The sequence below is a fragment of the Hyla sarda genome, chromosome 1 (genome assembly GCF_029499605.1).
Source record: "Hyla sarda isolate aHylSar1 chromosome 1, aHylSar1.hap1, whole genome shotgun sequence".
Classification (NCBI taxonomy): domain Eukaryota; kingdom Metazoa; phylum Chordata; class Amphibia; order Anura; family Hylidae; genus Hyla; species Hyla sarda.
In genome coordinates, this window is record NC_079189.1 from 309,335,654 (window position 1) to 309,479,832 (window position 144,179).

The window sequence follows — 144,179 nt, forward strand, 5'->3', positions numbered from 1 at the left end:
GCGGAGTCAGCATGCGTCTTTCCTGGCGAGGAGGACGGATAGGACAATCCTTCAAGAAATGTTCGGTACCGGCACAGTACAGGCAAAGGTTCTCCATGCGGCATCGTGTCCTCTCTTGAGGTGTCAAGCGAGACCGGTCAACTTGCATAGCCTCCACGGCGGGAGGCACAGGAACGGATTGCAGAGGACCAGAGGAGAGAGGAGCCGGGGAGAGAAACCGCCTCGTGCGAACAAAATCCATATCCTGGCGCCTTTCAGAAAAACGCATGTCAATGCGGGTGGCAAGATGAATAAGTTCATGCAGGTTAGCAGGAATTTCTCGTGCGGCCAGCACATCTTTAATGTTACTGGATAGGCCTTTTTTAAAGGTCGCACAGAGGGCCTCGTTATTCCAGGCTAATTCGGAGGCAAGAGTACGGAATTGGATGGCGTACTCGCCAACAGAAGAATTACCCTGGACCAGGTTCAGCAGGGCAGTCTCGGCAGAAGAGGCTCGGGCAGGTTCCTCAAAGACACTTCAAATCTCCGTGAAGAAGGAGTGTACAGAGGCAGTGACAGGGTCAATGCGGTCCCAGATCGGTGTGGCCCATGACAGGGCTTTCCCAGACAGAAGGCTGACTACGAAAGCCACCTTAGACCTTTCAGTTGGAAACTGGTCCGACATCATCTCCAAATGCAGGGAACATTGCGAAAGAAAACCACGGCAAAACTTAGAGTCCCCATCAAATTTATCCGGCAAGGATAATAGGAGGCTGGAAGCGGCCACTCGCTGCGGAGGAGGTGCAGGAGCTGGCGGAGGAGATGATTGCTGAAGCTGTGGTAGTAGCTGCTGTAGCATCACGGGTCAAACGGGAGCCGGGATGCGCATCGCGAGCGGACGCATCCCGAGTCGCGAATCGCATCCCGGCTGGGAGTAATATCGCAGCGCACCCGGTCAGCAGGTCTGACCGGGGCGCTGCGAATGAGAGGACGGTCCCACTACAGAGATCACTTTTTTAGGCCTTCGGTTAGATACCATAGAGATGCAAGCCAGCCTACCTGGTGACAAATTGATTAGGATCCAGGAAGCCATTCATAAGGTTGTCATTTCACACTTATCCACCAAGGCAGAACTGCAGTCGCTTCTCGGTATGCTTATTTTTGCAACTAGGATCATTCCTCAAGGAAGAGCATTCATATCTAGACTCCTACGGTTGCTACTATTCACTACGGACCAGGACAGTGTCATCTGTTTGGACCGAGATGCGCTGGCAGATCTAGCCATATGGGATAATTTTTTATCCCATTGGAATGGTATATCAATGTTCATTCCTAGACCATTACATTCTTCCCCCTGCATACATACGGATGCATCATCATCATGCGGGTTTGCAGCTATTGATGGCAGCATTGGCTGGCTGGTGATTGGCAAGTTGAAGTTTTGGTTTGCGTATTGATGGTTTTAGGGATAACTATCCACTTTTCGAAACTTACCCAGTAGTGCCAGCTGCTCAAGTTTTGGGAGGCTGAATGGTCCAATCAGATGGTAGTTTTTCTATCAGATAACTCTGCAGTAGTACACATCATTAATAAAGGCCGCTCTAGTTAGGGTAATCATGTATTTCGTAAGAAGATTTATATGGTTGTCTTTAATGCATAAATTTCATTTAGTATTTTCTGATATTAGTGGTGAAAAGAACATTGCGGCAGATGCTCTGTCACGCTTTAATTTTGAGCATTTTTTCCAGGTTTGTCCCGATGCGGATGTCACAGCCACTCGATCTCCTTATCCCAGTTTGCTAGTGATGGACTGAATCAACTTTTGAGTAATGCCGAGATTCTCATTACAAAATCACTATCCACTAACACGCTTAGGAATAAAACAGCAAGGAAATTGTTCAATGATTTCAGACATACATTTCCTCCTGAGGGCTCTGATCTTATTACATACCTAATTGCTTTTGTTGCTTACTGCCACTCAAATTCAAGCCTCTCAAATTTTACTATTAAGTTATATCTTTCCGGTATACAATTCCATTCTCTAGAACATCCAGGCCAGGCTTCACTGATCTCTGCCCACCCTATCAGGGCTATATTAAAAGGTATATTGAAAAGTAGTAAGACGGTTAGTACTACTCGACAACCAGTGTCTGGTCAGCTGTTCAGATCTGTCAGGACCAACTGGGGGAGACAGGGAGAGTGAGCCTAAAAACACTCTCCCTGCCTACTTGCCTCTCCATCCTAACCGATGATCAGAAACTTGGCGCCGGTCCCTCCCTGCGCTAAAGTGCAGTGGCGTAAAAACACAATAATACACAGTCGGTCACGAGCCAGAAACATTACAGGAACATACACTATAAATACTGGACTAAGATAACTAACATAAACAGATATAGAACACTGTTCACACTGGACACAGATAACTAACACAAACAGATTAAGTTCAGAACACAAGAATAGAAAAAAGATGAGTCAGCATAGACTCCATGAACAAACAGGAATTATAACATACAGAGCACAGGTAACACTAGACCAGAATGGGATGAGTCAGAATAGAATCCAGGAACAAACAAGATTAAAATCAATCCCTCAGATAACCTCCAGTAGACACAGGAATGTTTTAATACTAAAACTCAATCTTCCAGAGTCCAGCATGGAGCACGGAGATATCTTGTACTAAATCTCAATTCCCCAGAGTCCCCATGAAGGGTAACAGGGATGTCTTGTTACAAAAAAACTCGTTAAAGAAAACCGAAACAAGAATACTCACAGTGTGACGAGCGACATAGCAGAACGGAAATACAATCCTAAAAACCAAACTAATGTAACACAGATTAAATCTAAGAGGCATGCTATATATCCATGGGTAAAAACCCAGAACATCTCAAAGATAAATACAAAGTGCATGCTAAGGCAGAAAAAGTAGCATTAAAGCACAAACAGACAAAGAGTGTTGCACTAACAACTTCATAGTAGCATGTCAATCACCAGCTCAGAACCTAGACTGAGCTGGAGATATCTAGACACACCTGCTCAGCCATTGGGTGAAAGGATAAAAGCTTTAACTATTCTCTAACCGGGGAAACATCAAACTGTTCAGACACAACCTAATCCAATGGCCTGGTCTGAACATAAACCAAGACAGATCTATGTCAGATGCATGGTCTAGATTGCCTTTTGTTTTTCATGATAGTTTGCTTATTAAAACAGCTATATATTTAGCGTTTTACGGGTTCTTGAGACCCAGTGAATTCTGTTGTAACAAGGTCAAGAATGGTTATCTCCGGAAAAGTCAGATGGTCTGGTGTGGGTCTTATTTTGTGTTTAATTTGCAATCATCTAAAACTTTAGAGCATGGGAAAGTTGATGTTATCAAATACTTTCCTACTGGTAATAATTGGTGCCCAGTCATTGTTGGTTGAAGGTTGAAGGAAGTTGAATCTGTGGATGCCACTGTCAAATCTGTCATTGGTGGTGTGGATTGCTAGCCGGGCCGTTGCTAGGTCTCTGTAGCTGTTGAGACTATGGCAGACAGGGCCGTTTGAAGAAATTTGGGGGCCCCAAGCAAAATAGACATGGAGGCCCACCCTCCACCCCCTCCCCACCTTACGCACGCAAAGCCTATAGGAACCGCACCATAGCCATACAGTTTAAGTTCACCCACACTTTATATAAATAAAAAAGGAGATTTACAGTGCAAATACTGCTGTTGCATTTAATGTGAATGAAATTTGAACATTTTCAACAATTGAACATTTGCAAAAAAAACCACTGTACCGTACAATCCAATATATCTTAAAAAGTGCACAATAACTAAATCCAAAATACTTAAAACACACACACTCACATTAACATTTTTCAGTTCTTACAAACGTGCAAATTATCTAAAACTGCTGTTTGCGAACCTTATTTTCTGCAAAGGCAATCACAATGTCCTCCATGTCCAAAGACTGGCGAACATCACTCTCAATTGATGTAAGTGCCAGTCCTGTGAGCCTTTCTTGGCCCATGGTGGACCTCATGTAATTTTTTTTTATCAGCTTCAAAGCTCCTCTCACCAGAGGCCACTGACACAGGGAGAGTCAGGAGTAGATGCAAAGCAATGCTTAAATTACTGTACAAATCCAAAATGTACGACCAAAGTGTTTTTTCAATTAGAAAAAGTATATGCATTTGGTGCATACCACATTAAAAATGAATCCTACAAATAACTAGCACCAAACAAAGAAGATAAAAAGATAAGGTATAAAGATAAGCTTTATTATACAAACATGATAAAAAAAACATAAAATGAGGATCAGTGACAGCCAGAAGAAATGTACAGTGATCACATGTATTCTCTTGTGTGTGGGGCTGTGTGTGATCATATCTGGTGAGTATAATGTGGTGACCCTGTAGGTGCTGTGGTGGCTTCTCCCCTCCCCTTTTTTTTTTCCTGGGGTTGGGTTTCATTTTTAAGAGAACATTATTTTGGGGTACCTGGGCCATTGTTTTCATTATTATTTCTGGTCCTGCATTTACACCCTCTATTCTCTGATCATTGTAGCCCCACAATACAGAGCACACTGGTTCACCACGCTGTCTCCTCTCTTGTGTTGTACTCTAAGGGCTGGCCTGATTTATTCATGTAAGCATGTTGCCGCAATAAATATACATACCTTTTCTGTGATCTCTGTGGTTCATACACAACTGGTTTTGGCACTACCTTTCAAGACAATACATGTGATTTGATCACTGCACGTTTTTTCTGGCTGTCACTGATCTTCATTTATATGTTTTTTTTTTTAATCATGTTTGTATAATAAAGCTTATGATTTTATTTTTATCTTTTGTTTTTTGTTATTTACTGTACAAATCCAGTAGCTTCTCACTGTATATGTAATTAAGCATGTCGAATGGGGAAGTGGTTGTATGGTCTGGAAAAGTGTAGAGAGAGAAATTGATCTCAAGGGCCAAGTCATCAGCATCAATGTCATGGAGGGTTTGTTCCAATTTTTTGCATCGTTCATGAAGCTTTCCATTGTTTATTGTCTCCTTCATGTTGTCCTTTGAGAACAGAAAGTCATAAAGGTCATAAACACCCTTCAATCTTGAAAACCTGTCACTTAGGCTTCTGAGGGCTGTGTCAACCATGGGCAGAAAGAAATCTCTTCTGAAAGTCTCATCTGGAGTAGACTGAGTGTCCTCTGTACCTTCATATAGAGACTGTCTTTTCTTTTTATGCTGCCTTTTCTCAGAAAGGGTCATTTCCATATCCAGATTCGAGTCAATTCCAGCTTCACATCTTGATGTTGACAAAAGTTTTAAAGTGAGCTGCTTTACATGTTCCTTTAGAACTGCCCAGTGTTGCACAGAGGAACTGAATAAGTTATAGAGTCTTTTTAACACACCAAAGAAGGCGATGGACAGCACTGAGGACTTGGTAGCATCTGCCACAACCAGGTTAAGTGTATGACTGCTGCATGGAATGCAAAATGCTTTGCTGTTCAATTGCAAAATTCTTGCCTGAACACCCTGTTTATGGCCCATCATATTGCTGCCATTGTCATAAGACTGACCACGGCAGTCAGAAAGACTAAGGCTGTGTTTCTGCAGGACTTCAGTTAGGCCCTTACCAGTTTTTTCTTCAACATCTAAAAATCCAAAGAAATGTTCTGCAATTAACAATTCTCAGAACAATGGAAAGCTGTTCCTTATGACTGACATCAGGAAATATGACATTATGACTGACATGAGTTCTTACTCCTCCCCCACCCTTCCTGTGTCCTTCTTCTTACTACTCCCACCCTCCCTATGTTCTTCTTACTATTCCCCCTCCCTATGTTCTTCTTACTGCTCCCCACCCTCCCTGTGTCCTTCTTCTTACTACTTTCCCCCTCCCTATGTTCTTCTTCTTATTACTCCCCCCTCCCTATGTTCTTCTTACTACACCCCCTCCCCCATGTTCTTCTTACTACCCCCCTCCCTGTGACCTTCTCATTCCCCTCCACATGTCCTTCTTACTCCCCCCTCCCCTGTCCTTCTTACTCCCCCATTCTCCTGTCCTTCTTACTCCCCCCTCCTCCTGTCCTTCTTACACCCCCTCCCTGTGTCCTTCTTATTCCCCTCACCCGTGTCCTCCTTACTCCCCCCTCCCCCTCCCTGTGTCCTTCTTACTACGCCCCTCTCTCCCCCTCCCTATGTGGCCGAGCTCCTCTACCTCCCCGCTGTCACTCAGTCCTGAAAGTCACTCAGTGTACATTTCCTGTCAGTCCGGCCGGGAACAGGAAACTGAATCTCCTGTTCCTGTACTGTGCGGTACCCGGCCAGACTACAGCCAGGAAGAAGAGGAGCTCGGCCACGCTACAGAGAAGGGGAGGAACTCGGGAGGTGACCAGGAGTGCTGCAGCCGCCTGAGGCTCTCTATAGAGCGCTCAGGTGGCAGCAGCCTTATAGGAAGCACAACAAGCAATGGCTCTGCTTGGGGCCCTGGACCAGCAATTGCTTGGTTTGCCTGTCCTTTAGCGATGGGCCTGATGGCAGCCTGTACCAACAGAACACAGATCTAGTGGATCCATGCAGTATATATGTACTGTAGTAATACGTATGTGAAATTGAATGATTGCTTATAAAAATTCCCTAGGAAGACAAAAAGTGTTAAAAAGTAAAATAAAGAAAAATGTTTTGAAAACAAACAAACAAAAAAAAAAACAGATCCCCCCAGTAATAGAAATTCAAGCAATTTTCCAAATAAAAAATAACATATATGGTATCACCACTGCAGAATTTTCTAAACTATTAATATAATGTTGTTGATCACAAACAGTGAATGTCATAAAAGGAAAAGTATTCCAAACACAAGAACTGTGTTTTATTGGTCACAACCCGTGCCAGAAAAAATGGAATAAAAAGCAATCAAAAAGACTTATCTACCCCAAAATGGTAAAGATAAAAACTACAGACCATGGTCCAGAAATTAGGTTTCACACAGTTTTATTTAAAAGGTAGCTCCCACCATCCTATATATTTTTTTTCTGTCCCTGCCTATTGCCCATCTATCCCTAACCCCCTCCCTGCTTTTAATTTTTGTTTTTACTGTATTAAAAAGGTCTTTTTGTCACTGATGCCTGCTGGGGCCGGCACTTCCGCCCTTAGTTCTTCTATACAGGGTGCCTCCAGCTGTTTCATAACTACAACTCCCAGCTTGCCCTGACATCTACTGGTGCGGCGCTACCCCGTTCCCTCCGGCGCAAAACACCACCCCCATGTTGAAACCCCGCTCCCCGCAACCCCCGTGTTGAAACACCAAGCCCTGCTCTCCCCGCAACCCCTGTGTTCAAACCCCGATCCTCGCAACCCCCGTGTTCAAACCACGATCCCCGCAACCCCCGTGTTCACACCGCGATCCCCGATCCCCATACCTACAAAATGCAGAGTCCAGCAACATCAGCAGCATGCAGGGGCAGTATTAGCGGCGTGGTGCGGGAGGAGTGGCCGGTGTCTGAGGCCAGGGAGCCAATGCGCTCGCTCCCTGCCTGTCTGATTGACAGGCAGGGAGCGAGCGCAGGCTGAATGATTTAGGACTGATGCCCGGCCAGCAACAGTCTGAATTCATGCATGACGTCACGCCAGCCTGCAGCCGGCCACTAGGAGGGAGACCCCTAGTGGCCGGTTTTCAAACGTTAATTTAACCATTTAATAAAATTAAAAAATAATGAAAATAAATTAGAGATATGTTGTAGTACATATGTACTACAACATATAAAAAACTAAAATTTGATGACAGTGCCCATTTAAGAAATACAAAACAAAACAAAAAGTTATAGGGGACAGAATATGACAGTTTAAAGCAATTAAAGCATACCTGTCAGATCCCACAAAAACAAAACTGTTATATGTTACTCATGTACATGTAATATTTATGTCTCTATCACCAATATTTCACAAAAAAATTGCATATTATAGCTGCTCACTCACTTTTTCATCTTTGCAGAGGGAGGGGGCATGTCCTTCTCTTGCCTGCACTGTGCATGACTAAGCTTTCTACCTCACTTTCCTCTGACTCACTGGTCTTGGAATTACCATTTTCTCTCTGGTTTTATGCTGTACACAAACACACACAATGATTATTGGAGATTGCCTGTACTCTACCACCAAAGACAATATGGTGAGTGTAGAAATTACATCTTCCTAAATTAGTGCAAAGGTTTAGTGCTAAAAGTACAGTGGGTTGTCTTATGCATACATTTTCTATATGTTGCTGTGTCATTCATGTGTATCATCCTTTGGCAGTCCTGTAAGTTGGAGGTACAGTGTTTGGATGACTCTTTTTTACAGCAGTGTTTCTTTTAGCTGTGTACCTACAGCTTTTGCAAAACTACAACTCTAAGAATGCTTTTTACTGAAAGAATTTTACTGACCTATCAAGTAAAGATAACATGTCAGTATTACCAAACAGTAAATTACATAAGACCAAGCAAGGCTCTAAGGCTGTTTCCTTTTTTTCACAGAAATGCCTAAAAAAAAAGCCACAAATGTCAGAATGCTTTTTTTTTTAATTACATTTTTTATGGAAAACGCTTTGCCCAATTGTTAGCTGAAAATCAAATAGTGATTAATGAAATGTCAAACCCACTTGCAGTCCTCCAAAATGTCAGCATGTTAAGACCATGGTGTTTCTTTGGACAAATCTTGTCGTTCTTCCCCTGAAAACGCTAAATGGGTTTAGCCAGGGGTCAAGTCCTGGGAAAAAAGTGAGGGAGCTGGTCCTGCAGGACCTCAAGAGCTGGTCCTGCAGGATTCCTGCTAAAGGGAACAGTATTCCTGCTGTGGAAAATGTGCAGGAACTCAGATCCCATGCGTTCCTGCAGGACTTGAGCCCTGGGTTTAGCACTGGCATTTTTATTTCCTACTTCTTCAATGGAAACAGGCACATGATGAAAGAATCACAGGGGAAATACAGGGGAAAAAATGCCAGAGAAAAAAAGACCAAGACTAAAACCCACAAATATGAAGAAGAAAAAAATGCCACCTGGGAGTACAAGATGACAGGGCAGTTTTTTGTGGCGTTCTTCTTTTTTTTTTTTTTTTTTTTTCCAGGTCCAAAAAGCACAAGAAAAATGCGAAAACCTAGCCTAAGGAGAGGATAAAAAAAAATAGCTGGACTGTTAAGGGGTTAAAACCATGATGAAAATTATTTGTGGCTGATAAAAATCAGCAGATGAATAAAATCTGTTATCCTAGAGATAGTGATGGATTCATTATGTAACCATCCTGCCCTGATTAGGTCATTAATTAATCTGTTTTCTTTCTCTTTGTACACAAGACATAATAAGCTATGTTTTTATCACGACTGTTTATTTTATAACATATGCACTAGCGGCTGTCATACCAGAAGGTCCTTGAAAACGAGAGCATTTTTTTCACATGTAATGAATATGTTGAAATTTACATTAAGGGTAATTTAATTGCAGAAATTTGATACCTGGCAGAAAGTTTGTTTGTGAATACTTTTTTTTAATAGCAGTAGCAGACTAGAAAAAAAATGTTTAAGAAAAGGGTAAAAAAAAAAAAGTCCTTTTTCTAAGTTTGCAGCTCATTTTTAATGTTTCTGCATACTCATTTTTGAGTACACTTGTGTTACGCCGAGCGCTCCGGGTCCCCGCTCCTCCCCGGAGCGCTCGCTTCACTCTCCCCGCGGCAGCGCTCCGGTCACGTCCTCTGACCCGGGGCGCTGCGATTCCGCTGCCAGCCGGGATGCGATTCGCGATGCGGGTAGCGCCCGCTCGCGATGCGCACCCCGGCTCCCCTACCTGACTCGCTCTCCGTCTGTTCTGTCCCGGCGCGCGCGGCCCCGCTCCCTAGGGCGCGCGCGCGCCGGGTCTCTGCGATTTAAAGGGCCACTGCGCCGCTGATTGGCGCAGTGGTTCCAATTAGTGTGTTCACCTGTGCACTTCCCTATATCACCTCACTTCCCCTGCACTCCCTTGCCGGATCTTGTTGCCTTAGTGCCAGTGAAAGCGTTCCTTGTGTGTTCCTTGCCTGTGTTTCCAGACCTTCTGCCGTTGCCCCTGACTACGATCCTTGCTGCCTGCCCCGACCTTCTGCTACGTCCGACCTTGCTTTTGCCTACTCCCTTGTACCGCGCCTATCTTCAGCAGCCAGAGAGGTGAGCCGTTGCTAGTGGATACGACCTGGTCACTACCGCCGCAGCAAGACCATCCCGCTTTGCGGCGGGCTCTGGTGAAAACCAGTAGTGGCTTAGAACCGGTCCACTAGCACGGTCCACGCCAATCCCTCTCTGGCACAGAGGATCCACTACCTGCCAGCCGGCATCGTGACAGTAGATCCGGCCATGGATCCCGCTGAAGTTCCTCTGCCAGTTGTCGCTGACCTCACCACGGTGGTCGCCCAGCAGTCACAACAGATAGCGCAACAAGGCCAACAGCTGTCTCAACTGACCGTTATGCTACAACAGTTACTACCACAGCTTCAGCAGTCATCTCCTCCGCCAGCTCCTGCACCTCCTCCGCAGCGAGTGGCCGCTCCTGGGATACGCTTATCCTTGCCGGATAAATTTGATGGGGACTCTAAGTTTTGCCGTGGCTTTCTTTCCCAATGTTCCCTGCATCTGGAGATGATGTCGGACCTGTTTCCCACTGAAAGGTCTAAGGTGGCTTTCGTAGTCAGCCTTCTGTCCGGAAAAGCCCTGTCATGGGCCACACCACTCTGGGACCGCAATGACCCCGTCACTGCCTCTGTACACTCCTTCTTCTCGGAAATCCGAAGTGTCTTTGAGGAACCTGCCCGAGCCTCTTCTGCTGAGACTGCCCTGTTGAACCTGGTCCAGGGTAATTCTTCCGTTGGCGAGTATGCCGTACAATTCCGTACTCTTGCTTCAGAATTGTCCTGGAATAATGAGGCCCTCTGCGCGACCTTCAAAAAAGGCCTATCCAGCAACATTAAAGATGTTCTGGCCGCACGAGAAATTCCTGCTAATCTACATGAACTTATTCACCTAGCCACTCGCATTGACATGCGTTTTTCCGAAAGGCGTCAGGAACTCCGCCAAGATATGGACTCTGTTCGCACGAGGCGTTTCTTCTCCTCGGCTCCTCTCTCCTCTGGTCCCCTGCAATCTGTTCCTGTGCCTCCCGCCGTGGAGGCTATGCAGGTCGACCGGTCTCGCCTGACACCTCAAGAGAGGACACGACGCCGTATGGAGAACCTCTGCCTGTACTGTGCTAGTACCGAACACTTCCTGAGAGATTGTCCTATCCGTCCTCCCCGCCTGGAAAGACGTACGCTGACTCCGCACAAAGGTGAGACAGTCCTTGATGTCTACTCTGCTTCTCCACGTCTTACTGTGCCTGTGCGGATGTCTGCCTCTGCCTTCTCCTTCTCTACAGTGGCCTTCTTGGACTCTGGATCTGCAGGAAATTTTATTTTGGCCTCTCTCGTCAACAGGTTCAACATCCCGGTGACCAGTCTCGCCAGACCCCTCTACATCAATTGTGTAAATAATGAAAGATTGGACTGTACCATACGTTTCCGCACGGAGCCCCTTCTTATGAGCATCGGATCTCATCATGAGAGGATTGAACTTTTGGTCCTCCCCAATTGCACCTCGGAAATTCTCCTTGGACTTCCCTGGCTTCAACTTCATTCCCCTACCCTGGATTGGTCCACTGGGGAGATCAAGAGTTGGGGGTCCTCTTGTTCCAAGAACTGTCTAAAACCGGTTCCCAGTAACCCTTGCCGTAACTCTGTGGTTCCTCCAGTAACCGGTCTCCCTAAGGCCTATATGGACTTCGCGGATGTTTTCTGCAAAAAACAAGCTGAGACTCTACCTCCTCACAGGCCTTATGATTGCCCTATCGACCTCCTCCCGGGCACTACTCCACCCCGGGGCAGAATTTATCCTCTCTCTGCCCCAGAGACTCTTGCCATGTCCGAATACGTCCAGGAGAATCTAAAAAAGGGCTTTATCCGTAAATCCTCCTCTCCTGCCGGAGCCGGATTTTTCTTTGTGTCCAAAAAAGATGGCTCCCTACGTCCTTGCATTGACTACCGCGGTCTTAATAAAATCACGGTTAAGAACCGCTACCCCTTACCCCTCATCTCTGAACTCTTTGATCGCCTCCAAGGTGCCCACATCTTCACTAAATTGGACTTAAGAGGCGCCTATAACCTCATCCGCATCAGAGAGGGGGACGAGTGGAAAACGGCATTTAACACCAGAGATGGACACTTTGAGTATCTGGTCATGCCCTTTGGACTGTGCAACGCCCCTGCCGTCTTCCAAGACTTTGTCAATGAAATTTTTCGTGATCTGTTATACTCCTGTGTTGTTGTATATCTGGACGATATCCTAATTTTTTCTGCCAATCTAGAAGAACACCGCCAGCATGTCCGTATGGTTCTTCAGAGACTTCGTGACAACCAACTCTATGCCAAAATTGAGAAATGTCTGTTTGAATGCCAATCTCTTCCTTTTCTAGGATATTTGGTCTCTGGCCAGGGACTACAGATGGATCCAGACAAACTCTCTGCCGTCTTAGATTGGCCACGCCCCTCCGGACTCCGTGCTATCCAACGCTTTTTGGGGTTCGCCAATTATTACAGGCAATTTATTCCACATTTTTCTACCATTGTGGCTCCTATCGTGGCTTTAACCAAAAAAAATGCTGATCCCAAGTCCTGGCCTCCTCAAGCAGAAGACGCCTTTAAACGACTCAAGTCTGCCTTTTCTTCGGCTCCCGTCCTCTCCAGACCTGACCCTTCCAAACCCTTCCTATTGGAGGTTGATGCCTCCTCAGTGGGAGCTGGAGCTGTTCTTCTACAAAAAAATTCTTCCGGGCATGCTGTCACTTGTGGTTTTTTCTCTAGGACCTTCTCTCCAGCGGAGAGGAACTACTCCATCGGGGATCGAGAGCTTCTAGCCATTAAATTAGCACTTGAGGAATGGAGGCATCTGCTGGAGGGATCAAGTTCTCCTGTTATTATCTACACCGACCACAAGAACCTCTCCTACCTCCAGTCTGCCCAACGGCTGAATCCTCGCCAGGCCCGGTGGTCTCTGTTCTTTGCCCGATTTAATTTTGAGATTCACTTTCGTCCTGCCGATAAGAACATTAGGGCCGATGCTCTCTCTCGTTCCTCGGATGCCTCAGAAGTTGAACTCTCTCCGCAACACATCATTCCACCTGACTGCCTGATCTCCACTTCTCCTGCCTCCATCAGGCAGACTCCTCCAGGAAAGACCTTTGTTTCTCCTCGCCAACGCCTCGGAATCCTCAAATGGGGTCACTCCTCCCATCTCGCAGGTCATGCGGGTATCAAGAAATCTGTGCAACTCATCTCCCGCTTCTATTGGTGGCCGACTCTGGAGACGGATGTTGTGGACTTTGTGCGAGCCTGCACTATCTGTGCCCGGGATAAGACTCCTCGCCAGAAGCCCGCTGGTTTTCTTCATCCTCTGCCTGTCCCCGAACAGCCTTGGTCTCTGATTGGTATGGATTTTATTACTGATTTACCCCCTTCCCGTGGCAACACTGTTATTTGGGTGGTCGTTGATCGATTCTCCAAAATGGCACATTTCATCCCTCTTCCTGGTCTTCCTTCTGCGCCTCAGTTGGCTAAACAATTTTTTGTACACATTTTTCGTCTTCACGGGTTGCCTACGCAGATTGTCTCGGATAGAGGCGTCCAATTCGTGTCTAAATTCTGGAGGGCTCTCTGTAAACAACTCAAGATTAAATTAAATTTTTCTTCTGCATATCATCCCCAGTCCAATGGACAAGTAGAAAGGATTAACCAGATCTTGGGTGATTATTTGCGACATTTTGTTTCCTCCCGCCAGGATGACTGGGCAGATCTCCTCCCATGGGCCGAATTCTCGTATAACTTCAGGGTCTCTGAGTCTTCCTCCAAATCCCCATTTTTCGTGGTGTACGGCCGTCACCCTCTTCCCCCCCTCCCTACTCCCTTGCCCTCTGGTCTGCCCGCTGTGGATGAAATTTCTCGTGACCTTTCCATCATATGGAGAGAGACCCAAAATTCTCTCTTACAGGCTTCATCACGCATGAAGAAGTTCGCGGATAAGAAAAGAAGAGCTCCCCCCGTTTTTTCCCCTGGAGACAAGGTATGGCTCTCCGCTAAATATGTCCGCTTCCGTGTCCCTAGCTACAAGTTGGGACCACGCTATCTTGGTCCTTTCAAAATTTTGTGTCAAATTAATCCTGTCTCTTATAAACTTCTTCTTCCTCCCTCTCTTCGTATCCCTAATGCCTTTCACGTCTCTCTTCTCAAACCACTCATCCTCAACCGTTTTTCTCCCAAATCTGTTCCTCCCACTCCTGTTTCCGGCTCCTCGGACATCTTCTCGGTCAAAGAAATTTTAGCTGCCAAAAAGGTCAGAGGGAAAAATTTTTTTTTAGTGGACTGGGAGGGTTGTGGTCCTGAAGAGAGATCCTGGGAACCTGAGGACAACATCCTAGACAAAAGTCTGCTCCTCAGGTTCTCAGGCTCTAAGAAGAGGGGGAGACCCAAGGGGGGGGGTACTGTTACGCCGAGCGCTCCGGGTCCCCGCTCCTCCCCGGAGCGCTCGCTTCACTCTCCCCGCGGCAGCGCTCCGGTCACGTCCTCTGACCCGGGGCGCTGCGATTCCGCTGCCAGCCGGGATGCGATTCGCGATGCGGGTAGCGCCCGCTCGCGATGCGCACCCCGGCTCCCCTACCTGACTCGCTCTCCGTCTGTTCTGTCCCGGCGCGCGCGGCCCCGCTCCCTAGGGCGCGCGCGCGCCGGGTCTCTGCGATTTAAAGGGCCACTGCGCCGCTGATTGGCGCAGTGGTTCCAATTAGTGTGTTCACCTGTGCACTTCCCTATATCACCTCACTTCCCCTGCACTCCCTTGCCGGATCTTGTTGCCTTAGTGCCAGTGAAAGCGTTCCTTGTGTGTTCCTTGCCTGTGTTTCCAGACCTTCTGCCGTTGCCCCTGACTACGATCCTTGCTGCCTGCCCCGACCTTCTGCTACGTCCGACCTTGCTTTTGCCTACTCCCTTGTACCGCGCCTATCTTCAGCAGCCAGAGAGGTGAGCCGTTGCTAGTGGATACGACCTGGTCACTACCGCCGCAGCAAGACCATCCCGCTTTGCGGCGGGCTCTGGTGAAAACCAGTAGTGGCTTAGAACCGGTCCACTAGCACGGTCCACGCCAATCCCTCTCTGGCACAGAGGATCCACTACCTGCCAGCCGGCATCGTGACAACTTGTCACAATTTAGAAAATTGTGTGTAATGCATCCATGTACTGCAGCACTATAATTGTAGATTTAAAAGCCTAAAAAATAGGATTAGAAGAAAAGGTTCTGCTATTCCAGAAACCCCTCTTGTTTATGTTATGCTTTGCTACCAGACACATCAGGGGACAGGGGTAGGCGTTTACCCTTTTTTTCTTACCGAAGGCAGCTGCTATAGTAAGTACTTTGCATTGGACAAAACTTTTGACATGTCCTTGTAACGCGTTTTGATCACATGACACAAAGATCGGTCGTTTTCCTGATTGGCGGAGGTCTAAACACTTAGACCCCCGCCAATCCAAACTTTAGACATGTGGCTAGTTTTTTTCAAATGACAGTTGCCATTTAAATGACTACTCATTGATCTGGATAATAATCTTGGGAAAAGAGAGGTAGAAGCTAGAAAGAAAGACTATGGGAGGAGAACAGCAAAGGGCTACTTAAGCAGCTTGGGCTGTGACCTTTATTATTTATAATACACTCCTAGATCTGAATGAATGAACTAATCATATGAAATACTTTCGTCTTTACATAGTTGAATGTGCTGACAACAAAATCACACAAAAATTATCAATGGAAATCAAATTTATTAACCTGGCTACAGGCTGATCCAACTTTGATGTAATGTCCTTAAAACAAGTAAAAATGAGTCTCAGTAGTGTGTATGGCCTCCACGTGCCCGTATGACCTCCCTACAACACCTGGGCATGCTCCTGATGAGGTGGCTTCCTGGGGAATGTCCTCCCAGACCTGGACTAAAGCATCCGCCAACTCCTGGACAGTCTGTGGTGCAACGTTCTCTGCTGGGTCCCGCATGCTAGCAAACAGCAGCGGTGATGTCACAAAGTTCCACCCATGCTCCAAGTCATCCCTGGAACAGAAGATACGGGAGAAGAACGTGTGGTGGCCCAGTATTGGAGTTGTTACCCTGTACCCTTGCTGCCCTGTCAGGCAGCCTCCATGCAGTGTCCCCAGGCCCCCTCCCTGCATCTGTTCTACTGTAAGTGTATATTATTCCCTATGTTATGTATACAGTATAAGAATGTTGTATCTTTAAGAAAGGGTTGTCATGTGATTGTTAACCAGGAAGGATCAGTGACAAGGTGACTTAAGGGTGACCAATGGGACCCCACCAGAGTCTCCCACTTCCGTGGGCCTGGTTACACCATATAGACTGTACCATCTGTCACTCAATAAAGCTACTGTTGTCCGTAACTTGGCGTTGGAGTCATTATTGCCCCCTGCCTAGCCCAGGATCAAGCGGTATTGAGGATAAACCACGCTCTGGCGCCACAAATTCAAGGGGTTAATGCCATCTGCCCCTAGGGTAATTCCATCTGCCCTGCATCACACCCCATACCACAACTTTTGGTGTCCTACAAACAGGATACGGGTGTGAGCCTAATGCCTAAAGTACCCCCCCAGTCTGAAGTGTGTCCAGTATTGCAGAGTAAAAAGTGCGACAAAAATTGCGCCAGAAAGTGTACGGGACTGAAGACAGGACTGCTATTTTCCATTGTGAACTGCAGAGAGTCGGTACCTGAAAGGGTTAACGTGGTCCAGTGCTTCCCACGCATGAGCTGTCGCAGCTCTGCCCCGTCAGTCCCCAACAGTGACACCTCTTCAGTACAGCGAGGAGGAACCAAAGAGCCGACCTGTATTGCACAGGGGAAGATTTTGCTGACCGGACCAACACCGGAAGTTCCAGCCATATTGAAAGCTCCGGCTGCTGCACTCGCCTCTGCTGTTATCTGTCAAGCACAGGCTGCAGCGCAGACTCTGCAAACACCAACAATTGTCAGTATTAAGTCTCCGGTGCCAGCAGCTGTCAGTATTAACCCGTTAGTGCGCTCATGTCTGGTCGCAAGACTATTCACAACCGGGTGCCTGCAAAATAGAGGGGGACCATCCATTACAGTACCCCATTAGTCAAGTCAAAGCCGCTGCAACGCTTCAGCAAGCATCTTAAAGGGGAACACACCATACTTCTCTTAAAGCGACAGCGCACTCAAAAATCAACAGGATGTCAGAACCCAGCTCTCCAGATCAACCAGGCGGCAGTGCCCCTTAATCTCCAGCAGCAAAGTCATCACCTGCCCCAAGAGTTGGGACCTTGCCCACTCTGCCTGCAATCAACATCAACTTTCCTGGTGTTCTAGCGTCTGCACCGGTATTCATGAGGAACCCTGTCCTACCTACCTACAATGGAGACCCCTTCACCTTGAGGGATTTCAAAGAGAGGATCCAGAGTTTGTTTGACTTTTACTCTTTCCCTCCTAATCAACAGATGCAATCGCTCACAGGACAACTACAGGGACCAGCATTAGAGGAAGTCCGCACCTGGCCAGCCTCTGAGAAGGTGACTGTAAAGCAGATCTTTGAAGGACTGTACCAGGTATTTGAGTCACATTCTCCATCTGTTTTCCACTCGATACAGTAACGAGTATCGTAATATCTGTGACATCAAAGACAAATATATGCCTATTATCACTAGTGACCCCGCATTTAAGGGAGTATTTACACAGGGGTATAGGTGTGTATCGAGACGGGCTCCAACCATAAGACAGTGTATTTCCCCAAGTCTTTTTTCCGAACAAGCACAGACTCGACAACCCACTTCGTTGGTTCCTATAGATGTGGACACACAAAATGTATATGTTGTACATATATGGTAAATTCTAGTTCCATTGTGTCCACATCTACAGGAAACACCCACAAAATTGGTCAATATATTAACTGCAACACGTCCAATGTGGTTTATGTGTTTACATGTAAAGAATGCGAGGTGCAATATGTGGGGTGTATGATCACATATTCGTAGACATATTTCAGATATAAAACACTTCAACTCGAGACACGTGTCAATGATATCTAGACACTGTGCTGAGGTACACCAAGGCAACACATCGTCACTAGCATTACAGGGAATAGAACGGGTTACACCCCCAATTAGAGGGGGGAACACAAAGGGATTGAACAAGAGAATGGACACCATCTTACATTATTGATTTTATTTGATGTTATGTTGGGATCTGTCCACTCTTTGGTTCATATTAGCACCATTTTTCTTATTATCCATATATTTTTATTTATGTGGTGTAGATTTTTTCGTACTATCTTATCTTTTAAGTATATCATCAATATAGTCTTTCTTCTAATGATAGCCTATGGATACATGTAGTGTTTCAATTCTGTTTTAGTATACATAATAAACTAGTAATATTTTTTTATTTCTTCTATATGTATCCAGGCCAAAGTTCATTGGTTTTTATAGTTGTTTGTGCATATTATATTTTTTGTCATCCCCTTTCTTTGCAGAGGGCAGGTTTGGCCGTACTTATTGGCGTTCCCCTCACCTGTGCAAATGGGGAGGACGACACCTGCCTGGCTCCGCCCCTTATTTTCCATGGGGGTGGTAGCAGGTGTGTTTTGGTCCATATATTAGGCTTGTATCTATGCATGTACCTTGTATGACTAAAGCCCATTAGGTGGGCCGAAACTCGTCACCTGTGCCCGCTATGTCCATGTACTGAGGTTTTATCAATAAATTGCTACGTTGGATCTATGTTGCGCTGCCAACAAGGTGTTAATGTACAGATTTATTGATGGGGCTCATAATAAGTGGGACAAAGCCCAGCTGAGAATTATAGCGGTCCAAAACCCCAACATGTCATTTCCCGCTTTCAAAAGACTGGCTATCCAAGTGATTGAGTCCAGGACAGAGTTAGAGGAAGTTTGTACACCTCTTACACCCATTCAAGAGCCACTAGGGGGGGTAGCCAGACCTATACCACCACCGTCACCAGCCCCCACCCCAGTGTCCTCTACTTTGCCAGCCACCACAGCCACAGATTTACAGAGTGTTAGGCAGGACATTGAAAAACTGACTAAGGCTGTGAAGGAGCTTGCCACCCGGGCTGCTCCACCTGACCGTGAACCGCCCCTTCCTAGAAAACCTACCCCTGCTCCCCGCAATTTCAATTACCACAATGCTCCGCCCAATAGACCCTCGGGGACTCAAAGACCCTTTAGCACTTACTGTAATAAGTCAGGACATTGGAAAATGCAGTGCTGGGATTTAAACAGATTTCCCCTAGGGTCGATGACCTGCCCTCAGGAAAACAGTCATCAGGTCCAATCCCTGAACGACGAAGTCAGGACTCTCACTTTATGTGCCGTTGGAGGCGTTGATAGATACAGGGTCATAGGTGTCTACTAAACCTAAAAGTGTTTTCTATCAGTATTTGTATGCTACCTTATTGTGTGAGCCTGATGATGTTAACTTCCGAGTAGTTGCGGGTAATGGGCAACCAGTCCCCAGACATGGATACTGGGAGCCAACTATTTAGTTGGGAAAGCATGTACCTACTGGTCAGGGAGTGATTACTAATGTGACAGATAAGGGGTCTGTCGAGTTTATATTCGGGATGAACATTATGAAATTTTTTTTTAGATGCCTTGCATGCCTCTCTTCCCCATCTGTCCCCTTCAGGCCGGCGGGCTGTGCAGCACCACTTGAAAGTTCTACAGGTGGAGCAGAAGTTTGCCAACAAGCAAGGTGAAATCTGCAGAGTACGAGTTCAAGACATCAGGTCAATGACCTTACAACCCAACACGGAGACCATCATCTGGTGTCGTGCACATCCCGGAGTCAAGAATAGGGACTATCAAGCTCTGCTGGAACCTATACAATTGGAAGATCATCCTCTTGTTCGATCTGCGAGGAGCCTTGTCACTGTCACCAACGGGAGAGTCCCGGTGCGGTTAATAAACTTGTCTGATTTTGATACTGTCTTGCCCAAATACACTCCTGTAGCCCAGCTGTACCTCACCTCCAAGAGTCGCAGGACATTGTGACAGAATGTCTGGTGTCTCAACAACATGCAGATCAAGTGACCGAAGGATCTGTTGTGAGCCCTCCAGAGCCCTGGTGGGCGCAACTCCAGGTTGGAGACGACACTACCCAAAAGGGACCAAGTCAATGGAATCATTAATGTCGCCAAGAGGTACAATGAGACTTTCAGCAAGCACCCGACAGACTTTAGGTATACTTCAATGATCCAGCACTGATTTCTCACAGGTAATAGCCCACCTATCAAGGAAAGACACCGTCCGGTCGCGCTAGGCATGTATCAGACTGTCAAGAAGATGCTGACTGACATGAAAGAGGCAGACGTGATTCAAGAAAGTCAGAGCCCCTGGGCGGTGCCACTTGTCCTGGTCAAGAAGAAAGATGGAACCATCCACTTCTGTGTTGATTACATGAAACTGAACAACGTTACACATAAAGACGCTTATCCTTTGCCGAGGATCGAGGAGTTGTCATGTACCTGGATACGGATGTCACGGAGCAGGTAGTGAATCCTCTACTTGTGTGGCCTATGACTCGGACCATATCGAGTCTAAGGTGCCGCTGGTCTTCACCAGAGCCCGCCGCAAGGCAGGATGGATTTGCTGTGGCATGCGGCACCCAGGTCGCTAAGGCGGCAAAGGTTCGTAGTCAAAAAACGTAGCAAGGAAGTCTGGTAACACGGGTAGGCAAAACAGGCAATGGAAACGCTTTCTCTTAGCACTGGAGATCCGGCAGGGATGTGAAGGAGGTGCAAGGATTTATAATGTAGTGTTCAGGTGCACTTACTAACTATGGGCGCACTGGCCCTTTAAATTTCAAAGCCCCGGTGCACGCGCACCCTAAGGGACGGGGACGCGCGCGCTGAGGCTGAGATGAAGCAGCAGGAGTGGACTTGGGCAATGCGAATCCCGGCCCCACCCGTGACCGGGGACACAGGCTACTGCACTGACGGCCGGTGCTAACCGCTGGAGCGCAGTATGTAACAGGAGTCACTCACAGCCCCGGGTCGGCTGCTTACTTCTCCACCCTGGACTTAACCAGCTGATATTGGCAAGTGCCCTTGGCCATGGAGGATCGGGAGAAGACCGCATTTGTGAAACCCATGGGGCTGTTCGAGTTTAAAAGTATGCCGTTTGGGCTGTGCAATGCCCCTGCTTCGTTCCAGCTTCTGATGGAAAGGTGCCTGGGCCATCTGGATTTTCCAAGTGTCCTATTGTACCTGGACAATGTCATTGTGTATTCCAAGTCCTACCAGAGCCCCTGGGCGGCGCCACTTGTCCTGGTCAAGAAGACAGAACCATCCGCTTCTGTGTTGATTACAGGAAACTGAACAACGTTACACATAAAGACGCTTACCCTTTACCAAGGTTCGCTGTGCTGTGCTTCTACATAGCTTGGTTATTTTGAGTTATTGCCCATTCTTCTATAACCTTTTTAATTGTGAATTAAAAGAGTACACCAGGATATAAAAACGAAATATGTCTTATAATAAAGTGTCTTATCTTACAAAAACCTGGCACTATTTTTTTTTTTTTATAATCAACCCACCCGTTCGCCCACAAATGCTCATTGAATTACTCTGTACTTCCAGGTCCTTGTACCAAGACGTGCAGTGGACGAAACTGCAGCTCCAATTATGCCCTGCGTGTCTTTCCGGCAATTCCATGCCCACCCTGCTCAGCTTCACCAGTGACCTAATTACCCTAATGCATGCCCACAGTTACCACCACTCAGTAAAACACCACCTATACCTTTGCTGTGTCAACTCCTCATAGCTAGCCTCCTCCAATGTAAAGGCAGGCATTGCATACTTACATAGCTAAAATCACGTGTGCTGAACCATTATAAGATGGCATTATGATAACACAAAAATAAAATTCAGCATTATTGAACTTACTGGTCCTTATTTACTAAGAGTGTTGGGTTTTTACTAGTAGGAGGATCCCACTCTATTTTCTTTGTGGATTTACAGTCGGTGAAGTTTTCTGACCAGCTTTTTCTTGGTGGAAACTTCCAGCAATTTATTCACTGGATTTTCGGTGAATAGTAAATAAGTTGGGTTGTGAAACCTTGCCCATTTTCTGTCCAGCCAAGCCCCTCCTCCCAGGTGTGACGGGTTTGTAGGTTTATTTTTAGGTTCAATGCGGCAAAAAATTTGGCACAGACACAATTTGTGGCACAGGGCACCACATTTTGGTGCACAATCCGAGAAAAGCAGTCTGTTTACAACAGTAAATCAGGGCCAATTAGTTTTAAAGAAACAACATATTTTTTAATACCTTAAACACTCCCATTTTATGACGCACACGCAGGAGCTTGGCTGCTGATGCTGGACATCACTGTTCATGGTAATGTTCAGTGTAAACTGCTTAGATGCCACCATCAAAGTTGATTGTGATGTTGAAGAAAAGACCAGGTGCTTGCTGAAGCTGATCGGGATACCAGCGGTAAAATTGTGAAGTCCCGATCAGCTGAGAGGATGGCGGGAGGGCCCCTACCTGCCTCCTCGTCATTCAATCGGTGATTCTATGCTCCAGGAAGCCTGCCCTAATCTTAGATACAAAAGATGACTACTAAATCTAAATGGTGTAAATGTAATATCTGACAAATAATTACTACAGTTGGGAAATGTATTTGTTGCTGGGAATAGCTGTTCACTGTCATGGCATACTTGTTGCTGTAGTTTTTCATTGGCTGGAGTAACACAAGTTTGAAAAAGATTTATGTATTCTTGCAGATTTAACTAACATCCGAGTATTACAAGGGATTATAAAAGTATGATATTAGGTCATGTTGCCAAATAGTTGTTTTTTTGTGCCCAAGAAAAGTAAAGCTTACCTTTTGTTAAGTCAGTAGGTATTTTTCTATTTTCTTCATTTTTAGTGCACAAAGTTCACTTGAGGATACATCACATCACCACTGATCGCGACTTCATTCATCGTGTCATCTGAAATTGAGAATTCTTTACTGTCCGGAATTTCAATCTCCTGAATTTTATATGGTACTGTAGACAATAAATGTGGATGTTTTTGGTTCACGGGGGATGACCCCAAATTTCACCGATGTTCTTTGGTGTGATGGCACTGATCTGGGATAACAGTTGTGGAGGGGGAGGAGCTTTTTGTGGGACCTCGGAGGGGAGAGGTGATGACATGGACAGTGGGGGAATCTATTGAGCTGGACAAGAGATAGGACATAGGTTCATATATGCACCTGATATGGAGTGTGGAAGCTTGGATATAGCCCTTGAACACCCGATGGTATGCAATTAGATGGTCACATATGTGGACGGGATGTCCCAAATGACCGATTATTAAGTACATGATATACACAGGGTCGGGCTATATACGATTATAGATCGTGTATTGACGATCATACCCGTCCTATAAGTGTGTGACTGTTTCAGCATACACTTGGGACATATAGGGTACTGTGGATATATACACTTGTTGATGAATAATACAACTGATATAATCTATTGATCAAGGTAATTAACTTAGGGTAACCACGGAACTACTTTTGTCCTCTCACTGATTCCTATATGTTCTATGTCATCTCCTTTATTCCCTAATCTGAGTGCCCCGATACTTTTCATACCCCACACGGATTTCCCATTGAGATTATGTGCCACACACCAGTGATTATCGGGTTGACGGGGTACATTTTCAGTGTGTCCAATTCTATCCCTAGTGGTATTGATATGACTTAGTGCCGATGCCAATCTTCTACATATGGTGGAATGAATGTGAGGGCAGTGTGCCCCTTAGTAAAATGGCCACTGAATGAAAATTGGAGATACGGCATTGGCCCTCTGTTTTCTCTATGTAGCCCGACTTCAAGATGTCTGATTCTGTGGTCTCCGGTGTGTGCACATGCGCCGGGGCAACACAGAAAGCCGGATGAGAGAAACACTTAGAAAGTAATAAGGATGCATGTCAAGTTACACATTTCCGGTCCTGCGCATTAAGTATGTGAAGTCAGTGAAGGGGAAACGCGCGTGAGTGACGCAATGCCCTTCCGGTTTTGCGCAGTTGAGTTATTTACAAACAGAGGACCCGATGATGAAGCAGCGAATCAGGAGGTGAACACATGGCTATGAAGGTGAGGGACCACCCTCTCGGCTGACGTGATGTTATGTTTACATAATGCACTTTTGTATTTAAACACTGTTTTGTATAGATCAACATTTGGCTATGATTTGCATAGATGTCAAATATGGTTTTATGATGCACATGATAGCATAAATGTACTTTTCTATTTTGTATATGGATGTTTAATATTTAATTAATGTAAATGAGGTGATGATGTCACTATGATTAATGATATTTAAGGAAGTGATGTAACACTAATACACTGCTTGAGAAAGGCTTCATTGTGAGGCTGAAACGTCGCATTTGACTTGATGGGTGAATAAATACACCTTTTTTCTGCCATTGGAGTGCCGCTTTCCTTTTTTGGAGTTATATATATATATATATATATATATATATATATATATATGGTTCCTATTAATAATTTAGCTAAATTTTCGAAAGGGACTACAGGATAGTTTTTTTTTTGTTAAGCAATATTGCCATTTTGAAATGAATTAAAAATAGGCATCTACTAACCTCCCGCCATTCTGCAGGTGCCTCTATTGTCTGCATCCTCGGTGCGCTCCTCTTCCAGGTTCCCTGTGGTATATACGTTACAATGTGGCTCAACCAATTGCTGGCCAAGCTGGAACATCATTGTGGCCAGTCGTTCGCTGAACCGCAGTGGGATGTATTTACCAGAGGAAACGAGGAGGAGCACAGCGGGTCAATGGAGGCACCTGGGGAGCTGCGGGAGATTATTCAATACAACCTATCCTACAGTACTCCTTTAATAAAAAAAAAAAAAAAAAAAGCATTTTAGCACTTTATCATGTTTCATTGCACACAATATAGTTTACTGTTATGTTTAAATATAATTCTAAAAAATGTTTGCTGAAAAAGTATACTAATTAAATGTTATTTTCCTACTTTGTTGCCCTTTTTAAAATTTGTTCATGGAACATAGAATGTCTTCTTTTTGAAAAGATAATGTAGATCAGCTTCCAGGCTTTTTACAGAGCCTTAGGGAACACTGCTCTGTTCGCCCTTACAATACTCATCCTCTGTCACATTTCAATTACTGTCCATATAAGTGTTCTGTCATCGACCACAGATTGTCAGTGCTGCACTAAGAGTTAAATACCACAGGCAAATGAATGAGGGCCAATAGAGCAATGGCCCCTAAGACAATGTGGTAGTCTCACAGGTGAACATTTATTTTGGGTTAACCATAACAAGGTTTGCAGGACAAAAAAAAAAATATTGGATAATGATTAGCTGTTTGAGCTGTAAATTTTTTTTTGTCATTTTGAATGTTCTGATATTTATTATATTTATAATTTTTACAAAGTTAAAGCACTTTGTTCAGTTATAATATTTAAGTTCACTTTTATATGTAATAAAGTTTTTCAAAAAATGCATCCAGTTGTCATAAAAATGGTTATAAAAATATATGTAGATATCAGTGTAGAATATTATAGGTGTGTGGATTATGTTATCATTCAAGTGTAATGGAATGACCTTCAACAAATTTTTGGCTTTTTTAACCAAAACAAAAAAAAAATGTATTTACCAAAATTATCTATATATATAAAACTCAATGGGGGATATTTATCAAAGTTGTCTACGTCCCGCATCAATATAGACCAAACTACAGAGGGTTAGTCTGGTCTATTGTGCACCTAATTTATCAAATGGCGCACGGCTCTTGATAAATTCTGTGCACAGACTGCATGATCTATGCTTTAGTCTATATTTAAACCTGCTCCAACATGGTCTGACATTTCGGCGTACTTTCAGCCTATGCGACTTGTCGCTGAAAAGTCGCTTTTGATAAATTCAGCACCAATGCATTTTTCAATGCATTTCAGTCTAAAATAGACTAGCATGCATCATGTTCTAAAAATCCTCTAGAGCAAAAGTCGCAGAAAAGTCGCACATATTTAGACTGCGACTTTCTGTGCGACAAATTTAGACAAGAAAAACCAGTCTAAATCCTTTGATAAATCTCCCCCAATGTGTGTGTATGTATGTGTGTGTATGTGTGTATGTTCCAGCATCACGTCCAAACGGCTAAAGATATTAACATGAAACTTGGCACACATGTTACTTATATGTCAACAACAAACATAGGATAGGTGATTTAACCCTTACTCACCCCCATTTGCCAGGGTCGAGGTTTTTGTTTAAAGTCCCATACAAGTCTATGGGAAATATATGTTACTGCATAACTTCCAAACGGTTGGGGATATTTCGATAATACTTGGTCACATGTTACTTATATGTCCACTTAAAATATAGGATAGTTAATTTAACCCTTAACTACCCCCATTTGTGAGGGTCAGGGTTTTTGTTTAACCCCTTAAGGACCCAACCAATTTTCACTGTAGGATCTGGCCATTTTTTGCACATCTGACCACTGTCACTTTAAGCATTAATAACTCTGGGATGCTTTTACCTTTCATTCGGATTCCGAGAATGTTTTTTCGTGACATATTCTACTTTATGTTAGTGGTAAAATTTTGTCGATACTTGCATCATTTCTGGGTGAAAAATTCCCAAATTTTATGAAAAAATTTAAAATGTAGCATTTTTTTTTACTTTGAAGCTCTCTGCTAATAAGGAAAATTAATATTCCAAATAAATTCTATATTTATTCACATATACAATATGTCTACTTTATGTTTGCATCATAAAGTTGACATGTTTTTACTTTTGGAAGACATCAGAGGGCTTCAAAGTATAGTAGCAATTTTCCAATTTTTCACAACATTTTCAAAATAGAATTTTTTCAGGGACCAGTTCAGTTTTGAAATGGATTTGAGGGGTCTTCATATTAGAAATACCCCACAAATGACCCCATTATAAAAACTGCACCCCTCAAAGTATTCAAAATGACTTTCAAAAGGTTTTTTAACCCTTTAGGTGTTTCACAGGAATAGCAGCAAATTGAAGGAGAAAATTCAAAATCTTAATTTTTTACACTGGCATGTTATTGTAGACCCAGTTATTGAATTTTTACAAGGGGTAAAAGGAGATAAATCTTCCTAAAATGTGTAACCCAATTTCTCTCGAGTAAGGAAATACCTCATATGTGTATGTCAAGTGTTCGGCGGGCGCAGTAGAGGGCTCAGAAGGGAAGGAGCGACAGTGGGATTTTTGAGTGAGTTTTTCTGAAATGGTTTTTGGGGGGCATGTCACATTTAGGAAGCCCCTATGGTGAAAAAACAGCAAAAAAACAAACAAAAACACATGGCATACTATTTTGGAAACTACACCCCTCAAGGAACGTAAAAAGGGGTCCAGTGAGCCTTAACACCCCACAGGTGTTTGACGACTTTTCATTAAAGTTTGATGTGTAAATTATAATTTTTTTTTCACTAAAATGCTGGTTTTCCATCAAATAATTTTTTTTTTACAAGGAATAATAGGACAAATGCCCCCCAAAATTTGTAACACCATCTATTCTGAGTATGGAAATACCCCATGTGTGGACGTCAAGTGCTCTGCTGGCGCACTACAATGCTCAGAAGAGAAGGAGTCACATTTGGCTTTTGAAAAGCAAATTTTGCTGAAATGGTTTTTGGAGGGCATGTCGCATTTAGGAAGCCACTATGCTGCCAGAACAGCATAAAAAAAAACAACACATGGCATACTATTTTGGAAACTACACCCCTCAAGGCACGTAACGAGAAACAGTGAACCTTAACACCCCACAGGTGTTTGACTACTTTTTGTTAAAGTCGGATGTGTAAATGGATGTGTAAATGAAAAAAAAAAATTTTTTCACTGAAATGCTGTTTTTTCCCCAAGTTTTACATATTTACAAAGGGTAATACGAGAAAATGACCCCCAAAATTTGTAACCCCATTTCTTCTGAGTATGGAAATACCCCTTGTGTGGACGTCAAGTGCTCTGCTGGTGCACTACAATGCTCAGAAGAGGAGGAGCACCATTGAGCTTTTAGAGACAGAATTTGGTTGGAATAGTGACCCCATTTTGGAAACTACACCCCTTACAGAATTTAATAAGGGGTACAGTGAGTATTTACACCCCACTGGCATTTGACAGATCTTTGGAACAGTGGGCTGTGCAAATGAAAAATACAATTTTTCATTTTCACGGACCACTGTTCCAAAAATCTGTCAGACACCTGTGGGGCATAAATGCTCACTGTACCCCTTATTAAATTACATGAGGGGTGTAGTTTCCAAAATGGGGTCACATGTGGGGGGTCCATTGTTCTGGCACTATGGGGGCTTTGTAAACACACGTGGCCTTCAATTCCGGACAAATTTTCTCTTCAAAATCCCAATGGCTCTCCTTCTCTTCTGAGCATTGTAGTGCACCAGCAGAGCACTTTACATCCACACATGGGGTATTTATATACTCAGAAGAAATGGGGCTACAAATTTTGGGGGGCTTATTTCCTATTTTTCCTTGTGAAAATGAAAAATTTAGGGTAACACCAGCATTTTAGTGAAAATTTTTTTTTTCCATCCAACTTTGAAGAATTTTCATTTTACGGCCACATATGGGGTGTTTCCATACTCAATAGAAATTGCGTTACAAATTTTGGGGGTCTTTTTTTTCCTTTTAACACTAGTATGGGGCAACACCAGCATGTTAGTGTAAATTTTTTTAATTTTTTACACTAACAGGCTGGTGTAGCCCCCAACTTTTCCTTTTCATAAGGGGTAAAAGGAGAAAAAGCCCCCCAAAATTTGTAGTGCGATTTCTCCCGAGTACGGAAATACCCTATATGTGACCCCAAACGGTTTCCTTGAAATACGACAGGGCTCCGAAGTGAGAGCGCAATGCTCATTTGAGGACTAAATTCGGGATTGCATAGGGATTGACATAGGGGTAGTCTACGCCAGTGATTCCCAAACAGGGTGCCTCCAGCTGTTGCTAAACTCCCAGCATGCCTGGACAGTCAGTGGCTGTCCAGAAATGCTGGGAGTTGTTGTTTTGCAACAGCTGGAGGCTCCGTTTTGGAAACACTGCCGTACAATAAGTTTTTCATTTTTATTGGGGGTTCAGTGTAAGGGGGTGTATATGTAGGGTTTTACCCTTTATAATGTGTTAGTGTAGTGTTTTTAGGGTAAATTCGCACTGGCAGAGGTTTACAGTGAGCTTCCCGCTAGGAATTTGCACCGCGCTGAAAAATTTGCCGCAGCTCCTACTTGAAGCAGGAAACTTACTGTAAACCTGCCCATGTGAATGGTGAATGTACCCTGTGCGTTCACATGGGGGGTGCAAACCTCCAGCTGTTTCAAAACTACAACTCCCAGCATTACTGACAGACCGTGCATGCTGGGAGTTGTAGTTTTGCAACAGCTGGAGGCACACTGGTTGGAAAACCTTCAGTAAGGGTCTGTTACCTAACTCAGTATTTTCCAACTAGTGTGCCTCCAGCTGTTGCAAAAATACAACTCCCAGCATGTACTGATGCTGGGAGATGTAGTTGCGTACCTCCAGCTGTTGCATAACTACAACTCCCAGCATGCCGAGACAGCTGTTTACTGTTTGGGCATTCTGGTATTTGCAGTTTTGCAACATCTGGAAGGCTACAGTCAGAGACCACTGCACAGTGATCTCCAAACTGTGGACCTCCAGATGTTGCAAAACTACAAATCCCAGCATGCCCAGACAGCAAACAGCTGTGTGGGCATGCTAGGAGTTGTAGTTTTGCAAGATCTAGAGGCCCACAGTATAGAGATCACTGTGCAGTGGTCTCTAAACTGTAGACCTCCAGCTGTTGCAAAACTGCAAATCCCAGCATGCCCAAACAGCTGTCTGGGCATGCTGGGAGTTGTAGTTTTGCAACATCTTGGGGGCTACAGTGTAGAGACCTGTATAGTGGTCTCAAACTGTAGCCCTCCAGATGTTGCTAGGCAACTCACCGGCTTCCATAGGATCCAGGGAGCCGTCCTCTTCTGCCGCACAACATTGCTGCCCGCGCCGATCACTGCAGCTGATTGCGTCCCGCAGCCTCCACCAACCGGTAAATGGACTTCGGCACCCGGTCTCCTTCGCTTTCCCCGTCTTGCCCCGCCTATTGTGGGTGGGCTGAATTGGGAAAACAAAAGTTAACCCCCCGCCCCTGATCTGCTATTGATCATCGCTTTTGACGACCAATAGCAGGGATAGGAGGGGTGGCACCTCACACTCCTATCCCTTATATTCCGGGTCACCATAGACCCCTATGACCCGGAATAGGCGCAAATCGCAAGTGTGGGCATTTGCGAGGGGGGCCTGCTGATCGATATCAGCAGTCACCCATGTCCGGTCCCTGCACGGCGAGCGGCAGGGACCGGAATTCCCACAGGCATACCTGTACTCCCTGGGTCCTTAAGACCCAGGTACACAAGGCGTATCCATACGCCCTGGGTCCTGTATGGGTTAAGGTCCCATGCAAATCAATGGGAAATGTATGTTCCCACATAACTTCCATACGGCTGGAGATATTTCAATACCTGCTACACATATTACGGGTCTGGATAGGAGGTCGAGATAGGAGGACGGAATGGGAGGTTGGGATAGGTGGTTGAGATAGGAAGTCGAGATAGGAGGATGGGATAGGAGGACGAGATATGCAGATGGGTTAGGAGGACGGGATAGGAGGTCGGGATAGGAGGTCGAGATAGGAGGACAGGATAGGAGGTCGGGATAGGAGGTCTGGATAGGAGGACGGGATAGGAGGTCGGGATATGAGGACAGGATAGGAGGTCAAAATAGGAGGACGGGATAGGAGGTCGGGATAGGAGGTTGGGATATGACTACAATATATGAGGATGGGATATGAAGTCAAAAGCTTCCTCCTGATTTTCCTCCCCAACAAGGATTAGGAAGGAAAAACCGGGCAACGCTGGGGACTCAGCTAGCATAGCAATAAAAACTTGAGGTTAACTGGTTGCCGTCTAAGGACGAGCTGGTGAATCGCTATTAAAAACGTCTATTTCCGGGCTACAGAGACTCAATACTTTGCCTTCCCATAACACGCTGGGTGTGCTGGGGAAGTCAAATAATACTGTTATTCAATATGACATGCAGATTACAGGCGTCGCTAATAGAATCACTGCCGCAGAGAACTGCCGCAGTGAGTTTGGATGTGGCAGCAGGGTCAGGAGACCATATGCATCCTGTGATCTCAATTGGCAGACCATGGAGCGACTTCTAAACTCTCCCTGCCTGCCTGCAGTGATGGGGGTTTGAGGTCAATGGATTTCCCCTGTGCTGATCTGTATTGTCAGTAAGGCTGATTAGTGACCACACCGTGTCTGCTCTCTCTCTAGCCAGAATGAATGTGGGCTTGAGGTGAATGGATTCGCCACTGTAAAGATCTGTATTGTCAGTAACGGTGATTAGCGCACACACACACAGTCTCTGCTCTTTCAGCAAATGCCCGTCTTCGGCAATGATTGCCGTATATATAGGGCTGTGACATCACAGGCTGGCTGGCTGCTGATAGGCTGCATGCAGCCATGTGATTCAGGGTGATCCCACTACCCGCCTTCCCAGACTTCCTTGCCCCAAGTCCTCACAGGTGTAGCTGCCATTTTACCCCCCCTGGCCCGCACAAAATGGTGAATGAAGCACGAGAAAATTCTGATTCGTTCAGAATCTAATATTTCATGAAATTTTGAACAATTTCACTTCATCAGCTTTGATTCGCCCATCTCTATATGTGACCAACATTTCAGTTGTGTTCTACAGCCACATGTTGGGTTCTGGCAGTCATCAAATCTATATAAAAGTGTATGTGTTTGGGTCTGTATTTTAGGCATAGGCTGTGGTAGTTGTTGATTGGACTTTCTGGTAATTGTGGGTGATGACATTCTTTTTTCTGCATGTTCGCGCACACCACCAAAGGTGGTTTTTGTTTGATTGAACCCATTTCATTAGCACTTTGGTGTTTCTAGTTTTAGCACCTGTAGAAATGTTACTGCTAACTGAGTTGGTTAAATGCCGCATGTCAAATTGGTGGTCAATAAACGTGTACTTTTAACAAAGAATTTTCCCAATAGAGATGTGTCTGTCAGTTGCTATCATGGATATATCCATTTTTTGGACAACAATTCCTCTATAGTTTATTTAAATGCATTTTCTTTCTATGTCTATTGATGTTGTTGTAGGTAGCAGTTGTTTTACATGGAAAGCATGGTATCTACATAAGGGTCTATTCAAATTCTGGTTTCTGGTTAGTGCTGATTTTGTGTGGAATTGGTGTGGAAATTCCGCATGCGGAAATTCAGAAGTGTGGAATCTAATGAGCTTTTATTTGAGGTGGAATTCCATAAGCGGAAATTCCACCCGTCTGAATAGACCCTTAGATTATAAGTACAGTATTTTGCAGAAAACCCTGGAGAATTGGATTGACTGTCTCCAGTCAAATAAGCAGGTGCAATTCTAAATTTTTCAATAATTGATTGCTGTTCTTGACGTCATTCTAAGTCTATTCCTGGAAAAATATACTCCCTTTGGTTTGGAAAAAAACATTGATTTTCCAATGCCTTTTATCTTCAGTATTTCAAATATTTATTTACAATAAATGAAGATGTGGTGATATGAAATTTCTTATACTTTTTGTAATTTTTTTATTCTAAAAAATAATGTTCAAAGTTATGGATACTGGTCTTATGGGGATAGAACTTAGTCCATGTATTTGGTCCATGTAAGAGGATTCATATATTATGGAATAACTTAAAATGCTGCGATAGTCTACAATGCCGCCCCCTGATTGGTTATTGATTATAAAGGTAAAATAAAATTGTCTAAAGTGGTGCAGTACTGTTAAAATGCATACCAAACATCAGATTGAACACTATAATCCAGCCCTACACAAATGCCACATTATCTTTCTGTCAATCAAAAATGTTGCACTGGCATCTGCGGTCTCGTCAGCCCATTGTGCCGCTTGTCTCAGCCACACCCTCCTCCGCTTTCACTTTAATTTTCCACTTGAAAGAAATTAAGATTGTCCCTTGCGGTGCATGCCGGTAGGTACACTAGGGGCAGGGGCTTACATTCTTTACTAGAGACGTGGGAGGAGTAAAGTTGTGAGTGGAACATTAGGATAACACGGAGGCAGAAGGAGTTAATACAACCATAAAAGTGGATGGAAACTCCCAGATGGGGGTCAGTACTGCATGACACCTCTGCAAGAATGACAGTTCTGCCATCTTTGGGCAAAAGGATATGGCTCTCATCATGTGTGTCAGTCAGTTTAAAAAGACTTAGGAATAGTAGATCAGCTTTCCTGACATTCTAAAATCTTGGAAGCTTAATCACACACGGTGACAGCCATATTGATTGTTATCCAGCTTTCTTAGAATATGATAACTAAAAAAAACTTTAAAAGTTACACTAATGATGGTTTATATGTGGTCAATTAACATCATGTGTTACTTAACGTTAGGTGACGTGACTCATAGATTAATAACAAATTTGGCAAGCCCTGCTATAGGTAAAGTGCAAAGCTCCTCTTCAACATACATTATTATGAATTTTCCATGTTATTTATCACTAATAGGTGGATATATAGCATCCGCAAATAAAATACTTTAGAACATAGTGAATGATATGTAGGGTATCAATATTATATGTAACTATATATTTCTACCAAAAATTTGTTAAATATACAATATAACTTTGGAGATCTATATTAGTAGATCAGAGCTCTACCTCCTACGAAAATATATTTAAAATAAGTAATCATCAAAGAATTTAGAAAATTTTTGCATAAAAAAATGGGGTATATTGGTAGACATTCATGTCAAGGTATATCATGTCCTAGTTCCAGCAGTAGCATATATAACTGGACAATCGGACAATTAATTTATTAATTGGTAAAGTATAATAATAGTATTTTCTACTATGTACCGTATTTATCGGGGTATACCACGCACCGGCCTATAACACGCACCCTCATTTTACCAAGGATATTTGGGTAAAAAAAAGTTTTTCACACAAATATCTATGGTAAAATGAGGGTGCGTGTGTGCGCGTATATACCCTGATACACCCCCAGGAAAGGCAGGGGGAGAGAGGCCGTCGCTGCCCGCTTCTCTCCCCCTGCCTTTCCTGGGGTCTAGAGCCCTGCTGCCGGCCCTTCTCTCCCCCTGGCTATCGGCGCTGCTGCCCGTTCTGTCCCCCGCGCTGCTGCAGGCCTCCGGCGTTCGTCCCCTGCATCGTTGCTATGCACGGCGCGGCGCACTGACGTCATGCGCCGCGCCGTGCAGCGCATAGCAACGACGAAGGGGACGCACGCCGGAGACCTGCAGCAGCGCAGACCCGACCCAGGTAATTATGCCACCGGGGATGGGGGGAGGCAACGAGGCAGCGGCGCCGGCAATGGGTGCCGCTGCCCCTTCTCTCCCCCTGGCTGTCAGCGCCGCTTCTCTCCCCCTGGCTATCGGCGCCGGCAATGGGGCGCCGGTACCGATAGTCAGGGGGACAGAACGGGCAGCGGCGCCGATAGCCAGGGGGAGAGAAGGGCTGGCAGCAGGGCTCTAGACCCCAGGAAAGGCAGGGGGAGAGAAGCGGGCAGCGACGGCCTCTCCCCCCCTGCCTTTCCTGGGGGTGTATCGGCATATAACACGCACATAGACTTTAGGCTAAAAATTTAAGTCTAAAAAGTGCGTGTTATACGCCGATAAATACGGTACATAGCAGATTAAACAGTAAACAATAGGAGAATATATATATTGCAAAAAGAGCTATAAAAGAGCCCCATTCCACAATGAGAGAGCAATTGTTCTTGCATATATTTCTTCCTCTTAGGTAGATGGCCAACCCACAGGTACACATACTGTAGATGTGGCTACCCAAGATTCAGCATATTTATAATGTATACTGTTACGCGGAGCGCTCCTGGTCCCTGCTCCTTCCCGGAGCGCTCGTGGCGTTCTCCTTTCTGCAGCGCCCCGGTCAGACCCGCTGACCGGGAGCGCTGCACCGTCACTGCCAGCGGGGTTGCGATCTGCGTAGCGGGACGCGCCCGCCCACGGGTCGCATCCCAATCTACTCACCTGTCCCGTTCCCCGGCTGTCACGTCCTGGCGCGTGCGGCTCCGCTCTCGAGGGTGTGCGCACGCCGGCTCTCTCACTAATTGGTGCCTGGCCCAATCAGTGTCTATTAGCTTCCCTGCTCCATCTGTATATAAACCCACTTCCCCTTCCTGTCCTTGCCGGATCTTGTTGCCTCAGTGCCTAGTGAAAGCGTTTTGTGAGTGCCCTTACCAGTGTTACCAGACCTTCTGCCGTTGCCCTTGACTACGAACGATGCCGCCTGCCCTGACCTTCTGCTACGTCTGACCTCGCCTCTGTCTAGTCCTCCTGTACCACGCCAGTCTCAGCAGTCAGTGAGGTTGAGCCGCTACCGGTGGACACGACCTAGTTGCTACCGCCGCAGCAAGACCATCCCGCTTTGCGGCGGGCTCTGGTGAAAACCAGTAGCAACTTAGAACTGGTTCACCGGTACGGTCCACGCCAATCCCTCTCTGACACAGAGGATCCACCATCAGCCTGCCGAATCCTGACATCCGGTAGATCCGGCCATGGATCCCGCTGAGGTGCCACTGCCAAGTCTCGCTGACCTCGCCACTGTGGTCGCCCAACAAGGACAACAGCTGTCGCAGTTGACCGCCATGCTACAGCAGCTTCTGCCTCTACAGCAGCAACCATCTCCTCCGCCTGCTCCTGCTTCTCCTCCGCAGCAAGTTGCCACTTCCAGACTCCGCTTGTCCCTACCTGACAAGTTCGATGGGAACTCTAAATTGTGCCATGGGTTCCTGTCCCAGTGTTCCTTGCACTTGGAGATGATGTCGGACCAATTCCCCACTGACCGGTCTTAGGTGGCTTTCGTGGTCAGTCTCCTGTCTGGAAAGGCCTTGTCATGGGCCACACCGCTCTGGGACCGCAACAATCCTGCCACTGCTACAATCCAGTCCTTCTTCGCTGAAGTTCATAGTGTCTTTGAGGAGCCAGCCCGGGCCTCCTCAGCCGAGACTGCTTTGCTGAACCTTGTCCAAGGGAGTTCTTCCGTAGGCGAATACGCCATCCAGTTTTGTACCCTCGCCTCAGAGCTATCCTGGAACAATGAGGCCCTCTGCGCTTATCCAGTCACATCAAAGATGTGCTGGCCGCACGAGAAATTCCTGCTACCCTATCTGAACTTATCCAGTTGGCCACCCGCATTGATATGCGTTTTTCTGAAAGATGCCAGGAGTTCCGCCAGGAAAAGGACCTTGATCTCTGGGTACCTCTCTCCCAGAATCCTCTGCAATCTACTCCTGTGCCTTCCGCCGAGGAGGCTATGCAACTGGATCGGTCTCACCTGACCCAAGAAGAGAGGTCTTGTCGCAGAGATGAAAATTTGTGCTTGTACTGCGCTAGTACCGAACATTTCCTAGTGGACTGTCGTATTCGTCCTCCACGTCTGGGAAACGCACGCACGCACCCTGTTCACGTGGGAGTGGCGTCTCTTGGCATGAATTCTGCCCCTCCACGTCTGACTGTACCTGTGCGGATTTCTCCTTCCGCCAACTCCTCCTTCTCAGCAGTGGCCTTCTTGGACTCAGGTTCTGCAGGAAACTTTATTTTGGCCTCTTTCGTTAATAGGTTCAGTATCCCAATAACCTGTCTCGTCAAACCGCTCTCTATCTCTTCTGTTGACGGAGAAAAATTGGACTGCACCGTGCGCTACCGCACTGAACCCCTGCCCATGAGCATTGGACTTCACCATGAAAAGATTGAATTTTTTGTTCTGCCCAACTGCACCTCTGAAGTTCTTCTCGGCTTGCCGTGGCTCCAATGTCATGCTCCTACCCTCGACTGGACCACCAGGGAGATCAAAAATTGGGGTCCTTCTTGTCACAAACGATGCCTCACATCTGCTCCCACTTGTCTAACTCCTGAGGTTCCACGCTTACCGGGCCCTCCCAAGGCTTACCAGGACTTTTCTGATGTTTTCTGCAAAAAGCAACAGAGATCTTACCTCCTCATAGCCTCCTTCCTGGTACCACTCTGCCCCGTGGCAAGATTCACCCTCTGCCCCCCCTCCCCATTCCCACTTCTTCTGGAGTTCCTGCCGTAGATGAAGTAACCCGGGACTTCTCCGTTATCTGGAAGGAGACTCAAGAGTCGCTCCCACTGGCCTCGTCTTGTATGAAGGGACATGCAGATAAAAAGAGGGGGAGACCTAAGGGGGGGGGGTACTGTTATGCCGAGCGCTCCGGGTCCCTGCTCCTCCCCGGAGCGCTCGCGGCATTCTCCTCTCTGCAGCGCCCCGGTCAGACCCGCTGACCGGGAGCGCTGCACTGTCACTGCCGGCGGGGATGCGATCCACGTAGCGGGACGCGTCCGCCCACGGGTCGCATCCCAATCTACTCACCTGTCCCATTCCCCGGCTGTCACGCCCTGGCGCGTGCGGCTCCACTCTCTAGGGCGCGCGCGTGCTGGCTCTCTAACATTTAAAGGGCCAGTGAACCACTAATTGGTACCTGGCCCAATCAGTGTCTATTAGCTTCCCTGCTCCATCTGTATATAAACCCACTTCCCCTTCCTGTCCTTGCTGGATCTTGTTGCCTCAGTGCCTAGTGAAAGCGTTTTGTGAGTGCCCTTACCAGTGTTACCAGACCTTCTGCCGTTGCCCTTGACTACGAACCTTGCCGCCTGCCCTGACCTTCTGCTACGTCTGACCTCGCCTCTGTCTAGTCTGTACCACGCCAGTCTCAGTAGTCAGTGAGGTTGAGCCGCTACCAGTGGACACGACCTGGTTGCTCCCGCCGCAGCAAGACCATCCCGCTTTGCGGCGGGCTCTGGTGAAAACCAGTAGCAACTTAGAACCGGTCCACCGGTACGGTCCACGCCAATCCCTCTCTGACACAGAGGATCCACCATCAGCCTGCCGAATCCTGACATATACTTTATGCTGAAATTTATATGCTGCCCTTACCATGTACAGCGTAAAACACTGACAAAAACCCTTAACACAGTAATTCATGTTCATATCGATTTTACCATATACCAGTTTTTTGAGTAACATGCATTTATTATAATGTCCTAGAAACAGAAATAAACATAAATGTAAAAAAAATGATGGAATCCACTACTAAGCGAATTACCATTCTATTGCTATTATTCCTATAATTGAGTCAAGCTTGTATATCAGCATGATAGAAGTGCCATTGAATACAATAAAATCACTAGACTGGAAAATGAATTAAAATGCAAATGTTATTGTTTATAGTAAGTAATAAGTTGCATGCTCACACATGAGTCTATGGCAGATTTGATGCCACTGAATGGCAATATAGTTACATACATCTAAGGCAACCAATTTTTGGGTAAAATTATTTTATTGCATCGGTAAATCAGCAATTAACCCCTGATATACATAATTATCATGGTGATTGTGTGGGCACAATTACTGTGTCTAAGAGCGTGGCAGTGATTGACATACCCAATCCTACGCTAATGACCTATTAGGGGAGTGTCAGTATTGATCATAGTGGCAGCAGTGTGGGGGGGGAGCTTTTTTCTGTACCTTTCAGCCCCAGCATTGTGATTGCCAGGACAGATGGCTTAATTCTGCCAACAAAAACCTCCAGTACTGTTTAGTATTAGTGTCTGTTAGGCATACTTTAGAAGTACTTACACATACAGTGCATTCAGAATGATTTCAGACCCTTTCTTTTTATTTACATTTCATGATGTTTTTCCCCATCAATCTGTACTCAATACTCCATAATGACATATGTGAAAATGGAATAATGGAAATGTTTGCTTTGTTATTGAAATTGGAAAAGAAACTAAAATATTACATTGTAAGCACTTTTGTCAGCAATTACAGCCTCTAGACGTTTGGGTATGATGACACAAGGTTTGCACACCTAGATTTGGATATTTTCTTCCATTTTTCTCAGCATATCCTCTCAAGCTCTGTAAGGTTGGATAGGGATAGTCAGTGGTCAGCCATTTTTATCCAGAAATGTTTCTGTTTTCATAAGTCAGGGCTCTTGGCCACAAAATTGCATTCACAGTGTTGTCGCTAAGCCACTCATGTATTGTCTTGACTATGTACTTAATTTCAAAGGTTGGTTGTGTGAAAAGTATATCTTCAGCCCCGTCTAAGGTCTAGAGCACTCTGGATCAGGTTTTTATTAAGATTATCTCTGTACTTTGCTCAGTTTAGCTGCTGAAAAACACCTCCACAGCATGATGATGCCATCACTTTGTTTCACTGAAGGGATGGTATTGGGTAGTTAATGAACAATGCTTGGTTTCCACCAGACATGACACTTGAAAGAATTGAGGCTAAAAACATCAGTCTTAGTTTTATCAGACCAGAGAATATTGGTTCTCAAATTTTAAGTATTCTATATGTGCTTTTTTGGAAACTCAGTGTGGGGTCATGAGTGAGGTTTCTTTCTAGCCACTCACTAGGGATCGACCGATATAGTTTTTTTAGGGCCGATACCGATAATCGGTGGAGGTTAGGGCCGATAGCCGATAACTTATACCGATATTCCGGTATAAGTTATCGGCTATTTATCCCCCCGCGACACCACTGCAGAACATTGATTTAAAGCGGGCGCTTTAAATCAATGCACTGCAGTGGCTTTTGCGGTGCCATAGGCCGCCGCCGCCACCAACCACTTCTCTCCCCCTACCTGTCAGGGTGGTCCGGGCCATCCATCCTTCCTGTAGTGTCCGGCGGCATTCCGGGGAGGGTAACACAGCATAGACGCCGCTGCGCAGTGACGCCCGTGCGCAGCGACGCACCTGACGTCACGGCCTAGCGGCGTCTATGCAGCGTACTAGGCCGGAGCCTGCCCGGAGTGGAGAAGATGACCCCCGGAGAAGAACAGCCCGGACCGGTTCACCCTCCACCCGGAATGCCGCCGGACACTACAGGAAGGATGGATGGCCCGGACCACCCCCATTACGGGTAAGTTTAATTCTTTTTATTGGCCCGGAGGGTGGGGGAGGGGCCCGACCGGTATAGCGGTATGGGCAAAAATCCATACCGTGGGAGAAAAAAAAACGGTATCCGGTTCATACCGGTATACCGCCCGGACTACGGTGGGGGGTGCGACGCGGTGCGGTGGATCGGGGGGGGCGGTCGCGGTGCGGCGGGTCAGGGGGGCAGTCGCGGTTCGGTGGGGGTGGTGCGGGGTTAGGGGCATTATCGGCTTATCGGCAAGGTAATTGCCGATACTGATAATGCCCAAAATCGTGATTATCGGCCGATAGTATCGGCCATACCGATAATCGGTCGATCCCTACCACTCACCATAAACCGAGATTGGTTTAGGGCTGCTTTCATGGCTGACCTTCTGGAAGTTTCCCCCATCTGCACATAGAATCTTTGGAGCTCAACCATGGTGACAATTGGGTTCTTGGTCACCTCTTTTACCAAGACTGTTCTCCATTCCATGATTACTTAGTTTTGTGGGGTGGCCAGGAAAGAAACCTAGATGTTCAAAACTTCTTCCATGTAAGAATCATAAAGGCCACTGTAGTCAGCAAACAAGAGGAGGAAGCCGGCACATACGAAACTAAGCTCCGGGTGGAGCGCAGGACAGCACACGGGACGTGACTGACAGAAAGCCTGTAGCGGAGGTGCAAAGCCAAGCAAGTAGCATATAGCATGGAGAACAAAGAACATGGAAGAAGGCCGCACTCACCAGTCAGGTCTTTATTCAAGTCTTGCAGACAAGATGTAGGCAGCAGGCGGGGAACTGTGGTGGAGGACGGACAGGCCAATGTGCAGAAATATTTTGTACTATTTTCCAGATCTCTTCCTACTCACAATACTGTTCTTGAGCTTTATAGACAGTTATTTCTCCCTCATTGCTTAGTTTTTGCTCTGACATGCATTGTCAGCTGTGAGACCTTATAAAGACAGGGGTGTGTCTTACCAAATTGTGTCAAGTTGTGGTGTTGGGTGAGGGTAATGTGCAATAAAACTTTTCGTGATACTAGGGTGTGGTTAACCTATACACCACCCGAGGTTGAGCCAGCTTCTCCTGGGCCAGGAAATAAGTACTCTGACACAAGCTTACAGGGGAAACTGATTTTACTGAGGCAGGATAGATGGTATACCTCAGATTGGTATAAAGAGAGGTGCAGGGTGAACCTTGGAAGCTTATCGGCTTGCTGAAACTTATAGTTGATTGTGCTATGTATGACTGATTTGCTGTATGGCAACCCACGCTTGACTTTAGTGACTGTATGACTGACTTGACTAACATGACTTGACCTGAATTGAATCCCCGGGACTTTAGTGCTTACCGCTAGGCTTGACATTCACCTGGGTACTGGGGTTATTCATTAGCAGATGCGTGGTTGAAGGATTAGACTTGAGGCCTCCTTAGAACACCTCACAGACTCACTTCAGACTTCTCCACACTGTACCTCAGCTACTCTCTCTCCTGAACTGAACTGAACTCTGAACTCCTACCACACTATATAAGGAGCAGGTTTGGAGCATTCCCATTGGGCAGATAGGTCACATGATTCACCTCATGCACACTCCCCTAACAACAAGGTCTCTAAGAACAGGGATTGAAGCAACAGGTACATAGAAAATGACAATACATTAACCATAGCATAACTGTAGTAGATATAGAGTCCTGAGTAATGTGGACCCAAGACGGACACTGAAGGCAACATTTGCCACACAGGGCGGGCAGTATGCTATATTTTGTACTGGGTCACCACACAATCATCTGAATTTACCACAGGGGACTCATTAACATAAGTATGACAGTGAAGAAGACTCACAAAATTTTGCAACACCTGCAAAAACGAATATGACACCTTCTGTAAAGGGACCTCCGAATACACTGAGCTCCCTATTCCTACAAGCAAGTATGAGTCTATCCAATAAATATAAAAAATTTCATGAAAACATCAGCAAACCAGTATTCTCTCCACTGGCCCAGAAAAATGAAGAACTCTCAGATGACAACACACTTACACAACTTATCAATTTTGATCTATCTATACACGAGGCAATCACACCTCCGGACAATCTAACAAAATTACAGACCATAGTATCAGAGGTTCTTATTGTGGATAATACCAATAACAAAGGGTGTCTAGCCCCCTACTTGAAGAACCTAATTTTGGATTCACATCAAATTGATCCTACACAATCTATTACACATGAAGAATTGCCTTGTGACCCCTTTGAGGGACCTTCGGGATCAAGTGTCCTGAGGCCGGCCGTCGCCCCCCTGTCACCGGAGACAGTGGGAGAAACAGTAAATAACATCAGCCCCTCAAAGGATTTTTTAGGGGTACCCCACAAGATACCACACAAAATACCCGAAATGTTCACCCCACACAGAACAAAAAGAAAAATCATGGAAGAAGAGGGTGCAGAGGCGGTAAGAATAGAAAAAGCAAAATTAGTCTGCACGCAGAAGGTGTGAGCAACGGAACCATGTACTCACCGGAAAATAATCAAATAAAAATATTCAACATTTCAAAATACCAGTTAACCCCATATGAGATTACTTTATTGGAAAAGGGGCTTTCATTTTGCCCCTCCAATAATGTTGACGATTTCCAACTTTTTCTCGATTTTAATCGGTTTGTAAGAAAGCTGACTTTGCAACGTTTCTTTTTGGCTAAATCAGATCAAGCCGTAATAGCAGATCTCACAAGCATCCCTATGGACCATTCAGATGCATCAAAACACCAACCAGTTAAGCTTGCCTCCACTTTCTATCCAATACACGCACAAGGAACGCACATTAAAGTATTTGAAGATTTGGTCCATGAGGACTTCAAAACCCTCAATAGGACCAGACATAAAGGTAAAAAAAGTAATCTCACACGTCAAGAGAAACTTGCGCTACAGACTCTGAAAATAAATAAAAGTATTGTATTGAGGTCAGCGGATAAAGGAGGGGGTATAGTTGTTATGGACCTCGAATACTACGAACATGAAGCTAAGAACATATTATCGGATGGAACCTTTTATGAGAAAATTGACAAGGATCCTTTCAAAGACATCCTACTAAGATACCAAACCATCATATAATTAGCCATACAAAACAATCTTCTGGACAAAAATGAACAAAAGTATCTAAAATTCCAGCATACCAATAAACCATATTTTTATTTTCTTCCAAAAATTCACAAATCTATCATTAACCCACCCGGCCGCCCCATCATTTCCAATACAAACTGTCTTGCCAGCCATCTCTCTCATTATATCGATTTATTTCTTCAGGAGCACGTTACCCAGTTATCTAGTTATTTACGTGATTCCACCCAATTAATAGAAATACTTAGGCCAATGAAATGGGAACCAGGCACCTTTCTCATCACATGTGACGTAACATCGTTATATACCAACATTAGTCACAATATTGGGCTAAAATGTATCCAAGAATTCCTTGCAGCTGACCTAACCATCACACAACCCCACAGAGAATTTATACTTAAATGTTTGCAGTTTATTCTTGAAAATAACTATTTTTTATACAATGGCACAATCTACCACCAACGGAAAGGGACCACAATGGGGTCCAAGGTGGCCCCTTCATATGCGAACCTTTTCATGGGGGCATTTGAGAAAGAACACATTACCAGCAATACAGAATTCCTACCCCACATCAAACTTTTCTGTCTCTATATTGACGACCTTTTCTTTTTGTGGAAGGGACCTAGAGAATATTGGCATATTATCATATCGGCGAGCAGACACACGCGCACGGGATTAGCGCAGCCTGACAAGTCTGCGCTGAATCTCAAACACACATTCAACACTGGAGTGTTTACATTTGCCGGCAGCTACATTGAAGCGACTGTAATACTATTCTGTTTACCTACCTCGCTCTGGAGTTCATTCACCCAGAATCTATCCTCCCATTATATGGACTGCAGCCTGCATCTGTCCTAGGAGTATAAGCGCCAAATGGTAATTCCTGTTTTTCCTGGATTATATCCACTTCTTTCATTTTCTAGAGCGTGGGTACCCAAAAAAACTCATTTCACAATGGAAACGTGAAGTCCTTACCATGGACAGACAGTCACTGATACATAGCACTACCTCTAAAGCTTCAGGCAATCGGATTGCATTTGTATCCCAATACAGTGATATGTCCAACAAGATTTCATCCATACTCACACAACATTGGTCTCTACTGAAACATGCCTTCCCACATATTCAGGAATTTCAAATACCTCCGTTAATGTCATTTCGCCGAGCCCCTAACCTTCGTGATAGACTCGTCCAGGCAGACATTTCAGAGAAACCACACTCAGGACAACGTTATCTGACAGTTAGGAACAAAGGCTGTTATCCCTGATGCCATTGTATTAATTGTCCAAAAATGCTTAAAGGTTCTACTTTCTCACATCCTCTCACAGGGAAATCGTACACCTTGAAACATTACCTGACATGTACGTCTAGTTACGTTATTTACGCATTACTTTGTCCTTGTAATTTGATTTACATTGGCTAAACCACCAGTGAGTTCCGTGTGAGATTCAATCAACACTGGTATACTATTAGGAAAGGGAGGCTTGACCTCCCCGTCCCAAAACATTTTATTGAAAAGGGTCACTCAGAGCGAGATCTACGATTTGCTTTAATTGACCATATTCCCCCCTCAAAAGGGGTGGCGACCGTATGACTTCATTACATCGCTGAGAGTTATGGTGGATTTTTGAGTTACAAAGTTTGAAACCCAACGGCCTTAATGTTGATTTTCCAATTATGAGTATTTGAATACACCATTGACCTAGTGGATCCCTTGTATATTGTCCCCATTTGAGTCTGTATGTTTACATATTGCTTTTTGAGATGATTTATCTCCTCTTTTTTATTCTTTTACCTACAGAGGCGGATGAACGGATCCTGCGTGATGATCAAGTTTCTATTGAAAAAGTCTTTCCTTCCACACAACCGGAAGCACACACAATTTTTTGTTATACATTTCATATGATTCTTGAATTAGCTATTTTATTTTCTTCAGCACCATTGGGACATATGCGCTTTCCCAGACCCTTTGGATCAGGTCCGTCTTTTGAGAGGGAGCCAGGATGCATGTGAGTAAGGATGGGACACTTTTGGCCAGGGTACCAATGAATACCACCCTCAGTGACTGGGAACAGGAAGTTTGGGATTCCCCCCGTCTGTTAGGGGTCACCCCTTTTCCTCTGCCAGAGATCTGTATAACTGCAGATTCTCAACGGCAACCTAGAGAGGGTCATGATTGCTGTGTCCTGGTTGCATGTTTGTGAATGGCTGGCCCCCTCTACATTCGCTATTCAGCACATCTGTCCACCACTCATTGTCTCCCCTCTAAGCAGGAGTGGTGTCGGACTTTGTTCCTGTCCCTTTTATTGCCCTTTGCGGGCTTGGTGCTTACCTACATTATGTTCTCTTTACATTCTTTGCCCACAGTTAATTCATTTTTCCATTACCCAAGATGGCCTTGGGTGCTTCCCGGTGTCGGCGAGTTAGGTATCCACCTCTCGCGGCTGCGCGCTGTCCTCCGGCATCCGCCTCTGAGACCTCCTTGGCTGTGCGCACGCGTGGACCGCTTTGGCGCCTCGCGTCTGTGCACAGCGTCTTTCACCAACTCACAATGCTTGCCGGACCCTTCCGGCCATACACTTCCGGAAGCGTTCCATTCTTGCGCTCCATCTCCTTACATCCACCGGGTGAACGTCGCCAGTGTGCGACGCAACGCCCGGCGTTTGTCTAAGACATCACGCAGGACCCACCTAGCGATTCCACCCCTACAGGTCATTTAACTTCTTATTCTAGGATTATGTACTTTATGACACCCCTGTATCACCAATGTATTATCACTGTAGCACTTATGTATCCACTGTATATATTTCAATGTACCTTATGTTTGATCACTGTATGAATTAAAATCAGTTTTGTTATTGTCAGTATGCAAATTATGTGATGTAATGATGATGTCACATCCTTCCACCATATTTATACCACATTCTGTGCACTATGTAACTGCTTGAGAAAGGCTGCTTGCTGCAGCCAAAACGTTGCCTTGATGTTTGAGCTGGAATAAACGCCACTGCTTTGCCACCATTTTCGAAGTGCTACAGTCTTCTGTTCTTCCACTTCCTTCATTACCTATCCAGTGACCGAGAGGAACCTGGAAAGGAAACCGTGGCTGCTAACCTCCATCCCTTCCTGCGAGTCTACATGCCTGCTGAGGTATTGTGCCCTGAGCACAACACGATCCGGTAAGCCTTCATTTTTTGCGCACATTGAAGCTTTGTATTAACCGTCCAAACTAGGAGCGCACCTTGGTTTTTGTCTTTCTCACACTCTATGTCCATTTGGACATGAAGAAAAAAATCAGCTTTTTATCCAGGAGGTCAGTGGCGAGATGAATGCCTTCATATTTGCAGTAGCAAACAGAATAAGAACATTTAACCTCTTCAGGACCCATGACGTATGCATACATCATCACACCCTGGGTCTTAAGGACCCATGACGTATGCATACGTCATGTCTTTTCCTGGTCTCCGCCGCTCACCCGGCGGAGATCGGAAGCGGATCCCTGCTGAAATCCTTCAGCAGGGATCCAAGGCAAACGCCGAGGGGGGCCCTTGCGATCTGCGGCGATACCAGGCTGATCGGGTCTCTGGGACCCGACCGCCCGGTAATTTCGCATGATCCCAGCTATCACAGACAGCCAGGACCATGCTAATGTATAGGAGCGAGGTGGCAAGCCTGCCACCTCCTCCTATACCCTGCGATCTGTCGGTTAGTTAACCGACCAATCGCAGGAGGGGGGGGCGGTTACTTCCTCCCGTCCTGCCCGGCCCCTTGAAGTCCGGAGAGGACGGGAGGAAGACCGGAGGACGCGGCGGGGGACTGGGGAGTGCTGGAGACTGGCCCCGGTACTTACCTCGTCCCTGAAGACCTGGATCCCGGCGAAGAAGATGGCGGCGGCGGCGACAGGTGAGTAGATCTTCAGCCGCGGTCGGGCCCTTTACAGCAATGCACGTCGCCGTAAAGCGACATGCATTGCTGTATTGGGACCCTATATACTACAACTCCCAGCATGCCCAGACAGCCCTTGGCATTTTGGCATGCTGGGAGTTGCAGTTTTGCAACATCTGGAGGTCCACAGTTTGGAGACCACTGTGCCCTTTCAGATGTTGCAAAACTACACATTCTCAGCATGCCTGGACAGTTTTGGCATACTGGGAGTTGTAGTTTTGCAACATCTGGAAGGGCACAGATTGGGAACCACTGTATTAGTGGTCTGCAAACTGTAGTCCTCCAGATGTTGCAAACTACAACTCCAAGCATGCTGGGAGTTGTAGTTCGGCAACATCTGGCTCTGAAGATGTTGCCGAACCACTACTCTCAGCATGCCTGAGAATGTTTGGGAGTTGTGGTTTTGCAACAACAGGAGGCACACTGGTTGGGAAACATTGTCTGTTTCCTAACTCAGTGTTTCCCAACCCGTGTGCCTCCAGCTGTTGCAAAACTATAACTACCAGCATGCACTGATAGACTGTGCATGCTGGGAGTTTTAGTTTTGCAACAGCTGGAGGTCCCCCCCTTGTGAATGTACAGGGTACATTCACATGGGCAGGGGGCTTACAGGCTGCAAGTTTGCGATGCAGCAAATTTTGCGCGGCAGCTCAAACTCGCAGCGGGAAAATCGCTGTAACCCCCCCGCCCCTGTGACTGTACCCTAAAAACACTACACTACACTAACACAAAATAAAATAAAAAGTAAAAAACACTACATATACACATACCCCTACACAGCCCCTCTCCCCAATAAAAATGAAAAACGTCTGGTACGCCACTGTTTCCAAAATGGAGCCTCCAGCTGTTGCAAAACAACAACTCCCAGTATTGCCGGACAGCCGTTGACTGTCCAAGCTTGCTGGGAGTTTTGCAACAGCTGAAGGCACCCTGTTTGGGAATCACTGGCGTAGAATACCCCTATGTCCACCCCAATGCAAATCCCTAATTCAGGCCTCAAATGCGCATGGCGCTCTCACTTCGGAGCCCTGTTGTATTTCAAGGCAACAGTTTAGGGTCACATATGGGGTATCGCCGTACTCGGGAGAAATTGCCTTACAAATTTTGGGGGGCTTTTTCTCCTTTCACCCCTTATGAAAAGGTGAAATTGGGGTCTACACCAGCATGTTAGTGTAAAAAAATAATTTTTTTACACTAACATGCTGGTGTCGCCCTATACTTTTCATTTTGACAAGAGGTAAAAGGGAAAAAAGCCCTACAAAATTTGTAATGCAACTTCTCCCGACTTCGAAGATACCCCATATGTGGGCGCAAAGTGCTCTGGGGGTGCACAACAAGGCTCAGAAGGGAGAGTGCACCATGTACATTTGAGGTGATTTGCACAGGGGTGGCTGATTGTTACAGCGGTTTTGACAAACGCAAAAAAAAAAAAACCTGCATGTGACCCCATTTCGGAAACTACACCCCTCATGGAATGTAATGAGGGGTGCAGTGAGAATTTACACCCCACTGGTGTCTGACAGATCTTTGGAACAGTGGGCTGTGCAAATTAAAAATTTTGTACAGCCCACTGTTCCAAAGATCTGACAGACACCAGTGGGGGGTAAATGCTCACTGTACCCCTTGTTACGTTCCTCAAGAGGTCTAGTTTCCAAAATGGTATGCCATGTGGGGGTTATTTTGCTGTTCTGGCACCATTGGGGCTTCCTAAATGCGACAAGCCCCCCGAGCAAAATTTGCTCTCAAAAAGCCAAATATGACTCCTTCTCTTCTGAGCATTGTAGTTCGCCCATAGTGCACTTCATGTCAACTTATGGGGTACCTCCATACTCAGAAGAGATGGGGTTACAAATTTTGGGGGCTATTTTCTGCTATTAACCCTTGCAAAAATGTGAAATTTGGGGGGAAACACACATTTTATAGAAATTTTTTTTAAATTTTTTTACATATGCAAAAGTCGTGAAACACCTGTGGGGTATTAAGGCTCACTTTATTCCTTGTTACGTTCCTCAAGGGGTCTAGTTTCCAAAATGGTATGCCATGTGTTTTTTTATCCTGTTCTGGCACCATAGGGGCTTCCTAAATGCGACATGCCCCCCAAAAACCATTTCAGAAAAACGTACGCTCCAAAATCCCCTTGTCGCTCCTTCCCTTCTGAGCCCTCTACTGCGCCCGCCAAACACTTTACATAGACATATGAGGTATGTGCTTAGTCGAGAGAAATTGGGCTACAAATAGAAGTATACATTTTCTCCTTTTACCCCTTGTAAAAATTCAAAAATTGGGTCTACAAGAACATGCGAGTGTAAAAAATGGAAATTGTGAATTTTCTCCTTCACTTTGCTGCTCTTCCTGTGAAACACCTAAATGGTTAAAATGCTGACTGAATGTCATTTTGAATATTTTGGGGGGTGCAGTTTTTATAATGGGGTCATTTGTGGGGTATTTCTAAGATGAAGACCCTTCAAATCCACTTCAAACCTGAACTGGTCCCTGAAAAATTGTGATTTTGGAAATTTTGTGAAAAATTGGAAAATTGCTGCTGAACTTTGAAGCCCTCTGGTGTCTTCCAAAAGTAAAAACTCGTCAATTTTATGATGCAAATATAAAGTAGACATATTGTATATGTGAATAAAATAAAATAATATTTGTAATATCCATTTTCATTACAAGCAGAGAGCTTCAAAGTTAGAAAAATGCAAAATTTTCTAATTTTTCATCAAATTTTGGGATTTTTCACCAAGAAAGGATGCAAGTTACCAAAAAATTTTACCACTAAGTTAAAGTAGAATATGTCACGAAAAAACAGTCTCGGAATCAGAATGATAACTAAAAGCATCCCAGAGTTATTAATGTTTAAAGTGACAGTGGTCAGATGTGCAAAAAATGGCCGGGTCCTAAGGTGTAAAATGGCTGGGTCCTTAAGGGGTTAAAACCCCCACCAGAAAATCGCGGAACAATCTGACACAACAAGGAATTTCTGCCATTAAACAGTTACAAGAGAACAATAATATTACCATTCGTCCAGCAGACAAAGGAGGAGCTATTGTAATATGGGACACGGCAAATTATATGAAAGAATGCTATAGACAATTACAAGGTCAAGAAACATAAGAACTTCTGACTAAAGACCCAACACTAGAATATACGAAGAATCTGGAGGATTTATGTATGAATACACAAACCAAGACAAAGACATAATATGATTTTCTACTGAGCACGGAAAAAAGATTACCACTATTTTATTGTTTGCCTAAAGTGCATAAACACCCAACTGAACTGCCTGGCAGACCCATAGTGTCAGGCATTCAATCACTCACTTCAAATTTGTCACAGTATGTGGACAAATACCTTCAGCCCTATGTGAGGAGAATGCCTTCATATCCCAAGGATACTGCTGACTCTATAAAAATCGTAGAAAACATCCAATGGCAAGAGGGCTGGACTATAGGAACCCTGGATGTAAGCACTCTCTATACCTGTATTAACCATGAACATGGGATGCAAGTGGCTTATTACTTTGTAACGCAAGCAGAAGACCTCCCTCCAGCAGAAAGTATCTAATTTATTTTAACTATTTTTATTTTGATAAATGTTTTTATAGACAAAGGGTCGGTACCGTCACAGGAACCAGATTTTTGCCAAGTTATTCAAATCTATTTATGAGGTACTGGGAAATAATTTTAGTTGCCCCACACCTTGGCACAGATACGGTCCTAGGGCGGAGGTACATAGATTACATTTTAATTATATGGAGAGGAACGAAAACAAACTTGGAACAATTTTTAATATCTATAAGCACGAAGGATTTTAACCAAAATTTTACTCCACTGATTAGGACCACGAATGTAGAATTCCGCGATCTCTCAATTTCGGTAGTGTGCCAAAAACTCGATTGGCAAACCTTCAAGAAACCAGTGGCGAGAAACTCATATTTTATTTGAAAGTTGCCGAGGTGGCTTCTCAATGTCCCTCAGGGGCAATTCAGGAGATTGAAAAGAAATTGTACCAATAACAAGAAATTTGAAGATGTAGCACAGGAACTTACCAAAGAATTTAAGAAGTAGAAATACCCAGAAAACCTTCTAACAAAAGCATTAAATAAAATCAGGGAACAGGAAAGACACACATACTTCGAGGAACAAAAAAAAAAGAGGAAGACACAAAAAGCACAAACAATGAAGATAATTCTACCATTCAATAATCAATTTAGAAAAGTGGAACACATAATTAACAAACATTGGCCATTATTAAAACAGGACAAACTTTTAGCACCATTGTTGACAGAGAGAGCAAAAATCGCCTATACCAAGGCTCCCAACTTGGGGATTAAAGTAGCCCCAATGACGAAACAACCTAGCCAGAAATCAATGAGAAAAATTAATTTTTTCCATATTTTTTCCACATTAAGCATGCTCCTTTTTACTATTACTATTATTATATTAATATTTTTTAATTGTGTTCCTTGCCTCATGATAATTATGCTGCTTGCCCAGGTCCAATTATGTTGATGGCCCTGTATCACGGAGCCGCGACACTAAAGCCCCTCATGTGTTGTAGTTACACATAATTAAATTAAATTAAATTATATTATGTAAGCCAAGAAAATTTTTGTTTTAAAAAGGGAAGGAAAATATCAATTTTATAAAATAATTTCTCTCATAATGAAAGAAAGAGAAACAATCCATTTATGTTTCATTTGCCTATGCAGAATTTTAAGTATTTCCTATCATTCCTATTGTATATATGTATTTATGCTGTACGCTTCATGTTATAAAAAGATCGTGCTTAGAGGCAAAATTTTTCTCCACCATAGAATGAACACTGTTGCGAACGGCAACTCCGTTCTCTCATCACAGTGTTCTGTACCAGCGCTTACCTTGTAGCTGTATGACAGCTCGGTTTGACATTCCCCTTTGTTTACTAACTCTAGCGCATGCGCTCTATTGATTTAGAGCCATGTGTTTGAAGCCTCTCCATTTGTTTACAAGTCGCTACATAGTAGCGCACGTGTATCAGTAACCTGCAGCTCCGTGATGAGCGGCAGTTTTACGAGCCTCCAGCGCTGCCACAACAAATGTATTGCGCCTTATTTTATAGCTCATGACTATATGTTTGAATGAGAATGTTTGTGTGTTTCATTATCTTCATTGTTTTTTCTTTATGTTCTTTATTTTATGATATTTTAAATTGGGTTATGCATGACCTTTCACCCGGATGTAGATTTGAACCGGGCTTTTTAACCTTGAACATGTGCAGTGTATTTTATATGCCTGAGGAAGAGCCTGGCATAAGGCTCGAAACTAAGTGTTGCAATAAATTCCTTATATACCTAAGAATCTTCCTGCCTGGACTTACCATTTACTAACCGGAGGAGAAGCGCTTTGGAATCAAATCCCCATTTTTTGTGTCCCGGATTATGGGTCACACATTTTGAATCTTACCTTGATACTGAGCGTTTAGGACACTCAGAGGGGATCCTGGAGCAGCTGACCTCACGTCCATTGAGTGATTCTACATGCCTGCATAGGTGTTGTACCCTCAGCAAAACGCCCTCCGGTAAGCCTTACACTTGGTTTCCTAAGGGGCTCACCTATTCTGACATATTACACTAGGAGCGCATCTCTTTCCTTTTTTTCATACACACTTGTCCAGGGGACTTGTCTGTCAGGAGGCGGATTCCGTCGCCTGAGCTAGAGCAAAGCTGAAGTTCATCAGCAATCCGCAAAAGAAGACCTCCGTCCCCCCTTTCCTTCCATCAAGCCAGGTGGTCAGGTGAATGGTACATAGTACCCCCAAGCTTCTTTGATACTCTGCCTTTTTTTTCCATACAACCGCCGTGACATCACCTTGTCTGCACCAGCTGATAATAACTTCAAACTATTCATTTGTATCAGCCTCTCACTTCACAGGCATTTGCCACATCTGTTACATTTATCCACTGCAGCTACAGTGTGTCTGGCGCAACCTGTACAACTAATTTTGGAATAAAAAAAAACATCAGTATTGCCAGAACAACCGGACTCTCGACAGCTACACTGTCGGTGTCCAACTTCCGACACTTTTTTTTTTTGACCAGATAGCGATTGGCCCAGTTGTCATAGCATGTTTAACCCCTTAAGGATGCAGCTCCTTTTCACCTTAACCCCTTAAGGACTCAGGGTTTTTCCGTTTTTGCACTTTCGTTTTTTCCTCCTTACCTTTTAAAAATCATAACCCTTTCAATTTTCCACCTAAAAATCCATATTATGGCTTATTTTTTGCGTCGACAATTCTACTTTGCAGTGACATTAGTCATTTTACCCCAAAATGCACGGCAAAACGGCAAAAAAAATCATTGTGCGACAAAATCGAAGAAAAAACGCCATTTTGTAACTTTTGAGGGCTTCCGTTTCTACGCAGTGCATATTTCGGTAAAAAATTACACCTTATCATTATTCTGTAGGTCCATACGGTTAAAATGATACCCTACTTATATAGGTTAGATTTTTTCGCACTTCTGGAAAAAATCATAACTACATGCAGGAAAATGTATACGTTTAAAAATGTCATCTTCTGACCCCTATAACTTTTTTATTTTTCCACGTACAGGGCGGTATGAGGACTCATTTTTTGCACCGTGATCTGAAGTTTTTATCAGTATGATTTTTGTTTTGATCGGACTTTTTGATCACTTTTTATTAATTTTTTAATGGTATAAAAAGTGACCAAAATACGCTTTTTGGGACTTTGGAATTTTTTTGCGCGTACGCCATTGACCGTGCGGTTTAATTAATGATATATTTTTATAGTTCGGACATTTACGCACGCGGCGATACCACATATGTTTATTTTTTTTTACACTGTTTTATTTTTTTTATGGGAAAAGGGGGGTGATTCAAACTTTTATTAGGGAAGGTTAAATGACCTTTATTAACACTTTTTTTTACATTTTTTTTGCAGTGTTATAGGTCCCATAGGGACCTATAACACTGCACACACTGACCTCCTATGCTGATCACTGGCGTGTATTAACACGCCTGTGATCAGTGTTATCGGCGCTTGACTGCTCCTGTCTGGATCTCAGGCACGGAGCAGTCATTCGCCGATCGGACACTGAGGAGGCAGGCAAGGGCCCTCCCGGTGTCCGGTCAGCTGTTCGGGACGCCGCGATTTCACCGCAGCGGTCCCGAACAGCCCGACTGAGCAGCCGGGTCACTTTCACTTTCGCTTTAGAAGCGGCGGTTAGCTTTGACCGCCGCTTCTAAAGGGTTAATACCGCACATCGCCACGATCGGCGATGTGTGGTATTAGCCGCGGGTCCCGGCCGTTGATGAGCGCCGGGACCGACGCGATATGATGCGGGATCGCAGCGCGATCCCGCTTCATATCGCGGGAGCCGGCGCAGGACGTAAATATACGTCCTGCGTCGTTAAGGGGTTAAGGACCACAGGTTTTTCCGTTTTTGCACTTTCGGTTTTTCCTCCTCACCTTTTAAAAATCATAACCCTTTCAATTTTGCACCTAAAAATCCATATGATCGCTTATTTTTTGCGACACCAATTCTACATTGCAGTGACATCAGTCATGTTACCCAAAAATCTACGGCGAAATGGAAAAAAAAATCATTGTACAATGAAATTGAAGAAAAAACACCATTTTGTAACTTTTGGGGGCTTCCGTTTCTATGCAGTGCATATTTCGGTAAAAATTACACCTTATCTTTATTCTGTAGGTCCATATGATTAAAATGATACCCTACTTATATAGGTTTGATTTTGTCGTACTTCTGGAAAAAATCATATCTACATGCAGGAAAATTTATATGTTTAAAGCTGTCATCTTCTGACCCCTATAACTTTTTTATTTTACCGCGTATGGGGCGGTATGAGGGCTCCTTTTTTGCGCCGTAATCTGAGGTTTTTAGCGGTACCCCTTTTGTATTGATCAGACTTTTTGATTGCTTTTTATTCATTTTTTCATGATATAAAAAGTGACCAAAAATATGTTATCTTGGACTTTTTGCGTGTACGCCATTGACCGTGCGGTTTAATTAATGATATATGCGGCAATACCACATATGTTTATATTTATTTACATGTTTTTTATATGGGAAAAGCGGGGTGATTTGGACTTTTATTAGGGAAAGGATTAAATGACATTTATTAACTTTTTTTTACACTTTTTTTTGCAGTGTTATAGCTCCCATAGGGACATCCCATAGGGACTGCAGACACTGATCATTTACACTGTTCACTGCAAAGCCCTAGCTTTGCATTGATCAGTGTTATCTGCAGTCGATTGCTCAAGCCTGCATCTCAGGCTTGGACCAATCAATCACCAAAGGGACGTGCCGGAGGAAGGTAAGAGGACCTCCGCTCGTGTCCCAGCTGATCGGGACACCGCATTTTCAGTGCGGTGGTCCTGATCAGCCCCACTGAGCAGCCGGAAAGCCTTTACTTTCATTTTAGACACGGCGTTCAGCTTTGAACGCCACGTCTTAAGGGTTAATGGCGCGCTGCACCGCGATCGCTGCCACGCGCTATTAGTCCCGGGTCCCAGCTTCAGATACATGCCGGGACTGACACGATATGACACGGGGTCACCGTGTGACCCCGCGTTATATCGCGGAAGCCGGCTAAGGACATAAATATACGTCCTTGGTCTTTAAGGGGTTATGGACGCAGCCCTGTTTTACAAGTCTGACCACTGCCACTTTAAGCATTAATAACTCTGGGAAGCTTTAAATTTTCATTCTGATTCCGAGAATGTTTTTTCGTGACATATTCTATTTCATTTTAGTGGTAGATTTTTGTCGAAACTTGCATAATTTCTTGGTGAAAAATTCCAAAATTTGATGAAAAATTTAAAAATTTTGCATTTTTTAACTCTCTGCTTATAAGAAAAATATACATCCCAAATAAATGATATATTGATTCACATATACAATATGTCTACTTTATGTTTGCATCATAAAGTTGACAAGTTTTAACTTTTGGAAGACATCAGAGGGCTTCAAAGTTCAGCAGCAATTTTCAAAATTTTCAAAAAAATTTCAAAATCGGAATTTTTCAGTCCAGTTCAGTTTTGAAGTGGATTTGAAGGGCCTTCATATTAGAAATACCCCACAAATGACCCCATTATAAAAACGGCACCCCCCAAAGTATTCAAAATGACATTCAGTAAGTGTGTTAACCCTTTAGGTGTTTCACATGAATAAGAGCAAAGTGAAGGAGACCCAGTTTTTGAATTTTTACAAGGGGTAAAAGGAGAGAAATCTTCCTAAAATTTGTAACCCAATTTCTCTTGAGTAAGGAAATACCTCATATGTGTATGTCAAGCGCTCTGTGGGTGCACTACAAGGCTCAGAAGGGAAGGAGCGACAATGGGATTTTGGAGAGTGAGTTTTTCTGAAATGGTTTTTGGGGGCATGTCCCATTTAGGAAGCCCCTATGGTGCCAGAACAGCAAAAAAAAAAAAAAAAAAATACATGGCATACTATTTTGGAAACTACACCCCTCAAGGAACGTAACAAGGGGAACAGTGAGCCTTAACACCCCACAGGTGTTTGATGACTTTTTGCTAAAGTTGGATGTGTAAATTATTATAATTTTTTTTCACTAAAATGCTGGTTTTCCCAAAAATTTTTAATTTTTACAAGGGGTAATAGGAGAACATGCCCCCCAAAATTTGTAACCCCATCTCTTCTGAGTATGGAAATACCCCTTGTTAGGACATAAAATGCTCTGTGGACAAACTACAATGCTCAGAAGAGAAGGAGTCACATTTGTCTTTTGGAAAGCAAATTTTGCTGAAATGATTTTTGGGGGCCATGTTGCATTTAGGAAGCCCCTGTGGTGCCAGAACAGCAAAAAAAAAAAAAAAACACATTTGCATACTATTTTGGAAACTACACCCCTCAAGGAACGTAACAAGGGGTACAGTGAGCCTTAAAGGTGTTTCATGACTTTTTATGAAAGTCAGATGTGTAAATGAAAAAATATATTTTTTCATGCTGTGTGGGCATGCTGGGATTTGTAGTTTTGCAATATCTGGAGGGCTACAGTTGAGAGACCACTGTATAGTGGTCTCCAAATTGTAGCCCTCCAGATGTTGCTAGGCAACTCACCGGCTTCCGTAGGATCACTGCACGTCGCACCAGGGGGGAGAGAGGATCGCCGCTGCCACGGCCGATAGCCGGTAAGGAACCTCCACCGCCGCCGCCATTGGTCACAGGACAGTTCCCCCCGTTCTGCCCGAATTACCGTCGATCTATTTTTGGTAGGTCGCGTCTGACCCGCTAATAGCAGGGATCCAAGGCCTGGCACCCCTGCCACCTAACTCCTATCCCTTCAAGAGGACTGCGGGTGTCTTGGATCCCCCCGATCCCCCTTATTTTCCGGGTCACTGGAGACCCGTATGACCTAGTATCAACGCAGATCGCCGGTTTGAATTGACCAGCGATTTGGAGCGATCGCCGACATGGGGGGATCTCCCGACCCCCCTGGGCGATATGCCGGGATGGCTGCTGTTAGATAACAGCAGCCGTCCTGGCTCGATTACCCTGTCCAGTGACGTGGCGATCCCAGAACACCGTGCCGTAAATGTACGGCGCTGTGCACTAAGATGCGCTTAGCAGTGCCATACATTTACGGCGCATATCCTTAAGTGTGTAAGTGTAACTATAACCCTCACAGGGTTAGATACATTCCTGGAACAAAATAACATTAATGCTTATGCAGAATTATAAAACAACATCCCTTCCCCTTATCCCCTTCCCTTCAATTCCCTGGTTGAACATGATGGACGTATGTCTTTTTTCAACCATACTAACTATGTAACTATGTAACTATGATCCTGTTATCCTTTGGCTGACTGTGTAACTTTTATAATTGTAACAATAAAATTTAGTGTTTTTAATCTGTACATGAGCATATTATATTACTTTATACTATATTACCAATATTTTACATAACCCCCATACTATCGCACATTACCCCATGCCACTACCATATCATTATATATACATGTATATACATATCATTTCCTATTTAATCTTGTTATCTATTATCTGTAACTTATTATCTGTAACTTATAAGCATCTAGTCACCATCTATGACCTATTAGGGGTATACTAATGTTTGCCTGATCAACATACACGTCATAATCTCACCCATTCACATATTCTTATTTACATAACAGACATATTAGGTCTCCACCTATCTATCCTATATACCTATAAATCATACACTAATCTCATTTACTTACACTTAGTCCTTGAGAAACTATCTACTTTCTTGATTTTATTGCATTGCAACCCTGGTGTGTTTGAGTATAACACCCCGACTAATTTATCGGACTAATATACGGATTGAGTACCCCCATTCTTCCTTTCATCATAACAAAGTGTCAGAATACTTGTCAATACAAAATGTTTGTTTTTCCTTTTTAATCTCTTAAGGACCATGGACGTGTATACACGTCCAATGGCCCTTAACCGGGTATGACGCGTGCTAGTGACTCGAGCCCGCTTCATACTGGCCGGCCCCCAGCTGATTCCTGTAGCTGGGGGCCGGCGTTACTAGCCGACATGCGGCGACTGCTGCGGCTGGCTATTACCCCTTTAGATCGCCGTTGTCAAAGTTGACAGCGGCGTCTTAAGGTGCCTGTATTCAGACCCCGGTGGTCCAGTGGGGGGCTTACCTCTCCTTCCGTGTCAGCTCTGGCTCTCTGAATGATACAGCCTGCTTTATCACTCGAGCGCAGAGCACACAGATGAATGGGATTGTATGTAATCCCATTGATCTGTATGAGGAATCAAATGATTCCTCCTAAAAGCCTAAAAGAAAAAGTTTTAATAAAGTTTAAAACCCATTCCTTATTAAAAGTTTAAATCACCCCCCTTTTCTCAAATTCCATATAAAAAATATATAAACATAATAAAAATAAACATATATGATATTGCCGCGTGTGTAAATGTCCGAACTATAAAAATATATCGTAAATGAAGCCGCATGGTCAATGGCGTACGTGCGAAAAAATTCCAAAGTCCAAAATAGCGTATTTTTGGTCACTTTTCATACCATAAAAAAAGGAATAAAATGCGATCAAAAAGTCCGATCAAAACAAAAATGGTACTGTTTAAGACTTCAGATCACGGCGCAAAAAATTTGCCCCATACCACCCTGTACGCAGAAAAATAAAAAAGTCAGAAGAGGACAATTTTAAACGTATAAATTTTCCTGCATGTAGTTATGATTTCTTTCCAAAAGTACGACAAAATCAAACCTATATAAGTAGGGAATCATTTTAATCGTATGGACCCACAGAATAAAGATAAAGTGTAATTTTACCGAAAAATTTACGGCGTAGAAACAGAAGCCCCCAAAATTTACAAAATGGTGTTTTTTCTTAAATTTTTGTCACACAATGATTTTTTTTTCCTGTTTCGCCTTAGATTCTTGGGTAAAATGACTGATGTCATTACAAAGAAGAATTGGTGGCGCAAAAAATAAGCCCTCATATGGATTTTTAGGTGCAAAATTGAAAGGGTTAGGATTTTTAAAAGGTAAGGAGGAAAAAACGAAAATGCAAAAACAGAAAAACGCTTGGTACCTAAGGGGCTAATATTTTTTTCTTTTACATTCTCATTATGGGTTATTGAGTGCAGAATGATAAATAAATATAAATTATGTATATATAATATATATATATAATATTTTATTTGAGCACAAGGCCACAGCATAACAAAGTGTTATTAAGGCTTGTTTCACACTAGCAAATTACTCCAATTAGCAAGTTCCGTCGCTAAAATCAGCTGTCACCGGGAGTAACCAAATCCTATACGTCCGTTAGAAAATCCCATTAGAGTCTATGGGATTTTTCTAATATCCGTTTTTATCCGTTATAGTCCGTTATTGATAACGGACATTATTTTGTGACGGAAGATAGTACGGAAGAAAATAGTTCATGAACTACTTTCTTCCGTACTATCTTCCGGCACAAAATAACGTCCATTATCAATAATGGACTATAATGGATTAAAACGGATATTAGAAAAATCCCATAGACTATAATGGGATTTTCTAACGGACGTATAGGATTTGGTTACTGCCGGTGACAGCTGATTTTAGGACGGAACCAGCGACGGAACTTGCTAAATGGACTAATTTGCTAGTGTGAAAGAAGCCTAAGAGTCATGATCTGAGTGATTTGTTTTCAAATTTCTGGAATTTGTGTTCATAGAAGCTTCTGGAAAATTATTTGAAAATAAGTAAAAGGGTCTAAAAACTATGTGAATGCATTATAGTTGTTATTCTCATACTTGAAATGACAAGTGCAATAAAGTTATATATTCTATTAAACCGATTGTTAAATGCTATATTTTTAGACAGTCTGTTATTATAAAAAAAAAAATGACATCACATAAAAGTTTGTTACCATATACCTTCCTTGCAGCTTTGTTCACACATAGTTCTTTTGATCAGTATTTCAGCAAAACCAGGAGGATTGTTAACACAGAGAAAAACTATAATGCAGTGTTTCCCGAGATGTTGCAAAACTACAACTCCCAGCATTACTTCACAGTAAAAGGCTGTACAGGAATGCTGAGAGTTTTGGTTTTGCAACATCTGGAGGCTCCCTGTTTAGGAAGACTACAAGAATGGAAAGAAGTGTGCTCTTTTCTCTGTTTTTGTGTTCTGACAAAAAAAATTCTGCCCAAAATATTGACTAAAGTGTATGTGTGAAGCCAGCCTAAAGGTATGCAAATGAAATGTATTATTTTACCTGCAATAAATTAGTCACACAGTACCTATTTAGCTTAGCTTGTCCTAAAGCAATTAAGCTATATTGTGAATAATTATTATAACATATACAAAGTAACTAAAATAGTAATAAATCACTACCTGATATATAAAATATATGTATAGCGAAGATACTAATAGAATATAAATGGGTTCATATGTATTTTTTTATATAACAAATCTTGACTCCTCTATTTATCTGAAATACCGTATAATTAGCAAAAACCATCAATCATAAATATTGTCATTGAAAAGTGGAATAAATATATTATGTTAAATCTAAACATAAATATCAAAATGTAATTATAGCAATGTAATTATCACAGTAAAAACCATGAACATCATCTATATTCATCTAAAAGTATTTGGCAGTCAATGTGAATTGTTACTATATAAATTGCCAGGTACTATTAGCTTTTTATATAATGGCCACATGGATTTTAAGATGGATTGCTCAACATTTTTTATTTTAGTCAATTTCTATTTGTTATTGGGTATAACAGATTCATTACTTCATTTTTTACACTGTGTTGAATTATGCCTTATATATGACAAATTATGATTTTCTTATTTTCTTCCCCTATTTATTCTGAGAAAAAAGACATGCAATTCTGAGTTTGTTACAATATATATATATATATATATATATATATATATATATATATATATCACTGATTAAATGTCCCAATGTTTGAAATAAATATAAACTATTACAACCTATGTAGTAAAGAAAAGATATGTGTTTAGTGACATATAAAACATAAAACTAATTTCTGGTATAACATAGGGCAGAGGAAAGCTAAACCCTTTTTGAATATATTATATTTATATATTTTTTTTCACCTTTTAAAAGCCATAACGCTTTACATTTTCCATCTACAGTGCCAAAAGAGGCTTGTCTTATGTGGGACCAATGACATCACTTATTTTACCATAAACTCTATGGCAAAACAAAAAAACAAATTACTTGTAGGGTGAAAAAAAAAAAAACATTTTGCAACTTTTGTGAGGTTTAGTTTTTACACAGTGCATTTTTCGCTGAAAATGACGTTACCTTTTTCTGTAATGATTACATTAACCCCTTAAGGACATAGCCTTTTTCCACTTTGTTTTTTTCCTCCTTACCTTTTAAAAATCATAACTCTTTCAATTTTGCACCTAAAAATCCATATGATGGCTTATTTTTTGTGCCATTAATTCTACTTTGTAATGACGTCAGTCATTTTACCCAAAAATCTACAGTGAAACGAAAAAAAAAATCAGTCAAAAAGGAAGAAAAAACACAATGTTGTAACTTTTGGGGGCTTCCGACTCTACTCAGTACATATTTTGGTAAAAATGACACCTTCTCTTTATTCTGTAGGTCCATACGGTTAAAATGATACCCTACTTATATAGGTTTGATTTTGTCGTACTTCTGAAAGAAATCATAACTACATGCAGGAAAATGTATATGTTTAAAATTGTCCTCTTCTGACCTTTATAACTTTTTAAATTTTCTACTTATGGGTCAGTATGAGGGCTCATTTTTTGCACCAGAAGTTTTTATCGGTATCATTTTGATCTGACTTTTTGATCGCTTTTTATTCACTTATTTATGGTATAAGAAGTGACCAAAAATACGCTTTTTTGGACTTTTGAATTTTTTTTCGCGTATTCCCTTGAAAGTGCAGTTTAATTAACAATATATTTTTATAATTCAGACATTTACACAATCGGCGATACCATATATGTTTATTTTTATTTTCACAGTTTGTTTTTTTATGGGAAAAGGGGGGTGATTCAAACTTTTATTAGGGAAGGGGTTAAATCCCTTTTTTTTGCAATGTTATAGCTCCCATAGGGGGCTATAACATGCAGTACATTGATTCAATACACTGATCAATGCCATTGCAATGCATTGATCAGTGTTATCGGTGGTTTATTGCTCAAGCCTTTATTATTTGACTGCTTATATGGATAAATGCTATGCTATGCATTTTTATGGTAATTGCTATGAATAAAGTGACCCCACAAATTGAATATAAGCAATTACTGCAACCATGTTTATATCTATACAGCATTGCTATAAATAACTACTTAACATATGTATTGGTTATGATTAAATCATCTTAAAGCCCTAAAACAATACTTATAATTTAAAGCATATCAAATAAGTATAGCAATAAGGAGCTGTTAGTTGGCAATGCAGAATCAAATTACCGTACAATTTCTTATCTATTTTTAGGAATAGTGTACAAATAAGATCGCAGCATTAGACATTGTTTTTTTTAATGTTGTAATTCCCTGGCTTCTCATGGTCATGGACAGACTCTTTGTGATGCCTCTGTATCTGTACATATCTAGGCGTAGATTTAGTTTATTTAAAATAGACATAAGGTGCAATGAAGAGGACCTAAAAACATCAATATCTGTCTCATTGTGCCATCTGTATTCTTAACCATGCTGGCTCCCATTTTATCAAGGAAATTGTTAAGTGCATATGGCACAAGATTGTTGCACTGCTTGAACAGAATGCAATCCCTCTGTACATAATAACATATTTTCCCCAATATTGTATATCCTTTCCACACTATGATGTACCATATTTGTCAGCGCATAACACGCACCCTCATTTAATTAAATAAATAAATAAGTGTAAAATAAATAACTTGGAAGCTCTGAACTTAATGTTACATCATTCCCTCCTCCACAGTCTGATCCCCTCTGTGCCACATCATTCCTCCCTCTTTATCAGCCTCTGTGACACATTTCCCCTCATCTTATCCCCCCTCGCCCGCCCCCCAGATGCCTCATCTTTTCCTCCCCGCATCATAGCGGGGTGGTCCCACCAGGACCCATTTCTAATACTGGACATCACCGATCGTGAAAGTTTGAATCACCTCCTTTTTACCATAAAAAAAAAAATGTACTTAAAAAAAAAAAACATGTGGTTTTGCCATGTGCGTAAATTTCCGAACTACAAAAATATAATGTTATCCCCTTTGGGACCAAGCCCATTTTGACCCTAAGGAATTTGTGTTAGTGGTAAATTTCCGTCGATACTTTCATCATTTCTTGTTGACATGTTTTTACTTTTTGAAGACATCAGAGGGCTTCAAAATTCAGCAATTTCCCAATTTTTTAAGTAAATTTCTAAATCTGAATTTTTCAGGGACCAGTTCAGTTTTTAAGTGAATTTGAGGGTCTTTGTTAGAAATACCCCATAATGGACCCCATTATGAAAACTGCACCCCTCATCATATTCAAAATGACATTCAGAAAGTTTGTTAACCCTTTAGGTGTTTCACAGGAATAGCAGCAAAGTGGAGGCAAAAATTCAAAATCTTCATTTTTTTACACTAACATGTTCTTGTAGACCCATATTTTTTTATTTTTACAAGGGGTAAAAGGAGAAAATGACCCCCAAAATTTGTAACCCAATTTCTCTCGAGTAAGGAAATACCTCATCTGTGGATGTTAAAACTACAGCTCCCAGCATGCACTGACAGACCGTGCATGCTGGGAGTTGTAGTTATGCAACAGCTAGAGGCACACTGGATGGGATTGGGAAACACTGAGTTAGGTAACAGACTACCGCAGTGTTTCCGCACCACTGCCTGTTTCCTAACTCAGTGTTTCCCAACCCATGTGCTTCCAGCTGTTGCAAAACTACAACTCCCAGCATGCATGGTCTGTCAGTGCATACTGGGAGTTACAGTTTTGCAACAGCAGGAGGCACACAGGTTGGGAAACACTGAGTTAGGAAACAGACAACATTTCCTAACCAGTGTGCCTCCAGTTGTTGCAATACTACAACTCCCAGCATGCCCAGACAGCCAAAGGGCATGTTGGGAGTTGTAGTTATGCAACAACTGGGGGAGAACAGTTTGGAGACCACTGTGTAGTGGTCTCCAAACTGTAGCCCTCCAGATGTTGCAAAACTTCAACTCCTAGCATGCCCAGACTGTCCAGGCATGCTGGGAGTTGTAGTTAGGCAACATCTGAAGGGCCAGATGTTGCTGAACTACAACTTTAGCATGCCTGGACAGTCTCGGCATGTTTTGAATTGACATCTGGAGCGCTACAGTTTGGACACCACTGTATAGTGGTCTCCAAACATTGCCCTTCCAGATGTTGCAAAACTACAACTCCCAGCATGATGAGAATTAGAGATGAGCGAACTTACAGTAAATTCGATTCGTCATGAACTTCTCGGCTCGGCAGTTGATGACTTTTCCGGCATAAATTAGTTCAGCTTTCAGGTGCTCCCGTGGGCTGGAAAAGGTGGATACAGTTCTAGGAGACTCTTTCCTAGGAATGTATCCACCTTTTCCAGCCCACCGGAGCACCTGAAGGCTGAATTAATTTACGCAGGATAAGTCATCAACTGCCGAGCCGAGATGTTTGTGACAAATCGAATTTACTGTAAGTTTGCTCATCTCTAATGAGAATGTCCAGGGCCAGATGTTACAGAACTACAACTCCCAGCATGCCTGGACTGTCTGGGCATGCTGAGAGTGTAGTTTTGAAACATCTGGAAGGACAGTGGTCTCCAAACTGTGGCCCTCCAGATGTTGCAAAACTACAACTCCCAGCATGACTGTCTGGGCATGCTGGGAGTTGTAGTTTTGAAACTTCTAGATACAGTAGTCACCAGTAGATCACTTTACGGCAATCTTCACAGCTGCATCTGACACTGCCGCTGCCTCCACTTGCGAGCTGCCCCCGCTCAGCCACCGGACCTGGTCCCTAGTCCCCGCGCAGTGATCGGAGGTAACGGCCGCCGGTCCCCGAAGCATCCACGGCCCCCTCACCATTGACACCATATTCCCCTGCTCGGCCCCGAGATCCAGGCGGCAGAGCGGGGGAAATGAACTTTCACCCCGCCCCCGCCCTGCGATTTGCTGGTCGGTCCTAATCGGCCAATTGCAGGGGATAGGAGGAGGTGGCACCCCTGGCACCTCGCTCCTATCCTTCAGGATGATCGGAGATGTCTCTGACATCTCTGATCATCCCTATTTTCCGGGCTATCGGGTCATCAGAGACCCGATCAGCCCGGAACCGCCGCAAATCGACGATCTGAATTGTTCGGCGATTGTCGGTGATCGCCGACATGGGGGGTCTCAGGACCCCTCAGGCATTTGCACAGGATGCCTGCTGAATGATTTCAGCAGGCATCCCGGTCCGATCCTCGTCCGGCTAGCGGCGGGGATCGAAATTGACACGGGCATACAGGTACGCCCTTGGTCCTTAAGTACCAGGGCACAAGGGCGTACCCATATGCCCGTGGTCCCCAACAGGTTAATTAAACCTTGCAATCAATGGAGTATACCTAAAAAAAATTACCAGAGTCAAAAATTGCATATTTTTGGTCACTTTTATTTACCCTGAAAATGTATAAAAAGCGATCAAAAAGTCCCATGAAAACCAAAATGGTACCAATAAAAATTAGAGATCACAATGCAAAAAATGAGCCATCACACATCCCCATATATGGAAAAAAAAGTTATAGGGGTCAGAAGAGGACAAATTTTAAACATACTAAATTTCGTGCAAGAACTTATTTTTTAACAGAAGAAAAACAAAATAAAACATGTATAAATTGGGTTATCCTTGTAATCCTATGGACCTACAGAATAAAGATTGTCATTTTACCGAAAAGTGCACTGCATAGAAACAGAAGCCGCCAAAAATTACTAAATTAAATTTTATTTATTTTTTTCAATTTTGTCCCACAAATAATCTTTTTTTTTTTGTTTTGCAGTAGATTTTGTGATGAAATTATTGCTATCATTACAAAGTAGAATTGGTGGCGCAAAAAACAAGCCCTCATATAGGTCTGTAGGTGGAAAACTAAAAGGGTTATGATTTATAGAAGGTGAGGAGGAAAAAAGAAAAGTGCAAAAAATGTAAAGGGGTTAAAGTGGCCACATAACTGTCTGCTTGTTCAGCAGCCCGGCTATGGCCACTTTAGAACAGGTGTCACGGCTTGGGCCGCAGTAGCTGCCGCTGGTCACTGTTCCAAAGTGGCCACAGCCTAGCTGCTGATCTTGAACAAGGCACGTGGAGTGCTTTTGAGTGTCACATGGGGCCTGACAGAGTGTCTGGCAGAGGTGCTCACTCTGTGGATCCGGGATACTTGTCTCAGATCCCCAGCCGAGCAAGTGCAGCTTTTAGCTGTGTGTGCACGCGCACACACAGCTAAAGCCTGCTCTCAGTGTGAGCCGCAGGACACCTGTGACCTCTGCCCGCATGCAGTGCAGCCGCCGATGACATCACTCATCGGCGCCTGCACTGTAGCAAGAGAAGAACGCAGGCAGCTTGTCCGGCCTGCCCAGGAGATCCATGCGTGGGAAATAGGTGTTTGTGTTTTTATTTTTTTTTTAGCATCCTGGCATCAACAGGGGAGGGGAAATGACGGGAGGGGGGTGTAGGTCAGAGGGGGGGGGGTGCAGGTAAGAGGGAGGGGGTGCAGGAGAGAGGTGAGGGTGCAGGAGAGAGGGCGGGTGATGATGTGGAGGAACACTGGGTACCTGCCAAACTGGCTACCTATCTAATTACCTGCTTGGCTACTTCCCTACCTGGCAACCTGCCTAGTTACCTGACTGGCTATTTCCCTACCTGTCAACTTACCTATTTGCTGCCTGGGTACTTCCCTACTTGGCTACCTACCTTATTACTTTCTTGGCTACCTTCCCACCTACTTAGCAACCTGGCTACCTACCTACATAGCTTCCTACCTACATAGCTACCTACCTACATAGCAACCTAATTACCTAGCTACCTACTTGTTACCTACATACATAGCTACCCACTTACCTACCTGGCTACCTATTTAACTACCTTTCTACCTACCTATGAACTTACCTCCATATCTACTTACCTACCTGCATAGCTACCTAACCCACCTATCTGGCTACCTACCTACCTAGCTACCTATATCCAATTAAATTTGCAGCAAACCAAAGTATGAAGTGCAGAATTCAGTGGAGTTTATTCTATTCCAAACAGTGTTAGGCTGGGTTCACACTATGTTTTTAGCAATAGTATCCGGCCTGTATGTAATGCATTTCGTTTGTATTTTTGTATATCTGCCGCTGGTTAAAACATGCAGATAGATACCATAGCTCCAGTGATACCTGTACCAGCAGGAGGCTAATACCCTCACTGTGAGAACTAGTTACTGCACCGCTGACAATTTTAAAACGTGTGAAGGGGTCAATTTAAATTTTAATACATATGAAAATAAAAGTTTGTTTTTAGGGGAAGGTATCTGGTAAGGGTTTATCCCCGAGAGGGGGCAACCCCTTAAAGGTTGTTTGACATTGAATTACCCTGAGACCCTCAGGGACAGATTTATGTTTGTTTTCACTTGACCGGAGTCAAACACTGACTCCGGTTGGCTCATTTTTACCCTGTATGCGATTTTCCCACCGGGACAAAAACCGTGGTATTAGCAATGGTCCCATATTGCTAAAAACGTAGTGTGAACCCAGCCTTACATAGCAGGCTACATTTTGTCGCCTCTCATGCTTGACAAAGGTGAAGACGGGTTTTGGCTGGAAGAAGTCATCATGGTGGTCTGAGCAAGGAGAACAGAAGGAAAGAGGACAACACTGATTGTAAAAGACGTGAATATATTATTGCGCAACACGACTGGGGTCTGTATTATGGGGGTGCTGTATTAGGGTGGAGTCTGATTCTGGGGTCTGTATTAAGGTGGAGTCTGATTCTGGGGTCTGTATTATAATGGAGTCTGGGGTCTGTATTATGGGGGAGCTGTATTATGGTGGAGTCTGATTCTGGAGTCTGCATTATAGGGGAGTCTGATTCTGGGGTCTGTGTTATAGTGGAGTCTGATTCTGGGGTCTGTATTGCTGTGTGGTATGATTCTGAGGTGTGTATTATTGTGGGGACTGATTCTGGGGTCTGTACTATACAGGTCTGAGTTAAAAGCACAGCGAGAACAATATATAGGGACAATTCTGAAAAAACCCACCCTGTGACAAGTCAAACCCCACAAACCCCACCCACAGCAAGCCACACCCACAGCAAGCCACACCCACAACAAGCCACACACATATTGCTGGCACACCAAGTGACGTTGAAAAAATTCTAAATCTGGTCTAGGGTTTATATTACTTCCTACTGGGCTAGTATTTCTGATTCTTTCTTATATTTTTTTGGAGGTTCTTTTTCTTAAATATCAAAAACTGTAACTTCCTTTTTCACTTGCGCTCTAGTATACTTGTGTCTCTTTGCATTGGCCTTTGCTGTGATTCCCTTTTTTTTTTTTTTTTTTTCCGGAAGTTTTGTATTTGGCTGTATTTGTCAATAAAAGCAGATTATACATAAATTATCCAAGTTTGGTTTAGTTAGAATCGTACTGATCCATAGCAGAAAGTTAGTATGTCAAATTTATCATGTTATGAACTTGCGAACTACCAAATTACGCAATTCCAAATTGTTTTTTTTTTTTACATTTTTGTTACACTTTTGCCATACATTTTTTTTCTGGCTTCGTAATACATTATATGATAAAATAAAATGTGGCAATGAGAAGTACAACTTGATCAGCAAAAAAACAAGTTCCTAATACAACTTATGGGTCTCAGAAGGGGAGGAGGATGAAAACATAAGCCATCAATCAAAATCTAATGGTTTGTGAAAGGGTTTAAGTGGAATTAAAGGACGTCTGCAGCTAAAACACTTCCAAAAGAAGAAAAACGCTGCACTCACCAAAAATTTTCGACCAAGGTGTCTTCTTTATTCATGAAGATTAAAACGCCAACAGGTACAGTGGGAGAGCGGGTGAACAAACATGCGGGGGGAGTGGCGACGGACCGTTGCGTGCTCACAGCACTTCCTCAGGCCATCGCAGCTAAAACAACTTATCCCCTATCCACAGGATAGGGAAAAGTGTCAGGGGATCAGGAAAAAGCAAATATATTAAACAAATTCTTCTCCACTGTATTCACCGAGGAAAATGAAATGACAGGTGAAATACAGCGAGATAAGGTAAACTCCCCAGCACAGGTCACCTGTCTAACCCAGGAAGAAGTACAGTGCCGCCTACAAAAAATCAAAATAGACAAATCGCCAGGTCCAGATGGCATTCACCCCCGTGTTCTAAAGGAATTAAGTAATGTAATAGACTGACCCCTATTTTTAATATTCAGGAACTCTATCCCCTTAAGGACCAAGCCCATTTTAACCTTAAGGACCTGGCCAATTTTATTTTTGCGTTTTCGTTTTTTCCTCCTCACCTTCTCAAATCCATAACTCTTTTATATTTCCATCTACAGACCCATATAAGGGCTTGTTTTTTGTGTGACCAATTGTGCTTTGTAATGAGACCTCTCACTGTACCATAAAATGTACGGCGAACCCCAAAAAAAGGAGGAAATTTAAATGAAAACCACAATTTTGCACATTTTAGAGGATTTTGTTTTCACACTGTACACTTTACGGTAAAAAATTACATGTGTTCTTTATTCTGTGTGTCAAAACAATTAAAATGATACCCATGGCTAGATACTTTTACATATTTGTACCGCTTAAAAAAATCTAAAACTTTTTGTACAAAATCAGTCATCTAAAATCGCTCTATTTTGACCACCTATAACTTTTTCATTTTTCCGTATATAGGGCGGTATGAGGGCACATTTTTTGCACCGTCATCTGTACTTTTTATTGATACCACATTTGCATATAATAAGCTTTTAAATAATTTTTTATTAATATTTTTTTTTTAATTTGACAAAAAAAGCTGCATTTTTTTAATTTTTTTTATTTTTTACGTTTACGCGATTACCCGTACGGGATCATTAATATTATATTTTGATAGTTCGGACATTTACGCACGTGGCGATACCAAATATGTTTACGCTTTTTGGGGGTAAAATGGGATAAACTGACAATTAAAATTTTTATTGGGGAAAGGGATTTTTCACTTTTTTTTTTACTTTTTTTTTTTTTTTTTAATTTTTCAACTTTTTTTTACACTTTTTTTGTCCCCATAGGGGACTATCTATAACAATCATTTGATTGCTAATACTGTTCAGTGCTATGCATAGGACATAGCACCGATCATTATTATCGGTGATCTTCTGCTCTGGTCTGCTTGAAGACCCCGGGAGACGGGAGGAGCCAGGTGAGGGGACCTCCGGCCACCATGCTGAATGATCGGATTGCCGCGGCAGCACTGCAGGCGATCCGATCATCCATTCAAAGTACCGCACTGCCGCAGATGCCGTGATCTGTATTGATCACGGCATCTGAGGGGTTAATGACGGACATCTGCGTGATGGCGGATGTTGGCCATTACTGGCGGGTCCCCAGCTGCCGCTAGCAGCCGGAACCTGCCGTGTATGACGCGAGCACCGTTCTGATTCTCGCCGTCATACACAGGACATAAATGTACGTCCTGGTGCGCGAAGTGCGCGGACTGTTCCCCAGGACTGACACATGACAAATGTGGTGCCAATATTTAAAATGGGGTCAAACGGTGACCCCGGGAATGATAGGCCTGTTAGTTTAACCTCCGTTGTATGTAAATTGTTTGAGGGTTTTCAAAGAAATGCTATTTTGGAATATCTTGATTAAAAAAAAATGTATGACTCCATATCAGCATGGCTTTATGAGGGATCGGTCCTGTCAAACTAACCTGATCAGCTTTTATGAGGAGGTGAGCTCCAGACTTGATCAGGGAGAATCGCTGGACGTCGCATATCTGGATTTTTCCAAAGCATTCTATACGGTGCCACATAAAAGATTGGTGCATAAAATGAGAAGGATAAGGCTGGGGGAGAATGTGTGTAAGTGGGTAGGAATAGGAAACAGAGGGTGGTTATTAATGGTACTTATTCTGATTGGGTGACTGTTACTAGTGGGGTACCACAGGAGTCAGTCTTGGGTCCTATTCTATTTAATATATTCATTAATGACCTTGTAGAGGGGTTGAATAGTAAAGTAGCAAACTTTGCAGATGATACTAAACTCTGTAAAGCAGTAAACACAATAGAGGACAGTGCACTGTTACAAATGGATCTGGATAGGTTGGAGGTTTGGGCTGGGAAGTGGCAGATGAGGTTCAACGCTGATAAATGTAAGGTAATGCACATGGGGAGGAAAAATCCAGGCTGGGATTATGTATTAAATAGGAGCACACTTGGGACGACTGATGTGGAAAAGGACTTGGGAGTCTTAGTTAACAGTAAATTTAGCTGTAGTGACCAGTTTCGGGCAGCTGCTGCCAAGGCAAATAAAATCATGGGGTGCATCAATAGGGGCATAGATGCCCGCGACAAGGAAAAAATTCTACCGCTGTCTAAATCACTAGTCAGGCCACACATAGAATACTGTGTACAGTACTGGAACCAGTGTACAAGAAAGATATAGTGGAGCTGGAGAGATTTCAAAGACAGGCAACCAGGGTAATGCGGGGAATGGGAGGATTACAGTACCCAGAAAGATTATCAGAATTAGGGTTATTTAGTTTAGAAAAAAGAAGGCTTAGGGGAGACCTAATAACTATGTATAAATATATCAGGGGACAATACAGAGATCTCTCCCATGATCTATTTATACCTAGGACTGTAGCTATAACAAGGGAGCATCCGCTATGTTTAGAGGTAAGAAGGTTTCTACACAAGCACAGACAGGGATTCTTTACTGTAAGAGCAGTGAGACTGGAATTCTCTACCGGTTCTCTACTACTATTTTTTCTGACCAGTTCCACCAAGAGTGGGATGGATTATTGGCAGAGTTTTCATCCCGATTTATGCAATTGATAATCTCATACGAGGAAGAGGCACTTAAGATTGTGAAAGAAAAAATTGTTGTGTTACAAACAAGCCTAATACCGTATGAGAACCATACATTATTTGTGGAAATGGATTCTCATGGATTATCATACTAACAATGTTTTTCAATGGCCAGAAAAATCAGGTGGATTATCTACACCTCAATCTATTTTGAAAAAAAGTCACGGACGTAAGCAGAAACCGAAAAAAATAAGCTAAAGTGAGCTTTAGTTCCACAGATATGGCATCTGGTACATCTACCTTGGAGCAAGAGGATCAGCTTTCACAATCTGGACTATCCATTCCAAATGCAGCATCCTCCCCGATACCTCAAGCAAATATTGGTCAGCAAAGATCGACGTGTGTAAAAAACGCCGTCGGGCGGGGAGGAATTACCGCCGCAGGCACGAGGAATTCGGGATGTCAGGATGAGGATTATGAGATTGTGTCTTGCACTAATAATGTTCCTTTCACTATGAACCATGACTTGCATTCAAATGTTATTAATACAAATATTGAAAATACTGATTTTTTGCATACTGAGAATGGAGTTTTGTGATAGTGACACACATACTCACAAGAAAGGCAGCCTCTTATTCAATGATCTAGTACATGTTTCTGAGTTGCAGGAGTTATTTCAAGATTCTGTTATTATTGACAACATACATTTCCCCAACTCCCAACCCAGATTTCTATCCAGTGGCTTCATGTACCCCTACACTATTATTTCCAAGATGCGGTGGAGTGTGAACTCACCAGTTTAGCGAAGAATCCACCCAGTATGAAGCCCAACCTGAGTTACAGAGAGAGAATGGCTTTGGAGGAAATCACTCAGATGGAGGATGTGGTAGTCCGTCAGGCAGACAAGGGGAGGGGGCATTGTAATTTTGGATGGGGATCTATATAATAAATTAAATTCAATGATGTTACAAGACACAGATACGTATAGGCCCCTTTCAGAAAATCCTTCAAATTTATTTAAAAGCAAATTGTCCCTCATTGTGGATGCAGGGGTAGCGAATAGCTTTTTTACTAGGAAACAAGCGGAATATCTTATTATAGACAATCCGGTGATTCCGATTTTCCATTCGAATCCACGAATCCACCGATTCAGCGAAGAATCCACCCAGTATGAAGTCCAGCCTGAGTTACAGAGAGAGAATGGCTTTGGAGGAAATCACTCAGATGGAGGATGTGGTAGTCCGTCAGGCAGACAAGGGGGGGGGGGCATTGTAATTTTTGATGGGGATCTATATAATAAATTTAATTCAATGATGTTACAAGACACAGATACGTATAGGCCCCTTTCCGAAAATCCTACAAATTTATTTAAAAGCAAATTGTCCCTCATTGTGGATGCAGGGGTAGCGAATGGCTTTTTTACTAGGAAACAAGCGGAATATCTTATTATAGACAATCCGGTGATTCCGATTTTCCATTCGAATCCACGAATCCACCGATTTAGCGAAGAATCCACCCAGTATGAAGTCCAACCTGAGTTACAGAGAGAGAATGGCTTTGGAGAAAATCACTCAGATGGAGGATGTGGCAGTCTGTCAGGCAGACAAGGGGGGGGGGGCATTGTCATTTTGGATGGGGGTCTAATGATGTTACAAGACACAGATACATATAGGCCCCTTTCAGAAAATCCTACAAATTTATTTAAAAGCAAATTGTCCCTCCTTGTGGATGCAGGGGTAGCGAATGGCTTTTTTTTACTAGGAAACAACCGGAATATCTTATTATAGACAATCCGGTGATTCCGATTTTCCATTCGCTGCCCAACGTCCATAAGGAGGGTTTTCCCCCTCCTATGAGACCAATAGTTGCAGGGATATCATCCCTCAATGAAAGGTTGTGCTCATGGGTGGATGCGACACTGCAACCATTAATAGTGTATATGCCAGGTTACATCAAGGATACTGGACATGTATGAAAAATAATGAATGATATAACCTGGCAGGAGGGTTTTACTTGGATGACAGCAGATGTCACATCCCTTTATTACGTAATTCCGCATCCACTAGCCCCGAGTGCCCTATTCTGGTTTCTAAAAAGCTATTACAACTACTCCGATAGTTTAAAAGAATTCATAGTCCAAGTGATAGACTTTTTACTCCATCATAATTTTTTCATGTTCAACCAACAGTTCTTCCATCAAATTACCGGTGCCTCGATGGGGGCGAAGTGCTCCCTCTGTCTCGCCAACATATATATGTGTTGGTGGGAGGGGGGACACTTTTCATCCCAAATAATCCTTTTGTATCATCTATCCACTGGTATGGTCGCTACATTGATGACCTCCTGTTTATTTGGGGGTTGGAGGTAGCGACCATACCAGGATTCACACAATATTTGAAAGACAATCCATACAATTTAAAGTTTACAGTATCACATGAGCCCAAGACAATAACATTTTTAGATTTGCGTCTGCAGGGTGACAATGAAAAGGAGCAAGTAATTACATCTACCCATAGGAAAAGTATGGCAGTAAATTCAATTCTTCACGCCACTTCATGCCACCCTGCACACTAAACAAAAAATTTACCTGTGGCCGAAACGATCCGTCCATGTAGAAATTGTTCTGCGAACTAGGATTTCTTAAAGGAGGCAGGTCAGATTAGACAACGTTTATTGGCTAGAGGGTACAACCCATGGGATATCGAGAAAGGAAAAAATAGGCATTATGTAAGGATCGAAATTTATTGATCAATGGCAGTGACAATTCAAGTCGTGTACATAGACCACCAAAAAAACTTTCACCTATTATTTTTTCTACCCAATACAGCCACGAGTTTAACCTCTTAAGGACCAAGTACGTACCGGACGTACGTGGCTAATAGCGCACGGCAGCCCTTTAGACGCAGCGTTCAAAGTTGAACGCTGTGTCTAAAGTGAAAGTAAATCACTGCCGGCTAGCTCAGGGGGATGTTTGGGATGTCCGCGGGGAAATCGTGGCAACCCGAACAGCTCTGGGACACGAGGAGGGTCTCCTACCTTGCCTCCTGGTGTCCGATAGCCGAATGACTGCTCAGTGCCTGAGATCCAGGCATGAGCAGTCAAGCGGCAGAATCATTGATCACTGGTTTCCTATGAGAAACCATTGATCAATGTAAAACATCAGTGTGTGCAGTGTTATAGGTCCCTATGGGAGCTATAACATTGCAAAAAAAAAGTGAATAAAGATTATTTAACCCTTCCCCTAATAAAAGTTTGAATCACCCTCCTTTTCCCATTTAAAAAAAAAAAACTGTGTAAATAAAAATAAACATATGTGATATCGCCGCGTCCGGAAATGTCCGAATTATAAAAATATATAATTAATTAAACCGCACAGTCAATGGCGTATGCGCAAAAAAATTCCAAAATCAAAAATAGTGTATTTTTGGTCACTTTTTATATAATGAAAAAATGAATAAAAACAATCAACAAGTCCGATAAATACAAAAATGGTACCGCTAAAAACATCAGATGGCGGCGCAAAAAATGAGCCCTCACACTGCCTCATATGCGGAAAAAAAAAAAATGATAGGGGTCAGAAGATGACAATTTTAAATGTATAAATTTTCCTGCATGTAGTTATGATTTTTTTCAGAAGTATGACAAAATCAAACCTATATAAGTAGGGTATCATTTTAATCGTATGGACCTACAGAATAAAGAGAATGTGTCATTTTTACCAAAAAATGCACGGCGTAGAAACAGAAGCCCCCAAAATTTACGAAATGGCGTTTTTTTTTCTTTCAATTTTGTCTCACAATGATTTTATTTTCCGTTTCACCGTAGATTTTTGGGTAAATGACTGATGTCTTTACAAAGTAGAATTGGTGGCACAAAAAATAAGCCATCATATGGATTTTTAAGTGCAAAATTGAAAGAATTATGATTTTTTAAAGGGGAGGAGGAAAAAATGAAAGTGCAAAAACGGAAAAACCCCGGGTCCTTAAGGGGTTAAGAAGATCTGCAGCATATTGCACAAACATATGCCAATATTCACAAGTGACCCGGCTTTCAATAATGTGTTTTCCAATGAATACAAATGTGTTTCCAAGAAAGCACAAACAATCGGACAAAAAATATCACCCAGTCTGTTTATGGAAAAAACAGGACTACATAGACCCACTTGGTTGAGACATTTGGGATCATTTAAATGTGGACATACCAAGTACATATGCTGCAGTATAATGTTCAATTCCTCCACTGTCAAATCCTCTTCTGATGGCACTGTATATCCCATTAAACAATACATCAATTGCAATACCTCATATGTAGTTTATGTTTTTACATGTTGTGAGTGTGAACTGCAGTATGTCGGATGCACCTCCAATCCACTCAAGGTTCGGGTGAGGAAACATCTATCTGACATCTATCCGACTTCAACTCCCGACATGTGTCTATGGTGTCCCGGCATTGCGCAGAACAGCATGCAGGGAGCACTAGATCACTTATAGTACAAGGTTTGGAAAGGATCACAGTGCCAATCAGAGGAGGAAGCATTAAACAAAAACTGTTCGACAGGGAGGTCTATTGGATATTGAAATTAGAAAGTCGTATACCGAAAGGTTTGAACAAAAGATTAGATACTATCCTGCATTATTAAATTTGACATTTTTATCTAGGTTATATCAACATATTACATAACGAAATAGAAAATTCCTCTGATTAGGCTAACTATTTAGTTTTCTACTTTTTTCAAGTTGCCCGAATTCATATATTATATTATATAAAGAAAAGAAAATAATTTTGTTATTCTGGCAGAGAGATATTTACCCATGTCACCACACGATCTGGCTTCTTCTTACATATAAAGGTATCTGTCAATTTAACGTACATAATTTTATTTAGGACAGACAGTATATATTTGTATAGGGATTTTTGTTACAACATTTAGTTATATCTAACTATTTATTCCTTCAAGATCTGTAACATATATATTATCTGTGTCACTCGTGTATATATACCACATTAAAACCAACATGTTTGCGCCTGGTATTTGTATAATGGTATGCTGCCGAAATTGAGCATTAGTTAAAAATATCTTTTGCACCAGTCGCCACATGTTTGTTCTAGGTTTTAATAACCCGTGCACACCATGCGGTAATACATGCGGCAATATGTGTTGCTGGGAGAAGCTAATGATTATTATTGCTATTTACAGTTTTACAAGCTGAAAGTTGATCATACCCACGAACCACTTGCCTATGTATGCAAAAATGATATGCATATTCATTTTAGATGTGTCTTTGTGGAGACAAATGAATCATAGATTGCAACGGTGCGTGAACAGTTAAAACGTTTTCTTTATATCCTAGCACGGTTGCACCTGGGATGAAGGGGAGGAAACCTCGCCTATCTTGTGGGAGGTAATTTCCCCTGAACCCTATAAAATGATTCATTTTGCTCATATTTGTTGTATGACTAAGGCCCTTTGACAGGCTGAAACGCGTCACCTGTGACTACCCTGTCTTTTGTACCTATGGTGTATATGAATCAATAAGGGAATTTGTTTTATGCGGGAGAGGCGCTGGACATCACTTTGTTCAATGTGATTTTATGGATTTTTTTCTCATTATGTCTCTCATAGTTGAGGTATACCTATCATGAAAATTACAGGCCTCTCTTATCTTTTTTAGGTGGGAGAACTTGCACAATTTCCCGAGGAAGGAAACCGTTTGTTTTCCGAAACGCGTTGAGAGCATTTTTGGACTTCCACAGCCACCATAGTGACGTCACTATTGCTAGAAACATCGAGCAACCCGGAAGCCGGAAGCAGTTTGGTAGAGACGCCACCGGCCGGGGCAATACTCCCACTGCACACACGCTACAGTTTCAACTCCTGAAGTCCTGGATCTCCCAGCAGGAACCTTCTCTACAATAACAGGTACCAACTCGGCTAACCCTGGAACTTTAAGCACCATTGGCGGTGCGAACGGACTATTGTTTTGCTCTATTTAAGTTTGACTCCTTCTTTCAGTTTGCGTGACTGGGCTGTATATCAGCCACAACATTGCGCCATTTGCCGTATCTATCATCATTGTAATCAGCTCCGCTGGTGCTAATTTAGAGGTATATTGCCGATCACTGTGCAACAGCAGCATTATCCCTATGCATTATACCTTTATTTTTGTTCAGTAACCAGTTACCTTCATTGTCCCTTCCCTCTTGCAGCACCATCTGTGAAATCTCTATACATTGCATGACAACATAGCAAAAATCCACCAACTTTTCTCTACCTCACTTTTACAGTTCAAGAACGCTGATACAACTCAGGTACGTTTTACTATTATTATTAGTTAAGTCCCCCTCAGCGCACACTATACATATAGTTTGATTGTATCTTCCCCCTTTAATACCTACTTTCAGGGAAAGGTATTTCTAGTGTTGCAGCCGAGCGGGCATTCCATGAGAGCTTTGGTGCAGCGCTAGTGAATTATATCATTATAAATCATTATAATCTTTTATAAAAAAAATAAATATATATATATACGCTGATCAGAACAAGCTGTGTGGTATGATCAGCTATTTATACACAATACCCACAAGATATTCTCCGATCTCATCAGAAACAAAAATACAATCAGTGCAAACTTCATAAAAGGTACTGATCTACCGCACCCCATCAGTTGTACCTACAGCCATCATTGCTCTTTTTCAGCGGAGACTAAGTGACTTTCGTGGAGAGTAAGTGGCATGGGCAAATGACCTGCCTCCATGAAGAGCTTGGACAAGATTTTTCACTTTTCTGTCCTGTGTTGATCTGGAGATTCAGGTGTCTGGAATAAAATCCAGAATTCTACAGTAAGGCCCAAGAACACTCCTATGCATTTCAGAGAGGACATACTCCCTGAAGTGCAGAATGCTTTTAGGAACATATAATAATAATAATTTATTATAAAAAATAAAAAAAAAGTGTATGCATTCTACAGGTTCTTTTATCAGTAAAGTCAGTCACAAAAGCAATTCCGTTATGGGCTTCTTATGAGCCCTTCACTTCTTTACTGAGCCAACTTTCATCTGGTCATAACATAAATCATCTTATAATATCCTTCAGGAAAAGAAGAAAAGGCTGATAAGAAGCCAGCCATAGCAGTGGTGATATGTGTGGGGTCCTTTCTGACCTGTGCCCTGTCCATTCCCTCCTTTATTGCATGGTGACATGAAAATATTTTCTTTCTATTATACTTCATGGATTTGTATGCACTTGTCTGTCTATGCATGCTTATGGTATAATGTTGCACTTGGTTCATTTTAATTTACCTTGTTGAGGTTTTGTCCTCCATATTATATTAATATTTTCGTTGTGCAGTTTTTCTGCCAATTTGTGTGCTTTCACCATGTGTCCTATATATCCTTTTTGTAGGAGTGGGTTAACAAAAATATTCATTGGGTCCAGTCTCATGCTAATAAAAGGAACACATTTTTAGTGGTGATTATGTTATAGCCTTTAATGTAAAAGGCTGTCTCCTGACAGATTGGACTCCTTTACATAACACTACATTATCGCTTATTGGCGCATACATATTGACAGACATGACAAAAAAATGTGAGCAAAATATAAAAAATATCTAGATTTATTAAGTATCAAGTATATGTGTCACATGGAAAAATATATTACCTTACATGCCTTGGAATGCTATCAGTGAGGTTATAAATGGTCAAATAGGGATCAAAAGTCTCATTTTAAATAATTGTAACAGGACCATTTAAAAGTAGTAAAACATGACTAAACTATAAAAAATGGGTATCACTCTAATTGTACCAACTTGACTGATACAGATGACATTTATATTTTACCACACAGTGAACAGCATGAAAATGACTCCCTCCCCAAAAAAATGTTTTTCGGTTTTTGCAGCATATTTTATGCTAACATTAGGAAGTCATTACAAAGTACAATTGTCCCACAAATAACAAGCCATTATATGGCTGTGTAAATAATAAAATAAAAACATACAGGGGGACATTTATCAAAACCTGTATTGAGGCAAATTTGCCCAGTTGCCCATAGCAACCAATCACATTGCTTCTTTCATTCTTAACAAGGCCTGTGAAAAATGAAAGAAGCGATCTGATTGGTTGCTATTGGCAACTGGGCAACATTGCATCTCTACATGTTTTGATAAATCTCCCCCACAGGCTCTAAGAAGGAGAGGAGCAGAAAAATGCGTTGTTAAGGATTTGAAGAGGTTGTCCAGCATTCACTTATTTTTTTAAATGAGCCTGTAGTACTTACTTCCCTGATTCCCCACCACTGATGTTTTTATACTGACACATTCAGAATTTCCTCTGTGTCAAGATGGGACCAGGAAACAGCAATCAGTAATGATTTGGTGAGCGGAAAAAAAATTGCCCACTCTATAGATGGCAGCTGTGTTACGTTATGCGCTCCGGCCGCACACGTTGGCTGTGAGCGCATGGTCCCGTTACCAGCTGCTGCTGGCGGGGCTGGGATTCACATTGCGGACACGCTCGTATGCGAGTTCCAGCCTGTCACTCACCTGGTGCTTCTCCTGCCCCGCCTCTGCTCCGGCGTGCGTGTCCCTGTCCCATAGGGGGCACACGCCGGAGCTTTAAGATTTAAAGGGCCAGTGCGCCCATTAGTGAAGTAACACCTGTGGCTCATTGATAAATTCCTCCACCTCCCACACTTCCCTGCCGGATCTTTGTTGCCCTAGAGCCTTAAAGAAAGCATTCCTGTGTATTGCCTTGCCGTGTATCATACTTTTGCTCCATGACCTGACCTTGCTCCTTTGCCGACTGCCTACTGACTATTTGCTACGTTCCTGACTCCGCTACTGTGTTGCCTGTCCTGACCTCCTGCTATCCAGACCACGAGTTACCTTATCCCACCTGTGCCTCGAATCTCCTCAGCCGCCTGTGCGGTTGAGCCGTGCCAGGGGTAGCGACCTGGGTGCCGCCTGCCACAGCAAGTCCATCCCGACTTGCGGTAGGCTCTGCTGAAAACCAGCGGCACCTTAGACTCTGCTCCCTGGTACGGTCCGAGTCATCTACCATACAGGTCCAATGGATCCATTATCCACTATCATCAGTGTTCGAGTCTACTGAAACGCGAGCATTACAAGCTGCTATCAGCAGTTGACACTTGCCATCATTGACTGCTCTCAGAGATCTCTCTGATGCTTGTCATTTAACCCCCTTGATAATTCATGGATGCCATGGTAGATTTGCTCTGCACTTGGCAATGTTCAGAAGTTTATGTAACTCTGGCGGCCATGAATGTGAGGCTTGCTCCACTCATTCCTGAGCCTGGGTGCATGTTTTTTCTTCAAATTTGGGATCTGTGGGGTCCCCAGTGGTAAGACCCCCACCAATTAGCATGTTATTCCCTATCCAGGGAATAAAAGATAACAATTTGAGATACTACTGATATATTTACAGTGGGTTAAATAATTATTGGAAATGTCACCATGTTTTTTTGAGATTACAGTACTTGCTTATTTCTAAATCTTTTTGAAGCTCACCACAAGTGTTCCTTGGTTCCTGGACAACTCTTTTCACTCCTCTGTCATAAATATTTGAGGGGCACCTCGTCAAGGCAAATTTACAATGATAGGATTGTCTTTCCACTTCTGTATTATGGTCCCAACAGTGCTCACTGGAACATTCAGAAGCTCGGAAATGCCAACACTCATTAGGTTGTGAAGGTCTTTGTTTTTTCCCATCATTATTTGTCTTGTGTGACACCTTGGCAATGAGACTTGTTTGTAGCCATCAGTTGGGACTGAAATAGCTGATAGTAATTTGCATAAAGGGCTCGATTGTTTTTTAATGACTGATACATTTCAGCAGTTTACTTGGATTTCTATGCCTTTTTGCACCTTGCTTTCTTCATGTGTTCAATACTTTTCCCCTGTGTCATTTCACATTAGTACACAATGCTTAATATCTAAGCATATTTTCTTTGGTTTCTTTGTATGGATTACTTGGGTTGTTACCACTATCTGATAAAAATTTCATGTCAACAGCACCTTAAAATATATTTAGTGAGAAAAATAGTGACGTGTTCAATACTTTTTATGCACCAAATACCCCAGACTCATAGCAGTAGATTTCTGGACTAATCTCAGTTTGTCAGTGGAGTGTATACTTATGAGCGACTCAAAAACCTACAGATATCTTGTGATGCATAATCTGAATACAGTTCTATGTGCGTGCTAGAGATCAGCAAAGTTACATTGATTCAATTCGTCACAAACTTCTCGGCTTGGCAGTTGATGACTTTATCCTGCATAAATGTGTTCAGCTTTCAGGTGCTCCGGTGGGCTGGAAAAGGTGGATACAGTCCTAGGAGAGAGTCTCTAGCCCACCGGAGCCCCTGAAAGCTGAGCTAATTTATGCAGGCTAAAGTCAGCAACTGCCGAGCCGAGAAGTTCGTGACAAGTCGAATCACTGTAACTTTGCTCCTCTAGTGTGTGCTATTCTGCCTAAATGTTTCCTTTTAGAAATGAAAATCTACTAAGCAATGCAGCGAACATAGCAAAACAAGTTTTCTAAAATAGATTTTCATGTAAATTATTATATCTTAATCTATATGATTTTTGTTTAACCATATAAGCAAGTAAAACATTTGTGGCAGACTTCTAAAGCCTTAACATTAATTTACTACTGAAAGTCTAGCTCTAAACTGACATTTATAGCTTGAACAGACTCAAGAAATGACTATATTGCACTCATTATCCTGGTTAAGGCATTTTAATATGTCGGTTAGTCCTATTCTCCCCACACCATCTCCCCATTAAGCACTTGACTTTTTAATAACATTACCTGTCCCCCATCATATTTCCCACCAGTCAAAACTGTTAACCTTCACCCAGCACCTTGAGGTAAAAAAAAATGTTTACTTTCTTTATATAAAACTATTCACTATGCTATGCTACCACCCATATGAGCTACATTATCATTACAGTCCCTTGGCAAATACTTTACCTGTCATACTCATGAAATATTCCCTATAATATGTCTATTATCATCCCAACTGTTCAACTTTTCTCAGCCTCTTTTAACCCCTTAAGGACGCAGCATTTTTCCGTTTTTGCATTTTCATTTTTTCCTCATCACCTTCTAAAAATCATAACGCTTTCAATTTTGCACCTAAAAATCCATATGATGGCTTATTTTTTGCACCACCAATTCTACTTTGCAGTGACATTAGTCATTTTACCCAAAAATCCACGGCGAAACGGAAAAAAAATCATTGTGCAACAAAATTGAAGAAAAAATTTCATTTTGTAACTTTTGGGGGCTTCCGTTTCTACACAGTGCATTTTTCAGTAAAAATTACATGTTATTATTATTCTCTAGGTCCATACGGTTAAAATGATACCCTTATATAGGTTGGATATTGTCGTACTTCGGAAAAAATCTTAACTACATGCAGGAAAATTTATATGTAAAAAATTCTCATCTTCTAACCCCTATAACTTTTTTATTTTTCTGCTTAAGGGCCAGTATGAGGATTCATTTTGCGCCGTGTTCTGAAGTTTTTCTCGGTACCATTTTTGTATTGATCGGACTTTTTGATCGCTTTTTATTCCTTTTATCATGATATAAAAATTGGCCAAAAATACACTACTTTGGACTTTGGAATTTTTTAGCGTGCACGCCATTGACCGTACAATTTAATTAACAATATATTTTTATAGTTCGGACATTTGTCGCACGCGGCGATACCACATATGTTTATTTTTATTTACACAGTTTTTTTTTTATGGGAAAAGGAGGGTGATTAAAACTTTTAATAGGGAAGGGGTTAAATGACATTTGTTAACTTTTTTTTCCACTTTTTTTTTGCAGTGTTATAGCTCCCATAGGGAGCTATAGCACTGCACACACTGATCTCCTATGCTGATCCCTGCAAAGCCATAGCTTTGCAGGGATCAGTCAGATAGGGGCTCGATTGCTCAAGCCTGTAGCTCAGGCTTGGAGGAATCAATCCCCGATCGGACGCCACGGAGAGAGGTAAGGAGACCTTCGCCTGCGTCCCAGCTGATCGGAACATCGTGATTTTATTGCGAGTTCCCGATCAGCCCGACTGAGCTGCCGGGAACCGTTTACTTTTGTTTTCAGATGCGGCGATCAACTTTGATCGCCGCGTCTGAAGGGTTAACAGTGCACGGCACAACGATCGATGCCGTGCGCTGTTAGCCCAGGGTCCCGGCTATCGTTAGCAGCCGGGACCGACCCGGTGTGATGCGGGGTCACACACTGTTTTTCACACTGGGTCCGGGCTTAGGGCGTACAGGTACACCCTAAGTCCTTAAGAGGTTAAATCTCTCTTGATATCTTAAAAAAAAAAAAAAAAAAGAAAACATAGTGGGAGAGTTATCAAAACCTGTCCAGAGGAAAAGTTGCTGAGTTGCCCATAGCAACCAATCAGCTTGCTTCTTTTGTTTTTAGAGGCCTTTTTAAAAAGGAAAGAAGCGATCTGATTGGTTGCTATGAGCAACTAATCAACTTGTCCTCAGCACAGGTTTTGATGAATCTCCCTCATAATGCTTTTAACGCTTACCCTGTCTAACTGGGGTGATATGACCCCACATCTACTTTAACATGTTTGTTTGTTATTTTTAAACTACATTTATTCAGATTTATATTACAAATAGTAGAATTCAAATAGTTAAAGGAAATATCCAGTGAAAACAACTTATCCTCTATCCACATAAGATAAGTGTCTGATCGCGGCGGGTCCGAACGCTGGACTCTCCCGTACAGGAGGCGCGCAGCTTCATGCCTCCTCTATGTATCTCTATGGGAGAGGTGGGGATGCAGTGTTCGTGCCTCCCCGCCTCTCCCATAGAGCTGTATGGGGAGGGGGTGTACCGTCAACCTCATTAGCTGGCGCAGAGCGCAGCAATGTGGAGGCCCCCTGTTGGGGAGATTGCGGAGGGTCCAAGTGGTCGGACCCCCGCAACCAGACACTTATCCCCTATCCTGTGGATAGGGGATAAGTTGATTTTGCTGCAGATGTCCTTTCATTTCCTATATTTCAGAAACAAAGTAAAACAATAATAAAATAAGAAACTCATTTTTTGACTGACCACTGTGTAAAGTAAACTGTGAACGAAATACAATAAATATTGATTTTCTGTACACTGGTACAGGAAAAAAATTTGTTTTAATCCATTAAGGGTTAATAGTTTCTATCTAAATGCTGTCTTATAGCAGGTTGCAGTTAAAGGGGTCATCTGGCAGTATGGGGTTTTAGTTATCTATGGCCATCCAGTGCTCCTATGGTGCCTCCAGTGTCCTGCTTGATATTTACTAATCTAATGGCAAAAATGTTTTGCATACTATAATTTTTCAACAGATTTTAAATACATTTTTTACTAGCAACTACAAATGTACCCTTATTACATTATTCTTAGATAGTGGCCCAGAGGTATATTCACATGACAGATCTAAGGGAGAAATTTCTGTGACGGAAAAGTAGTGTCATAGATATGATTGGGGTTGTTTCTGTGGTATGTACATGGATTTGTTTCTACAGCAAGTAAATGGGATTGGAACAGACTTTTTCGTATCAAATCATACAGAAAGGTGCAGGTAGGAGCATTTCGAGAAAAGGTAAGTAGATGGGCCCATACAGGATTTTACGTATGGTTCCCAGATGATTTTAAAGAAGTTGATAATAAACATTAAAACATTGATCAATTGTCTGTGAGCCTAGAGATAGGTTTAGATGCTCATGAATCCCATAATGGTAGCATTCATTGTTCTTATTAAAAATGTGTAAAGAAGAACATTGATCAATGGAAACAGCGTAGCTCATGGTGCTATGCTGTTTACATATCTCACATTAAAGTATATATTTTCCTATGCAAAATGTGTACCGCCATTGTCTAGTTGCGAAAGCATTTTCCTGCCCGGAGCTTCTTAATCAAATTCACTCTAATAAAAACTAAAGGTTTCTCCCCCCAGGCATTGTGCACAGTTCCCTCACTCCCAATGTTGCCTAGTGTTCTCATGATCACTGTCGCAGCAAATACAGTCAGTGATCAGCAGTTCAGTAGATGTGATCTGCAGTACCCAACAAGGACAGAAATTCCGGATTGGAATGTGCATGTCTTATGTAGACATTCCCTGATGCTGTGGTTATACTGAGAATACATAGGCAGCTTGGGTACAAGCCAGATAAGGATTCATATGTAGGTAGAGCAAATATTGCTTAACCGGTTGCCGACGAGGGACGAGCCGGCGTCATACTGCGTGGCCCCCAGCAGATTCCTATAGCTGGGGGCTGGTGTTAATAGCCGACATGCGGCCGTGGGCGGCTATTAACCCTAAAGAGACATTTAAATGCTCCCTGGTGGTCCAGTGGGGTGGATCGCCCCCCCCCCCCCCACAGCGCAATCGCGCGGGGGGGGGGGGGGGATGATCCACTGTGGAGGTTGCTGCTGTGATGGCTCCTGCGCTCTGAATGATAAAGCCTGGCAGGACCAGGCTTTATCAATTGAGCGCAGAGCACACAGATCAATGTCGTTGTATGAAACCACATTGAACTGTATGAGGAATCTAATGATTCCTCCTAAAAGTCTCCTAAGTGGACTAAAAGTGTAAAAAAAAAAGTTTTAAAACACACACATTAACCCCTTCCTTATTAAAAGTTTAAATCCCCCCTCTTTTCCCAAATTCCATATAAAAAATATGTAACCATAATAAAAATAAACATTTGTAGTATCACTGCGTGCCTAAATGTCCGAACTATAAAAATATATAGTTAATTAAACTGCACAGTCAATGGGATACGCGCAAAATAATTCCAAAGTCCAAAATAGCTTATTTTTGGTCACTTTTTAGATCATAAAAAAAGGAATAAAAAGCGATCAAAAAGTCCAATCAATACAAAAATGGTACAGCTAAAAACTTCAGATCATGGCGCAAAAAATGAGCCCTCATACCGCCCTGTACACATAAAAATAAAAAAGTTATAGGGGTCAGAAGATGACAATTTTAAACGTATTAATTTTCGTGCATGTAGTTATGATTTTTTCCAGTAGTACGACAAAATCAAACCTATATAAGTAGGGTATCATTTTAATCGTATGGACCTACAGAATAAAGAGAAAGTTCAATTTTTATTGAAAAATGTACTGCCTAGAAACAGAAGCCCCCCAAACTTACAAAATTGTGTTTTTTCTTCAATTTTGTTGCACAATTTATTTTTTATTTTTGTTTCGCCATAGCTTTTTGGATAAAATGACTGATGTCTTTACAAAGTAGAATTGGTGGTGCAAAAATAAGCCATCATATGGATTTTTAGGTGCAAAATTGAAAGGGCTATGATTTTTAAAAGTAAGGAGGAAAAAACTAAAGTGCAAAAACGAAAAAACACTGTGTCCTTAAGGGGTTAAATAGCAAATGGTTATACATAGTAATGCACTCAGAACCCTCATGCTATGCAATTTGTTACTAACAGTATATTGAAAAGTTATTCGTATTCATGCACTGCATACATTTAAAGAGTACCTGTCACCAAACTAAACATTTAATATATTGTTCCCTATGTAATTATAAGACACATTGCTATTTACTTGCTGTTAAAATTTTCAACCTTTATGAGGGAGATTTATCAAAACCGGTGCAGAGGAAAAGTTGCTGAGTTTCCCATAGCAACCAATCAGATCGCTTCTTTTATTTTTCATAGGCCTTTTAAAAAAATGAAAGAAGCGATCTGATTGGTTGCTATTGACAACTCAGCAACATTTTCTCTAGACAGGTTTTGATAAATCCCCCCTTTTATGTGCTAGGTAATATGCTCTGCATTTATTAATATTAATTGGATCAACCAGTAAGGGCTTGTCCACAATATGAAGAATATTTCTCAGAGGCAATTCTGAGTGTAGCAGCCTCCCATTGACTTCAATGGGAAGCTGCTGCTCAGTTCACATCCCAGAAGTTCCATAGCGAAACTTCTGGCAAATCTGATCCCGCCAAAAGAGCGAACATGTTTTGGCAGAATTTGCCCAGAAAAGCCCATTAGTCAATGGAACTTCAAATTTCAGAGGTTCAATTTTGGTGGCAAATTCCTTGCTAAATTGGCACTGATTCCAATCAGTGCGGATCTGCTGAGGAAATTCATACTTGCAGAATTTCCTTAGTGTGAACATACCCAAAGGGTAGACTTGTGAGAGGAAAATCCATACTGACAAACATTTGCCAATTTTGTGGCTTTTTTTTGTTGCACCTTGAAGTCAATGGGGAGAAACTGTAACCAATGGGAAACATACCTGCAACATATTCATATTCTATGGCTATAGATCCACATTGGAGTTCAATTTCTGTGCTGTTTTTTTATCCACAGCCTATGGGTATGATTTGGTAAAATCTCTCCCACCCTACTGGTATTGTAATAGACTGTGGACTTTTCAGCCACAAATCAGCAACAGAAAATCTGTAGCATATCCACCCCATGTGAGCACAGAAAACATTGTAGTCAGGTTGTAATATGTGTAATAAAGGATAATAGAAGACAATATCATTTCCTGAGCAAGGTTAAACCATGTTGTTTTTGGTAGCATTACATGCATTGGTTGCACAGATCAGAACTCTATCATCTATGGCTGCTGGTACAATTTACCACAACTGAATGCAGAAAATAGCATTGAATGTCATGTTTATACTGCAGGCAATCCTATAAAATCTGTCTTGTTATTATTTTTAACTTGGCAGGAGACATCTAATCTCTCATTCTTTCTTCTCAATCAGCGAGTGCCATATTGTTTAAATGTACAATATGCATGCTAGACGTACCTACTGCAACATATTGCGCATATTAAATACAGTATGTCATCCCTAATCAGATTATGTTGCTGAGAATGTAGTTAAATATTTACAAATTCCATCAAAGATTCACATCAGCGTAAAATCATTAGCAATAAGAATGTTTCCTATGTAGAAATATAGTGAATTAACCTTGAGAGATTAGCAGCCACTGTTTCCCCATTAAACCTAATTACAGAATGTAACATGCAGATAAATGGTGATCTACTTACAGTACGATGCTGCCTGCTTGAATATCAGAAAGGCATTTGCAGTTTTGATGTGACTATTTTATATAAACACTTGAATAAGGGGTTTAATGGGAGATAAGTCAGATGTATAGGAAATTAATGGCTGACTAATTTTGTGGGTGGCATGTGCTTGGGAAGCATTTGAGTCACCATTTTATTATTCAACAGAAGTACAAAGCCTAAATGCAATCCTGTCTATGAATGTACTGTATTCTGCCTTCTACTACTACAATAATCAGGGTCAAACCATTACTCAGAGATATGACTGTACAATAGTTTTCAGATCAGTGTGGGCTTTGGTAGTTTGCAGTCAACTTACTTTAAGATATGAGTTGATATTGGTCATATACTTTCTGCCATTACAAATACTGTATATCTTCAGATATTAACTCCTTCAGAACTAAGCCATTTTTATGCTTTTTCCTTCATCTTTGTTCATCATCTAGTTGGGCACAGCCATCCAGCTAAGGCTGGGTTCTCACTACGTTTTCTCCCATACGGGAGCGCATACGGCAGGGGGGAGCTAAAACCTTGCTCTCCTGTATGCCTTTGTATACGCTCCCGTATGTAATTCATTTCAATGAGCCGACCGCAGTGAAACGTTCGGTCCGGTCAGCTCATTTTTCCGCCATATGCGCTTTTACAACCGGACCTAAACCCGTGGCTGACCACAGTTTTAGGTGCGGGGAAAAAGTGCATACAGCACAAAAATGAGCCGACCGGACCGAACGTTTCACTCTGGCCGGCACATTGAAATGAATGACATACGGGAGCGTATACAAAGGCATACAGGAGCGCGAGGTTTTAGCTCCCCCTGCCGTATGCGCTCCCGTATGGGAGAAAACATAGTGGGAACCCAGCCTAACAGAGTCTAAAGCTTTGTCATTAAAGGGCAAGTGAAGTTTAGTATATACTCTACGCACATACTGCATAATGACCTACAGATAGCAAACCCGGCTATATTATGCAGATACATCAATCCGCATGATACCTAAACTGTGGTTGTGCCCATACCAACCAATCATAGCTTAGCTTTGAACAGAGCTTGTTAAGATATGAAAGCTAAGCTGTGATTGGTTGCTGGTTTCAGGCAGATTGACAGTTACAGTGGTCCCTCAAGTTACAATATTAATTGGTTCCAGGACGACCATTGTATGTTGAAACCATTGTATGTCAAGACCATAACTCAATGGAAACCTGATAATTGGTTCTGAAGCCACCAAAATGTCTTCCAAAAATAAGAAAAATTGAGGATTAAACTAAAATAAGTGTCACGGTTCGGCTGGCAGGAGGTGGATCCTCTGTGCCAGAGAGGGATTGGCGTGGACCGTGCTAGTGGACCGGTTCTAAGTTACTACTGGTATTCACCAGAGCCCGCCGCAAAGCGGGATGGTCTTGCAGCGGCGGTAGTAACCAGGTCGTATCCACTAGCAACGGCTCAACCTCTCTGACTGCTGAAGATAGGCGCGGTACAAGGGAGTAGACAAGAGCAAGGTCGGACGTAGCAGAAGGTCGGGGCAGGCAGCAAGGATCGTAGTCAGGGGCAACGGCAGGAGGTCTGGAACACAGGCTAGGAACACACAAGGAAACGCTTTCACTGGCACGATGGCAACAAGATCCGGCGAGGGAGTGCAGGGGAAGTGAGGTATACATAGGGAGTGCACAGGTGAACACACTAATTAGAACAACTGCGCCAATCAGGGGCGCAGTGGCCCTTTAAATCGCAGAGACCCGGCGCGCGCGCGCCCTAGGGAGCGGGGCCGCGCGCGCCGGGACAGGACCGACGGAGAGCGAGTCAGGTACGGGAGCCGGGGTGCGCATCGCGAGCGGGCGCCACCCGCATCGCGAATCGCATCCCGGCTGGAGGCGGTATCGCAGCGCACCCGGTCAGTGGATCTGACCGGGGCGCTGCAGTAGCGAGGGTGTAGCGAGCGCTCCGGGGAGGAGCGGGGACCCGGAGCGCTCGGCGTAACAGTACCCCCCCCCCCTTGGGTCTCCCCCTCTTCTTGGAGCCTGAGAACCTGAGGACCAGACTTTTGTCTAGGATATTGTCCTCAGGTTCCCAGGATCTCTCTTCAGGACCACAGCCCTCCCAATCAACCAAAAAAAAAGTTTTCCCTCTGACCTTCTTGGAGGCCAGTATCTCCTTTACGGAGAAGATGTCAGAAGAACCGGAAACAGGAGTGGGAGAAACAAGTTTGGGAGAGAAACGGTTGATGATGAGTGGTTTAAGAAGAGAGACATGAAAGGAATTAGGAATACGAAGAGAAGGAGGAAGAAGAAGTTTGTAAGAGACAGGATTAATTTGGCACAAGATTTTGAAAGGACCAAGATAGCGAGGTCCCAATTTGTAGCTGGGGACACAGAAGCGGACATATTTAGCGGACAGCCATACCTTGTCTCCGGGAGAAAAAATGGGAGGAGCTCTTCTTTTCTTATCGCCAAACTTTTTCATGCGAGATGCAGCCTGTAAGAGAGAATTTTGGGTCTCTTTCCATATGGTGGAAAGATCACGAGTTATTTCATCCACAGCGGGCAAACCAGAGGGCAAGGGAGTAGGGAGGGGGGGAAGAGGGTGACGGCCGTACACCACGAAAAATGGGGATTTGGAAGAAGATTCAGAGACTCTGAAGTTGTACGAGAATTCAGCCCATGGTAGAAGATCTGCCCAGTCATCCTGGCGGGAGGAAACAAAATGCCGTAAATAGTCACCCAGGACTTGGTTAATTCTTTCTACTTGCCCATTGGATTGAGGATGATAAGCAGAAGAGAAGTTTAATTTAATCTTGAGTTGTTTACAGAGAGCCCTCCAGAATTTTGACACGAATTGGACGCCTCTATCCGAGACGATCTGCGTGGGCAAACCGTGAAGACGAAAAATGTGTACAAAAAATTGTTTTGCCAACTGAGGCGCTGAAGGAAGACCAGGAAGAGGAATAAAATGTGCCATCTTGGAAAATCGATCAACGACCACCCAAACAACAGTGTTGCCACGGGATGGGGGTAAGTCTGTAATAAAGTCCATACCAATCAGAGACCAAGGCTGTTCGGGGACAGGCAGAGGATGAAGGAGACCAGCAGGCTTCTGGCGAGGAGTCTTATCCCGGGCACAGACAGTACAGGCCCGCACAAAATCAACAACATCCGTCTCCAGAGTCGGCCACCAATAGAAACGAGAGATGAGTTGCAAGGACTTTTTGATGCCCGCATGGCCAGCGAGGTGGGAGGAGTGACCCCATTTGAGGATTCCGAGGCGTTGGCGTGGAGAAACGAAGGTCTTCCCTGGAGGAGTTTGCCTGATGGAGGCTGGAGAAGTGGAGATCAGACAGTCAGGAGGAATGATGTGTTGCGGAGAGAGCTCTACTTCCGAGGCATCCGAGGAACGAGAGAGAGCATCGGCCCTAATGTTCTTGTCGGCAGGGCGAAAGTGAATTTCAAAATTAAAACGGGCAAAGAACAGAGACCACCTGGCCTGGCGAGGATTGAGCCGTTGGGCAGACTGGAGATAGGAGAGATTCTTGTGATCGGTGTAAATGATAACTGGAAATTTTGATCCCTCCAGCAGATGCCTCCATTCCTCAAGTGCTAATTTAATGGCCAGTAGCTCTCGATCCCCGATGGAGTAGTTCCTCTCCGCCGGAGAGAAGGTCCTAGAAAAAACACCACAAGTAACAGCATGCCCGGAAGAATTTTTTTGTAGAAGGACCGCTCCAGCTCCCACTGAGGAGGCATCAACCTCCAATAGGAAGGGTTTAGATGGGTCAGGTCTGGAGAGCACGGGAGCAGAAGAAAAGGCAGACTTGAGCCGTTTAAATGCGTCCTCCGCTTGAGGAGGCCAGGACTTAGGATTGGCATTCTTCTTGGTTAAAGCCACGATAGGAGCCACAATGGTGGAAAAATGTGGAATAAATTGTCTGTAATAATTGGCGAACCCCAAAAAACGTTGAATAGCGCGGAGTCCGGAGGGGCGTGGCCAATCTAAGACGGCAGAGAGTTTATCTGGGTCCATTTGTAGTCCCTGGCCAGAGACCAAGTATCCTAGGAAAGGAAGAGATTGACATTCAAACAGACATTTCTCCATTTTGGCATAAAGTTGATTGTCTCGAAGTCTCTGAAGAACCATGCGGACATGCTGGCGGTGTTCTTCTAAGTTGGTAGAAAAAATCAGAATATCGTCCAGATACACAACAACACAGGAATATAAGAGATCACGAAAAATTTCATTAACAAAGTCTTGGAAGACGGCAGGGGCGTTGCACAGGCCAAAGGGCATGACCAGATACTCAAAGTGTCCATCTCTAGTGTTAAATGCAGTTTTCCATTCGTCCCCCTCCCTGATGCGGATGAGATTATAAGCACCTCTTAAGTCCAGTTTGGTAAAGATGTGGGCACCTTGAAGGCGATCAAAGAGTTCTGAGATAAGAGGTAGGGGGTAGCGGTTCTTTACCGTGATTTTATTAAGTCCGCGGTAGTCAATGCAAGGACGTAGAGAGCCATCTTTTTTGGACACAAAGAAAAATCCAGCTCCGGCAGGAGAGGAGGATTTGCGGATAAACCCCTTTTTTAAATTTTCCTGGATGTATTCAGACATAGCAAGAATCTCTGGGGCGGACAGAGGATAAATTCTGCCCCGGGGTGGAGTAGTGCCCGGGAGGAGGTCAATAGGACAGTCATAAGGCCTGTGAGGAGGTAAAGTCTCAGCTTGTTTTTTGCAAAATACGTCAGCATAGTCCATATAAGCCTTAGGGAGACCGGTTACAGGGGGAACCACAGGGTCACGGCAGGGAGTACTGGGAACCGGTTTAAGACAGTCCTTGAAACAAGAAGTACCCCAGCTCTTGATCTCTCCTGTGGACCAATCAAGGGTTGGGGAATGGCGTTGAAGCCATGGTAGTCCAAGGAGAATTTCGGAAGTGCAATTGGAGAGGACCAAAAACTCAATTTTTTCGTGATGAGGTCCGATGCACATTAGGAGGGGCTCCGTGCGGTAACGTACGGTACAGTCCAATCTTTCATTGTTAACACAATTGATGTAGAGGGGTCTGGCGAGACTGGTCACTGGGATGTTGAACCTGTTGATGAGAGAGGCCAAAATAAAATTTCCTGCAGATCCGGAATCCAAGAAGGCCATAGTAGAGAAGGAGAAGGTAGAGGCAGATATCCGCACAGGCACAGTAAGACGTGGAGAAGCAGAGTTGACATCAAGGATTGTCTCACCTTTGTGCGGAGTCAGCGTACGTCTTTCCAGGCGGGGAGGACGGATAGGACAATCCTTCAGGAAGTGTTCGGTACCGGCACAGTACAGGCAAAGATTCTCCATGCGGCGTCGTGTCCTCTCTTGAGGTGTCAAGCGAGACCGGTCAACTTGCATAGCCTCCACGGCGGGAGGCACAGGAACGGATTGCAGAGGACCAGAGGAGAGAGGAGCCGGGGAGAAAAAACGCCTCGTGCGAACAAAGTCCATATCCTGGCGGAGCTCCTGACGCCTTTCGGAAAAACGCATGTCAATGCGAGTAGCTAGATGAATGAGTTCATGTAGGTTAGCAGGAATTTCTCGTGCGGCCAGAACATCTTTAATGTTGCTGGATAGGCCTTTTTTAAAGGTCGCGCAGAGGGCCTCATTATTCCAGGATAGTTCGGAAGCAAGAGTACGGAATTGTATGGCGTACTCGCCAACAGAAGAATTACCCTGGACCAGGTTCAGCAGGGCAGTCTCAGCAGAAGAGGCTCGGGCAGGTTCCTCAAAGACACTTCGAATTTCCGAGAAGAAGGAGTGTACAGAGGCAGTGACGGGGTCATTGCGGTCCCAGAGCGGTGTGGCCCATGACAGAGCTTTCCCAGACAGAAGGCTGACTACGAAAGCCACCTTAGACCTTTCAGTAGGAAACTGGTCCGACATCATCTCCAAGTGCAGGGAACATTGTGAAAGAAAGCCACGGCAAAACTTAGAGTCCCCATCAAATTTATCCGGCAAGGATAGTCGTAGGCCGGAAGCGGCCACTCGCTGCGGAGGAGGTGCAGGAGCTGGCGGAGGAGATGATTGCTGAAGCTGTGGTAGAAGCTGCTGTAGCATCACGGTCAGTTGAGACAGCTGATGGCCTTGTTGCGCTATCTGTTGTGACTGCTGGGCGACCACCGTGGTGAGGTCGGCGACAACTGGCAGTGGAATTTCAGCGGGATCCATGGCCGGATCTACTGTCACGGTTCGGCTGGCAGGAGGTGGATCCTCTGTGCCAGAGAGGGATTGGCGTGGACCGTGCTAGTGGACCGGTTCTAAGTTACTACTGGTATTCACCAGAGCCCGCCGCAAAGCGGGATGGTCTTGCAGCGGCGGTAGTAACCAGGTCGTATCCACTAGCAACGGCTCAACCTCTCTGACTGCTGAAGATAGGCGCGGTACAAGGGAGTAGACAAGAGCAAGGTCGGACGTAGCAGAAGGTCGGGGCAGGCAGCAAGGATCGTAGTCAGGGGCAACGGCAGGAGGTCTGGAACACAGGCTAGGAACACACAAGGAAACGCTTTCACTGGCACGATGGCAACAAGATCCGGCGAGGGAGTGCAGGGGAAGTGAGGTATACATAGGGAGTGCACAGGTGAACACACTAATTAGAACAACTGCGCCAATCAGGGGCGCAGTGGCCCTTTAAATCGCAGAGACCCGGCGCGCGCGCGCCCTAGGGAGCGGGGCCGCGCGCGCCGGGACAGGACCGACGGAGAGCGAGTCAGGTACGGGAGCCGGGGTGCGCATCGCGAGCGGGCGCCACCCGCATCGCGAATCGCATCCCGGCTGGAGGCGGTATCGCAGCGCACCCGGTCATTGGATCTGACCGGGGCGCTGCAGTAGCGAGGGTGTAGCGAGCGCCGGGGAGGAGCGGGGACCCGGAGCGCTCGGCGTAACAATAAGTAGATAACTAATATAGATAAAGCAAGTCCTTACATATAAAAGTAAGAAAGATCTGCTGGGAGCTGTAATCACTGTCTATGTAGAGGACAGGAGATTCTTCAGGGTCCTGTACAGTACACAATGTCCTGAAAAAGTAACATGGAGCCGTCCTTACCTGGTGTCCAAAGGAGCAGCTAACTGTGGCACAGGTTAAGAGTAGTACAGAACATGTAGTACCTCCCTGTACTGTAGGGGGCGTTACCAGACAGCCAGTAAGTACATACACTTCAGTAATACTAGTGTTTAATCAGTGAATGCCCATTCTGATTGGTCCATTCTTCCAGCCATTGACATGTTTCACAGATCTGGACTGTCCGTAGCATTGTATGTTGAGTCTGGTTTCAAGTTACAATGGTCCACAAAATACCATTGTATGTTGAAACTATTGTATGTTGAGCCCATTGTACTTTGAGGAATCACTGTATTTTGTGTTTCTTCCATTTGCGAATAATCGTACAAACTTTTGTAACCTCCTCACCAGGTTGCTTGGCGATGGTCTTGTAGTCCATTTCAGCCTTGTGTAGGTCTACAGTCTTGTCTTTGACAGGTCTTAGGTCTTGGCCATGGTGAAATGTTTGGAATCTGATAGATTGCTTCTGTGAACAAGTGTTTTTTTTTATACAGGTAACAAGCTGATATTAGGAGCACTCCCTTTAAGGTTGTGTTCACATGGCAGAAATTCCTCACAGAACTCTGCATTATTTGTACGTACGGAATTCCGCCTACTTTTATTGCCCATTCACTTTAACCCCTTAAGGACTCAGCGTTTTTCCGTTTTTGCATTTTCATTTTTTTCTTCATCACCTTCATCATAGCGCTTTCAATTTTGCACATAAAATTCCATATGATGGCTTATTTTTTGCGCCACCAATTCTACTTTGCAGTGACATTAGTCATTTTACCAAAAAATCCATGGTGAAACGGAAAAAAAAATCATTGTGCGAAAAATTGAAGAAAAAATTTAATTTTGTAACTTTTGGGAGCTTTCGTTTCTACGCAGTGCATTTTTCAGTAAAAATGACATCTTCTCTTTATTCTGTAGGTCCATACGATTAAAATGATACCCTATTTATATAGGTTTGATTTTGTCGTATGATTTTGTTACATGGATCAGCGTAATAGGGGGTTTATTGCTCAAGCCTGTAGCTCAGGCTTGGAGCAATCAAACGCCAATCGGACGCGACGGAACAAGGTAATGGGGCCTCCGCTCGTGTCCTAGCTGATTGGGACATCACGGTTTTATCGCGATAGTCCAGATCAGCCCGACTGAGCTGCCGGGAAGCTTTTACTTTCGTTTTTGACGCGGCGATCAAATTTGTGCCGCAATGATCTGTGCCGCGTGCTATTAGCCCAGGGTCCCGGCTATTAATAGCAGCCGGGACCGACCCAGTGTGATGCGGGGTCACGGCGTGACCCCGTTTTAAACACCGGGACTGGGTGCAGGGCGTGCAGGTACGCCCTGCATCCTAAAGAAGTTAATGGGATTCTGCAAGGTCATTCACACAGCATATTTCTGCTAATGCTTGATGAAGAAATTCTGCATTCTGCGTCATGTACAAATATAAGTCTGGTCTTATTTTTTGCAGAATCCTATTGAAGTCAATGGGGCCTCATTTTCTGCATAAAATGCAGAATGTGTGCAGGAATTGATGCAGAATTTGAATAAGCCCACCCACATGGGCCTTGTAGTACTTGAGCTAATTGTTAGAGTACTCCCATTTTTTTCCCTCCCAGCTTGTTTGGCCACCTATATACCTAGTGAAGTTTGTTTCAGGTCCTTTTGTTGTTTCTTTTGTGGTGTTTATCTTGGCTAGTGTTGAGCGGCATAGGCCATATTCGAATTCGCAATATTTCGCAAATATATGGACGAATATTCGTCATATATTCGCAAAATTCGCATAGTCGTAATATTCACGTTTTATTTTCGCATATGCGAAAATTCGCATATACGAAAATTATCATATGCCACAATAAGCATAAGCGAAAATTCGCACATGCGAAAATTTGCATATGCGAAAATTTGCATATACGAAAATTTGCATACACTGAAATTCACCGATGCGAGCCTTCTTTACACCACACAAGCTGGAAGCAGAGAGGGATGATCACTGTGATGTGTACTGTGAAAAAAAAATAAATAAGAATATTCGTAATTGCGAATATATAGTGCTATATTCGCGAATATTCACGAATTCGCAAATATGCGATATTCGCGAATAAAATTTGCATTGTGAATATTCGCGAACAACACTAATCTTGGCCAACAATATGGACCCCTCCCTTGATGCCTCACCATCTTCTGCTACACTACACTGTTGTCCAACCCTGACATGTGTTTGCTTTTAACAATAATTGGTAAAGTTATGTGTAGTCGCCGCCGTCACCAGGTAGGTTTTTTTGGCGTCCTATTTTATGTCTCTTCTTATTATGTATTTATATCTTACATGTTTTTTTTTTTTTTCATATAGAGGTTTGCCCAGCTTAGTCACCTCATTTCTAAATGTCGCAATCGTCGCGGACATGTTGGTCACCTGTATGACGAACTAAGGAGGTAGATATTTGGCTTTATTTTTGGATGCTTTCTTTTAGTTTTTTAACCAGCTTATATTTTTTAATATTTATTTTCTGATGTTTATATCAGGTATCTGGATTAAAATGTAAAAGTAAAAAAAAAATGTATGCATACCAATGGAGGCCTTTGACCAGCTATTTGAGATTTTGGAGGATCACCTTCAACGCCAAGATACCAACATGTATCAAGCCATTTCTCCAATAGTATGCCTGATTATCACATTGTGGCTCTATTACATATGTTTTGTCTTGTTGCTATTGGAATCATTCTTGTTCTGGCTTTTTTTTTTTTTTTTTTTAATTGTTCGGCTTTTGTTTATTTCTGTTTTTTTTTATGTCACACATTTTATGTATGTTTGAACCCGACAGCGTGTGGCTCGCCAATGCTGCCTAGCAATGGCTCCTTCCCATGCTATTGTTCAAAATATAGTAATAATTTTACAATGTTCGTACCTTGTGCAACTTTATATATTTCATGCACAAGGTACACAGCATGCCCCAGGATGGCTAGCATCTAGCATATCTGAATGAAACTATGCCCTGGTGTTGTTTATGGAGTATCCCCAAAAACCTGTGTTTTAATCATTTATTTATTATGGCAGTCATATGTCATTTACCCATATACAGATGCTCTGAATGTTAATGTTGTGTAGAAAATCAACATTTTTGTCTTTATTCCTATCATGTTATATTTATATTTGTCTGAAATGTTGAAATGCTTTATTTTAATGGGATACATGAGTAGATTTTTTTTCTCTTAATTTCTCCCACTTTCCATGCCCAGTCAAACCCAGGAGATGTGGATGCAGGCAGCAGGCTTTCAGTCTGTGGCACAATTCTTGAACTGCATAGGCACCGTCAATGGGAAGCATATACGAGTGCTTCAGCCACCTCGATCAGGCTCACATATCTTTAACTACAAGAAGTATTTTTCTGTGTTCCAATGGCGGTGACTGATGCCGCTTAAAGTATATTGCCATTGAAGTCAGTGCCTATGGGAGTACTGGGGACTTGTGGGTGCTGATAACTAGGGATGAGCGAATTGAATCTGACGAATCCGAATTCGTTACGAATTTCATGAAAAAATCGATTTGTAACGAATGTGAATATGGGCGCAATTCGATTGGGCAAATCGCTTCCTTAAACTCCATTTAGTCTGGTCCAGGCTCCAGGGCATCTAAAATGGCTGATCCACATGTGAGGACATGGGGCAAGGAATCCTGGGAAGGCGGGGACAAGGATAGGCGGGATGACCCTGAATCACATGCAGAATGCAGCTTATCAGCTGTCAGTCACCCCTGTGATGTCACAGCCCTATATAATCGGCAGCCATATTGCGGCCAATCACTTCAGCCTTTCATTGCAGAGAGATGGACAGGGACAGACAGCGCTATGTGTTGGCCAGAAAAGCTTTTTTCCAGTAGCGATTCACCTCCTAGTCACATCAGCATTCTGTTGCACAGAGGGAGAGAGAGCAGTGTGTGTTGCACAGAAAAGCATTCTTACTGCAGCGATTCACTCTCCCAGTCACTACAGTGTTCTATTACAGAGAGGGACAGAGAGCAGTGTGTTGCACAGAACAGCAGCAATTCAGCTCAAGCACAAATCCTGCCTAGAAGCACTGACAGGGAAGGGAGTGAGATTAAGAGAGAGAGAGAGTGAAACTTTGGGTGTAGTACACAGCGACTGTGTGCTGCAGCACTGGTGTGTACTGCTGGTTTTGTACACATAGCGCATTGTCCTCCCGTCATAAGTGCATACCACATACGTACATCTAAGTGGTGTACTACTTTGTTCCTGTTAAAGTCTCAAGGACCTAGATACTGTGAAAGGCCAGGCAGAATTACACACCGGCTGGTGTTGTACACAAATACTTTTTTAAGCGTACTGTAGCGCATTGTCCTCCCCTCATAAGTGCATACCACATACGTACATCTAAGTGGTGTACTATTTTGTTCCTGGTAAAGTCTGAAGGGCCTAGATACTGTGAAAGGCCAGCCAAAAATACACACCTGCTGGTGTTATAGACAAATACTGTTTTAAGCACATTTTCCTCAAAGTTCCCCTCACTCAGGTTTATGGAATGGACTGTTGCAGAAATTTCTGCAACTTAAACTGCCCCCCTTTTAAATCCACCTTGATGACCTTGTCACATATAATACTACCTCTTTTTGATAGCACTTTTATCAAAAATTTTAGTTTTTTTTTCTTCTGAAGTTTGTGATTTTGCACTTGTATGTTCTGTAATCAGGGCTGTAGCTCTGATGAGGCGATCGCCTCAGGTGCGCTGTTGCAAGGGGGCGGAAGGGGGGTCCAGCACACATTACACTGAGGCATTGATTCCCAACCAGGGTGCCAGGACACTCTGGTGGGAAATATGGCGCTTACATTTTTTGTCTAGGCCTGCGCATCTGTGAGTCACAGGTGTGCAGGCCAGGCGGGAGGGAAGTTTGTGTGCAGTGCTGGGACGGGTGATGCTGAAACTCCAATCCTCATGTATCCTCCCTCTCCTGTGGAGCAGCTCTGGACTCTGGATTCTCTCTGGCCCCTCAGCAGAATGATGTGGATGGAGGGAAGGACCAGGGGCAGCTCTGACAGAGGCCTACTCAGCTTCAGGTAGCGCACCCCCACCCTTCTTTCACTCCTCTACACCTCTCTGTCACCCGTCGTAACCTCTCTGTTACCCCTCGTAACCTCTCTGTAACCCCTGGACACCCCTCTGTTATCCCATACGCCTTTCTGTCACCCCTCAAAACCTCTCTGTCACCCCTCTACACTCCTCTGTCAATTTTTCTAAAATTCGCTCATCTCTACTGATAACATCTGAATTTGGACGTCAAGTGCTGCAAAATCAGGCGACTGCCTCCTTCAAGACCTCTTCTGGAAATCACGCATCTAGTTCCCTTTGTCCTGGTATCTGAGGAGGCCTTTCCACTATTGCCAAATGATACCACTAAAAACTTCAGATTACGGTGCAAAAATGAGCCCTCATACCGCCCCGTACGCGGAAAAATAAAAAAGTTATAGGGTCAGAAGATGACAATTTTGAACATATTAATTTTCGTGCATTTAGTTATGATTTTTTCCAGAAGTATGACAAAATTAAACCTATATAAGTAAGGTATCATTTTCATCGTATGGACCTACAGAATAAAGGTGTCATTTTTACCGAAAAACGTACTGCGTAGAAACGTAAGCCCCCAAAAGTTACAAAATTGTGTTTTTTTCTTCAATTTTGTTGCACAATTTTTTTTTTTACTTTTGGCCGTTGATTTTTGGGTAAAATGACTGATGTCCTTACAAAGTAGAATTAGTGGTGCAAAAAATAAGCCATCATATGGATTTTTAGGTGCAAAATTTAAAGAATTATGATTAAGGTAAGGAAGAAAAAACAAAAGTCCTTAACCCCTTCCCGCAGAATGTCATATATAAACGCCGGGTTGTGCAGTGCGTTCGCGCCTCCCGGCGTTTATAAATGACATGCAGTTAACCCGGCGATGCGCAGCATCGCACGGGTTAACTGGCAGAAGTCCCGCTGTTTCCAGCAGGGGACAACTTCTGCTTCACCCCCAGGACCATCAATTGATGGTCCTGGTCAGCGATCACTGTGATTGGTCCCTGTGGATCTGGGGTGAAAGTTCAGATCCCCCGCACTGCCCGCCCCTGGAAGTCGGGCAGAACGGGGGACGATGGCTGCAGGGGCTCGCGGGGACCTTCGGCATTCGGGGGGAACACGTGGGGACCGGCGGACTTACCTGATCCAGCGGCGGGACCGAGGAGCAGCGCGGGACCGGCCACGTGGACGAGCAGCGACGGGTAAGTATGTGGTCCTCAGAGGCAGCAGTGAAGATCTTCACTGCTGCTTCTAGGAGTCTGAAAACTACAACTCCCAGCATGCCTAGACAGCCTTTGGCTGTCTGGGCATGCTGGGAGTTGTAGTTTTGCAACATCTGGAGGGCCTCAGTTTGGAGACCATTGTATAATGGTCTCCAATCTGTGCTCTTCCAGCTGTTGCAAAACTACAACTCCCAGCATGCACTGACTGTCCAGGCATGCTGGGAGTTTTAGTTCAGCAACATCTGGCCCTTCAGATGTTGCCGAACTACAACTCCCAGCATGCCCTTCAGCTGTCTGGGCATGCTGGGAGTTGTAGTTTTGCAACAGCTGGAGACACACTGGTTGGGAAACATTGTTTCTAACTCAGTGTTTCCTAACCTGTGTGCCTCCAGCTGTTGCAAAACTATAACTCCCAGCATGCACTAAAAGACCATGCATGCTGGGAGTTGTAGTTTTGCAACATCTGGAGGGCCCCAGTTTGGAGACCATTGTATAATGGTCTCCAATCTGTGCTCTTCCAGCTGTTGCAAAACTACAACTCCCAGCATGCACTGACTGTCCAGGCATGCTGGGAGTTTTAGTTCAGCAACATCTGGCCCTTCAGATGTTGCCGAACTACAACTCCCAGCATGCCCTTCAGCTGTCTGGGCATGCTGGGAGTTGTAGTTTTGCAACAACTGGAGACACACTGGTTGGGAAACATTGTCTGTTTCTAACTCAATGTTCCCTAACCTGTGTGCCTCCAGCTGTTGCAAAACTATGACTCCCAGCATGCACTAACAGACCATGCATACTGGGAGTTGTGGTTTTGCAACAGCTGATGCAAGGCCCCCCCCCCCCGCCACCCCCGTGAATGTACAGGGTACATTCACATGGGCGAGACTTTTACAGTGGGTTTCTCGCATCTTGAGATGCAGCAAATTTTGCACTGGGAAACTCGCTGTAATCCCCCGCCCATGTGACTGTACCCTAAAAACACTACACTACACTAACACAAAATAAAATAAAAAGTTAAAAACACTACATATACACATACCCTTACACAGCCCCCCTCCCCCAATAAGAACGTCCGGTACACCACTGTTTCCAAAGCAGAGCCTCCAGCTGTTGAAAAACAACAACTCCCAGTATTGTCGGACAGCCGTTGACTGTCCAGGCATGCTGGGAGTTTTGCAACAGCTGGAGGCACCCTGTTTGGGAATCACTGGCGTAGAATACCCCTATGTCCACCCCTATGCAAATCCCTAATTTAGGCCTCAAATGCACATGGCGCTCTCACTTTGGAGCCCTGTCGTATTTCAGGGCAACAGTTTAGGGCAACATATGGGGTATCGCTGTACTCGGGAGAAATTGTGTTACAAGGTTTGGGGGGCTTTTTCTTCTTTAACCCTTCATGAAAAGGAAATGTTGGGGTCTACACCAGAATGTTAGTGTAAATTTTTTTTATTTTTTACACTAACATGCTGATGTTGCCCTATACTTTACATTTTCACAAGAGGTAAAAGGGAAAAAAGCCCCCCAAAATTTGTAACGCAATTTCTCCCGACTACAGAGATACCCCATATGTGAGCGCAAAGTGCTCTGGGGGCGCACAACAAGGCCCAGAAGGGAGAGCGCACCATGTACATTTGAGGTGATTTGCACAGGGGTGGCTGATTGTTACAGCGGTTTTGACAAACGCAAAAAAAAAAAAACCCCACGTGACCCCATTTCGGAAACGACACCCCTCACGGAATGTAATGAGGGGTGCAGTGAGAATTTACCCCCCACAGGTGTCTGACGGATCTTTGGAACAGTGGTCCATGAAAATGAAAACTTGTACAGCCCACTGTTCCAAAGATCTGTCAGACACCAGTGGGGGCAAATGCTCACTGTACCCCTTGTTACGTTCCTCAAGGGGTCTAGTTTCCAAAATGGTATGCCATGTGTGGTTTTTTTTTGCTGTTCTGGCACCTTAGGGGCTTCCTAAATGCGACATGCCCCCCGAGCAAAATTTGCTCTCAAAAAGCCAAATATGACTCCTTCTCTTCTGAGCATTGTAGTTCGCCCATAGTGCACTTCAGGTCAACTTATGGGGTACCTCCATACTTAGAAGAGATGGGGTTACAAATTTTGGGGGGTATTTTCTGCTATTAACCCTTGCAAAAAGGTGAAATTAGGGGGGAAACACACATTTTAGTGGAATTTTTTTTTTTTTTTTTTACATATGCAAAAGTCATGAAACACCTGTGGGGTAATAAGGCTCACTTTATTCCTTATTACATTCCTCAAGGGGTCTAGTTTCCAAAATGGTATGCCATGTGGGTATTTTTTGCTGTCCTGGCACCATAGGGGCTTCCTAAATGCGACATGCCCCCCGAGCAAAATTTGCTCTCAAAAAGCCAAATATGACTCCTTCTCTTCTGAGCATTGTAGTTCACCCATAGTGCACTTCAGGTCAACTTATGGGGTACCTCCATACTCAGAAGAGAAGGGGTTACAAATATTGGGGGGTATTTCCTGCTATTGACCCTTGGAAAAATGTGAAATTTGGGGGGAAACACACATTTTAGTGAAAAAAAAATAATTTTTTTTTACATATGCAAAAGTCGTGAAACACCTGTGGGGTATTAAGGCTCACTTTATTCCTTGTTACGTACCTCAAGGGGTCTAGTTTCCAAAATGGTATGCCATGTGAGGGTTTTTTGCTGTTCTGGCACCATAAGGGCTTCCTAAATGCAACATGCCCCCAAAAACCATTTCAGAAAAACGTACTCTCCAAAATCCCCTTATCGCTCTTTCCCTTCTGAGCCCTCTACTGCGCCCGCCGAACACTTTACGTAGACATATGAGGTATGTGCTTACTCAAGAGAAATTGGGCTACAAATATAAATATACATTTTCTCCTTTTACCCCTTGTAAAAATTAAAAAATTGGGTCTACAAGAACATGCAAGTGTAAAAAATGAAGATTGTGAATTTTCTCCTTCACTTTGCTTCTATTCCTGTGAAACACCTAAAGGGTTAAAATGATGACTGAATGTCATTTTGAATACTTTGGGGGGTGCAGTTTTTATAATGGGGTCTTTTGTGGGGTATTTCTAATAAGAAGACCCTTCAAATCCACTTCAAACCTGAACTGGTCCTTGAAAAATAGTGAGTTTGAAAATTTTGTGAAAAATTGGAAAATTGCTGCTGAACTTTGAAGCCCTCTGGTGTCTTCCAAAACTAAAAACTCGTCACTTTTATGATGCAAACATAAAGTAGACATATTGTATATGTGAATAAAAATTTTTTTTATTTCTAATATACATTTTCCTTACAAGCAGAGAGCTTCAAAGTTAGAAAAATGCAAAATTTTCAAATTTTTCATCAAATTTTAGGATTTTTCACAAGGAAAGGATGCAAGTTACCACAAAAATTTACCACCATGTTAAAGTAGAATATGTCACGAAAAAACAATCTCAGAATCAGAATGATAACTAAAAGCATTCCAGAGTTATTAATGTTTAAAGTGACAGTGGTCAGATGTGCAAAAAACGCTCTGGTCCTTAAGGCCAAAATGGGCTTGGTCCTGAAGGGGTTAAGGGGTTATGCCAAGCATTACCAATTTGCTTTTTGTGTTCATGATTTGGCAACAACTTGACCCATTATGTAAATTTAGGTTTGGTTGATATAAACCCTGTTTTATGCTTTATATGTACAATACCTCCTCTGGCACTGCTCTTTTGTCCCCATCCCCCTTCACCCCCCCCCCCCCCAAAAAAAAAAAAATGTAACATGTTTTTGTGGCCAGAATGGAAAATATTTCATTTAAAACATAAATGTATATATTTTCACTACTTAAATTTGTGTGGGTGTTGTTGTGGACCTACTCAAGGGAAAATATACTAAGAGAAATCACTAAAAATGGTAAAGTTACCCATGTATGTTGATTAGAGATGAGCAAATTTCTGAAAAATTCGATTCGGACGAATTTTCTGAAAAATTTGGTTCAGACCGAATTTATTTGAGGCAAATCGCTAATAAAAACGGCTATTTCTGGCCTACAGAGACAACTACATTGATGTGGTCTCAGATGGCAGGAGGTGCTCAACCCCTGAATGCAATTGTGCATAGATACTGGGGGGCAGAGCCTGCGCTTGTGGTCCGTTGCTTTGGACGATCCCCAGCATAAAATGCAGACAATAGAGGATGCCTGCAAACGACCACAAGTACCAGAATGGCATCCTACACCAGATAAATAGGTATGGATGTGAATCAATCAAAATAAAATATGAAATTGGCTAACCCTCAAAACTGATGTAAAATTGAGACATTATCCAGTATATCCTTATATAAAGGACATACCTGAGCCCGCACACCAACGCAAAGGTTTCTCAAGTGGCACGGGACCTAACACTAACCTACCTGTGCATGATAGGCAAAACCTGGGGCAATTGGGCAATTACAGTAGCATTAGGTCCGACCTACAGACTGCTCCTGGGTTACCTCTAGTATGACTGAGCATACATACAATGGGAGGTGGGGGGGACAGGCTACAAGCCCCACCCAAGCTAGCTGATATGTTGCCGGCCTCACAGGTGATCCTTAATGCTACCTTAAATGATAATAAAGGCGTATTAGTATAAACTTTAAACAACTACATTGACGTGGTCTCATATGGCAGAAGGTGCTCAACCCTTGAATGCAATTGTGCATAGATACTGGGGGGGGGGGGGGGGGGGTCAGAGCCTGCGCTTTTGGTCCATTGCTATGGGTGATCCCCAGCATAAAATGCATACAATGGAGGATGCCTGCAAATGACCACAAGTACCACAATGGCATTCTGCACCAGATAAATACGTGTGGATGTGAATCAATCAAAATAATATATGCTTATCATGCACAGGTAGGTTAGTGTTAGGTCCCGTGCCACTTTAGAACCCTTGGCGTTGGCGTGCGGGATCAGGTATGTCCTTTATATAAGGATATACTGGCTTATGTCTCAATTTTACATCAGTTTTCAGGGTTAGCCAATGTCATTGTTTACATCTACCACAGTAGTGCACCTATATTCCTTCATATATTATTTTGATTGGCGTACAGAGAGGATCAATAGGGGTGTAGAACTCTTTGCCTCATCCTAACACGCATAGGGAGTGTGCTGTGTTAGTGAAATAATACTGTTATTCAGAATGACATGCAGATTACAGACATCCCTATTAGAATCACTGCTGCAGAGCACCTGGATGTGGCAGATTTTTTATGTAATTTTTATTTTATTTAATTTGAAATTATTTTAATTTTTTGATTACCCATTCTGGTGAGCATCAAGCTGGCGGGCCAACTGGCGAGATACCACCTGTTCCAGCCCCTGCCTCTCAGCGCCCCCCTGTCTGTGAAAGTGTGAATGCTTCGTTTAATCAGTTTCATTTAATTGTTATTGCTCCAAGCTGTTTCATTGGATTTTGTGATAATTCCACAGATAATATGACGTCGACGGCCATAGGGCCTCAGTCTTGAAAAGATCACATCAATTTTTTTAAATTTTAATGTAAGATTTATATTAAATTCCCAAGTTTAATGTCCCGGCGTTTAATTTGAACTAATACTGTATGACTACAAAACCCAATCTAACAAAGAGTCACATGGCAGCACAATAACAGAGCCTAGAGGTGGCAGCAGCATGAGGAGACAATAATCTGTCAGAATGACACAGCCTGGAATCGGCGGCAGTAAGAGCAGACCATATAGTAGCTGAATGACACAGCCTGGAATTGGCGGCAGCATAAGGAGACCATTGCGCCTCACAATCCCTAAGATTAAAAGATGAATTTTGAAATTTAAATTGAAGATTTATGGTAGTTAGTGCTACTCTAAAAATTTTTTGGTAATGTCCCAGGCCCAGCAGCATGAGTAAACCATATAGTGCCTGAATGACACAGCCTGGAGGTGGTGGAAGCATGAGGAGACCATATTTTGGCTGAATGGCACAGCCTGGAGTTGGCGGCAGCATGAGGAGTCCATATAGCAGCTGAATGGCACAGCCTGGAGTTGGCGGCAGCATGAGTAGAACATATAGTGGCTGAATGACACAGCCTGCAGTTAGCGGCAGCATGAGTAGACCATATAGTTGCTGAATGGCACAGCCTGGAGTTGGCGGCAGCATGGGTAGAACATATAGTGGCTGAATGACACGGCAGGGAGGTGGCGGCAGCATGAGGAGACCATATAGTGGCTGAATGACACAGACTGGAGTTGGCGGCTGCTTGAGGAGAACATATAGTGGTTGATTGGCACAGCCTGGATTTAGCTGCAGCATGAGGAGAACATATAGTGGCTGAATGGCACAGCCTGGAGTTGGCGGCAGCATGAGTAGAACATATAGTGGCTGAATGACACAGCGTGGAGGTGGCGGCAGCATGAGGAGAGCATAAAGTATCTGAATGGCACATCCTGGAGTTGGCGGCTGCATGAGGAGACCATATAGTGGCTGAATGGCACAGCCTGGAGTTGGCTGCAGCAGGAGTAGAACATATTGTGGCTGAATGACAGTGTGGAGGTGGTGGCAGCATGAGAAGACCATATAGTGGCTGAATGACACAGCCTGGAGGTGACGGAAGCGTGAGGAGACCATATAGTGGCTGAATGACACAGCGTGGAGTTGGCGGCAGCATGAATAGACTATATAGTGGCTGAATGGCACAGCCTGGAGTTGGCGGCAGCATGAGGAGAACACATAGTGGCTGAATGGGACAGCCTGTAGTTTGCAGCAGCATAAGAACATATAGTGGCTGAAGGACAAAATAACATTAATGCTTATGCAGAATTATAAAACGACATCCCTTCCCCTTATCCCCTTACACCCTTCCCTTCAATTCCCTGGTTGAACTTGATGGACGTATGTCTTTTTCAACCATACTAACTATGACACAGCCAGGAGTTGGCGGCAGCATGAGGAGACCATATAGTGGCTGAATGGCACAGCCTGAAGTTGGTGGCAGCATGAGTGAAACATATAGTGGCTGAATGGAATAACCTAGAGTTGGCGGCAGCATGAGGAGACCATATAGTGGCTGAATGGCACAGCCTGGAGTTGGTGGCAGCATGAGTAGAACATATAGTGGCTGAATGACACAGCTTGGAGCTACAGGCAGCATGAGGAGAGCATATAGTGGCTGAATGACACAGCCTGGAGTTGGCGGCAGCATGAGTAGAACATATAGTGGTTGAATGACACAGCCTGGAGGTGGTGGAAGCATGAGGAGACCATATTTTGGCTGAATGGCACAGCCTGGAGTTGGCGGCAGCATGAGGAGTCCATATAGCAGCTGAATGGCACAGCCTGGAGTTGGCGGCAGCATGAGTAGAACATATAGTGGCTGAATGACACAGCCTGCAGTTAGCGGCAGCATGAGTAGACCATATAGTTGCTGAATGGCACAGCCTGGAGTTGGCGGCAGCATGGGTAGAACATATAGTGGCTGAATGACACGGCAGGGAGGTGGCGGCAGCATGAGGAGACCATATAGTGGCTGAATGACACAGACTGGAGTTGGCGGCTGCTTGAGGAGAACATATAGTGGTTGATTGGCACAGCCTGGATTTAGCTGCAGCATGAGGAGAACATATAGTGGCTGAATGGCACAGCCTGGAGTTGGCGGCAGCATGAGTAGAACATATAGTGGCTGAATGACACAGCGTGGAGGTGGCGGCAGCATGAGGAGAGCATAAAGTATCTGAATGGCACATCCTGGAGTTGGCGGCTGCATGAGGAGACCATATAGTGGCTGAATGGCACAGCCTGGAGTTGGCTGCAGCAGGAGTAGAACATATTGTGGCTGAATGACAGCGTGGAGGTGGTGGCAGCATGAGAAGACCATATAGTGGCTGAATGACACAGCCTGGAGGTGATGGAAGCGTGAGGAGACCATATAGTGGCTGAATGACACAGCGTGGAGTTGGCGGCAGCATGAATAGACTATATAGTGGCTGAATGGCACAGCCTGGAGTTGGCGGCAGCATGAGGAGAACACATAGTGGCTGAATGGGACAGCCTGGAGTTTGCAGCAGCATAAGAACATATAGTGGCTGAAGGACAAAATAACATTAATGCTTATGCAGAATTATAAAACGACATCCCTTCCCCTTCTCCCCTTACACCCTTCCCTTCAATTCCCTGGTTGAACTTGATGGACGTATGTCTTTTTCAACCATACTAACTATGACACAGCCAGGAGTTGGCGGCAGCATGAGGAGACCATATAGTGGCTGAATGGCACAGCCTGAAGTTGGTGGCAGCATGAGTGAAACATATAGTGGCTGAATGGAATAACCTAGAGTTGGCGGCAGCATGAGGAGACCATATAGTGGCTGAATGGCACAGCCTGGAGTTGGTGGCAGCATGAGTAGAACATATAGTGGCTGAATGACACAGCTTGGAGCTACAGGCAGCATGAGGAGAGCATATAGTGGCTGAATGACACAGCCTGGAGTTGGCGGCAGCATGAGTAGAACATATAGTGGTTGAATGACACAGCCTGGAGTTAATGGCAGCATGAGTAGAACATATAGTGGCTGAATGACACAGCGTGGAGGTGGCGGCAGCATGAGTAGAACATATAGTGGCTGAATGACACAGCATCGGCCAACTGACTACATAGGATGTCTCTGTAGTAAGTCAGGAGAGGTTTGGGTTCACGGAGAACTGGGACGACTTCGCTGTCGGATACCGGCTCTACCGTAGGGAGGGGCTGCACCTCAATGGGGAGGGTGCAGCTGTGCTTGGGGAGAAGATGGCTAGAAGGGTGGAGAAGTGTTTAAACTAGGGACTGGGGGGAGGGAACCTACAACATAGAGGGGGAAGATAGTGCAGATAGAGAGGGGGGACTTATTAATGTACCAGGGAGTGGAGCGGAGGGAGGGGTTAGAATAGTTAATAGGGATATGCTTCATAGGAAGAAAAAACATACACCTTTGAATTGCATATTGAGCAATTGGGGCAATTACAGTAGCATTAGGTCCGACCTACAGACTGCTCCTGGGTTACCTCTAGTATGACTGAGCATACATACAATGGGAGGTGGGGGGGGGGACAGGCTACAAGCCCCACCCAAGCTAGCTGATATGTTGCCGGCCTCACAGGTGATCCTTAATGCTACCTTAAATGATAATAAAGGCGTATTAGTATAAACTTTAAACAACTACATTGACGTGGTCTCATATGGCAGAAGGTGCTCAACCCATGAATGCAATTGTGCATAGATACTGGGGGGGGGGGGTGTCAGAGCCTGCGCTTTTGGTCCATTGCTATGGGTGATCCCCAGCATAAAATGCATACAATGGAGGATGCCTGCAAATGACCACAAGTACCACAATGGCATTCTGCACCAGATAAATAGGTGTGGATGTGAATCAATCAAAATAATATATGCTTATCATGCACAGGTAGGTTAGTGTTGGGTCCTGTGCCACTTTAGAACCCTTGGCGTTGGCGTGCGGGATCAGGTATGTCCTTTATATAAGGATATACTGGCTTATGTCTCAATTTTACATCAGTTTTCAGGGTTAGCCAATGTCATTGTTTACATCTACCACAGTAGTGCACCTATATTCCTTCATACATTATTTTGATTGGCGTACAGAGAGGATCAATAGGGGTGTAGAACTCTTTGCCTCATCCTAACACGCATAGGGAGTGTGCTGTGTTAGTGAAATAATACTGTTATTCAGAATGACATGCAGATTACAGACATCCCTATTAGAATCACTGCTGCAGAGCATCTGGATGTGGCAGATTTTTTATGTAATTTTTATTTTATTTAATTTGAAATTATTTTAATTTTTTGATTACCCATTCTGGTGAGCATCAAGCTGGCGGGCCAACTGGCGAGATACCACCTGTTCCAGCCCCTGCCTCTCAGCGCCCCCCTGTCTGTGAAAGTGTGAATGCTTCATTTTATCAGTTTCATTTAATTGTTATTGCTCCAAGCTGTTTCATTGGATTTTGTGATAATTCCACAGATAATATGACGTCGACGGCCATAGGGCCTCAGTCTTGAAAAGATCACATCAATTTTTTTAAATTTTAATGTAAGATTTATATTAAATTCCCAAGTTTAATGTCCCGGCGTTTAATTTGAACTAATACTGTATGACCACAAAACCCAATCTAACAAAGAGTCACATGGCAGCACAATAACAGAGCCTAGAGGTGGCAGCAGCATGAGGAGACAATAATCTGTCAGAATGACACAGCCTGGAATCGGCGGCAGTAAGAGCAGACCATATAGTAGCTGAATGACACAGCCTGGAATTGGCGGCAGCATAAGGAGACCATTGCGCCTCACAATCCCTAAGATTAAAAGATGAATTTTGACATTTAAATTGAAGATTTATGGTAGCTAGTGCTACTCTAAAAATTTTTTGGTAATGTCCCAGGCCCAGCAGCATGAGTAAACCATATAGTGCCTGAATGACACAGCCTGGAGGTGGTGGAAGCATGAGGAGACCATATTTTGGCTGAATGGCACAGCCTGGAGTTGGCGGCAGCATGAGGAGTCCATATAGCAGCTGAATGGCACAGCCTGGAGTTGGCGGCAGCATGAGTAGAACATATAGTGGCTGAATGACACAGCCTGCAGTTAGCGGCAGCATGAGTAGACCATAAGGTTGCTGAATGGCACAGCCTGGAGTTGGCGGCAGCATGGGTAGAACATATAGTGGCTGAATGACACGGCAGGGAGGTGGCGGCAGCATGAGGAGACCATATAGAGGCTGAATGACACAGACTGGAGTTGGCGGCTGCTTGAGGAGAACATATAGTGGTTGATTGGCACAGCCTGGAGTTAGCTGCAGCATGAGGAGAACATATAGTGGCTGAATGGCACAGCCTGGAGTTGGCGGCAGCATGAGTAGAACATATAGTGGCTGAATGACACAGCGTGGAGGTGGCGGCAGCATGAGGAGAGCATAAAGTATCTGAATGGCACATCCTGGAGTTGGGGGCTGCATGAGGAGACCATATAGTGGCTGAATGGCACAGCCTGGAGTTGGCTGCAGCAGGAGTAGAACATATAGTGGCTGAATGACAGCGTGGAGGTGGTGGCAGCATGAGAAGACCATATAGTGGCTGAATGACGCAGCCTGGAGGTGACGGAAGCATGAGGAGACCATATAGTGGCTGAATGACACAGCGTGGAGTTGGCGGCAGCATGAATAGACTATATAGTGGCTGAATGGCACAGCCTGGAGTTGGCGGCAGCATGAGGAGAACACATAGTGGCTGAATGGGACAGCCTGGAGTTTGCAGCAGCATAAGAACATATAGTGGCTGAAGGACAAAATAACATTAATGCTTATGCAGAATTATAAAACGACATCCCTTCCCCTTATCCCCTTTCCCCCATCCCTTCAATTCCCTGGTTGAACTTGATGGATGTATGTCTTTTTCAACCATACTAACTATGACACAGCCAGGAGTTGGCGGCAGCATGAGGAGACCATATAGTGGCTGAATGGCACAGCCTGAAGTTGGTGGCAGCATGAGTGAAACATATAGTGGCTGAATGGAATAACCTAGAGTTGGCGGCAGCATGAGGAGACCATATAGTGGCTGAATGGCACAGCTTGGAGTTGGTGGCAGCATGAGTAGAACATATAGTGGCTGAATGACACAGCTTGGAGCTACAGGCAGCATGAGGAGAGCATATAGTGGCTGAATGACACAGCCTGGAGTTGGCGGCAGCATGAGTAGAACATATAGTGGTTGAATGACACAGCCTGGAGTTAATGGCAGCATGAGTAGAACATATAGTGGCTGAATGACACAGCGTGGAGGTGGCGGCAGCATGAGGAGACCATATAGTGGCTGAATGGCACAGCCTGAAGTTGGCGACAGCATGAGGAGACCATATAGTGGCTGAATCGCACAGCCTGAAGTTGGCGGCAGCATGAGGAGAACATATAGTGACCGAATGAAATAACCTGGAGTTGGCTGCTGCATGAAGAGACCATATAGTGGCTGAATGACACAGCCTGAAGTTGGCGGCAGCATGAGGAGAACATATAGTGGCTGAATGGAATAACCTGGAGTTGTCTGCTGCATGAGGAGACCATATAGTGGCTGAATGGCACAGCCTGGAGTTGGCGGTAGCATGAGTAGAATATATAGTGGCTGATTGACACAGCGAGGAGCTAGCGGCAGCATGAGGAGAGCATATAGTGGCTGAATGACACAGCTTGGAGGTGGCAGCAGCAGCATCAGGAGTCCTGAAAGTGACCCAGTGACAGAGTGGTGCCTGATTCATCTTCACAAAGGTCAGTCTCCTTGGGGTGACAATTGCTCCCGCCGCACTAAACACCCGCTCTGATGGCACACTACTGGCCGGGCAGGACAGCTTTTCCAGGGCAAACTGCTAGTTGTGGCCACAAATCAAGTTTGCCTGCCAAGAAGTCCAGCGGATCTTCAAGGTGTGTTGGCATGGGCATGTCAAAGTATGCCACCACCTGCTGGTTCAAGTTCTGCTCCAGGTCTACCTGCTGATGATGAGTTGCTTCACTATGCGGGTGAAGAATGGTACTCCTCAGTGACTGTAGACTCAGGCTGCTACTGATGGAGCTGGTACTGCTCCTGCCACCCAACCCCTCCCCAGCAGCCATGGCAGTGGAAGGTGAGAGCAGAGGGCCCCCCAGGTCAGACCTGCGAGAGGATGGACGATGGCGCCGATAGGCATCGGCCAACTGACTACATAGGATGTCTCTGTAGTAAGTCAGGAGAGGTTTGGGTTCACGGAGAACTGGGACGACTTCGCTGTCGGATACCGGCTCTACCGTAGGGAGGGGCTGCACCTCAATGGGGAGGGTGCAGCTGTGCTTGGGGAGAAGATGGCTAGAAGGGTGGAGAAGTGTTTAAACTAGGGACTGGGGGGGAGGGAACCTACAACATAGAGGGGGAAGATAGTGCAGATAGAGAGGGGGGACTTATTAATGTACCAGGGAGTGGAGCGGAGGGAGGGGTTAGAATAGTTAATAGGGATATGCTTCATAGGAAGAAAAAACATACACCTTTGAATTGCATATTGACTAATGACAGAAATCTGTCCAATAAAACAGAAGAACTGGAGTGGTTGATATCTGTGGAAAATTATGATATAGTAGGTATAACAGAGACTTGGTTGGATGATAGCTGTGACTGGGCGGTCAACATACAGAGTTATAGCCTATTCGGGAAGGATAGGACAAAGCAGAAAGGAGGAGGAGTTTGTCTTTATGTGAAATCGAGTCTGAAAGCCGCACTGCGGGAGGATATACGGGAGGGAAACGATAATGTGTAGTCACTATGTTCAGGCCCGGACTGGTCATCGGGCACACCGGGAATTTGCCTGGTGGGCCAGGCCATCTGTGGACTGACTGGCTGTCTGGCTGGCATTCAAGCGGCCAGAGAGGGGACCGACTGCTGTCACGTTTTTTTTTACATTTAAATTAGTTACTGGGGCTGGGCTCGGCCACCAGAGGCTGGATGCAGCCAGTGAAACAGTTACAGCACTGGTTGCGGTATGAGACGTGCCTGCACGCGGCACGTCAATAATGAGCAGCCATTAGGGGAAGACACTGGCCAGTGATGTCGGCCGGCGTGTCCCTCCCTCTTCCTGCCCGGCGCCACAACAGAGGAGCAGCAGCCGGATCAATTCAGACACATGCTGTACCCTCTACTAATGAGGTATTTACATAAATGGGGTCTGTGAATGTGTATAAGGCCCGTGTATGTGTGTATAGGGGCCGTGTATGTGTATATAGGGCTTTGTATGTGTGTATAGGGGTTGTGTATAGGGCGTGTATGTATGTATAGTGGCTGTGTATGTGTGTATAAGGGCTGTGTATGTGTGTCTAGGGGCCGTGTATGTGTGTATGGGGCCGTGTATGTGTATATTGGGGCCGTGAATGTGTGTATGGGGGCCGTGTATGTGTGTATGGGGGCCGTGTATGTGTGTATGGGGCCGTGTATGTGTATATTGGGGCCGTGAATGTGTGTATGGGGGCCGTGTATGTGTGTATGGGGGCTGTGTATGTGTGTATGGGGGCCGTGTATGTGTATATGGGGGCCATGTATGTGTGTATAGGGGCTGTGTGTATATGAGGCCGTTTATGTGTGTACAGGGTATGAGGGTTGTGTGTGTATAGGGGCTGTGTATGTTTATAGGGGCTGTATATGTGTATATAAGGCTGTGTATGTGTATGGGGGCCTTGTATGTGTATATAGGGCCGTGTATATGGGGGCCGTGTATGTGTATGGGGGCCGTGTATATGCGGCCGTGTATGTGTATGGGGGCCATGTGTGTATGGGGTCATGTGTGTGTGTATGGGGCCTGTGTGTGTATGGGGCCCGTGTGTGTATGGGCCCTTGTGTGTGTATGGGGCCCGTGTGTGTGTATGGGGGCTGTGTGTGTGTGTATGGGGGCTGTGTGTGTGTGTGTATGGGGGCTGTGTGTGTGTATGGGGGCTGTGTGCGTGTGTATGGGGGCTGGCTGTGTATGTGTGTATGTGTATATAGGGGCTGTGTATGTGTGTATAGGGGCTGTGTATGTGTGTGTGTGGGGGGGTGTATATGGGGGCCGAGTATGTGTATATGGGGGTCCAGTATGTTTATATGGGGGCCGTGTATGTGTGTATGGGACTGTGTATGTGTGTATGGGGCCGTGTATGTGTGTATGGGGCAGTGTATGTGTGTATAGGGGTCGTGTATGTGTAAAGGGGTCTGTGTATGTGGGTATGTATGTATGGGGTGTGTATCTGTATATGGGGGTGTGTATGTGAATGTGGGGCCGTGTATGTGTGTGTGGGGCGGCTGGGGCCGTGTATGTGTGTGTGGGGCCATGTATGTGTATATGGGGCCGTTTATGTGTGTCCTGTCAAACTAACCTGACCAGCTTTTATGAGGTGAGCTCCAGACTGGACCAGGGGCAATGGCTGGATGTCGTATGTCTGGAGTTTTTTCAAAGCATTTGATACAGTGCCACATAAAAGGTTGGTGCATAAAATGAGAAGGATTGGGCTGGGGGAAAATGTGTGCAAGTGGGTAAGTAACTGACTCAGGGTGGTTATTAATGGTACTTATTCTGATTGGGTGACTGTTACTAGTGGGGTACTAGAGGGGTCAGTCTTGGGTCCTGTTATATTTTATACATTCATTAATGACCTTGTAGAGGGGTTGAATAGTAAAGTAGCAATCTTTGCAGATGATACTAAACTCTGTAAAGTAGTAAACACTATAGAGGACAGTGCACTGTTACAAATGGATCTGGATAGGTTGGAGGTCTGGGCTGGGAAGTGGCAGATGAGGTTCAACACTGATAAATGTAAGGTAATGCACATCGGGAGGAAAAATCCGGGCTGGAATTATGTATTAAATGGGAGATCGCTTGGGACGACTGACTTTTGAGTCTTAGTTAATAGTAAATTTAGCTGTAGTGACCAGTGCCGGGCAGCTGCGGCCAAGGCAAATAAAATTATGGGGTGCATCAATAGGGGCATAGATGCCCACAACAAGGAAATAATTCTGCCGCTGTACAAATCATTAGTTGGACCACACATAGAATGCTGTGTACAGTACTGGGCACCTGTGTACAAGAAAGATATAGTGGAGCTGGAGAGGGTTCAGAGACGGGCAACCAGGGTTTCTACACCAGCACAGATGGGGATTCTTTACTGTAAGAGCAGTGAGACTGTTGAATTATCTGACTGAGGAGGTGGTCCTGGTGAACTCTGTAAAAGAATTTAAAAGGGGCCTCGAGGCATTTTTGTAGAATAATAACATTACAGGCTGTGGATTCTAGATCTATATCAACTCAGTAGGGACTCATTAGGGTTATAGGTTGAACTTGATGGACTCTGGTCTTTTTTTGACCTTATGAACTATGTTACTATGTTTTTGCGGGAATTATGAATAATTTCCCCCAATTTATGATCCACCCTAGTTTTTCTTTAGAATTAGCAAGGTGTGGTTTAAGAAGGTATTTACTTCCTCGACTGAATGACCAATAAGCAGAAAATTGTCTAGATAGGGGACAAAAGTACCGACCCCTTCTCTGATATGGGCCACCATTTCTGAAATTATTTTTGTAAATACCCTTGGGGCAACCGAGATACCGAAGGGCAGCGCCCGGAACTGCAAATGCACATCTTCGGAATTTAACAACACTTCTATTCTCAGGTATTTCTGAAATTCCTTGTGAAGAGGGACATGTAGATAGGCATCTTTTAGGTCCAGTGAGACCATATAACAGTCCTTTGTCAACAGATTTACAGTAGACTTTATGGTTTCCATTTTGAATTTCTGATAAATCAGGAATTTGTTTAGAGGTTTCAGATTTATTATTGTCCGGTATGAACCGTCTGTTTTTTTTTTTTAAATAGAAAAAGGGAGAAGTAAAACCCCTGCCCTCTTTCTTCCTTTGGGACTGGAACCAGAACTTCTTTTTGAACTAAAGAAGAAACTTCCTGCTCTAAAGCTGACTGACCTCCTTGACCGTGATTTTTTGTAACTACCAAGCGGGGATGATGCAGACTGGAGAATTCCAACCGCAGGCCCTCTGTGATGGTACTGAGGACCCAGTTGCTGTTTGAAATTTTCTCCCATTCCGGAAAGAAATTTAGCAGTCTGCCTCCTACCCGCCCCAAAACATCATTGTTGACTAGGTTTTTTGGGGTTATTTGAAGGTTGGTTGAACATGTATCCTTTTGTTTTCTTGGGAAAACGCCACCTTGAAGTTTCCCCCTTATTGCGATCTTGACCCCTATACTTTCTATTGGGATGGAAAGATCTGTTAATTTTGAAGGACCGGGAAAGAGGAAAAGCTTTTTTATCTCCTGTTTTTCTAAAATATCGGTTAGGATGGAACCAAACAGGAACTGACCCTCACAAGGTATGGTACAAAGCTTATTTTTGGAGCCCATTTCTCCAGACCAGTTCTTTAACCAAAGCACCCTATGAGCAGAATTGGCCAAAGCTGCTGACCGAGCTGATAACCTGAGTGCATCTGAGATGAATATAGCGCAAAAAATTATTATTGGGGTCCACGCATTCCCCAGGTTAAACCGTCACCGTACCAGCATCTGCTAAGTATTAATGACAGCGCGTGTATCTGTTTACTTACTGATACGCACGCCTCCCTTCTGCGTCACGGGGGGCGGGGCGCGCCGCGCTGTATAAAGCAGCACTGCTGGCGGAAGTGACGTCAGACGCCAGCTTTCGCCGCAGTAGGCGAAAGGACCCGGACACCTCCGGTACCCTGTTACAGACAGGGAAGCGTCTACACGCCACACAGACCAGCTAACCGTGAGTCCCTCAGTCTGTCTCTGTACAGCACTGAACTTTTCTCCACAGGCATAGATCTCAATATCAGTATTTCTATATCTCTTTTCCACAGGTGGAAATCGGGAACTCTGCTGAGATCTGCTACAGACCATGTGTGACATATTAGTGACCATTAGGGATAGCCTTTCTCCCCCACAGGATTCACGGATATGATCTCATGTCACATTGTGAATTAGCTCAAACTGAGCAACATAGTAGGGAGAGTTATGTGCTTTTTCTTTTGCAGGCTCCCTGAAAGCCTTCACAAATCTAATAGAATTTCAAAACAAGCTAATCAAATCTGTCAACCTGTCAACTGCAGTGCTGTGTCCAGTTGGTGCACTACAAATCCCAGCCAGCAGTGAACAAGCCCATAAAAGCTATGATATTACAACCAGAGCAAAGCATTGTTCAGTGGTCTGACCACACACAGTGACCTCCTGTCACCTGCAGTACTGTGTTCAGTTGGTGCACTACAAATCCCAGCCAGCAGTGAACAAGCCAGTCAATGCTATGGCATTACAAGTAGAGCAAAGCATTGATCAATGGGTTGACCTCAGACAGTGACCTCCTTTCACCTACAGTACTGTATTCAGTTGGTGCACTACAAATCTCACTAAAAACTGTGTCACTTATCCTATTAGAGGTCTGGTTCTTAACAGTATATTAGTTCTACATAGGACCATACACTATAAGTCCTAGTATGTCGGTCTCCATACTTGCTATTATTGTTGATACCTCCTGATGACACCTGCTATAAACCAGTAGGTAGAAACGCGTTGTGGTATATTAAATTGCTCACCCTGTGGTGTTACTCTTATGCGCACCCTAGGTGAAAGGTCAGACTGGGCTGGCTGGGCCCTGCAGAGCCCAAGGACTGACCAGTATTTATTTTGACCGTATCATTACACATCACTTGTCTTCTAGTATTTTATTAACTTTAATTAATTAAAAGTTAAGTTTTACTGCACATCCTGAGCTTGGCTTTTGTTCATATTTTTCTGAACCTGAGTGCATCGGAAGAAGCATCTGCAAAAAAGGCGGCAGACTTCCTAATTAGGGGCAGAGAATTTAGAAGTTGCTCATGAGGCACATTATTCTCCAGCTACTTTTGGTTTAAATGCTGCTGTAGAGGCTTCCCAAGATTTTTTAAGGAACGCTTCCGATTTTTATCCATAGGGTCCTTAAAGCATACCTGTCATAGCTGACAAAAATAAATAAATATGTTAATCAGTACCTAATTCTAATCACACACATATAACTTTTATGTGTCTAGGACCTATGTTCCTCTTACAAATACTCTTTTTCTGTTTCTCACTTGATTTGTGATTGTCTTTTGTGTGTGTGTGTGTGTGTGGGGGGGGGGGGCGTGTCCCTTTCTTGCCCATACTCTGCTCTAGTCTCTAAGTCTCAGGAGTGACCCTGCACTGTGCTGCCTCCATCTGTTGCAAAACTACAACTCCCAGCATGGCCGGACAGCCAAAGATTGTGTGGGCATGCTGGGGGTTCTAGTTTGCACATGTGCACAGGAACATTCTAGCCTTATCTCTCAGTAGGAGACTCCTCCTGCCGAGCAATAGATGCTCCTGGGTGAAGCCTCTGTCCCCAGGAGAAGTCTGGGACATCATGACTAACCTGCCCAAAAGGAGGATGTCCCGGAGGCAGAGGAGAGACAACGGTATCCGTTGTAGAGGGCTGTGGGTGGAGGGCTCTCTTCTCTGCATGTCTTCAGCTCTGTCTTTACATGGATGTCCCACACTGAATGTGTGTGAGCGAGCTCCCTGCGCTCGCTCACAGGCAGGACATGCCCGCGCACACACTGCAGCCAGTATCGCTGTAATGTCCTATACTGGATACTGGCGCACTTTGCGGCCGGTATACAGTATGTAGTAAAATACAGGGTTGTCTGTCTGCAGAATGATAGATGACTCCTAGTGGCGGCAATTTTAAAATTTAATTTTTAGGTAAAATTGACAGTTTTTTTTTATAACAATGGCCCTCATTACTATACAGAAACCGACTCTATTTGTTGTTTTTTTTTTTTTTTGCCGCATGATGATTGCGACATGGCGCAGACAAATTGCGACTTTATTTGACCAAGCTTTCAGAAACAAACGAGTCGGCTTTGTGGTAGCTTGGGGGGGTGCACGGTGAATAGGGTGTAGCTGTGCAGTGATGAAAGGGGGTAGCATTAACCCTTAACTGTCGTTCCTCTTCATATATATATCCTACTGCCATCCGTCCCAGGAACGATAGGGAGGAAATAAGGATTGTCCACAACCTAAATTGTATTAAACGGGAAATAACTTTACTGCAGATTTTATGCAGGATGCAAACAGTCTATACAAGAGGACCAGACTTTAGGCTCCTCACAGGTTGGTTGGGACTTTGTAGGGAATAAGCTTTGAGGCTTGATTTATGCTGTTCCACTGAATTTAGGGGTTTTATTTAGGTTCAGTAGTCACGTAGAATTAGCTGAATTGGAGTTAGGTAGACTCACGGTTATCAAGAGGTTGAAGAGATAGGCTTCAGGCCTAATTAATCTTGTAGATTTGCACAGAGCTCCGCTCGCTGTCATATCCTGGGGGAAAGAGAGCGATAATTGGACACAACGCCCTTATATCTGAAGGGGCAGGCTCAAAGCTTATTGGTTCCCCAAACATGTCAGTCCTATCACAAAGGATTGTGGTATATCACATGACTAAATCACATGACCTGAAAGGTCCTTAACTTTAGCATAACACAATTACTATAGATCACATGACCTAAGGTCCTGTAAGTAACCTTTATATTAATAAATATATTAAATATATACAATAAATTACAGATTTATGAGGCGACTTAGGGTAACCCCACTAAGAGAATCCTAACAGCACGGAGGAACTCTGACTATGGGGACTTATGACACAAGGTACAGGACCATGTCCCATACCGGAATGTGAAAAAGACAAAAAACAACAAGGTGCGCTCCTAGTGTGGACGGTATAGCAGAGTGGCTTCAATGTGCACAAAAATGGAAGGCTTACCACATCGTGTTGTGCTAAGAGCACAACACCTCAGCAGGCATATAGACTTGCAGGAAGAAATGGAGGTCAGCAGCCACGGTTTCCTTTCCAGGTTCCTCTCGGTCGCTGGATGGGCAATGAAAAGTGGTGGATAAAATCCAGGAAAACAGGAATTACCATACGGCGCTTTTACTCCTTGGACAGATGCAGGCAACAGTCCATATGACAGGTTAGTTCTTTATTCTTTACTAACCTGTCATATGGACTGTTGCCTGCATCTGTCCAAGGAGTAAAAGCGCCGTATGGTAATTCCTGTTTTCCTGGATTTTATCCACCACTTTTCATGTCCCATACCGGGACACCACAGCTTGGTTAAAACCCAAAAAAGGGGCATTTGCTGACAAATTTGTTCATTTACAACTGATTTACGAAAGAATCAGACAACATTTGTCGGGTTTCGGGTCTTTGATTTACCGACAGCTCTAAGCAGTTGCAAAAGCTTCGGGAAATTAAGAAATATGTTTAATTTTTCTCTCAAATGTGTTTTTAAATCTAATTTTCATTAATGCAATCAAGTAATGAACAAAATGATTTCCACCCAATTCATTAGTAATGTTTTTTCAGGTTTTTGTTAAAAATATCTTTTAAATGCTTATTGCCCAAATAAGAATCTTCCTGCATAAATTAAAACGAAATTTGTGAATTTGCTTATTTCATATTTAATGTGTTTTTTTTATTTAAAAAAATTAACCTTATTAAGCTTTCAGTCGTGAAACACACAACTTGCTATTTTCATTACAAAATCAACCTAATGTTTCAAACACTTATGCTTAAAGGGGTACTCCGGTGAAAACCTTTTTTCTTTTAAATCAACTGGCTCCGGAAAGTTAAGCAGATTTGTAAATTACTTCTATTAAAAATCTCAATCCTTCCTATACTGATTAGTTGCTGAATACTACAGAGGAAATTCTTTTCTTTTTGGAATGCTCTCTGATGACATCACGAGCACAGTGCTCTTTGCTGATGTTATTATAATAATTATAATGTTTTTATTTATTGTTGTCCTTAGCGCGATTTGAACCTAAGGCCCCAGCACTGCAAGGCAGCAGTGCTAACCACTAAGCCACCATGCTTCCCTTAGCATACATCTGCTATGCACGGTTGCTAAAATGGACAGAGATGTCAGCAGAGAGCACTGTGCTCGTGATGTCATCAGTGTTCCAAAAAGAAAGGAATTTCCTCTGTAGCATTAAGCAGCTAATAAGTACTGGAAGGATTAAGATTTTTTAATAGAAGTAATTTACAAATATGGAAAAACCAGAAACAAATACTTTTGCCCGGACCTTCTAGGTGAGTATAAATGTACTGAATTTGAATTTATAATTATAGAAAAAATATTGGGTCGTGCTTCAATAATAATATGATATATTTATTAAAATGACAATGTATAAAAGGTTACTCCTCACAGGGCCCTGTGTGGAGAACACATAGAATACAGGCAATAGATAATACAGATGCATAAAAAGAATATGCGTATAATTATACCACTGGCGTGAATATGTGGTTTCTTGTGTGCAACAAGGAAATGCCTATTCTAGATAAGCAGATACCTATTGAACAAAGCAAGCCATAGACAAGGCTAAAATAATACACTATTTAAGTGGCTGATTACCACATTCAAATAAGTATATGCAGAATGTGTCCTTTTTATAATGCTAGACAGTTTGTAGCAATTTAAATATGTTACCGGTCTTATATAACAACTCGGGCAGTCCGCACTGTAAACAGATATTGTTGTGGCAGTGCCTGGATAGTAAAGCGCACTGGATCCTCTGTGCGGCGGTCCCAGATGATGGCAAAGAGATAGCCTGGCAGAGTCCTATTGTGGAGCGGTGGTGGTCATCACGGGCTATTGGCGCTGGCAGGCGCCGATGTAGACAAGCTGCCGGAGGACCGTTGGCGCTGGCAGGCGTTGTAGATGGAGAAATTCTCACCGCTTGGCTGCAATGCTGGCTGTGTGGAACCAAGGACCGCACACTGGATATGAGGAGCTCACCTCGTGTTGTCGGCGTGTGACGTCAGCAGGTGTTGAAGCTGGAAACACTGCACCTGAGCTGGCCTTGCAAAGGCTGGACCGGACAAATGCTGGACTGAATCCACTGAAGTTTTCCTGGAAGGAGAGACCTTTAATAGTAAGTGGAACAAAACACTTAAGGAATACTCTAGAGGTCTGGTCCAACTTGAGAGAAGACAGGAACTCATGAAAACCTGTGATTCACAAATTAATGAGTTGAAACTAGAAATGGACAAGTTTGACCAGAACTCTGAGTATCTCAAACAAGAATATATTTGTGGCAGATTGAACAAGTTGGAGATGGAGATAATTAATAGAAAAAAAAAAAAACTTTTATGGCAATCTAAGAAACAAATTGCCACTGTACATGATGACTCTAATCAATTTAATGTACCTGTACAGAATCGCTATGCTCCCTTATCAGAGAGTGGCGATTTTTTAGAGGTGAGTCACAATCACAGGAAACCTCAATTTGTGAGGGAAGATACACAATACAGACACTCTCCCCAAAGAAACTACAGACCATATACAGGATACAGAAACAGTCCACACAACTTTTGTCCAAATTACCACAAAAATCTATCATATCAAAACAAATATCACTCAAAATATCAAAACAATCAGACAACATACAGAGAAATTCCATTACCCAGAGTTCCCTCAAAAACCCACACAGTATCAGCGGAAATACACTCAGCCCCCCCCCCCCCCACACACACACACACACACAACAAATTTTGGGGACCCCAAACATGAATAGAGGTTACGTAGAAGATATAGAGTCCGATCACTTAACACAACCCCCACAAAAAATAGTCAAACCACATCAGGGAGCACATCCATCATAAATTTAAGTGACCATATATTGACATCAACACAGGAAAAACTTTTAAATAAAGGTCTAAAACATGCTCCATCACATACATTGGACAAATTTCAAACATATGTAGGTTTAGAGAAATATATTCGCAATATTTATTTCAAAAAACACTTTCTCAAAACTCCGCTAGAACGTAAAACAGGGGAAACAGAGTATATACATACTGAGTGCAGACCTAAATCTTGGTTTTACCCAAAACATCTAATGGGCCCTGATGTCACCACTTTTAAAAAAAACTGGTAGAAAATGATCTGAGAGGTATCCAGGATACTAAATATCCAAAAGACAATATTTCCTATAAGGAAAGATTAGCATTAAAAGAACTCCAGTCCTTAGAGGGAATTACGATCCGCCCGCTGATAAGGGGGGCGGAGTAGTCATTCTCAATACCACCAATTATGTCCAAGAGTGTAATCGACAGTTGGGTGATACAACCACCTATCAGAAACTTAAGTCTGACCCTACCCAAGAATTTAGCCAACTATTACAACAATTATGTAAAGGGTATTTTGAATGAAAAAGAACATCAATTCATACTCCTGATAGGCTGCCAATATTTTACTGTCTTCCGAAGACCCATAAATCTTTGGACAATCCTCCTGGGCGACCTATCGTGTCTGGGATAGGCTCGATCACCTCGAGCCTGTCCCAGTACGTCGATAGGTTTCTCCAGTCGTTTGTACAAAAGACCCAAACATACCTCAAGGATACCACTCAGATCATTGAAATAATTGAAAAATTCAAATGGACCAATAAACACATTCTAGCCACCTTAGATGTTTCATCTCTTTATACCATAATACAACACGATCTAGGGATAGCTGCAGTTACACATTTTCTTCAACAAGGGCACATTAAAACACCACAGATTAATTTTATCACTTCAGCCATTCGTTTCATTTTAATGCACAACTATTTTTACTTTGAAGGAGATTATTATTTACAGTTAATCGGTACCGCGATGGGCACCAAGTTTGCGCCAAGCTACGCAAATTTATTTATGGCGGCATGGGAGGAGAATAACATCTTGCCGCGGCTTGGCGCAGGCCTGGTGCTCTGGAAGCGGTACATTGATGATATTATTTTAATTTGGGAGGGGGACACTGTTGATTTGGAGCACTTTATAATTAATTTGAACACAAACGACCATAATTTACATTTCACATCCACCATTAGTAAAGTTAGTATTAATTTTATCATCATCAGTGCTGATCAGGATAATTTGATGTGTAAAACTTATCACAAACTGACTGCTTAGAACAGCTTTATAGGCTATTCAAGCTGCCACCTATCCAGGTGGCTATTAAACGTCCCGAAAGGACAATATCGGAGGTTAAAAAGAAATTGTACCTCTGATGACCAATTTCTGGAAGAAGCTAGACTTCTCACAGATCATTTTAAGACAAAACATTATCCTGATCAGATACTTAAACAGTCCTTAGACGATATTAAGACACTGGATAGAACAACATTTTTCACGAAAGAAGAGGGAGACAAAAATACAGGAGATTTCGGAGGTAAATTGGTGATCCCTTTTAATAAATTATATAGAAAAGTGGAGAAAATAATATATAAACATTGGCATCTGTTACAGCAGGATCGAGAGGTTGGTTCATTATTACCATCACGTCCCCCAATAGTATACACTCGGGCCCCAAATCTAGGCCTTACTGTAGCACCGTCCATAAAACCACCTGCCAACAAACAGACGAATTCTTGGTTGAGCCTAAAAGGATTCATTAGGTGTGGAACATGTGGCAATTGCATAAAATTTAAGGGCCCCAAGAAAGTCTTAGAGATTTGTTCCCAGACGAATACATTCAAATGGAAAATTGAAGATCTGATAACATGCAATTCAAAAGGTGTTTTATATATTATTGAATGCGGATGCAAAAAACTATATATTGGCCGAACTAAGAAGGCCCTTAGAATGAGAATAGCAGAGCATTTAAAAACTAAAATTTGAAACATCCATTATCTGCGCATTTTTCCACAGTCCATAATGGTGATATGTCTTCTCTCTCCTTTACTGGTCTCCAATTGGTCAAAAAAAGGGGGGGGGGGCAGCTTTCTATTGAAGATGTCCAAAGCTGAAAGCAAGAAAATATTCAAATTTGCAACATTAGAACCAGGTGGACTCAACTCCAATTTTGAACTTTTTGCATTCCTGTAGAGGATGTACTCGGTTTGTGAGGACACCCCTGTATGTTCAAAGGGGGTGCCCCACAAACTGACTCCATCCCTTACTATCTCACCTACTTTTTCTTTATCTTGATTTCCATTTTATTTGTATTTTTATTTGTATTTATTTTTATTTTTATTCTATTATTTATTATTTTTTATTTTATTTTTTTATATTTTATTTGTATTCTTTGTTATCTTTATTAGTATATATATTTTTTGTTTACACATACCTATTCATCCTCTCACTATGACAGTTGTGATATTAGATTTTGTAGTAATTCAATTTATTAGATCCTATTCACATCATACTCTTAATGCGTTTTTACATTATTCTTCATTTATAGATAATTTCACTGTTCTCACTGTTATAAATAATTTTATTTATACAATAATTGATGTCCCCCTATATTTGTGAACAACATATACTCATTATTACACATATTCATTGCTTTTTACACAAACATTGCTCTCTAGGTAACTGATCCGATGACTCCATTTAGTGTTTTTACTATCACTTAGTAATTTCTTGATTTGTGGTATTCGTGCTCCTATAAAAAGACAAGTGTTCATGGCAAATTTTATGACTACTGAGGAAAGGGTTGCATTATATAACCCTGAAACGTGTCTAGTCTTGTATGCACAAGCCACTGGCATAAAAGCCATTTATGAAAAGCTATTTATGAATTGTGTCCGTGACTAATGGCTAGTTACCTTCTGTGAACTTCAGTGGATTCAGTCCAGCATTTGTCCGGTCCAGCCTTTGCAAGGCCAACTCAGGTGCAGTGTTTCCAGCTTCAACACCTGCTGATGTCACACGCCGACAACACGAGGTGAGCTCCTCGTATCCAGCGTGCGGTCCTTGGTCCCACACAGCCAGCATTGCAGCCCAGCGGTGAGAATTTCTCCATCTACAACGCCTGCCAGCGCCAACGGTCCTCTGGCAGGTTGTCTACATCGGCGCCTGCCAGCGCCAATAGCCCGTGATGACCACCACTGCTCCACAATAGGACTCTGCCAGGCTATCTCTTTGCCATCATCTGGGACCGCCGCACAGAGGATCCAGGGCGCTTTACTATCCAGGCAAAAATACAATTACAAATATGTTTAACTTTCTGCCACCAGTTGATTTAAAAGAAAAAAGGTTTTCACCGGAGTAGCCCTTTAAGATTACAATGTAAGACCATACTAAATATATATAAATATATATTTTTTTATTTTACGATTTCCAAAAATATCTTCCGCAAGCTGTTGCCTAATTACCTGGCCAACATTATCGGCAGGTATGTTCGCTTCCAAATTCACCTGTATCTCATCTCTTAGGTCCTCAGCAATATGAGTTTCGAGATTATGTGAATTTGCTATGTTATGAAGAATAGCACATGCAATTATTATGAGATGAACTGGGGTAAAGAGATGCAACAAGCCAACCCGCGTGTGACACTATGTGACACACCTGTGTGAGAGTTTAGTAAATCACTAGGTAAAACACTGGTTAACTGACTGCAGAAAGCTGAAATATAACCCGAGATTCTTAGTAAATGAGGGTCAATATATTTAAGAAAGTAATTTTATCACTAGGTCTACAAAATATAAAACGTTTTTCATGATGACAGTGCCTCTTTAAGGGAGCCGAGATCCTCAAAGGGGAGAGCACCTTTCTTTGACACCATGGCAATGGCTGCATCCATTTTTGGAGTTTTTCCCCAATTATCCAAGTCTGTATTATCAAATGGGTATTTTCTCTTCAGGGCTCTAGGTAGGAACACTTCTCTATATGGTTTTTCCCATTCTTTCTTTTTAAGTGCTGGGATACTTCTGTGTACTGGAAATATTCTACATTTTTTACACTCTAGACCCTCGAACATCAGATCTTGTATGGATTTTGGCTGTTTTTCCTCCACAATATTCATGGCTAATTTAACATGCTTAATTAAATTATCCGTTTCTTCTGAAGAAAATAAAGGTTTTCCCGAGGAATTCAGAGGAAGGTCTGATGACACCTTCTTCCGCTGAACCTAAATTTACTACCTGAGACGGTAAGTTTTCAGGATCAATAGGCAGGGGGACAGGAATAGATACAGGGCTGCTACCGCATCCTGCTGTGGTACCTATGCAATTTTTAGAGCCTCATGGATCTCCTTTTTGATCATATCCTGCATGGATGAGAAGAAGGAGGATCTCTCTGTTGCCGTGATATTAGCTATACAGGCTTGGCAATTAGACTTCTCATAGTGAGGAGGCAACTTTCCCCTGCATGAATTACACTTCTTATATTTAGATTTTTGTAAGAGACTTTTTAGGCACATCATCTCCCTAAAATAAACAGAGAACTAGACTACAATTAGAAACCCCAAAACAGAAAGAATACACTCACTCAGGTATCTTGGATTGTCTGCAGGTACCGTGGACCAGGTCCTCCATGGGGCTCGTGATGATCTTCTTCAGGAACCTCTGCACACACCGGGGGGGTAGGCTAGCTGACTCCTGCTGTGGAGGACGATGCTAGTGCAAAGGGCCACCTAAATACTATCAGACCGCCCTCCGCACTGATCCCGGCGTCTGACGTCATTTCCGGGTGACCAACGTCATCTCCGGGTTCCTTACTGCCACGCCAGGCTTCCCGGCTGTGCGCGATGTCACTTCTGGCGCACCGTCCCCCAGCGTTCTACGCCGCTTCCAGACTCCCACTGCAGGGCCATAGCAAAGCGAGAGGAATGCTGCCGATAAGAAAACTTCTGGACCGCGCCGCTGGCCACCAGAGGATGACACCGGCCCCCGCCAGCAGCTACAGCTCCCGCCATCCAGGTAAGTAGGGCCAGGCAGGAAGGACTTCCCCAGACTAGAGGACCTACTAGGGAAACATAACCCTGAGACTATAGGGTCTATCTCCGTTCCCTCAGCCTGCAATATCCAACTGGGACAGGGACTCCTGCCCCACCAGGCTTCCCAAGGACAGGAAACCACTGAGGCTGGGTTTCCTCCAGGTTTCCTGTCCTTAGGGGCAGAGTCCCTCTCAGTTGGTGTTGTCATGGCGAAAGGGAAATGTAAGTAATACGTAGTTACATAGTAAGTACGGTTGAAAAAAGACATATGTCCATCAAGTTCAACCAAGGGGGTGAAGGGTAGGGGTATGGGTGGATAAAGGGGGAAGAGATTCTATATTTCTGCATAAGCATTAATGTTATTTTGTTTTAGGAATGTATCTTACCCTATTTTTAAGCTTTCAACTGTTTTTGCTGTGACCAGTTGCTGAGGTAGACTGTTCATAAATTCACAGTTCTTATGGTAAAGATAGATTGTCACCCCTGGAGACTAAAACTTTTTGTTTATCAGATAGAGAAGAGTGTCCCTTAGCCCTTTGAGGGGATTTTACCTGGAACAGTTTTTCCTCATATTTTTTATATGGGCCATTTATATACTTAAAGTGGTACTCCGGTGGTTAATTTTTTTTGACTATATGGCATCTTCTTTGTAAGTTTAGTTTTTTTGCAATATACATGCGTTATATGTTTTGGCAGCATGTGTGTGTTTACTTACCTGTTTGTTGGGCAGGAAGTTCTGTAGTTCAGAGGATTTTCTTTTACTGTCGTCCACCATGTTCTGAATCCTCTGAATCTCTTGTGGACAAGACGTCAGAGCTTTTTTTTTTCTCTCTGTCTGCATGACAGAGGACGCAGGTCTGCACAGGAGAACGGAACACAGAAGATAAATGTGTTATCTGAAGGGAAGGATTACAAGGTGCACGGGCCGGGGATGTACAGACTGCAGGGGAAGAAATCTCATACTGGATCTCTATATGTGAAGGGGGAGGGGGACTCCTGAATGACACATGCTGGGAGTTGTAGGTTGTAGTCCCTGTTATGTGTGTGTGTATGCTAGTGCTTCCAAACCAGTGTGCCTCCAGCTGTTGCAAAACTGCAACTCCCAGCATGCCCTGACAGACTTTGGGCATGCTGGTAGTTGTACATTTGCAACAGCTGGAGGCACACTAGTTGGGAAACACTGTTCTAGCCTATTCAGCATACACATCATGTTACACCAGTGTTTCCCAACCAGTGTGCCTCCAGCTGTTGCAAAACTACAATGCCAAGCATGCCCAAAGGCTGTCAGGGCATGCTGGGAGTTGTAGTTTTGCAACACCTGGAGGCACCCTGGTTGGGAAATACTGGTGTATGCCCTACAGAGGTGTGGTGAACTACAACCCCCAGGAGACTACAGAGGCAGCATGCTGGTGTTATACCACAGACTGAAGACTCCTGAATGACACATGCTGGGAGTTGTAGTCCCTTTTGTGTGTGTATGACAGTGTATCCCAACCAAGGCTGATTATATTAGTGTGCTGTGTATAAGGGAGCTGACCCGGGAAAATAGTAGGATGGGTAAAGGGCGGAACAAACAAACAAAAAAAAAAGAATCCGCCCCAAACCAGCAAGGCATGTGGCATGCTGGGATTTGTAGTTTTCAGCACAGCAAGAAACAGGAAATAGAAGCAAAGATAGGAAAACAAAGTGGGGGATAAAAAGACAACAAAGAACGAAAATATAGTAGGCTAAACAACAAGAATAGAAATAAAACAAAACAAATAGGGTAAATTAAAAACGGAAAAACACGTTGACCACCGGAGTACCCCTTTAAATAAGTTGGTCATGTGCCCCTTAGCCCCCACCTTAAACGTCTCTTTTCAACACTAAACAAATGTCATTCTTTTAGTCATTCTGCATAGCTAAGATGTTCCATGCCGCATATTAGTTCAGTTAGAATTCAGGTTTCGTCACTAGGTTAAATAGGTTAAATAAACCTGATGGTAGACTCTCTTTTAGCTATATCAAATGTTACTTTATTATCATTACTAATCCAAATTCCTTTTTTTGGGTAGTCCAGTATAATATGCATTGATAATGGTATGGGAAAAAACTGTAAAATTACACATATCCTACACCTGTCAAAGACTGGAACTGAAGAACAATTTTTTTTTTTTTTTTTTTTAATAATCCTGACCATGTACATCTGATTTTTATGTGTCTAGCACCTTTATTTTTTTTTTATTTATTACACTTTTAATTTAGCTCAATGGTCTGAATTCCTCTCAAAGGGAGGGGGCGTGGCCTCACTGTGCAGGTCTCCGCCCCCTCCCTCAGTATGCTGTCTGCTCACATCTCCCCTAGCATTAGCAAAACTACAACTCCCAGCTTGTCCTCACTGACAGTAGCGGGACACAAGCTGATAGTGGGAGGATTTTTCCTCCAGCTGTGAGCCCTGCGCTCACAGCTGTCAATCAAGGAAGTGTGTCCATGACATAGGTGATGATGCATGGACACAGCAGGACTAGTATGTGTCCAAGCAGACAGGGGGGCAGCTGTTTGACTGGCTTTTTCAGTATGAAATACTGAAAATGTTCTAATGAAAGCAATTGTAAAACCTATTGGTAATACATGCTTTACAACATATTAAAAGTTTTTGTATCTGACAGTGCCCATTTAAGAGACTGTTACCTAGATTTTCTTATGTTACCCATTTAAAGTTTTTCATTTCCAACAATAAAGGTTTTGATTGCTTAGAATGAATAAGCAATCCTTTCCTGTGTATCTTTGTGCATTCTCGATGCGGTTAATCACTTGTGTTCAGGGAGTTTGTATCATTTCAGTGCATCTCCATTGGGCTCCAGTTGCTATGCAGGAAGGCCTAATTAAAGTATATATTAAAGTAATCAAATGTGAGTCATAGTGAACAAGGGAGTGGGATGCATTGGGCGGAGATGTCCTGATTTAAATCCAGAAGTCAGCTTGCCAGATTGCTTATATAAACAGTTTCATGCAAGTCTGTTTAAAACAAGCTCTTATATTAATATCCATTAAAAAAAAAAAAAAAACAGTTTAAGTGTAGTCATTCAATATATGTTTTTCTTGCCAAAGCTTTGACTAAAAAACAAAGACAGTGGAACCAAAGTGTAGATAAAATGTAGCTAAAATGTTTACACTAATATTTTTTAATTTTAATAATTTACCCCAACACGTGAAATACTAGTATGTCATAATGTCAGGTAGTGTGTGTTAACCCAACTCAGCAGGTGAGCCAACTCCATATACAGTGGGTACCAGCTGTTATATGTAGCTGACACCTGTAGTCTGTGGTTGCCATTGAAGCTGTCGTGGCATCAGACCATGGCATCTCTGGTGATATTTGCCACTCCTGTCCAAGTTCAGAGCGGCACCCATCCATGGCAGCCAGGCAGGGCCGGCGTTAGGGGGAGGCAACCCAGGCAATTGCCTAGGGCCCCCATCCCCCAGGGGGCCCCCTGCCGGCTGCTCAGTAAGGGGGGGGGGGGGCAACTGTTTTAAAGTGTCCGCAGCTCCGGCTGCTTGTTAAAGATAAGCAACCTGGCCGCGGTCACTTTAAAACCATGACCAGCAGCAGACCCGGACACTTCTGCTTTCACTATTTTTCATACTTCCTTACCTGGCCGCGCTCGGCAGGCTCAGGTAATGTGGCGGGTCTTGTGGGCTGTGGGGATAATATGACGAGTGACGTCTCCTGCCGGGTCCTCTATGCAGCGTCAGGGACGTCACTCCTCATTTCCTGCAGCGCCGGTGTAGTGAAAAAAACTGTGTCGTGAAGCGCTCTGTGTCCGGCTGCAGGAAATGAGGAGTGACTTCCCTGACGCTACATAGAGGACCGGGCAGGAGATGTCACTCATCATATTATCCCCACAGCCCACAAGACCCGCCACATTACCTGAGCCTGCGGAGCGTGGCCAGGTAAGGAAATATGAAAAATAGAAAAAGTAGGGGGAGGGGGGGACTATACTGCCAACCTAATGTGGAACATACTGACAACCTAATGGGGGGGGGGGGCTGCAACCTAATGTGGGGGAACATACTGCCAACCAAATGGGGGGAACTGCAACCTAATGTGGGGGGACATACTAACTACCTAATGTGGGGGAACATACTGCCAACCTAATGTGGGGGGAACTATACTGCCTACCTAATGTGGGGGAATATACTGTCTGCCTAATGTGGGGGAACTACAACCTAATGTGGGGGAACATACTGCCAACCTAATGTGGGGGGGAACTATACTGCCAACCTAATGTGGGGGGGAACTATACTGCCTACCTAATGTGGGGGAATATACTGTCTACCTAATGTGGGGGAACTACAACCTAATGTGGGGGAACATACTGCCAACCTAATGTGGGGGAACTACAACCTAATGTGGGGGAACTATACTGCCAACCTAATGTGGGGGAACTATACTGCACCTAATGTGGGGAAACTATATTGCCTACCTAATGTGGGGAACAATACTGCCTACCTAATGTGGGGGAACACCTAATGTGGGGGAACTATACTGCCAACCTAATGTGGGGGAACTATACTGCCAACCTAATGTGGGGGGACTATACTGCCAACCTAATGTGGGGTAACTATACTGCCTACCTAATGTGGGGGACTATACTGCCTACCTAAAATGGGGGAACTACAACCTAATGTGGGGGAACATACTGCCAACCTAATGTGGGGGAACTACAACCTAATGTGGGGGAACTATACTGCCTATCTAATGTGGGGGAGCTATACTGCCAGCCTAATGTGGGGGAACTATACAAAAATATAAAATTGTACTATTCTGATCCCTATAACTCTTTTATTTTTCTGTATATGGGGATGTATGAGGGTAATTTTTTGCGCTGTGATTTGTAGTTTTTATCGGTACCATTTTTGTTTTGATGGGACTTTTCAATTGCTTTTTTAGATATTTTTATGGTATTTGAAGTGACCAAAAATGTGCAAATCTGGTTAGTGCACTATTACGACTTTTGGGGCCCCTCTTTTGATTTTGCCTAGGGTCTCGCTAAACCTAAAACCGGCCCTGCAGCCAGGGGCCTTTTGAAGGCCTCCACAGCTGCATGTTAAATCTACTATTACAGGTTTTCCCCTTTTTTTCATCAAATCCAAATAAATTATGAAAAAATGCAATAGTATCACTGTGTGTGGAAATGTATGATTAACAAACATATTCATCCCACATGGTGAATGTCATAAATGAGAACATACCCAATATAAAAATTCTGCATATCAGTCAAACAACCACCCCCTCAAAATAAATAAAAAATAAAGAAAGAAAAATACTAGGGTCATATCTACCTGAAAATAATGCTAATTAAAACAAAAGCTCACTACAAAAAATGTATTAGCCCTCACACAGCTCCATAAAAAAAATATACAATAAAAGATATAGGGGTAAAAAATATAAAACTGTAAAGCAATTAAAAATAGCAAAGCAAAAAAAAATATAAAAACACTAGATTCAGTACCATTGTAATCAGACTGACCCACAAAATAATGTGTTATAATACGGCCAGCTATTAACCCTTTAGATCACAGCTGTCAGCTTTGAAAAGGAAGTCATAATGAAAAAGGGAGAGGGATGGGGCGATCCACTGTGGAGGTAGCCTAAGTGCTTACCTCTCCTTCTGTCCCGGTCCCAGCTTTGCATTTTATAGAACCTGGCTGGAGCAGGCTCTACCAAATGAGTACAGATCACACAGATCAATGTAATTCTATGGAACTACATTGATCTGTAAGAGGAATCTAATGATTCCTCCTAAATGTCCACTTAGGCTAAGTTTCCACTTGGTTTTTTTTCTCGCAGTTTTTGGAAAACTGCCACTGTAGTTTTTGAGCCAAAGTCTGAAGTGTATTCAAAAGGAATAGGACAGATAAAGGAAGGACCTTCACTTCTCCTCCATTATGGATCCACTTCTGACTTTGGCTCAAAAACTGCAGTGGCAGTTTTCCAAAAGCTGCCAGAAAAAAACAAAGTGTAAACTTAGCCTAAGTGGACTTTTAGGAGGAATCATTAGATCAATGTAGTTCCATAGAACTTTATTAAAAGTTCAAATCACCCCCGTTTCCCATTTTCCATATAAAAATGAACTAAAATAAAAATGAACATATTAGATATCGCTGTGTGCGTAATTGTTCAAACTATTAGAATATAAAATTTTTTATCCCTTATGATTTATGGCGTATACGTAAAAAAAATGCCAAACCCCAGAATTGCGTTTTTTGATCACGTCACATCCCAGAATAAATTAAGAAAGAAACAAACAAAAAGTGCGATTAATACAACAATGGTACCGATAAAAGCAAAAATTAGCTCTCATACAGCTTGATATATGAAATAATAAAAAAAGGACAATTTTATTCATACAAATTTTTGTACAAAAAGTTTTTTTAAGTAGTAAAATAAAACAAAACCTATATAAGTAGGGTATCATTTTAATGGACCTACAGAATAGAGATAATGTGTCATTTTTACCGAAAAGTGCATTGCATTGAATGGGAAGCCCCAAAAATGCATTTTTTTTCAACTTTGCCGCACAAATTTTTTTTTTCACAGAAAATTTGGTAGTAAAATGAGTGATGTCATTACAAATTATAATTGGTGGTGCAAAAAACAAGCCCTCATATGGGTCTATAGGTGATAAATTGAAAGTGTTATGGCTATTAGAAGGTGAGGAGAAAAAAAAACCTTAACCCCTTAACCCCTTAAGGACGCAGCCCTTTTTCACATTAAGGACTGAGCCCTTTTTCGCAATTATGACCACCGTCACTTTACGAATTAATAACGCGAAAACGGTTATACCGAATATTCTGATTCTGAGATAGTTTTTTCGTGACATATTCTACTTTATTTTGGTGGTAAATTTTCGGCGTTAATTGCATCCTTTTTTGGTGAAAAATCACCAAATTTCATGAAAATGTTGAAAATTTAGCATTTTTTTTTAACTTTGAAGATCTCTAATTGTAAGGAAAATTTATATTTCAAATAAATTACATTTTTCTTCACAAATACAATATGTCCACTTTATGTTGGCATAATAAAATGGACATACTTTTGCTTTTTGAAAAAATTAGAGGGCTTCAAAGTAGAGCAGCAATTTTCAAAAATGTCATGAAAATTGCTAAATCTGAAGGGACAGATGTTACAGAACTACAACTCCCAGCATGCCTGGGCAGTCGAGGCATGCTGAGAGTGTAGTTTGGCAACATCTGGGGGGCTACTGTTTGGGCACCACTGTAACAGTGGTCTCCAAACTGTAACCCTCCAGATGTTGCAAAACTACAACTCCCAGCATGCCCAGACAGCCTTTGGCTGTCTGGGCATGCTGGGAGTTGCAGTTTGGCCCCCCTAGTGGTTGCCACAGGTTTGATTTTGTTGTACTTCTGAAAAAATCATAACTGCATGCAGGAAAATGTATACTTTTAAAATTGTCATCTTCTGACCCCCTATAACTTTTTTATTTTTCTGCGTATGGGGCTGTATGAGGGCTCATTTTTTGCTCAGTGATCTGAGGTTTTTACTGGTACCCTTTATGTATTGATCGGACTTGTTGATCGCTTTTTATTCAATTTTTCATGATATAAAAAGTGACCAAAAATACACTATTTTGGACTTTGGTATTTTTTTGCGCGTACGCCATTGACCGTGTGGTTTAATTAACAATATATTTTTATAATTCGGACATTTCCGCAAGCGGCGATACCACATATGTTTATTTTTATTTTTATTTACACAGTTGTTTTTTTTATGGGAAAAGGGGGGTGATTCAAACTTTTATTAGGGGAGGTGTTAAATGATCTTAATTCACTTTTTTTCACATTTTTTTTTGCAATGTTATAGCTCCCATAGGGACCTATAACACTGCACACACTGAACTTTTACATTGATCACTGGTTTCTCATAGGAAGCCAGTGATCAATGATTCTGCCACTTGACTGCTCAAGCCTGGATCTCAGGCACTGAGCAGTCATTCGGCGATCGGACACCAGGAGGCAAGGTAGGAGACCCTCCTCGTGTCCCACAGCTGTTCGGGATGCCGCGATTTCGCCGCGGACATCCCGAACAGCCCCCTGAGCTAACCGGCAATATTTTACTTTCACTTTAGATGCGGCGTTCAACTTTGAACGCCGCGTCTAAAGGGTAAATAGCGGCACCGCGATCATTAGCCATGGGTCCTGGCCCGTTATGACGCTGGGCCATGTCGTGGCCCTGCATTATAGAAAGGGAAAGGACTCAGGACGTACCGGTACGTCCTTGGTCCTTAACAGGTTAAGGATCGATGACATACCGGTACGTCATGAGTCCGCTCCCGTCATGAGTCCGCTCACGCATGGCCCCGCGTCATAGCGGGTCGGGCCCGGCCTCTTGTTAGAGGCCGGGACCCGTGGCTAATAGCGCGCAGCACTGATCGCGGTGCAATGCGCTATTAACCCTTTAGACGTGGCGTTCAAAGTTGAATGCCGCGTCTAAAGTAAAAGTAAAACCATGCCGGTTAGCTCAGTGGGCTGTTCGGGATAGCCGCGGCGAAATTGCGGCATCCTGAACGCCTTACATGACAGCCGGAGGATCCCTACCTGCCTCCATGCTGTCCGATCGCCGAATGACTGCTCAGTGCCTGAGATCCAGGCATGAGCATTCAAGCGGCAGAATCATCGATCTGTGGTTTCTTATGAGAAACAAGTGATCAATGTTAAAGATTAGCGTGTGCAGTGTTATAGCTCCCATTTGCAAAAAAAAAAAATGGAAAAAAAATTGAATAAACATCTTTTAACACCTTACCTAATAAAAGTTTGAATCACCCCCCTTTTCCCATATAAAAAAACAAAAAACAGTGTAAATAAAAATAAACATATGTGGTATAGCCGCGTGTGGTAATGTCCAAATTATAAAAATATATTGTTAATTAAATCGCACGGTCAATGGCGTACTCGCAAATTTTTTTTCCTGCATGTAGTTATGATTTTTTCCAGAAGTACGACAAAATCAAACCTATATAAGTAGGGTATCATTTTAATCGTATGGACCTACAGAATAAAGAGAAGGTGTCATTTTTACCGAAAAATGTACTGTGTAGAAACAGAAGCCCCCAAAATTACAAAATGGCGTTTTTTTTTTCAATTTTGTCTCACAATGATTTTTTTCCCATTTCGCCGTAGATTTTTGGGTAAAATGACTTACATCATTACAAAGTAGAATTGGTGGCGCAAAAAATAAGCCATCATATGGATTTTTAGGTGCAAAAGGTAAGGAGGAAAAAACGAAAATGCAAAAATGGAAAAACCCCGGGTCCTTAAGGGGTTGAAGAGTATCTGTCACCAGATAAACCTTTTAATATAGTGTTTCTTGTGTAATGAGCAGACACTTTCCCATTCGTATGCTTTAAAAATTATCAACATAAATATGTTGGCTCTGTTCTGTTCCTTGCCACAATTAATACAGTGAGTTTGGTCTCCTCCCGGCCTGGCAGGAGACCAAACTCAGAAGTGCTTCTCTGCACTGAGCTTGATTGACAGCTGCACAAAGCCTTACTGAAACATGCACAGAGCCTCACTGAAAGCTGCAAAGAGCCTCACTGAAACATGCATAGAGCCTCATTAAAAGCTTCTCAGAGCCTCACTAAAAGAAGCACAGAGCTTGAGGTCTTCTATTCATCACAGCACTGCAACCATGTGAGTACAGAAGTAGTCCCCCAGCAGGCTTCAGTGATGTCATGCCTGCTGGGAAATGCCCACTTTCTCCTGCTGGGAGATTGCACTATGTGAGCAAGAAAAATAGTATGATACAAAGCTGAATTTTTTTTTAAGGGTGGAAGGGGTGTTAGGAGTAGTTAGGGAACATAGCCTGAGTTAGTTTAGAAAAGTTTATTTAGTGACAGGTACTATTTAAGGGGTTAAAAAGGATTATCCCAAGATTATAACTAATCACCTCATCGCAGGATAGATAAGTACCTGATTGGTAAGGGTCCCAACAGTCAGACATATCCTATCCTTGGAAAAGGTGATAAATTATAGTCCTGGAATAAAGGATATTAACACCTCAAACATGTATGCCATAAATATCTGACAGGTGGAGATGAAACTTCCGGGACCCAAACTGTTGATGGCAGTGGTACCAAATGAAGCTCTAGAAGTAGACTAAACAGAGACGTGGCTGGGTATGACTCCTTAACTAAATCTTACAGACTTGAATGGAGAGAACTACTGTATGCCATTCAACCATTTTTTTCACAGTCTATTGTCTTATTCCTCACCAGTAGGAACTGATCTTATGGGTGGGATTTCATAGTGCCATAATGGTGTGGCTTTTTGTTTTGCCATATATCACAACCACACATGAATGTTGCATTGCTTCTTCTCTGGGATATCAGAATATGGCAGGGATGTGTCATATGTGAAATATGAAATAAAGTTAGGACAAACTACACATCTTTACTACTCTTGATGCTACAGTTAAACACCATAACGGATCTTTTTGAACTTGTTGGGCTATATTTTACACCTCAGTTACGTTCAGTTGCTATTTTTGTAAATTACTTTTATTTTGAATTTGGCACCAGAATACCTTTACTGAGCACCAATTCTCCCAGCTCCCCATTCTCCCATTTAACTGTGCATTAGCAGACAAAATTTCCTGTCCAGCCGCCATAGCATCTGTCCCCAGTGTGCCATAGAATCACATTACACTGGGTCTCATGATGGTAAAAACTGTTATGGAAATGGAGCAGGAATATTTCCTAATGTGCAGTTGTATGTCACGAGGAGAATGGATGCCCAATCAATGTATTATGTCACCAAATTTGAAATAAAGTGATTTTCATGAATAGTCATTTTTTCTTAAAAGTGCCATGAAACTGTAAAGGTACAATTTAAAGTGGGTTTCCTCTGAGAATATTATTTTTTAAAGGGGTTATCCAGGAAAAAAACTTTTTTTTTATATATATCAACTGTTAAACAGATTTGTAAATGACTTCTATTAAAAAATCTTAATCCTTTCTGTACTTATGAGCTTCTGAAGTTAAGGTTGTTCTTTTCTGTCTAAGTGCTCTCGGATGACACGTGTCTCGGGAACCGCCCAGTTTAGAAGAGGTTTGCTATGGGGATTTGCTTCTAAACTGGGCAGTTCCCGAGACACGTGTCATCAGAGAGCACTTAGACAGAAAAGAACAACCTTAACTCCAGAAGCTCATAAGTACTGAAAGGATTAAGATTTTTTAATAGAAGTAATTTACAAATCTGTTTAACTTTCTGGAGCCACTTGATATATATATATATATATATATATATATATATATATATATATAAAATATATATATATATATATATATATATATATATATATATATATATATATATAAAGTTTTTTTCCTGGATAACCCCTTTAAGTTCGTGCCCAGGCAGGCAAAAACTTTTTTCTGACCTAGGTAAATGTCAAAAAGAGAATAAGTATCTTTTCTCTAAGAAGCAGTTGTAGTATTCAGGTCACCTGCCCCTCGTGCACGGAAGCATGGATGGATCAATGCATTTCCAGCTGCACTAGCTCTTACTCATCATTTCACCTATAGTCTAGTGCAGCCGACAACATGTTAATTGTGTTCTTTTTCCATTCCTTGGCTATTTTCACTGCATTCACTGTATCAAATTTTAATGGATACCAATAAAATCACCTTTAATGAAAGTGTCAGAGCTGCTTTTACTTTCTTTAAGTTCAAGACATTTCTTTATGGAAAATCATAGGAGGCTGAATAATACACATGTATTTTGAATCATATATCTCTTAAAAATCGGCATCAAAATACATTTTTAAGACATTTTTTGTTGTTGCCTGATTTTGGTCACATATTTGAAGCATATTTAACGCTTTTCTGTGGATTTTTTATACAGCCCAATATAATATACATGGGATACATACATATATTTTTTCACATAACATGTATATGCATAATATAGAGATAAAACAATCACAACAAAATACAGGCCCTTTCTCAAATATATCCTTTATTTAGTCAATATAAAAGAATAAACAACACCTTGCTAATCTTATAACCCTTTCCACAAAAATTTAATAATGCTCATTTAGAATGTATTCAATATGGACACTATTGTAATCATTTAATATGTCTATCACTTAAACCTTCGATTGTAGTATTAAGTGTGCATGTACACTGCATGTACGTGGCGTCTCACATGTCCGCCACATCTGCTACAGAAAACCGGGTTGCCCTTATAAAAAATGTCATTCTGTGGTGTGGGTTATTAACAAGTACAGCAGTCTCTCAACATACGATGGTAATCCGTTCCAAATGGACCATCGTTTGTTGAAACCATCGTATGTTGAGGGATCCGTGCAATGTAAAGTATAGGACAGTGGTCTACAACCTGCGGATCTCCAGATGTTGCAAAACTACAACACCCAACGGCTGTCCGGGCATGCTGGGAGTTGTAGTTTTACAACATCTGGAGGTCCACAGGTTGAAGACCACTGGTAGAGGAAGTTGTACTCACCTGTCCCCGCCTCTCCGGACCGTCACCGCTGCCCGGGATGTCGCCTTCCATCGCTGTTGCCGCGTCCCCGGGGTGTCCCCGACACTCCAGCAAGGCCTCTGCTTCCCCTGGGATCCTCGCTCTCTGTCGCCGCTCTCTGTCGCCGCCATCACGTTGCTACGCACGCGGCTCCTATTGGATGATGCGCAGCAACGTGATGATGACGATGGAGAGCGCCGACGATGCAGGGGA

General features: G+C 43.3%; 1 protein-coding gene and 1 long non-coding RNA gene across 5 annotated transcripts; one reads left to right on the forward strand and one right to left on the reverse strand.

Annotated features, from left to right (window-relative positions):
* Nucleotides 1–3,710: 3,710 nt before the first annotated feature.
* LOC130271476 (uncharacterized) lies at nucleotides 3,711–89,859 on the reverse strand. 4 transcript variants are annotated; one of them, XM_056518251.1, is made up of 2 exons: nucleotides 89,774–89,859; nucleotides 3,711–5,612 (listed from the first exon to the last, which is right to left on the reverse strand). In XM_056518251.1, the coding sequence occupies exon 2, from the start codon at nucleotides 5,509–5,511 to the stop codon at nucleotides 4,819–4,821; it is 693 nt and encodes a 230-aa protein (XP_056374226.1). In that variant the 5' UTR covers nucleotides 5,512–5,612; nucleotides 89,774–89,859; the 3' UTR covers nucleotides 3,711–4,818. The 4 variants fall into 4 exon arrangements, 2 of the variants coding, with proteins under 2 accessions (XP_056374226.1, XP_056374225.1); XM_056518250.1 differs by lacking the exon at nucleotides 89,774–89,859 and adding an exon at nucleotides 16,797–16,905; XR_008843566.1 differs by lacking the exon at nucleotides 3,711–5,612 and adding an exon at nucleotides 15,642–16,127 and having other exon boundaries at nucleotides 89,774–89,786.
* On the forward strand, nucleotides 80,826–100,029 carry LOC130271543 (uncharacterized). The gene is made up of 3 exons (XR_008843567.1): nucleotides 80,826–80,947; nucleotides 99,203–99,285; nucleotides 99,376–100,029. It is a non-coding gene; the product is annotated as an uncharacterized LOC130271543 (long non-coding RNA).
* Nucleotides 100,030–144,179: the final 44,150 nt, after the last annotated feature.

Excerpts from the sequence above, each read along its gene's own strand:
- LOC130271476 (XM_056518250.1), bottom strand. The coding sequence starts at position 16,833 with ATGCGTGGGAAGCACTGGACCACGTTAACCCTTTCAG. Across the intron at positions 5,613-16,796 it reads GACCACGTTAACCCTTTCAG|ATGTTGAAGAAAAAACTGGT; the intron begins GTACCGACTCTC and ends TTGGATTTTTAG.